Source organism: Bubalus bubalis, chromosome 12 (assembly GCF_019923935.1).
Source record: "Bubalus bubalis isolate 160015118507 breed Murrah chromosome 12, NDDB_SH_1, whole genome shotgun sequence".
Classification (NCBI taxonomy): domain Eukaryota; kingdom Metazoa; phylum Chordata; class Mammalia; order Artiodactyla; family Bovidae; genus Bubalus; species Bubalus bubalis.
The window spans coordinates 12,986,586-13,130,764 of record NC_059168.1 but is presented as its reverse complement, the minus strand read 5'-3'; the positions used below and the strand labels follow the sequence as shown (position 1 = coordinate 13,130,764).

Below are 144,179 nucleotides of genomic sequence, written 5' to 3'. Positions count from 1 at the left end.
TTGATGGGCACTTAGGTTGCTTCCATGTTTTGGTTATTATAAATAATGCTACTGTGAATATTGTTTGTTTTTGAATTGGAGTTTTCTTTTTTCTTCTGGATATGTGCCCAGGAGTGGAATTGCTAAATCATATGGGAGTTCAGTTTGGGGGAATTTATTTATTTATTTTTGGCTGCGCTAGGTCCTTGTTGCTTTTCATGGACTTTCTCTAGTTGCAGTGATGTGGGGCTAGTCTCCGTTGTGGTGCCCAGCTTCTCATTGAGGTGGTCCTCTTGTTGCAGAGCACAGGCTTTAGGCGCACAGATTTCAGTAGTTGCAGCACCTGGCTCAGAAGTTGCAGAACAGGCTCACTTGTGGGTCACAGGCACTAGAGCACGGGCTCAGCCAGTAGTCGCAGCACACAAGCTTAGTTGCTCTGAGGCATGTGGAATCTTCCCAGACCAGGGAATCGAACATGTGTCTCCTGCTTTGGCGGGGGATTCTTACCTGTTGTGCCACAAGGGGAGTCCAGTAGTTCTGTTTTTGTAGACCCTAGCTCTAACCTCCATACCTTTTGTAAAGGACCTCCATACTGTTTTTGTTAATGGCTACACCAATTTATATTCCCATGAACAGTGTACAAGGGTTCCCTTTTCTCTACATTCTTGCCAACATTTATTTGTATGTTAACTTTTTGATGATAGTCATTCTGACCTATGTGAGGTGATAGCTCATTGTGGTTTTGATTTGCATTTCTCTGATAATTAACATTATTGAGCATCTTTTCATGTGCCTGTTAGCATATCTTCTTTGGAAAAATGTCTTTGTATTATTTTTTGCCCATTTTTCACTATTTTTTTTAATTGAGTTGTATGAGGTGTTTATGTATTTTGGATATTAACCTCATGTTAGTCCCATCGTTTGCAAATGTTTTCTCCCATTCTGTAGGTTGTCTTTTCGTTTTTGTTTTTTTTTTTTCTAATGGTTTCCTTTGCTGTGCAAAAGCTTTTAAGTTTGATTAGGTCCTGTATTTCTTATGCCTTTATTTCTTATGCTTTTGGGAGATTGATCTATGAAAATACTGCAGTGGTTTATGTCAGCTATGTTTCACCTGTGGCTTCCCAGGTGGCTAAGCAGTAAAGAGTCTGCCTGCCAATGCAGGAGGCTTGAATTAGTCTCTGGTCAGGAAGATCGCCTGGAGAAGGAAATGCCAATCCAGTCCAGTATTCTTGCCTGGGAAATCCCGTGGACAGAAGAGCCTAGTGGGCTACAGTCCATGGGATCTCAAAAGAGTCAGAAACGACTTAGCAGTTAAATGACAACAACAGTGTTTCACCTGTGTTCTCTTCTAGGAGTTTTATGGTGTCATATCTTACATCTAGTTCTTTAAACCATTTTGAGTTTATTTTTGTATATGAGAAAATGTTCTAGTTTCATTGTTTTACATGTAGCTGTACAGCTTTCCCAACACTACTTGTTACAGAGACTCGCTTTTCTCCAGTGTATGTTCTCTGTTATAGATTAATTGAGCACGGGCTTATTTCTGGGCTCTCTTTTCTGTTTCATTGATCTATGTTTATGTTTTTTGTACCAGTACCATGCTGTTTTGATTACTGTAGCTTTGTAGTGTACTCTGAGGTCTGGAAGAGTTGTACCTCCAGGTTTTTTCCTTTTTCTCAGGCAACTCTTTTTCTTTGGCAACTCTGAATCTTTTGTAGTTCCAAATAAATTTTGGAATTATTTGTTCTAGCTTTATGGAAAATGTCATGGGTATTTTGATAGGGATTGATTGCATTAAATCTGTAGATTGGTTTAGATTCTATGGTCATTTTAATGATATTAATTCTTTCAATCCAAAAGCATGGGATATTTTTCCATTTCTTTAAATCATCTTCAGTTTCTTTTATCAGTGTTTTATAGTTTTCAATGTATAGATCTTTTACGTCCCTGGTTAACTTTATTACTAGTGTTTTTTTAATGTGATTTTAAGTGGTTTTTTTTTTTTTTGTTTTGTTTTTTTTTTTTTTGCTTTCTCCCTCTGATATCTCATCATTGGTGTATAGAAAGGCAACAAATTTTTGTGTATTAATCTTATATCTTGCTACTTTGCTAAAATCATTTATTAGTTTTTATGTGGAGGCTTTAGGGATAGAGTATCATATCATTTGTAGATAGTGAGTTTTACCTCTTCCCTTCCAATTTGGATACCTTTCTTTCTTTCTTCCTTCCTTCCTCCTTCTGTCCCTTCCTCCCTCCCTTCCTTCCTTCCAATACTGTGTTAAATAAAAGCAGTAAGAGTGGGCATCTTTATTTTGCTCCTGAATTTAGCAGGGAGGCTTACAGCTTTTCACCACTGAGTATTATGTTGGCTGTGAGTTTGTCATAAATGACCTTTACTTTCATCAGACGGGGTACCCTCTGTACCCCGTCTGATGAAAGTTTTTATCATGAATGGATGTTGAATTTTGTCAAGTGCATTTTCTGTGTTTATTAAGATAATCATATGGTTTTTGTCTTTCCCTTTTCCTTTCTCATTCTTCATACTCTAATCTGGTCTGGTTCTAGGTTTACACCAACCTAAAGATTAGGATTTTTAAAGAGATGAGAAAGGAAATTGACCCATAAAATAAGAATTGGATGCTATGAGGAGACTTCCTGGCAGTCCAGTGGTTAAGACTGTGCTTCCAATGCGGGAGGTTAGGGTCTGATCCCTGGTCAGGGAACTCAGATCCCAAATGTTGCACAGTGTGGGCAAAAGAAAAAAATGGAATTGGATCCTATGAAAGAAAGCAATCAGAGAAGGGGAACATGCTCTATAAAATTAAATATATAATAGCCAAGATGGAACTCTGAACAAAAGGGAGAAGATACAGTTCTCTTGGTTTGGTGCATAGCTGGGACTTTCCTTTTTGTCTCTCCTAGTTTGGATCGTTTGTTACATAGATCCTGGTTTGCTTTACTCAGTCACTTTGGTGAAAGACTTAGTCCAATTACTTTCTAAGAAAGGATAAAATTTCTAAGTCCTTGTGTGTCTCAGAAATGCCTTTATTTTACTCTTACACTTGATTCTCAGGTACACTTCTTCTGGTGCTCTTCTTTCTGGTATTCTGAAATTTTATGCTTATGTCACCTTACTAAGGTTCTTTTTTTCATTTATTGGGCTTTGACGCTTTCAACCTTTTTTCCCCCTAGTCTGCTGAAATTTATTTTGGAAATTCTTTCTTTCCGTTTAAAATGTTCTCTTTTTTTTTTGGCCACAATTCATGTCTTGAGGGATCTCAGTTCCCTGACCAGGGCTTGAACCCGGGCCATGGCAGTGAAAGCTCAGAAGTAATCACTAGGCCACCAGGAAACTCCCTGTTCTTTTTCTTTGGTGTTTTAGACCTCCTGGATTGATCCTTTAGTTTTCTTCTCTCTTCTGTTTTTTTTTTAATCCTTCTCTCTCTCTTTTTTTGTCAACTTCTCAAGGCAGTTTTTTTCAACTCAATCTTCTAGCACTTCTGTTTACTATTAAATTTTGATTATTGTATTTTTAACTTTAACCTTTTTCTCTAATTGCTTCTTTTCATGCATTCTGCTCTTATTTTATAGATGTATTTTCTTATCTTTTAAAAGATATTAATTATAGTTTTATTTTTTGAGTTTTCTTTTGCTTTATTCATTGTTTCTGCCCATTGTGGTCTTTTTTCCTGTTTGGCTTTTCTGTTTCTCCAGGGAGAAGCCTCCAGTACTCTGTAGTGTGGGAATAATCCTTGGTGTTGACATTCTGGCAGGACCAATGAAGGGGAATATGTTGAGATTACCTGAGACTACCCCCCAGGAGTTCCTGGGTGGTCCAGTGGCTAAGACTCTGCACTCCGAATGCAAGGGACCTGGCTTCAGTACTAGTCAAGGCATAGATCTCATGGGCCACAACTAAGACCTGGTGCAGCCAAATGTAAAAAAAGAAAGGCTGCCCCCCAAGTTCAGTGGTCCGCTAAGAGGACCTCAGCATGTAGACATACTATGTGTGTGTATGCTCACACTCTCAGTCACTAAGTTGTGTCCGACTCTTTGAGACCTCATGACCACCACGCTCCTCTGTCCACGGGCTTTTGTAGGCAAGGATACTGGAGTGGGTTGCCATTTCCTCCTCTAGGGGATCTTCCCTACCCGGGGATCGAACCTGCATCTCCTGCATTGGCAGCTGGACTGAGCCACCTGGAAGCTGTGATTTAATACAGTGAGAGGATACAGCATAAAACTGGCAAAGGAAAAAGGTAGGTGAGGCAAAGTCCAGAAGAAAGTAGGCGCAAACTTCCAGAGCCCTCTCCCACTGGGGTGACTGAGGCTGTGCTGAATTGCTCCAGCACTGAATTGTAGCAACACGTGTGAAGTGTTGTCCATCAGGGGAGCTCATTTGCGACTCAGTACCCCGGGTTTTTACTGGGTGCTGCTCACATAGGTACCCTCTGCCTAGCACACACCAAAATTCCAGACTCCCAGAAGGAAAGCAAGTCTTCTGCACAAATTGCATTGTTTGTGTTTCAGTTCAGTTCAGTCACTCAGTCGTGTCTGACTCTTTGTGACCCCATGAACCTTAGCACGCCAGGCCTCCCTGTCCATCACCAACTCCTGGAGTCCACCCAAACCCATGTCCATCGAGTCGGTGATGCTATCCAACTATGTCATCCTCTGTTGTCCCCTTCTCCTCCTGCCCTCAATCTTTCCCAGCATCGGTTTTTTCAAATGAGTCAGCTCTTCGCATCAGGTGGCCAAAGTACTGGAGTTTCAGCTTCAACATCAGCTTTTGTTTGTGTTTAGGTGCATTAAACCACCCTTATCAGTTAGGGGATGATGGGAACCTTGAAATCAGAGTTTTGCCATACAAGGGCTAGACTTGCAAACAGGCCTTTCAAAAGGAGAGCAGCCATAGGCCTACTATGTCAGTTCTTTCCTGCATAGGAGCTGAAGGCCCCACAGTTTAACATACAGTTGGCACTTGGACAATGTGGAATTGGACTGTGCAGGTCCACTTGTACATGGATTTTTTTCAATAATTATATTGGAAAAATGGAGATTTATGACAATTTGAGAAACTGGCAGAATGAATATCATATATGTAGATACTGTGTCTATCCTTAGATAAGCATAAGGTGAGTGATATTTAATCTAAAATGAATAATGTGTTAGTTTTTTTACTGTTTTATAACTTCGATTTCAAAGAATTACATTACCCATTATAGTATTGTATGCCTGTCTCTTCCTTTCGCCTAATTGGATCAGCCTATTATCACAGGTAAGTGGCTTCTTTGGACTAGGAAAATGGCAACCCAGTTCAGTATTCTTGCCTGGAAATTTCCATGGACAGAAGAGCCTGGCGGGCTTCAGTCCACGGGGTTGCAAAGAGTCAGACAGGACTGAGTGACTGAGCACACACACAGGTGTTTTATGGGAAAAGATAGCAATGTTTCCAATATTGTATTATGAATATGACTGTAATATTGTATGCCATAAAAATGTTATAATGACTTATTCATTAGTGGATAGGCTAACTGTAAAGCAATAGCATTGATTACCCTGGCCTACCATAAAACAGTCATGTTGCTCCTTTGTCATTACTAATGCATGAATTGTTATACCTATAAATATACATTATCTTTTCATTTTTGATGTTTAGTATTAATAATACGTTAGATATCTGCTGTGTTTTGTATAAGACAATATGATGTAGGTACTGATGATTCTTTAAACAGATGTATACTTACAGTGTCAATAAATACAGTATAGAGCTGTAAATGTATTTTCCCTTCCTTATGATTTTCTTTTTTTAATGTATTTTTAAAATTTTTAGTTGGAGGATAATTGCTTTACAATGTTGTGTTGGTTTCTGCCATACAACAAGGTGAAGCAGCCATAAGTGTGCACATATCCCTTCTCCATCCCACCCCTTCAGGTGGTTGCAGAGCACCAGGCTGAGCTCCCTGTCTTACACAGAAACTTCCCACTAGCTATCTGTGTTACAGCCCACTGTCTTCTTCCTCCCCCACCGTGTTCACAAGTCTGTTCTCTAGGTCTGTGTCTCTGTTCCTGCCCTGCAAGTTGGTTCACTAGTACCATTTTTCTATATTTTCATATATATGTGTTAATATACAATATTTTTCTCTTTCTGATTGACTTCACTCTGTATGACAGTCTCTAGGTTTGTCCACCTCAGTTCAACTGACTCAAATTCATTAATTTTCTTAATAACATTTTATTTTCTCTAGCTACTTTATTGTAAAAGTACAGTACATAATACATAAAATATAAAAAACATGTGTTAATCAACCGTTTGTGTTATTGGTAAGGCTTCCAGTCACAGTAAGCCATTAGTAGTTAGCTTTTGTGGGAGTCAAAAGTTGTGGGTGGATTTTTCACTGCATGGGGATGGGGGTCAGTGTTCCTGACCCCACATTGTTTAAGAGGCAACTGTACAGGGTTTCTCTTAACCTCCTTGTCTTCTGCCTAGTGGCCTATCCTTGTCCTCTACTGGTGACCTGGAGGCTGGAGCCTTTCACCTACTGTAGGGCTGACGGTCACCTGTTTGAAACAGGGTAAGAGAGTGGCTCTGAGTGAGTGAATAGCCAACATTTTGCTGTTGACTTGTCCTATAACTAGGACCACTAATATGGTCTCGGTGTTCCTGAGATCCTTTTCATACTAACACATGATGTTTGCCTTTTTCTTACAAGCATACAATGGAGTTTTCTAGAGGCCTATAGTGTTATAATATACCGAATGCAGAAATATAAAGCAATGCCACTCTTCTCACTAATTTATTTTTTGTTTTGGAAAATATAGTTATTTTTTTCTTAAAAATCATGAGATTATTTTTAAATGGACTAAAATTTTTAAATAATTAAAATTTCTCAGTTTTTTCTTAAGATAATGAATCTAATAGCTACATATAACCCCCATAAACAGAAGTTCTTTGGAGTATCAATGCTTTTTAATTATTGTAGGTCCTTGGACCAAAAAGCTTGAGAAACCTACATATTGCATTTTTCTGAGTCTTGCAATTTGTCCTTTTGCTAGTTGTCTATCTATACCTGTGTTGTCCAGTTTGGTAGCGACTAGCCACATATTTAACTTTTAAATATAGGTTAATTAAAATGAAATAAAATAAAAATTCTGTTTCAGTCTTATCAAATTTCAACCACACATGGGTAGTGGCTACTATAATGGACAACAGATCTAGAGCATTTTTATCACTGCAGAAATTTCTGTTAGACAGTGCTGATCAAAGCTGTTAACATTTAGAAGCTGTTCTTATTTCTTCCCCTTATGCTTTTCTACTCTCACGTTCTTTGCTTACATCATGATAGCTGAGCACATAAACATATATTATTGGTTCATAAAACATTTCATCATCAGATGATGATGGGACAGGCTTTCCTAGTGCACACACCCATGTGAAATTATGTAACTCACCACCTGGCTGGGACATGAACCTAGCCAAAATCCATGGTCTTTTAACTGAGATCACATACCTGGTTTCAGGACTTAATGAGGCGCAGGTTCTTGATGTCTTATCACAGAAAGAATTCAGTGAGAGACAAAGTGATAGGTAAGAAATAGATTTATTTAGACAGAAAACACACTCCACAGAGTGTGGGTCATCTCAGAAGGCAAGAGGCCTCAGGATATGGGGTTGTCAGTTTTTATAGGGGTGGGTATTGAGTGAAGTGTCTTCTAGGTATTGCGGGGAGGGAGTGGGGATTTCCAGGAATTCGGCCACTGCTCACTTTTTGACCTTTGATGGCCAGCCTTGGTACTGTCATGGCACCTAAGGCTGTGTATATGTCATTTATCTTGCTGATGTGTTACTATGAGCATATACTGAAGCTCAAGGTTTAGTTTCTTGAGTTGACTTGTCCGCCATCTTGAACCTGTTTGGTTCTAGATGTCATGTCTGGGCTATGTCATTCTTTTAAATGTTGTGCCCTTACTCTTTCCCCTCTGTTACAGTTGTAACATCTTTTACTTTTTGTTTATTTTTGGCTGTGCTGGGCCTTCACTGCTGGGAGGGCTAGTTGCGGTGAGTTGGGGCTACTCTCTCACATCTAGGCATGTGAACCAGACAGAGTTCACATGCCTAGATGCAAGAATTATTTTGCACCACTATCAGTTTTCTTCAGTAGAAACTGAAGAAATAGCTCAATAGCAATCAAAGGCTAGAATCAGATAATCTGGTAGAGTGTGATCCCAATGCAGCATAGTTTTCCAAAGAAGCACACGTTTTTCTCTTACAAAACTCATCCAGTGATGTTTGGATTTTAATTTGCCTACTTGTGTAAAATTGCTGCAGGGAAGAACCAATTCTGACTCCATGTTGGATCTGTTTCTTTGAGTTTATTTACCTTTTGCTTTTTCTTGCTTTTTTTTAATTGCAGTCATACATAATGGCCTGCCTCAGGGAACCCTGCCCTGCTACCTGACTGTTGAAGTGCTTTTATTAGAGACGGTCTGACCTGGCCTACCTGTGAATGGCTGCTGCTGCTGCTGCTAAGTCGCTTCAGTTGTGTCCGACTCTGTGTGACCCCATAGACGGCAGCCCACCCGGCTCCCCCGTCCCTGGGATTCTCCAGGCAAGAACACTGGAGTGGGTTGCCATTTCCTTCTCCAACGCATGAAAGTGAAAAGTGAAAGTGAAGTCACTCAGTCGTGTCCAACTCTTAGCGACCCTATGGACTGCAGCCTACCAGACTCCTCCATCATGGGATTTTCCAGGCAAGAGTACTAGAGTGGGGTGCCATTACCTTCTCCAGTGAATGGCTGCAGACAAGAAGAAATTAACACATCCCCTCTTATTTTGCAAGATAAATAGATTTTTTTACTTTACTTCCTCACCTCTTCTCTGTCCTATAAAAGAACATCATATCCAGACCCTGTTGAGTTGATATTTGGAGACATTGTTGTTATTGTTCAGTCACTAGCTAAGTCATGTCCGACTCTTTGAGACCCCATGAATTTCAGCATGCCAGGCTTCCCTGTCAGAGAAGGCGATGGCACCCCACTCCAGTACTCTTGCCTGGAAAATCCCATGGATGGAGGAGCCTGGTGGGCTGCAGTCTGTGGGGTCGCTAAGAGTTGGACATGACTGAGTGACTTCACTTTCACTTTTCACTTTCATGCATTACAGAAGGAAATGGCAACCCACTCCAGTGTTCTTGCCTGGAGAATCCCAGGGATGAGGGAGCCTGGTGGGCTGCCATCTATAGGATTGCACAGGGTCGGACACGACTGAAGCGACTTAGCAGCAGCAGCAGCAGGCTACCCTGTCCTTGACTATCTCCCAGAGTTTGCTCAAATTCATGTCCATTGAGTCAGTGATGCCATCCAACCATCTCATCCTCTGTCACCCGCTTCTGTTGCCCTCAGTCTTTCTCAGCATTAGGGTCTTTTCCAATGAGTCAGCTCTTCAGCTTTGGCATCAGTCTTTCCAGTGAAGATTTGGGGTTGATTTCCTTTAGGATTGACTGGTTTTATCTCCTTGCTGTCCTAGGAGCTCTAAAGAGTCTTCTCCAGTACCACAATTCGAAAGCATCAATTCTGCAGCGCTCAGTCTTCTTTATGGTCCAACTCTCACATCCGTAGATTTGGAGACATTAGTCTGCCGTCTTCTCGGGTCAGCCACCTTTCTAAATAAAGTCATATTCCTTGCCTCAACACCTCACCTCTTGGTTAATTGGTCTGTCATGCGGTGAGCAGAGCAAGCTTGGACCTGGTAACAAAATTATCTATGTGAAAATTCTGGTTGACAGAGAGGTTACAGCTAACATTGAAATGAGTAAATTTGTATTCTGGATTCATTTTTTTTGCTAGGTTACTTGCTTGTTTTAAGTAAGTTGCTTAGGTTTATAAGGCAAATCAGTGATGAACTAAATAGATAATTTAGCTTCTTTGTTCCCAGACTGGTTTCCCTACCAGTGCTGAGAGTGACTGGCAACTTTTAAAAATTCAACACTGCCTGGGGCTTGGAGGACATAGTAAGCCTCAGTCCTGTATTTTCACTAGAGAGACAGCCTTGTACATAGTGAACCATTATACAGTGGGATAGGTACTGCCCCAGAGGTGGGAAGGTGTGATGTAGAATCACAAACAAGGAAGCAGTGAAATTTGGCTGGAGAGTTAACATTTTGTCAGGGCTTTGAGGACAACTAGAATTTAACCAGAATGATTTTTCTATTCATATAAATATGAGAACTTCCAATTGTACTTCTAAGTAAAAAGCCAGTCTCCTAGTTGATCCCCAGATCTAGCCTCCCAGTATTCACATATTGTATAAGGATTGCTCTGTATACCTGTATACATAGTGATGGAAGTGGCCGTGTATAGAGTCTAAGATTTGGTCATAAAAGACATTGCTGCTTCCATGTGGTCTCTTGGTGTACTTGCTCTGAGTGTAACTGACTGTTGTGTTGTGGGAACACTTAAGCAGCCTGGTGAAGAGGCTCATATGGGAAGAAATCAAGTTTACTCTGGGCCAGTGGCCACCCAGCTGAAGAGTATTTCCTAGCTTCCCTGGAACCTAGGTTTATCTTTGTGACTAAGTTCTTGAGAGCAGAAGAAATATGTGCAATTTCTAGTACTTGCCTTTAAAACATACGTTTGCAGTCTTTTTTCTTTTTTTTTAAATTTTATTTTATTTTTAAACTTTACAATATTGTATTGGTTCTGCCATATATCGAAATGAATCCACCACAGGCATACACGTGTTCCCCATCCTGAACCCTCCTCCCTCCTCCCTCCCCATACCATCCCTCTGGGTCGTCCCAGTGCACCAGCCCCAAGCATCCAGTATCGTGCATCGAACCTGGACTGGTGACTTGTTTCATATATGATATTATACGTATTTCAATGCCATTCTCCCAAATCATCTCACCCTCTCCCTCTCCCACAGAGTCCAAAAGACTGTTCTATACATCAGTGTCTCTTTTGCTGTCTCGCATACAGGGTCATCATTACCATCTTTCTAAATTCCATATATATGCGTTAGTATACTGTATTGGTGTTTTTCTTTCTGGCTTACTTCACTCTGTATAATAGGCTTCAGTTATTATCACTTCTGTAAGGAGCCTTCTTAGACTTTTTATCTCAAATTGCCCCCATGAAAATTTAATACTATAGATATATCATATCTGTTTCTGCACTGCATGTAAATATCTGCACTTTAGCATAAAAAGGACTGAAGTGTTTTTGCCCTTCTGCCACCTGAGAACCAGCGTTTGCCCTTTGGGGGTATTGTGTCCTTTTTGAGAATGCACATTTTAAAGGACTGGGTTTGTTCTCCCCTTCTTTGGGTTTGTTCTCTGTCTTCCTTCTTGTGGACAGAATTGTGTAGTGAGCTAACTTCAATTAGGCAGACAAAAGGAGAATGTAAGCAACAAAACAGAGGGAACTTGGAAGCTTAGGCAGCATCACAGGCCAAAGCTGCTGGCCTGTGACTAGACAGCTAACTGAGAAAGAAACTTACTCTGGTTTCATTTTCAACCATTAGTTTTGTCGTAGTAGAGTGTACTAGAGCTGAGAGTACTAGGGGCACATACAGGATCTTCATCAACATTTTAAGGTACATTTCAGAAACGTGAGAAAAAAATATTTGAGAATTTAATTTTCCAAACTTCAGTAAAATGATAATAGAAGGGGATAAAAAAGGCAAAGAGAGTGGAACAGGAGACCACAGTAATTTCAAGAACCTTTTAGAATATTGAAAGTTATTTTAGGACAGTGATCCCCAAAATGTAATCTCTGGCACAGCAGTATCAGTATTATATGGTCACTTACCAGAAATGCAGATCCTTAGGCCTCTCACCTCAGACCTACTAAATCAGAAACCCTAGGGTGGAGCCCAGTAATCTCTTTTAACGGACTCTCCAAGATGATTCTGATGTGTGTTCAAATTTGAGCAGCATTTCCTTCAAAGAATGGAGAGCCCCTTGAAAAGTTAGCCAGTTCACAGTGTTGTCCTTCCCTCACCCTCCATGCTCACTATTTGTTGGCTCTAGGGGCCAGAGAAGATGGGCATGAGATGTGCAAGCAGGAGTATCCTTTCGTCTTGGGGTGACCACCGTTAACATTCTGGTTACCATCTTTTCATGCATTTCTGTATGTGTGTACATGTGCATATCTTTTAATTTTATACGTATGAGATTGTATTGATATTTTAATAGTCACTTTTTAGTTAATCATTCTCTTCTAAACATTCCACATCTTAGCAATGTGGTCTTATATTAGCAAGATAATATATACATTTCAGCAAAATTTAGTTTATAAATATTTATAATTATATTGCTGAAATAGAAATATTATTTAGCTATACTTTTTTATGCAAATCAATGCAAAGAAATAGAGGAAAACAACAGAATGGGAAAGACTAGGGATCTCTTCAAGAAAATCAGAGATACCAAAGGAACATTTTATGCAAAGATGAGCTCGATAAAGGACAGAAATGGTATGGACCTAACAGAAGCAGAAGATACTAAGAAGAGATGGCAAGAATACACAGAAGAACTGTACAAAAAGATCTTCACGACCCAGATAATCACAATGGTGTGATCACTGACCTAGAGCCAGACATCCTGGAATGTGAAGTCAAGTGGGCCTTAGAAAGCATCACTACGAACAAAGCTAGTGGAAGTGATGGAATTCCAGTTGAGCTAGTCCAAATCCTGAAAGATGATGCTGTGAAAGTGCTGCCCTCAATATGCCAGCAAATTTGGAAAACTGAGAAGTGGCCACAGGACTAGAAAAGGTCAGTTTTCATTCCAATCCCAAAGAAAGGCAATGCCAAAGAATGCTCAAACTACCAGCACAATTGCACTCATCTCACACGCTAGTAAAGTAATGCTCAAAATTCTCCAAGCCAGGCTTCAGCAATATGTGAACCGTGAACTTCCTGATGTTCAAGCTGGTTTTAGAAAAGGCAGAGGAACCAGAGATCAAATTGCCAACATCTGCTGGATCATAGAAAAAGCAAGAGAGTTCCAGAAAAACATCTATTTCTGTTTTATTGACTATGTCAAAGCCTTTGACTGTGTGGATCACAATAAACTGTGGAAAATTCTGAAAGAGATGGGAATACCAGACCACCTGACCTGCCTCTTGAGAAACCTATATGCAGGTCAGGAAGCAACAGTTAGAACTGGACATGGAACAACAGACTGGTTCCAAATAGGAAAAGGAGTACGTCAAGGCTGTATATTGTCACCCTGTTTATTTAACTTATATGCAGAGGTACATCATGAGAAATGCTGGACTGGAAGAAACACAAACTGGAATCAAGATTGCTGGGAGAAATATCAATAACCTCAGATATGCAGATGACACCACCCTTATGGCAGAAAGTGAAGAGGAACTCAAAAGCCTCTTGATGAAAGTGAAAGTGGAGAATGAAAAAGTTGGCTTAAAGCTCAACATTCAGAAAACGAAGATCATGGCATCCAATCCCACCACTTCATGGGAAATAGATGGGGAAACAGTGGAAACAGTGTCAGACTTTATTATTCTGGGCTCCAAAATCACTGTGGATGGTGACTGCAGCCATGAAATTAAAAGATGCTTACCTCTTGGAAGGAAAGTTGTGACCAACCTAGATAGCATATTCAAAAGCAGAGACATTATTTTGCCCACAAAGGTTCGTCTAGTCAAGGCTATGGTTTTTCCTGTGGTCACATATGGATGTGAGAGTTGGACTGTGAAGAAGGCTGAGCGCCGAAGAATTGATGCTTTTGAACTGTGGTGTTGGAGAAGACTCTTGAGAGTCCCTTGGACTGCAAGGAAATCCAACCAGTCCATTCTGAAGGAGATCAGCCCTGGGATTTTTTTGGAAGGAATGATGCTAAAGCTGAAACTCCAGTACTTTGGCCACCTCATGCGAAAAGTTGACTCATTGAAAGAGACTCAGATGTTGGGAGGGATTGGGGGCAGGAGGAGAAGGGGATGACAGAGGATGAGATGGCTGGATGGCATCACTGACTCGATGGCGTGAGTCTGAGTGAACTCTGGGAGTTGGTGATGGACAGGGAGACCTGGCGTGCTGCGATTCATGGGGTTGCAAGGAGTCGGACATGACTGAGCACGATCTGATCTGATCTGATATATCATATATAGACACAACCCACAAGTTTTTCTCTTTTGAAGTAATTCATGAATCAAATTTTCTATTGTTGAGTCAATTTTTATAATTTATAGTTTGCTGAGAAGTCATGTGTGTTCTTTTGATTTTCAAATTTGTTGTCATAGGGTTGCATGTGATTATCTCTTGCAGTTTATTTAGTCTCTTTTATATCTTCTTTCTTCAGCCATCTCCCTCCTTCCCCACTCTTTACTAAAATCAGGGTTTTGGTTTTTTGTTCTTTCAAAGAATAAAGTTTTGGATTTATATATCCTTGCTGTTATTTTTAAAATTTACTCTTACATTTATCAATTCCTGCTTCCTGTTGTATTCTGTTTTTTATCCTTTTTCCTTACTTTGAATAATAATTTCTTTATATTTTTTAAAGCCTATTTAATGATTAAAGCATTTAAGACTCTAAAATTTCCTCTGAGGACTGTTTTAGTTTTTAAAGTAATATCTCATTGGTCTAAATCTTTTTTCTTTTCATCACCTTCTAAATGGTTTGTAACTTCATTTCTGATTTCTTTGCTCCAAATAATATTTAGTAGTATGTTTGTTAATTTTCAAATATTTACGATTTTTGAAAATCTTTTTACTTTTGGAATTTTATTGACTGATTAGAGAATGCAACATGTAAAATGCCTTCTTTAAAATACTTTTCCATTGTTCAGTTTATTTTTTTTCAATAATACTTATTTATTTTGACTGCACTGGGTCTTCATTGCAGCGGGCAGGCTTCTATAGTTGTGGTATGTGGGACCTTAGTTCCCCAACCAGGGACTGAACCCCTGCCCCCAGCATTGGGAGCGGAGTCTTAACCACTGGACTATTAGGGAAGTCCCCATCCATGGTTTATTTTATTTTTTAATTGCAGTTTAATTGCTATAATGTTGTGTTACTTTCTGCTGTATAGTGAAGTGAATCATCTATTGTTGTTCAGTTGCTAAGTCACGTCCAACTCTTTGTGACCCCATAGACTGTAGCACATTAGGCTTCTCTGTCCTTCACTATCTCCCAAAGTTTCTTCAAATTCATATCCATTGAGTCGGTGATGCTGTCTACTAACCATCTCATCCTCTGCTGCCTTCTTCTCCTTTGGCCTTCAGTCTTTCCCAGCATCATGATATTTTCCAGTGAGTCAACTCTTCGCATCATGTGGCCAAATTATTGGAGGTTCAGCTTCAGCCTCAGTCTTTTCAATGAATATTCAGGGTTGATATCCTTTAGAATTGAATTGACTGGTTTGATCTCCTTGCTGTCCAAGGGACTCTCAAGAGTCTTCTCCAACAGTTTGAAAGCATCATTTCTTAGACGCTCACCCTTGTTTATGGTCCAACTCTCACATCTGTATATGACTACTGGAAAAACCATAGCTTTGAACTATATGGACCTTTGTCAGCAAAATGATGTCTCTGCTTTTTAATACACTAAGTTTGTCATAGATTTCCTTCCAAGGAGCAAGTGTCTTTTAATTTCATGGCTGTAGTCACCGTCCACAGTGATTTTGGAGCCCAGGATAATAAAATCTGTCGCTGCTTCCACCTTTCCCCCTACTATTTGCCATGAAGTGATGGGATCGGATGCCATGATCTTCACTCTTTGAATGTTGAATTTCCAGCCAGCTTTTTCACTCTCTTCTTTCACCTTCATCAGGAGGCTCTTTAGTTCCTCATCACTTTCTGCCACTAGAGTGGTATCATCTGCATATCTGAGGTTGCTGATATTTCTGCTGGCATTCTTGATTCCAGCTTGTGATTCATCCTGTCCTGCATTTCATATGATGTATTCTGTATGTAGCAAAGAGTCGGATATGACTGAGCAACTGAACTGAACTGAATTCTGTATGTAAGTTAAATAAGCAGGGTAACAATATACAGCCTTGTCATACTCCTTTCCCAATTTTGAACCAGTCAGTTGTTCGAAGTCCAGTTCTAACTGTTGCTGAGTTTTGAGAAACCCAGTATAGGTTTCTCAGGACACGGTTACAGGAATTAGCTGTATGTACACCTATATCCCTTCCCGCCTTGGTTTATTTTAAATGACATAGCTGCTTGAGTACTTTTGCCCTGTAGGTTTCTTTGCTTTTCATAGAGAAGGATGGAATTACTAATTGACAGAATGTGTGCCATATATTTTAGAGTTTTGGTGCAAACTGGCTACAGAAACAGAACAAGAATTTCTTGGCCTAGGGGTTTTCTTATTTGTTAATTTTTTTCTACAGGCTTGGTTTAGAAGAGCTGAACAGTTAGCTCCATTTTGAGCTGAGTTTTCTTAGAACAAGGGCGGTTTGGATGACATGAAGTTAGGAGGTAAGGCCATTAAAAAAGCAAAATAAAAACAACTTAGGCTTTTTTAGATGCAACTGGGTGTTCTGGGAAGTTAACCAAAGTTTTGTAAGAGTGTTAAGCTCCAAACAAAGAAGGGAGAGCTTTTTGTGTAAAAAGACTACTGTTTGCTAGTTTTGCTAAGAATATAGATTGATGTTCATAAGACTTAAACCTTATGATGGGTTGGGGAGGGTGTTTGGCGGGGAAGTTGTCCCAAACTGATTGCCGGTGGACCATTTGTTGGACTGTAACAGTGTTTTATGTTTAGGATTAGTTGCCAACACTTTAAAATAAATAAAGCAGATTCAGACTTCCCTGGTGGTTCAGTGGTTAAGACTGTGCTTCCAATGCAGGGGTCATGAGTTTAGTCCCTGGTTAGGGGACTAAGGTCCTACCTGCCACGACGAGGCCAAAAGAAAAAAAAGCAGATTCACTCACACACACACACTACACATACACCAGTCTGCATTTCCAGTGTTTAAAGATTCCATGAAGGCTGAGATTACTTTAATGTGCTGCTGCAATAGACTGAAGCTGGGGTGTGCCTGTCCCTTTTAGAAAGACACCTCCCCTTGGATGTCTCCACCATTCCCTTTTGCCCCTAGTTTCGAGGCTAAGTGTCAGTAGTCAGTTATCCTTTGTCCTTGTGGTACTGTTTTTTCACTGTAGTTTTAAGAAGGAAGGACAGTATATTTTGAGTCCACTTTTCTCTCAAAAGTAGGGAAAGAAAAATGCATTTTGATTATTAAAAAAAAAAGATTTTTGTTGTGGAAATGCAGAATATTACTGTTTTAGTATGCAAAGTGTATCTGTATCAAAAGAGCACAAATTAAGATGCCATTTTATTTTTTTAATTTCAAAGCAGACTTTATTTTTATTATATGTTTATTTTGCCGGGTCTTAGTGGCAGCATATGGGATCTTCAGTCTTCATTGTGGCATGCAAACCCTTAGTTGGGGCATGTGGGGTCTAATTCCCTGACCAGGGATTGAACATGGGCCTCCTGCATTGGGAGCACCAAGTCTTAGTCACTGGACCACTGGGGAAGTCCCAAGATGCCATTTTAAAACCAACCATAGGTAGTAAGCAACATAACTAGTATATGGAAAAGTTATAATAGGGCTTGTTTTTGAATGCGAAATAAGGGACACTACTACAATATGTACCTGTTTACATGGTAAGAAAAAAAATTCCTGGGCATCAATACCATAAGCAATGCCTGTTGAGTAGAGCAGAAATTATGTACCTCAAACAGAAAAAAAGTAAACATAAATATCATTGGAAATACTGTTTCATAGCATACTGAAGATATGACCAGGTAATATTACAAATTTAAATCATTTGTGGCATTTTCGATTTAAGCTCATGAAAATACATAAAGAGATAATATCACACAGTTAACACGTCTAGTCAAGGCTATGGTTTTTCCAATGGTCATGTATGGAGTGAGAGTTGGACTATGAAGAAAGCTGAGCGCCAAAGAATTGATGCTTTTGAACTGTGGTGTTGGAGAGGACTCTTGGGAGTCCCTTGGACTGCAAGTAGATCCAACCGGTCCATTCTGAAGGAGATCAGCCCTGGGATTTCTTTGGAAGGAATGATGCTAAAGCTGAAACTCCAGTACTTTGGCCACCTCATGCGAAGAGTTGACTCATTGGGAAAGACTCTGATGCTGGGAGGGATTGGGGGCAAGAGGAGAAGGGGATGACAGAGGATGAGATGGCTGGATGGCATCACTGACTCAATGGACGTGAGTCTGAGTGAACTCCGGGAGTTGGTGATGGACAGGGAGACCTGGCGTGCTGCGATTCATGGGGTCGCAAAGAGTTGGACATGACTGAGCGACTGAACTGAACTCATTTGTGATGCCTGAAAATTTTCATGAAGACATTTTGGATTTGTTGCCCATGAAATGGCAATATCAAGTGACTCTTACATACCTTAGAAAAGTCTGTCAAAATTTAATGTAAGTGTATAAAAATGTATTAGCTTGGTTATAGATAGTGCTCCTAGATTAGTAAATAGTTGGGGTTAGCATTGGACCATGTTAAAAAGTCAAGGCCTAGATTTAATAATTTGTTTATTGCAGATTTTACTAGGAATAATTTTAGACTAAATGCTTAAAAAATGCAGCCAAGATAGTAAAGATCACCATAAATTGGATACTAATTCCTGAACTTCAGATGGTTCAAGACTTTGAAGAATTTATGGTATGCATAACCCTAGTCTTCAGTGTATAGTTTAGAGATGACAGTGCTTTTTTAATGGTTATAAAAAATCAATCTGTACTTGCATCCAAGGGAAAATCTTTCCTCTCAGTTTACCAGTGATGAATGACTCAACTATTTGGCTTTTTTGGTTGGCGTTACAGCTCATCTAACTAGTCATCTTTAAAAAAAGGATTATTTTTACAAGGGCATTCAAAAGGCGTGCCATATAATTCAGCTCTCCCATTTGTAGTAAATATATATATATATATTTGGCAAACTTTTTTTTTTTTTTTTTGGCTCTGCAGCAGTTCCTGGACCAGGGATCCACATGCGCCCCCTGCAGTAGAAACACAGAGTCTTAACCAGTGGACTGCCAGGGAAGTCTGGCAAATATTTTTTAAGAAATAGTCTGAAAAAAAAAAAAAAGAAAGACATAGTCTGGATCACTGTCACATACTAAAAGTTTGTTTCCAAAAGTGAAAATTGTGGCCTTACTGTCATTCCCCCAATTATGGAATTTAAGACTGAATTCTAAGAGATTTTTTGATTTTATACTTTATGAAAATGAAAAATTAATTTTTCAGTTAATAACAATAAGGTGAATGGATGGCTACAAGTGAAAGTATTTATTTATTTATTTGACTGTGCCGGGTCTTAGTTGCGGCATGTGCAATCTTTAGCTGAGGCATGTGGGTTCTAGTTCCCTGACCAAGAGTCGAACCTGGGCCCCCTCCATTGGAGTGTGGAGTCTTAGCCACTGGACCACCAGTTATGTCCCCCAAATGAAAGTATTAAAAGCTAAATTTTATAGCATCGGAGCATTAGAATTCTGAAATCCTAAATTCAAAACTCACTATGCGAAGCTTCATGTTTGTTTGAAAGTACCTGTGTTTAAGAGGTGTTGTCTTCTTTTATGAAAATCAGTTTAAAAAAATATGCTGGATTCAAGGGCTGAGTTCTGTATTATAGGTTACATGCTAACTACATTGACATCTTGGTACAGGGCAAAGGGTGTCAAGGTTTTGGTTCTAGATCAAAAATATATGAGCTGCAAGAAAATTTTAATAATTGTTTCTCTTTTAATTTGTTTTTTATTTCAGTTTCAAATTTATAATATCTAATACCATAATCGCTTGCATTTATGTTACATGCCTAAATCATGGTTCATTAAAAGTAATGTTTAATTCTATTTCTGGCATTGAATTTTCTGTTATCTTGATCTCTTCAATTATTTATGTTCAAGCTTGTCCCCCGTGTGTGTCGCACGTCCCCAGTAGGGGTTGGAATTTGTGACTCTTGTCATAGTTGAAAGGTAAAATGTTAGCTACGTCCTTGGGGAAGATGGCAATGAAAATACGGTGATCACATCATTCTAATTAATTTTACACTGTTATCACGTTTCCTTAACTTAGGCATTAAATCTATTTGCATGATGGTTTGTTTCATGGTGGCAGTTTTAGGGAATGAAAATTGAGCATTTCAACATTGTAAGTATATATTAGACAGCTCAGTATCATGGGACCAGAGCTTTTCCCTTCACCCCTCTCTCACCCCCTGTAGAATCTTCAGTGGGAGTTCCCTGTGAAAACTTCTAGGCAAAGCATTAAAAAACAGCACCCATAAGTTTTGATAGGATCAGAGACCCCACCCAGACTCAGTTTAGACAGGTAATTCTGTTCAAGTGAGGAACCAGAGGCTGTGCTACTTATGTTTTGTACTAACTCCTGAGATACTGTCATTGCCTCATTGAATTCTTTGGTTTGGGATCAGATGCGTGTAGTCTGTGAGAAGCTGCCTGGTACTCCCCTCTCCCTGGCAGCGCTATCCTCCCCTTGGCTCTGATGCTGCTACAGCTCTGCCTTCTCAATTGCTTGCTGTGTATTGCCTTTTCATAGAATTACAGGCTTGAAAGACTGTAGTAATGCTTTTGACCACAGAAAAAAAGTTTTTTTCTAGTTTCTAAACTGGCCCAAGGAAAACAGAGAAAAAGAGGATAATGGGAAAAGTTCTTCTAAATCTTAAGTAATTTGTAGGTACTGAATTGTCACTGTTAGTATTTCCCTTTTTCTTCCCTAAAGTTCAGTATCTCTTCGGGTGTTTACATTTTAATTTTGCTGAATGTTTAGAAAAAAATCTATTTATTTAAGAAACAGCAATTTCAAAGGGTGAAATGTCAGCTCTTCACCTTTCTCCATACTCCCTTTTGACCTTCTTTGGGGTCAGATAGGTATGACAAGAATATGTTTCTGAATCTTTTCTTCAGTAGTTCTCAAATGTGGTCCCTGTGCCAATAGTTTCCTGTACCGCCTGGAAACGTACTAAAAATGCAAAATCTTGGGCCCCATCCCAAACCTACAGCATGAGAAACACTTGGGGCCTATGTCGGTATCAATGTGTGATGATCGTGGCATATGCTAAAGCTTGAGAACCACCACTCTAATGACTTGAATTATATCTCTGTTAGCTTTGTACATGGAAACCTATACAAGTTTTAAAACTCCTTTAGTGTCTTCATGCTTCCCTTTCATCACTTTGGGAGTCTAGGATAAAGTATATATTGGAGTGAACTGGGGACCTTTACCCTAGCTGGCTAGGACTTTTTTTGTTGTTGCAGTCAGTGAACTGCCTTGAATGACAATTACTGATTGTTGAGGTAATGGGTGAGATAGAGATGCCATGGGTACTTTCAGAAGAAATCAGATCTGGCATCCCAGGAACTAGTGACCTGGTTCTGAGACATGGCCAAGAGCAGTTATTCTCATCTTGATTAGTGGCGGTAGTTTAGTCACCAAGTTGCCTCCAACTCTGTTGTGACCCCGTGGACTGTAGCCTGCGAACTTCCTCTGTCCATGGGATTTCCCAGGCAGGAATACTGGAGTGGGTTGCCATTTCCTTGTCTTCATTAGCTAGTGTATGTAATTCACTGGAGAGAAGAAAAAGTCTGAGTATACAACTTTGCATGCGAAATCATGTGTTCAGTTTCTTTTTATTGTGGTAAAATATGCATAACATGAAATCTACCATTTTGAACATTTTAAGTATATGCTTCAGTGACGTTAAGTACGTTCACAGTGTTGCACACCTATCATCACTATTCAGCTCCTGGACTTCTCCATCGTCCCACACTGAAATTCAGCACCTATTAAGCAGTAACTACCCATTCCTCCCTCCATGGAGCCCCAGACGACCACTATTCTACTTTCTTTCTCTATGAATTTGACTATTCTAGGTTCCTCATGTAAGGGGAAGGATACAATTTTTGTACCTTTGTGTCTGACTTATTTCACTTAGCATAATTTCTCCAAGGTTCATCTAGGTTGTAGAAGGTATCAGAATTTCATACGTTTTAAGAGCCAAATTCCATTATGTGTATATACCACATTCTGTTTATCCATTCACCTGGGGGTAAAATTTGAGTTGTTTCTACCTTTTGGCTCTTGTGAATTGGTGTACAAATATCTGCTCAAGTCCCTGCTTTCAGTTCTTTTGAGTATATACTTAGAAGTGGAATTCCCAGATCATATGGTAATTCTCTGGGCTTCCCTGGTGGCTCAGATGGGAAAGAATCTGCCTACAATGCATGAGACCCAGTTTTGATCCCTGGGTAGGGAAGATACCCTGGAAAATGGAATGGGAACCCACTCTGGTATTCTTGCCTGGAGAATTCCAGGCAGAGGAGCCTGGCAGGCTACAGTTCTTGGGGTTGCAAAGAGTCATTTAAGTTACTCAAAATCAACTGATTCGTGGAGGTAAAGGAAGAGAAATATGTATTATTGAAGAGGGCCAGAGGGACTGCTGTTGCCTTTTTCTCACTTTGTGAATATGCAGTCCATTCTGTAACAGTCTGTGGAAACAGCGTGTAAATAGTTTGAAGGGTCGCAAAGAGTCGGATACGACTGAGCGACTGAACTAAACTGACCATTTATAAAGAAGAGTTATGCATGATTCAGGAGGTGAGACAAATGAACAATAGTGGTATTTTTACACTTTTGGGCAGGAATATTAGTTTTAAGGGAATGTCTCACCCATTGCAGGATTTTTATTTATTTTTGTTGAAGTATTGTTGAGGATGAAATGGCTGAATGGCATCACCGATGTGATGGACGTGAACTCAGGCAGACTTCAGGAGATGGTGAGGGACAGGGAGGCCTGGCATGCTGCAGCCCATGGGGTCGCAAGTAGTTGGAACGACTGGGCAACTGAACACGTAGACACATTGATTTATACTGTGTTGGTTTCTGCTGTATAGCAAAGTGCTTCAGTTGTCTGAGTGTTGTTTTTAGTCACTGAGTTGTGTCTCTTTTGTGAACCATAGACTGTAGCCTGCCAGGCTCCTCTGTCCATGGGATTTCCAGGTGAGAATATTGGAGTGGGCTGCCCTTTTCTCCTCTAGGGGATCTTCCCCACCCAGGGATCTCCTACGGATCTCCTACATTGGCAGGCAGATTCATTACCATTGAGCCCCCAGGGAAGCCCCTCAGTTACATACACACATTCTTTCATTGCAGAATTTTTAGTATATCTGACCATTGGCTGTTAAATGCCAGTAGTTCCTGAGTTATTGAATCTATCAAAGAACCACTCCTACAGATCTTCAAACATGAGTGGGTGGGGCAGGGGTTAGGAGCATTCTATCTCGGGTTGTGAACACTAGAAGAGCAAAAGAGGAAGAACATAAGAAGGTCATAAAGAAAGAAAGTTGAGTGAAGAAGAATTAGAGGAACTGACCACCTGGTATTTAGGATTGGTTGCACAAAACTGTGAATGCTGTATTTGAATAAGGAATTTTCAAAGATTATCTTGACCATAAGGCGGACAAGCAGGTAAGGTGGGTGCACTCAGGTTCTCTCTGAGGTTTAAGTTGGGCTCTCAGTTGCCAACACCAGGGAGCTGGCATGAAATGGACATGTGTCTAAGGGACTCTACAGTCTTCCCCTCTGACCCTCATGCAGGAGTGTTCCCCTGGGACCTGCACTGTCTTGTCTTGCTGGGGCCACCCTGTTCCTTCTCGCTCTCAGAGGAAGGGAAGGGGAAATACCCTTGAGGGGGAGACCATCCTTGAGGTGAAGAAATAGGTTAGTGACTAACTTAATAATTCTGATTTGATATAAAGTGTTACTGGAGTAACTAAGGAAACGCAGAATGAATTGTGCATAAAGAACTGTTTTGACTGCTATAACTGGAAAGTTGCATAGGTTTCCCTTCAGGAGGGACTTGGTGGGACAGCTTTCCTTTCTGGTTTTGGGCATGGCCAGCCTTGGTCTAGAAGTTCAGTAATAGACTGGATTATGCCCAGTTTTGGTCTCCACACTTTTAAAAAGGTATAAATTCAGGAGTCCATAGAAGGGGATCAAAATTTTTCCAGAACCCTGCTCCAAGGTTTAAATTTTTCAGTAGCAATACTACAAAAGACCACAAGATGGCAACAAAAGAACTCGAAAATGCCACTTTTTTTTTTTTTAAGTAGATTTGGAAGAGGTGAGTAACAGACCAGATGTTCCTTGATGAAAACAAGAAAGAGTTTAAGAATGCATATACTTTAAAACTTACAGAATAATCAAAATACTTGCTCAGTAAATTTTTGCAGAGTAAATTTGTGCTTGCTTATTGTTTAGGTAAAGGATTTCCTACATGTTAAAAGACAGTATTGTGGTGTCACCTGTGAATCTAAAAAAACACCTCAAACTCAGAGAAACATAGAGTAGAAAGTGGTTTCCAGGGACTGGGGGCGGGGGGAGCAGAGGATGAGTTTGTTAGATGGCATCACTCACTCATTGGACATGAATTTGAGCAAATTCTGGAAAATAGTGGAGGACAGAGGAACCTGTTTTTGATGTGCTACAGTCCATGGTGTCACAGAGTCAGACATGACTTAGCCACTGACCAACAGCATAACCACATCTTTATCCATTGCTCTGTCAGTGGACACTTAGGTTGCTTCCATGTCCTGGCTGTTGCAAATAGTGCTGCAGTGAACACTGGGGTGCATGTATTTTTTTGAATTATGGTTTTCTCCAGATGTATGCCCAGGAGGATGATTGCTGGGTCATATGGAAACTCTGTTTTTAGTTTTTTGAGGAACTTCCTTGCTGTTCTTCATAGTGGCCGCAGCAATTTACATTGCCACCAACAGGGTAGGAGGGTTCCCTTTTCTCCATCTCTCACCAGCATTTGTTATTTGTAAGTCTTAATTTCTTTAGGATCAATTTCTAGATATAAAATTGCTATACTCAGGATGAAGACATTTTTTAAAAAAAGGTTTTGTTGCAAATGAAGCAACTGACCAACAACTAATCTCAAAAATATACAAGCAACTCCTACACCTCAATTCCAGAAAAATAAATGACCCAATCAAAAAAATGGGCCAAAGAACTAAATAGACATTTCTCCAAAGAAGACATACAGATGGCTAACAAACACATGAAAGGATGCTCAACATCACTCATTATCAGAGAAATGCAAATCAAAACCACTATGAGGTACCATTTCATGCCAGTTAGAATGGCTGCGATCCAAAAGTCTACAAGCAATAAATGCTGGAGAGGGTGTGGAGAAAAGGGAACCCTCTTACACTGTTGGTGGGAATGCAAACTAGTACAGCCACTCTGGAGAACAGTGTGGAGATTCCTTAAAAAACTGGAAATAGAACTGCCTTATGATCCAGCAATCCCACTGCTGGGCATACACACTGATGAAACCAGAAGGGAAAGAGACATGTGTACCCCAATGTTCATCGCAGCACGGTTTATAATAGCCAGGACATGGAAGCAACCTAGATGTCCATCAGCAGATGAATGGATAAGAAAGCTGTGGTACATATACACAATGGAGTATTACTCAGCCATTAAAAAGAATTCATTTGAATCAGTTCTAATGAGGTGGATGAAACTGGAGCCTATTATACAGACTGAAGTAAGCCAGAAAGAAAAACACCAATACAGTATACTAACGCATATATATGGAATTTAGAAAGATGGTAACGATGACCCTGTATGCGAGACAGCAAAAGAGACACTGATGTATAGAACAGTCTTATGGACTCTGTGGGAGAGGGAGAGGGTGGGAAGATTTGGGAGAATGGCATTGAAACATGTGTACCATCATGTATGAAACGAGTCGCCAGTCCAGGTTCGATGCACGATACTGGATGCTTGCGGCTGGTGCACTGGGACGACCCAGAGGGATAGTATGGGGAGGGAGGAGGGAGGAGGGTTCAGGATGGGGAACACATGTATACCTGTGGCGGATTCATTTCAATATTTGGCAAAACCAATACAATATTGTAAAGTTTAAAAATAAAATTAAATTAAAAAAAAAAAAGGGTTTTGTTAAGGTAAATTGCCTTCCAGAAAGACAGCATCCCCATTGATATTGAATGGGAAAGCTCATTTCTGTTCCTTAGGAATAGGCCTTTCTCTGTTAAGCTCCTTCAGTCAATTTGACTGTTTTGGTCTTGACCTCTGTCTTTAGGCATCTTCAAGGTGGGGAGGCACAGCTTATCTTCCTCTTGTCCACAGTCTGCATCCCAGAGACTGGCTTACTACCTTGTGGTATATACCTTTGTCCCACCTAGAGTCATTTGGGGTGGGCTGGAAGAGGCCCGGAATGGCCTTGACACATCACCTGTCCTGTTTCTGTGGCTCTTTTTGGATCCTTATCAGATCTCCCATCATGTCTCCTTCTGCACTTTAGATTTTTTTTTTTTTTCCTAGGCTGTGCTGGGACTTCACTGGGGTGTATGGTCTTCTCTCTAGTTGTGGCTTGCAGGCTTAGTTGCTATGCGACTTATGGGCTCCTAGTTCCCAGACCAGGGATTGAACCTTGCATTGGAAGGTGGACTCTTCACTACTGGACCACCAGGGAAGTCCCTCCTTTACTTAGCATGCAGGAGAAGCTTTTGCAATGTAGTAAGGTTAGTATATCTGACTCACACTATTTTGGGATTTCTGTCTAGGCAATAAAGGCACCTCTTTGCAAGGCTATTTATGGTGTTTACTGTATGTTTTCAGATAGACCAATTTGACTGAAGCTTGTTCTTTCCTGCCATAAATAGTCAATTATATGACTTAGAATAGTTTCTGACTTCGAGATACAGAAAAACAAATTCAAACAAATTCATTGTTTTACCTAACACCAGTAGAGTGGGCTTCAAACTGGTAAAACTCAGCAGTGACTCATTTATGTCATTATTGTTGTTGTTTAGTTCCTAAGTCATGTCTGACTCTTTTGTGATCCCATGGACCCCATCAGGCTCCTCTGTCCATGGGATTTCCCAAGCAAGAATACTGGAGTGGGTTGCCATTTCCTTCTCCAGAGGATCTTCCTGACTCAGGGGTTTCTTTACTGCTGAGCCACAAGGAAGCCCTGTGTCATTATAGAATCCAGGTTTACTCCTCTCTTCATCTGCTATTATCTGCAGAGGCTTCATCCTAAGGCTGCCTTCTCGCGGTGGCAGGGGAGCTGCCAGTAACTCTGGAGAATACCACAGACTTCCTTGGTGATTTCTTGGAATAGAGGCAGGGAGGATCTTACTCTACTAAAATGAAATAAATCTTTGAATTTGTTATAGTATTGCTTCTGTTTTATGTTTTGGCTTCTTGGACTGAAGGCATGTGGGATTTTAGCTCTCTGACCGGGGATTAAACCCATATCGCCTGTGTCGGAAGGCGAAGTTGTAACCACTGGACTACCAGGGAAGTCCCCTCACTTTTAAAAAAATTTTATTTTTATTTATCTGGCTGCACCCGGTCTTAGCTGTGGCAGGTGGGCTCTCCAGTCTTCAGTGCAGCATGTGGGGTCTTTAGTTATGGCATATGATCTCTTAGTTGCCCCCAGGCCTTCTGCACTGGGAATGAGGTCTGAGCCACTGGACCAGCAGTGGAGAAGTCTCTGAATCAACTACTGTGACCACGAGAATGGAATATTCTGATTGGTCATGTGTCTACTATGGGGTGTGTGTTGGGGGGAGGTGCAGGTCAGCCACATATAAACTACCTAGAAGTGGTTCCCTTCTGGAAAAGGGTTTGGTTACCGGAAGAAGGCAGGAAAATGCTGGGAACGCAAAAACAACAGTTGCTCACTATGATGGAATTTTATTAATAGCAATTCAGAGGAGGTTAGTTTGACTAGAGCAATGGCCTTCAAGTTGTGGTCCCTAGACCTACTGAATCAGAATTTCTGAGTATGGGGCCATCAGTCTGTGTTTTAATAAGTTCACCAGGTGATTCTGATACAGGTGAAGTTTGAGGTCCAGTGATAGAGAGGTTTCCCTCAGGGGCTGTGGAAGTGCAGTGGACTCTCAGTTAATTCTGGATATAGGGGGATTTCTTATGGGAGGCCTAATATTGTTGGGTCCTAAAGCAGGAGGCAGACCTCACTGTGTGAGGAAATTTGCATTTCATACTCTCTAACTTCCTGTTTTTCTTTTTCATTGAAGCCTGTGAAAGCCTTTCACTGTCAGTTTACCATATTTATCCTGCCTCTTTGAGCCACTGTGACTCATCTTTTCTTTCTCCTAGAATATCCTTTTTTTTTTTTTTTGTCGTCACTGATTTAAACCCTGTGTGTGCGCTCTGTGCTAAATCTCTTCAGTTGTGTCCGACTCTTTGCGAGCCTATGAACTATAGCCCGGAAGACTCCTCTGTCCATCGGATTCTCCAGGCAAGGATACTGGAGTGAGTTGCCATGCCCTCCTCCAGGGGATCTTCCCAACCCAGGCTTTGAACCCACATCTCCTACACTGGCAGGTGGATTCTTTACTGCTAGTGCCACCTGGGAAGCCCTAGCCATCCTTGAAGGTTCAGTTTAAACTTTTCTTTTTTCCAGGAAATCTTACCTGGTAGTCTCAATTTTCATACATTTTAATGATTCCTTGTATACCAGGTAGCACCGTGGTAAGTACTAGAATTGTCTAAATGAATTATACTATTTGGTTTAAAGGATATATATGCATATTTTTGGAAAAGGCAATGGCACCCCACTCCAGTACTCTTGCCTGGAAAATCCCATGGATGGAGGAGCCTGGTGGGCTGCCATCTATGGGGCTGCACAGAGTTGGACACAACTGAAGCGACTTAGCAGCAGCATGCATATTTTTAAAGACACTATTAGAATGCCCTCTAAAAAAGGCTCTGCTGCTGCTAAGTCACTTCTGTCCGACTCTATGCGACCCCATAGACGGCAGCCCACTAGGTTCCTCTGTCCCTGGGCTTCTCCAGGCAAGAATACTGGAGTGGGGGGTTGCCATTTCCTTCTCCAATGCACAAAAGTGAAAAGTGAAAGTGAAGTTGCTCAGTTGTGCCCGACTCCTAGCAACCCCATGGACTGCAGCCCACCAGGCTCCTCCATCCATGGGATTTTCCAGGCAAGAGTACTGGAGTGGGTTGCCATTGCCTTCTCCAAAAAAGGCTCTACCAGTTTACATATTCACCACCTTATGAGGATACTTAGTTCCCTACATTCTCCTCATCAGTATAGACACCATCAGTGTCTCTAATTTTTGCCAGTCTGAAAAATGAACTATATCTCTTGTTGCTGTTTTAATTTGCATTCCTTTGACTTTTACTATACCTGAACATCTTTTCTTTGTTGGCTATTTGCATTTCTTCCATATTTTTCTTGTTAATATAATACCTGTGTCAGTTTGTGCTTTGTCAGAATATCCTAGAATGAGTGACTTATAAACAACAAAAATTTATTTCTCACAGTCTGGAAGCCCAAGACGTGGTTGCCAGCATAATCAGATCTAGTGGTAGGTTGCAGCTCCTATCTTCTTGTATCTTCACAGAAAAAGAGCATAGAGCTCTCTGGGGTCTCTTTTTTAAGGGTTCTAGTCCCATTCACGGAGAAGGCAATGGCACCCCACTCCAGTACTCTTGCCTGGAAAATCCCATGGATGGAGGAGCCTAGAAGGCTGCAGTCCATGGGGTCGCTAAGAGTCGGACATAACTGAGCGACTTCACTTTCACTTTTCACTTTTATGCATTGGAGAAGGAAATGGAAAACCACTCCAGTGTTCTTGCCTGGAGAATCCCATGGATGGGAGAGCCTGGTGGGCTGCTGTCTATGGGGTCTCACAGAGTTGGACACGACTGAAGTGACTTAGCAAATAGCAATAGCAAGTCCCATTCATGAGAGTTCCACCCTCATGACCTAATTACATCTCAAAAGCCCCACCTCCTAAAACCATCACATTTGGGATTAGGATGTAGATTTATGAGTTTTGGGGGCTGGGGGTGGGGTGGAGGGATGAGTGGGGAGGAACACAAACACTTAGGACATAAAATATTCTAAGTCCATTAGTTTTCTTTAAATTATGATAATAGTAAGTGGTAATACTTGTATTATGAAAATAATAAAGTAATAACAGAAAAAGTGATCTTTTTCTTTTGGTGTACTTTATTTTATTTTATTTTATTTTGCGTTTTAACCCACTCCAGTACTCTTGCCTGGAAAATCCCACGGACGGAGGAGCCTGGTAGGCTACAGTCCATGGGGTCACGAAGAGTTGGACGTGACTGAGCGACTTCACTTTCACTTTTCACTTTTATGCACTGGAGAAGGAAATGGCACCCCACTCCAGTATTCTTGCCTGGAGAATCCCAGGGATGGGAGCCTGGTGGGCTGCCGTCTATGGGGTCGCACAGAGTTGGACACGACTGACGTGACTTAGCAGCAGCAACACATATATAGGTTTATGTAACTGCCACCATAATCAGAATAAAGAACAGGTTTTGGACTTCCCTGGTGGTCCAGCAGCTGATTCCACACTCCCAGTGCAGGAGGCCAGGGTTCAATCCTTGGTCAAGGAACTAGATCCCGCATGCCACAACTATTACAAAATCAGGTGCAGCCAAGCAAAAAAAGAAAAGAACAATTTCATCATTCCAAAAACTCCCTTGTGCTAGCCCTTTGTAGTCATACTTTTCCTCACCCATAACTTCTGACAACTACTGATCTGCTCTCCATAACTCTAGTTTTGTGGCTTTGAGGATGTCAAACAAATGAAATTGTATAGTCAGTTCAGTTCTGTTCAGTTGCTCAGTTGTGTCTGACTCTTTGGGACTCCATGGACTACAGCACGCCAGGCTTCCCTGTCCATCACCAACTCCCTGAAGGTTGCTCAAACTCAAGTCATCGAGTCGGTGATGTCATCCAACCATTTCATCCTCTGTTGTCCCCTTCTTTTCCTGCCTTTGATCTTTCCCAGCATCACGGTCTTTTCAAATGAGTCAGCTCTTTGCATCAGGTGGCCAAAGTATTGGAGTTTCAGCTTCAACATCAGTCCTTCTAATGAACACCCAGTACTGATCTCCTTTAGGAGGGACTGGTTGGATCTCCTTGCAGTCCAAGGGACTCTCAAGAGTCTTCTCCAACACCACAGTTCAAAAGCATCAGTTCTTCGGCGCCCAGCTTTCTTTATAGTCCAACTCTCACATCCATACATGACTACTGGAAAAACCATAGCCTTGACTAGACAGACCTTTGTTGGCAAAGTAATGTCTCTGCTTTTTAATATGCTGTCTAGGTTGGTTATAGCTTTTCTTCCAAAGAGCAGGCGTCTTTTAATTTCATGGCTGCAGTCACCATCTGCAGTGATTTTGGAGCCCCCCAAAATAAAGTCTGTCACTGTTTCCGTTGTTTCCCGATCTATTTGCCATGAAGTGATGGGACTGGATCCCATAATCTTAGTTTTTTGAATGTTGAGTTGAAATTGTATAGTATGTAACCTCCTATGGCTGGATTCTTTCACCTAGCATGATGTTTTGAACTCTTTCAAGTTGTTTCATGTATTTGTTCCTTTCTATTGCTGAGTAGTGTTCACTGTGTAGATGTACTAAAGTTTGTTTATCCATTCATCCATTGAAGAACCTTTGGGTTGTTTCCAGTTTGGGACCGTTACAAATAAATCTGCTATGGATATTTGTATACAGTTTTTGTGTGAACATAAGTTTTTATTTCTCTAGGGTAGATCTCAGGAGTGGGATTATTGGGGCATACAGTAATGCATTTAGCTTTACAAGAAAGCAGCAAACCATTTCCTAGAGTGGCTGTATCATTTTGCATACCCACCACAGTGTATCATATTACCTTACTGCCTTTGCCACAGCTAATTAAATCAGGGGTAAGTGCCTTAGACTTGTGAGTAGACTAGCATGAGAACTCTGCAGCAAAGAGGATAAGAGCACCTCAAAAACTGAATTTGAGATTCTCAAAAAGAAGAGAAGCAAAAGACAAAGTAGAAGCGAAGCACAAACCTAGAAATACCGAGTCATCTGTGGTAGACTTATTAAGTAGGGAATAGTTAAGTGCCTGTTTCAGAGGGAGTGAAGAGATAAATCAGCAGAGCTGCTGTTGGATCATGAACGATGAAAAGCTCATAGCCCATTGTTCCTTGAAAACTGGCCTGGCTGCTGACTTGAAGACTTACACCTTTAATTTTTTTTCTTTTCTGTGTAGCCTTGAACTCTCATTAGTTATGAAGGGAACTTTTAATATAAAAGCTTCATTGAGATATAATTCATATACCATAAAATTTATCCATTGAAACTATTCATTGTTTTTTGTATATTTGTAGTTACATACTCATAACCACAATCATTATTAGAAACATTTTCATTACTTCAAAAAGAAACTCAATACCCACAGCAAAACAGCCTTTCTTATTATGGGGACCAGGTACAGTTCCTGCTCATCCCTAAGTAATAGGTTTACTTTTCTTGCATGCCTATGAACATATTCAAACAAGACAGTCTCAGCTTACGGCCAGAACCAGGTATCAACCTACATTCTCAAAATTGCAAAGCTTATCTCCCACATGTGATTGTTCACTCCTGTGGGGTCCCGTGTGATGTCCTCCTTCCCAGGCCATAAGTATTAATAGTAAGTGAAAGCAAACTGCTCTCAATCTCATTTTTCCAGTGTTGGTTGTCATGTGTTCAGTCATGCCCTTAATCCTAAAATGGGCATTCCAACTTCATGAATAGGGCGATGAAGAAGGAAATTAAAACAAGCGCCCAATAGTAGATTTGAGTAGGCAAATCAGCACACTTTAAAATAGTTATTTGAGATTTTCCCATCAGAGGAGCAGGAAGGAAAAAAATATATAAATTTTTTTAAAAGCACAAACCCTAAGAGGTATGTGGGACAACATCAGACATACCAATATATTACAGGAATCCCAGAGAGAGAGAAAAGAGAAAATATGAAAGAAGGACATTTTGAAGAAATAATATACAAAAACTTTCCAGATTTGGTGAAAGACATACAATTACACATCCAAAAAGTTTAATGAATTCCAAGCAGAATAAAAGAGATCACTGGAAGACACAATATAGTCACATTGTTAGAAGAGTAAGACAAATCCTGAAAACTTCCTTGTAGATTTCTCTCATCTACAGAAACGAGGCAAGAGAGAAAGGACCTATCTTGTACAAGGATGCCTCAGTAACAATGACAGCCAGTTTCTCTTCAGAAACCATATTGGCTGGAAGGCAGTGGGATGACTTGCTAATGTGCTAAAAGAAGAAAATGTCAACCAAGAATTCTATGTCTGGTAAAACTATCCTTAAAAAGTGAAAGAGAGTCCTATTCCTTCGACTGCCATTGCGGCCATCCCAGGAAGATGGAAGGTGGGAGAAGAGCCCGTGTCACTTGTCACTCAAGTTCTCCAATTGTCACCCCAAAGAGTTTAGGATAGTTCACCTATGCCAAGCTTGTTAGCACTCCAACTCTGATCCAAAGTCAATCCAGGATTGCATCCAGTGCAGTGTCTACATCATCAGTATTCTCTTTGACTGGAGAGAGCTCTACAGTATTTAATGGGGCCCAGAATGTGTGTGTCTCAGCTAATCCAGTGGGAGTTTCCAACTACAGCAATAAGCAAAGACGTTAATCAGTCAGTCAGTTTAGTCACTCAGTCATGTCTGACTCTTTGTGACCCCATGAATTGCGGCACGCAAGGCCTCCCTGTCCATCACCAAAGTGATGGTGTTCACTCAGACACCCGGAGTTCACTCAGACTCATGTCCATCAAGTTGGTGATGCCATCCAGCCATCTCATCTTCTGTTGGCTCCTTCTCCTCTGCCCTCAATCTTTCCCAGCATTAGAGTCTTTTCCAATGAGTCAACTCTTCGCATGGGGTGGCCAAAGTGTTGGAGTTCAGCTTTAGCATCAGTCCTTCTAATGAACACCCAGGCCTGATCTCCTTTAGGATGGACTGGTTGGACCTCCTTGCAGTCCAAGGGACTCTCAAGAGTCTTCTCCAACACCACAGTTCAAAAGCATCAATTCTTCGGCGCTCAGTCTTCTTCACAGTCCAACTCTCACATCCATACATGACCACAGGAAAAACCATAGCCTTGACTAGACAGACCTTTGTTGGCAAAGTAATGTCTCTGCTTTTCAATATGCTATCTAGGTTGGTCATAACTTTCCTTCCAAGGAGTAAGCGTCTTTTAATTTCATGGCTGCAATCACCATCTGCAGTGATTTTGGAGCCCAAAAAATAAAGTCTGACACTGTTTCCACTGTTTCCCCATCTATTTGCCATGAAGTGATGGGACCAGATGCCATGATCTTCGTTTTCTGAATGTTGAGCTTTAAGCCAACTTTTTCATTCTCCTCTTTCACTTTCATCAAGAGGCATTTTAGTTCCTCTTCATCTTGCAACGGATTCTCAGTTTTTGTTTATTTTGAATGTCTTTATTTTACTTTCATTTTTGGAAGATAGATGTGCTGGATATAAGATTTTTGGTTGACAACTTTTTTCCTGTAACACTTGAGTATGTCATTCCACTGTCTTTTGGCCCCCATTGTTTCTGATGAGAAATCAGTATGCCGTGAGTCATTTTTGTATTGCTGCTTTCAAAATTCTTTTTTGTCTCTGTCTTTTAACATATTTACAATGATATGCTTGTATGTGGATATATTTATATGACTTGGATGAGCTTCATGGATGTGTCGACTAAATGTTTTTCATCAAATTTGCGAAGCCGTTGGACATTATATCTTAATTTTTTTTTAACTGCTCCTTATCTCCTCTCTCTTCTTCTGGTACTTCCATTATGCATATGTTGGTGCACCTACTGGTATCCAGCATTCTTCTGAGGCTCTGTTCATCTTTCTTCAGCCTTTTGTCTCCTGTGTTCTTTGAGTTGCATAATTACCACTGGTCTATCTTCAAGGGGCTTCCCTGGTGGCTTGTGGTAAAGAATCCACCTGCCAATGCAAGAGATGTGAGTTTGATCTCTGGGTTGGGAAGATCCCTTGGAGAAGGAAATGGTAACCCCCTCCAGTAGCCTGGGAAATCCAATGGACAGAGCAGCCTGGCAGGCTACAGTCCACGGTGTCACAAAGAGTCAGATACAACTTAGCAACTAAACAGCAATAACAGCAACAATGACTGTTGTCAAGAGAGCTGACTCTTTCTTCTATTAGTTCAGATCTGTTATTGAACCCCTTTAGTCAACTTGTCATTTTACTTATTGCACTTTTTAACCTCCACAATGTTCATGTAAGTTTTTTTTAAAAATTACTTCTCTCTGTTTATTGACATTCTCTACTTGTTGCAATTTTGTCATACCCTTATCTACTTCTAGCATGGCTTTCTTCAGCTCTTTCAATATGTTTATAATGGTTATTATGAAATCTTGCTAAATCCAATACTTGGAACCTCTCGTAGCCAGTTTCTGTTGCCTATCTTTTTTCCTGTATAAGAATCAGGCACACTGTCCTGTTTCTTTGTATGTCTTGTAATTTTTTTGTTGAAAATTAGACCCTCTAGATAATATATTGTAGTGAATCTGGATACTGATTAGCCCGCTCCCCTGGGACTTGTTTGTTGCTATTTGTCTACTTAATTGTTTAGTGACTTAACTATTTTAGTGAAATCTATTGCCCCTGTAATGTTTAGACTCTGTACTTGCTCCTCAGAGGTTGTAGCCTTCAATGTGCACAGATTGCTCTGCGATGACAGTGTTTCAGCAGGGCTCACTTTGTGTCTTTCCCTGATCTCTCTGTTAAGTTGTCTGCCTCTATTGGTATCACACCCAGATTTTAGGCTGATTTTTCTGCTGTTTCTGTCTGTACCCTGGGACATAAATTTCTTTGTAGTTTGGTCCAATTAAATTTGGCCTCCTTTACTAGCGTACTTTTTTGAGACTAGTCTCTTGATATGTTTTCTGTCCCTAGAAGGCTATTTTAGCTTTTTCTTTCGCTGGTTCTCTCTGTTAAACTTGCTGACCTAATAGTTTAGCTTGCTGTTATTATTGAAGCTATCAGACTTCCTTTTAATTTCTTAACTCAATTTTTCCATTATTTTTGAGATAATAGAAAAATTGGCTTAGGCTTGAACTTCTCTGTACTGTTTTAAATCAAGTCATTTCCTCTTAGGAGATATTAAGAGCTCTCTGTTGTTATGGCTGCCTTTCTACCTGGGCAAAATTTCTGAGCCACTGTGCCAGAGCAGGTGTTAGGGACAGTGGCCCACTTCTTTGGAATGACAACCCTGCTTAAGAGCAGATCACTGGGTGAGGCAGTAGCCTCTGGTCTTCTTGGAGTCGAGTCTGTCCTGCCAACAGCTTGAAGGAAAGTGAAAGTGTTAGTCACTCAGTCACATCTGACTCTTCAGGACCCCATGGACTGTAGCCCACCAGGTTGCTCTGTGCATGGAATTGTCCAAGCAGGAATTGCCAAGTGGGTTGCCATTCCCTTCTCCAGGGGATCTTCCTGACCCAGGGATCAAACCCAGGTCTCCCACATTGCAGGCAGATTCTTTACTGTTTGAGCCACCAGGGAAGCCCACCAATAGCTTGGGACAAGGGCAATTAGGGCCACAGTATCTTTGGCCTGCTTCATCTGGGATTGAGCCTCCAATTTATGTGTGTGGTCTAGGTTTAAGAAGGGAGCCCTAAACCTTTATGCTGCACTTGCCTAAAATTTATTCTCTGTTACACAGAGTTTGGAGGGAAAAGAAATGTTGGCAGCTCATCCTTCTGGGGGTGGAGGAAGCCATATCCCTTTGGAGTCAGGGGAAGAGGGAGGCCCATCTTCTTGTCAGTACAACCTAGAGTAGAGTTTCCATCACATGAGCTTGGTGGGAGTGACAAGTGAGTGGGTTATGGGTAAAGTGCCACAAACTTTCACTTCTTACCAAGAATTAGTAGATTTTCTTAAATGTTTCTTCATTTGCCATGTACCTTTAGGGCAATTTACATAGAATTTAAATTATTGTCTTTAAAAATAATTTTCGCCAGTATGTTTGGTTCACTGGGGAGTATATCTATAGAACTCTTCATGCTTCCACTCTTGAAATGGACCTTTTTGTTGAGTTGCTTTTGTAGCTGGTAGGTAGAATCTATACAGAGATGTGTGTGTGTGTGTGTGTGTGTGTGTGTTGCTCAGTTGTGTCCAACTCTTTGTGACCCCATGGGCTGTAGCCCAACAGGCTTCTCTATCCATGGAGTTCTCCAGGCAAATCCTGGAGTGGGTTGCCATTCCCTTCTTCAGGGGATCTTCCCAGCTAGGGAATTGAACCTGGGTCTCCCACATTGCAGGCAGATTCTTTACTGTCAGAGCCGACAGGGAAGCCCACATGCAAAATAAAGTGGTAAGTAATTCATAAGATGAAAATCCTGAAGGTAAAGGATCATTCTCATATTTTTTGCATGAGGAAACTATTTCTTTGTATTGCTTAGAGTTCAAATCAAAATTCTGTTATTTCTAAATCCCAGGTGCTTGTTCACTGACTGATATGCTTTTAATTTGTATTTTTAATGAATTGAGACCCTAATCTTCAGATAACAAAGGCATTTGTTATGTACTGCTACATAAAAAATTTCCCTAAAACCTAATGGCTGAAAACAAAAATACACTTTTTTTTTTTTTTAATCCTTACCATTTCTATGGCTCAGGAATTCATAGCTGGGCAGTTCCTCCTTAGATTCAGGCATGAAGTTGCTTTCAGGATGTTGATTTAAGCTGTAGTCATTTATGCTTCACTGAGGCTGGGGGTTCTGTCTCCCAACTGGCTCCCTGAAATGGCTGCCAATTTGGTGGTAAGTTGTTGGCTGGAAGCTTTAATTTCTCTCCTTATGGACTTCTCTGGCTTTCCCTAGTGTGAGTAATCCAAGGAGAGAAGGGAGTCAGTCAGAGTTTACTCTTTTCATGGCCTAGCCTTGCAAGTCACATAGCATCACTTGTACCACATTCTGTTCATTAGAAACAATCTGGTAAATCGAACCTTCCTTCAGAGGAAATGGAATTGGGCTCCCCTTTGTGAAGTGAAATGTATCAAAGAATTTGTGGACTGATTTAGAAACCACCTTAAGAGGCAAACAGATTTCAGTTCACCATTGCATTAGCTATGATAAAAACTCAGAAAAATAACTAGTTTTCTTGAGTTAGTTTCTACAATTCTCTATATATTATACTTGGCTACACAACTTACAGTCTGGCATAAACCCTGCAAAATTCAAGTATCAGTAAGAACTATGTTTTCTCAATGTTTATGTTCTGTTGCAGGACCTGAAATGGTGTGGGATTTCTCAAATTTTCATCATGGCCCCTTGTCTATCCCAGTAGTTAGATTTGGATTCTAAAGACAATGGTTGCCTCCAAATTCTATTAGGATAGTTGCAATTGAGATGAAATGGCGATGAGATTCTTTGTCACTGAAACAAAGCCCTGTTTATGTTAACAAATCACAGGATATGTTTGTGATGACTATTCTTTTTCTAATACGTTTAGGCATTGAGCTGTGACTGTGCTGAACAGGCAGAAGCTGAGCTCTGGATAGAGCTGCTCCGTACTTGTTTGACCAGTCAGAAAACAGAGTGGGTAAAAGAGGAGGGTGGGGAATTGTAAAATAGAGTGTAGGTGAGAAGAGGATATGGGGTAGGATAGCTTTTTTCCTGATATTAGACATTTTTAGATGGGAATGAGAATATCTGTAAGTGGTCCAAGGAGACTAGATGACATGAAATCCTGGAGTAGCATGAATATAGTAGACTTTAAAGAGCCTGGCAGGCTATAGTCCATGAGGTCACAAAGGACTCAGACATGACTTAGAGACTAAACAACAATAAGATTGAAAAAATATTTTGTCATGAATATTGATGAGCATCCTTCAGTTTATAGGAGATTTCCAGACACGTCTTAATAGGCAAGCTAATCTGGTCCCCTCCCTTAAAAGAGATTGAAACTCAATGAGTTTAGTATCAGAGCAGGGACTAGAAAGGTCAGTTCCTAATCTAGTGTTTTATTCAGTGTTTTTATATTGTCTTGAGTGGTTCATAAGGCTTTGCATTATCTGGTTCCTTGATACCTCTCCACCTTCAATTTCCCCTACATCCTGTCAACCTCAGCTGAGCTGGCTTTCTTATTCCTCCAACACACCCAACATGCTCTCTCCTCTCCAGGGAGGACCTCTCTGATTACCTTATTGAAAGCATTACCCAGCCCCTTGCTTCATCATTTTCCTTATTTGCCTTATTTTCCTTTAAAGAGGTTATTACAGTTAAATGAGATCAGATGGGTGGGCCCTTATCCATTATGACTGATATTCTTTTAAGAAAATGGAGAAACACCCGGAATGCACAGGCATAGAGAAAAGCCCACTTGAGGACCCAGCAAGAAGGTGGCTGACTTTCTTGTCCAAAGAAAGAAGCCTCAGGAGAAATCAAACCTGTCCACATCTTGATCTTGGACTTCCGGCCTCCAAAACTGTAAGAAAATAAGTTCTTGTTGTTTAAGTCATCCAGCCAGTGGTATTTTATGGCAGCTTAAACCAGTATTCCTTGTTTCCCTCCACTCATCTCCTTAGTTACTCATGCTGTTTCAGCCTTGTTAGCCTTCTTGCTGTTTCTCAAATATGCCAAGCTGGCTTTCACCTCAGTGAAACACCTCAGTGAAACACTTCAGTGAAACACCTCAGTGAAATGTAAAACACTGAAAGCTTGGAAAGCTCTTCCGATCACCTATCTCTGCTGCTGCTGCTGCTGAGTCACTTCAGTCATGTCTAACTCTGTGCAACCCCATAGACGGCAGCCCACCAGGCTCCCCCATCCCTGGAATTCTCCTGGCAAGAACACTGGAGTGGGTTGCCATTTCCTTCTCCAAAGCATGAAAGTGAAAAGTGAAAGTAAAGTCGTTCAGTCATGTCCGACCCTCAGCGACGCCATGGACTGCAGCCTACCAGGATCCTCCGTCCAGGCAAGAGTACTGGAGTGGCATGCCATTGCCTTCTCCGACATATCTCTGCAGCTTATGCTTAATTCCCACACTTCAGTCAGGTTTCTGCTCACATGTTGCCTTCTTAATGATGCCATCCTATTTAAATTTTAGCCTTTGTCACCTCCTGGTTCCCTATGTCCTGATTTCTATGTTTGTTTTTCCTCATACCACTTATCACCATCTGACATACTACATACTTACTTTATTGTCTGTCCCTCCCATTAAGGCTGGAGATGCCATGAGAGCAGGAGTTAGTGTTGCTTTCTGGTTTGCCACTGATACTTTGGTACCCAGAGGGCTCCTGGCACAGAGTAGGCCCTCGAGTAATATTTATTGGATCAGTTGGTGGATGAACAAATGGCACTGGCCCATAGGTAGGCAAAAAGATTGGTAGGATAGACTAGAGAGGCCATAAATCCATTTTCATATATAGGAATTTAATAATTTGTTGTCATTTTTTTTAAAGGGAAGAAATTGCAGAGAAGGGGGAAAATGGTTGTTTACTTAATATATGGAAACTTCATGGTTGATGTAATACATTTGGAAGAAGACAAAGTTAGGTTGCTACTTTTTATCATACAAAGAATTCATCTTAGATTAATTGAATGTCTAAATGTAAAAAAGTTATAAAAATATAATCAAAAATATAGATATTTTAGAAGAATTTTTGGATAATTTTTGTGTGTATATGCTTTGGGTTGGGTGGGGTGGTGAGATGAGGCTTCTTAGACCGAAAGCAAACAATTAACAAATAAAACACCCACACTATTTAGAAGTCATAACAGAATAAGTGACAAATTTGATTACATTTAAATTTTATAATGGCAAAAGACACTAAGAAATAAAAATTGTCAATGAGGAGGAACCAATTGCAACATATTTGACAAAGGGTTATATTCCTTGTATACAAGCACCATCTCTTTATATAAGAGACAGTCAGCTCATTAGAAATACAAAGTATATTAAAAGGGCTTTTTTTTTTTTTTAAACTCATCAGGATCATTCATCCTTTCGTCAGATATACACTGATTTTCTACTGTGTGCCAAGTATCATTCTAGGTATTAAGAGATAAAGCAGTAAAAAAATCAGACAAATGTCCCTGACATCATAGAGCTCATGTTCTAGTGGAGATAGGTAGGAAATAATGAGATAAACCACAAGGTATGTTAGAAGGTGATAAGTGCTATAGAAATAAGACCATGTAAAGGAGCAACATAAAGGAAATGAATATAAGAAGAGGTTAGTGCACCCAACTCTAGGGAAATGAATAAGAAAACTTAGATGGAATGGATGCTTTTTCTAGGAGAATGTAAATGACAAGAATGATTGTGGAGGCAGGAGAGAAATTCTAGTCAAATTATTATATGTCATAAAATATCTAGAGAAAGTTGTTTAATAGCAACCCCTAGAAAAAGTGCCAGAAGAGGTATTTCAAAGGTGGATTCTACCAAGGTTAAAGAGAAGACAGGTCCATTGATTTTTAAAACTATTTTAGAGTTTAGAGAAACAAGTGAGGTTGTAGAGAATGATTATTTGTTAACATATTTAATAACAATGGGAATTCATATAAGTTTTTTGAAAACTGTTGTGTCAATATCTAGTAAAATTAAATTATCTATCTCCTTTAATCTGGCTGTCTCACTATTGGGATTCTTGCCTTTGGAAATAAAAAATATCAGTTGGTAAGGCTGTTTGTATAAAACAATGTTTGTAGTATCAACTTCAGTGTTCAACAGGTTGAATTAATTGATGGGTGAGTTATACTATGAATATTTTATGCAACTATTTAAAAAAGAATTTATATGATTTACTTGGAGAAATGTCAATAATCAGGAAAGCAAACAGCAGGCTAAGGTGTAAATCTTTGGGGAAAAAAGAATGAAGAACATTTCCCATTACACGCAAATAACATGTTTGTGTATGTTTATATGAATATAAAGAAATACATGAAAGGAAATAATCACACTTGAACCTTGATTATTTGAAGTTTTGGGAGAGCTTGGCTTTTTCTTTGTTGTTTTTGGCTTGTTGCCTCTATCAAGATTTTTAGTATGAAATGAATATCCAGTAAGATATTTTATAAAAGACTTTTCTTTCAGCATTTTCTATGCTAGTTTTAATGTGAATAAAAGAAGTTCATCTGCTTGGGTACTAGGTAAAGCTGATGCTCGAAACAGGGGAGTTGATATTAATTTCATGGTATCCAAAAGGCAGTATAGCAAGAAGAGATAAGAAAGCCTTCCTCAGCGATCAATGCAAAGAAATAGATGAAAACAACAGAATGGGAAAGACTAGAGATCTCTTCAAGAAAATCAGAGATACCAAGGGAACATTTCATGCAAAGATGGGCTTGATAAAGGGCAGAAATGGTATGGACCTAACAGAAGCAGAAGATATTAAGAAGAGGTGGCAGGAATACACAGGAGAACTGTACAAAAAAGATCTTCATGACCAAAATAATCACGATGGTGTGATCACTGACCTAGAGCCAGACATCCTGGAATGTGAAGTCAAGTGGGCCTTAGAAAGCATCTCTACCAACAAAGCTAGTGGAGGTGATGGAATTCCAGTTGAGCTATTTCAAATCCTGAAAGATGATGCTGTGAAAGAGCTGCACTCAATATGCCAACAAATTTGGAAAACTGAGAAGTGGCCACTGGACTGGAAAAGGTCAGTTTTCATTCCAATCCCAAAGAAAGGCAATGCCAAAGAATGCTCAAGCTATCGCACAATTGCACTCATCTCACACGCTAGTAAAGTAATGCTCAAAATTCTCCAAGCCAGGCTTCAACAGGATGTGAACCGTGAACTTCCTGATGTTCAAGCTGGTTTTAGGAAAGGCAGAGGAACCAGAGATCAAATTGCCAACATCCGCTGAGTCATCAAAAAAGCAAGAGAGTTCCAGAAAAACATCTATTTCTGCTTTACTGACTATGCCAAAGCCTTTGACTGTGTGGATCACAATAAACTGGAAAATTCTGAAAGAGATGGGAATACCAGACCACCTGACCTGCCTCTTGAGAAACCTATATGCAGGTCAGGAAGCAACAGTTAGAACTGGACATGGAACAACAGATTGGTTCCAAATAGGAAAAGGAGTACGTCAAGGCTGTATATTTTCACCCTGCTTATTTAACTTATATGCAGAGTACATCATGAGAAACGCTGGGTTGGAACAACAGACTGGTTCCAAATAGGAAAAGGAGTACGTCAAGGCTGTATATCGTCACCCTGCTTATATGCAGAGTACATCATGAGAAACGCTGGGTTGGAAGAAGCACAAGCTGGAATCAAGATTGCCGGGAGAAATATCAATAACCTCAGATATGCAAATGACACCACCCTTATGGCAGAAAGTGAAGAGGAACTAAAAAGCCTCTTGATGAAAGTGAAAGAGGAGAGTGAAAAAGTTGGCTTAAAGCTCAACGTTCAGAAAACGAAGATCATGGCATCTGGTCCCATCACTCCATGAGAAATAGATGGGGAAACAGTGGGAACAGTGTCAGACTTTATTTTCTGGGGCTCCAAAATCACTGCAGATGGTGACTGCAGCCATGAAATTAAAAGATGCTTACTCCTTGGAAGAAAAGTTATGACCAACCTAGATAGCATATTCAAAAGCAGAAACATTACTTTGCCAACAAAGGTCCGTCTAGTCAAGGCTATGGTTTTTCCTGTGGTCACGTATGGACGTGAAAGTTGGACTGTGAAGAAGGCTGAGCGCTGAAGAATTGATGCTTTTGAACTGTGGTGTTGGAGAAGACTCTTGAGAGTCCCTTGGACTGCAAGGAGATCCAACCAGTCCATTCTGAAGGAGATCAGCCCTGGGATTTCTTTGGAAGGACTGATGCTAAAGCTGAAACTCCAGTACTTTGGCCACCTTATGTGAAGAGTTGACTCATTGGAAAAGACTCTGATGCTGGGAGGGATTGGGGACAGGAGGAGAAGGGGACAACAGAGGATGAGATGGCTGGATGGCATCACCGACTCGATGGACATGAGTCTGAGTGAACTCCAGGGGTTGGTGATGGGACAGGGAGACCTGGCGTGCTGCGATTCATGGGGTCACAAAGAGTCAGACACGACTGAGCGACTGAACTGAACTGAAAAGGCAGGATTTGTTAATTGGACCAGATTTTGCCAATGAATGAATTTTTTTTGAATTTTTGCCAATGATTGAACTCTACAAAGTAGAGTTACGTTGAGAAGTTACTCAGGTTCTCTCAACCCAAGGTTTTTAATTGGTAAAAGAAAGGTTAAAAATATTTACCACATTCAGTTCAGTTCAGTTCAGTCGCTCAGTCGTTTCTGACTCTTTGCAACCCCATGAATTGTGGCACGCTAGGCCTTCCTGTCCATCACCAGCTCTCGGAGTTCACTCAAACTCACGTCCATCGAGTTAGTGATGCCATCCAGCCATCTCATCCTATGTTGTCCCCTTTTCCTCCTGTCCCCAATCTCTCCCAGCATCAGGGTCTTTTCCAATGAGTCAACTCTTCGCATGAGGTGGCCAAAGTACTGGAGTTTCAGCTTCAGCATCATTCCTTCCAAAGAAATCCCAGAGCTGATCTTCAGAATGGACTGGTTGGATCTCCTTGCAGTCCAAGAGACTCTCAAGAGTCTTCTCCAACACCACAGTTCAAAAGCCTCTTTTACTACATTAGGTAGGTATTTTTATTGTTTAACAACTCAAGAAAGGATCTTTAAAGTGGTAAGCTTTTACCTCAATAAGATTTAATTGAATTCATATTTCCTGACATTTTCAGTGGCTGTGATATACCTCGCATTATTGCAAGTATATATCTATTTCTATATCTTTATATAGAGGATAAAAGACAGGCAAAGGATTACAATATCCAATGCCAGATGAGTACTATTTATTTTAATGTATTATTGAAGGCAAAAATGATCAGGGAAGACTTCATGGAGGAGGTGGGACAATGCAGGTCTTACATATGCTCATGATTTGGACAGGATAGTATTGGACAGGCACGGAACCGCAGAGGCACTGATACCGGTGCAGGAGTTTTGCCAGGGACGCCTGGAGTACCACACGCGAGAGCGCCCCCTTCCGGAACCAAGTTCCGCTGGTCGGTTTCTCGTGTCTACGGGAGAACCCTGTGCCGGCGGTACGCAGGCGCGGGCCTCAGATGAGGGCTCGCCGAGGCTCGACAGAGGCGCATGCGTGCGGCTCTCTGGAGGCGGTAGCTTCTTCGGCGTCGAGAGTGGAGGCTGAGTGCTAAACTGTGGGGCGCAAATGGAATCCGGCGGTTAGTCGGGTAGGCATAGGTAGGACGGCTGCCTTGTGGGGAACAGGGGATTGGAAGGCGGGAGCCCAAAGCGTGGGGGTCCTGAGCCTTTCCTGTAAGGTCCAGGCCGACCATTGTATCTGTGTCGCAGCGACTGCGCACAAAATGGCGGCGGGCTGACGGCGGGGGCGGGAGGAGATTGGGGGACCCCCGGGATGGGAAGGGAGCTTGGCTCCCCAGCCACAGCGTCGGTTCACCGCACTGCTCCGGAGGGGCAGGTCTGGCACCGGGGCGAGGACCCTGCTTCAGAAAGAGCCGCCTGACGCGTTTGCACTGGGCGGAGAAACGAAAACAGCCCTTTGGCAAGGCCGTGGCTGCCCCTTCCCCATCGGCGCAGGGCCGGCCGGGCCGCGCCAGGCCTGACAGGAGGAAGCGGTGGTGAGGGAGCTTCGCGGGGGGAGGAACCATTCCCGTCGGGCCCGGAGGAGAGGCAGTGGAGCTCGAGCTGAGCCCATTAGCGAGCGACATTGTATAAGAAGCGTGGAGGAGAAGAACGTGTTTGTGTTCGGGGCTGGGGAAGGGGGAGCGTACGATGTAGCGGCTTTGGCTGGTCCGGGTTTCTTCTGCCTGCCTTGTGCGGGAATGAAAGCCAAGAGAATGTCGTCTCTGTGCGGGATACGAAGGGCTCACGAACTGCTCTGATACTTACTTCCAGATTTCTCAGAGGAATCGAGAATGCGGATCGCTAGTGATTCCTAGCTTGGGCCCGTTCTGTTCAAGTTGGGGGGAGAACGTGTACCACATACGAGAATCCTTGAGGACAGCTGAAACAGATCTTCTGTTGAGATAACTGAATGAGGGAGACTTCTATTATTACAAGACCTTTAATTGAACTAGACAGTGAAGGCTGCCTCAAGCTATTTCCTCTTAATCTTAAAATTTGCTCCTAGGCAAAATTTTGGGGGGGGAAATACAATTTTAATCTGGAGGAGTTCTGAAAAAAATTTGTTACAGGGATCCGGCGACTTACGTTGGTTTAAATTCTTTTTCTAACCAGCTTCGGAATTGTGCAAACAAAAAATTTTTTATTTGTTGTAAAGGATTAATGTTTTTTTCAAGGATGTCTGTTGGCTCATTTACAATTAAAATTGATAAACTGAAAAAACTTACAAAAATGAGTTTAATGAAATTTATACAGAAAAATGAACGCATAATTTACATTATTTCAACAGAGCTTTAAATATTGTTGATGAGGTATTCTAGACTTAGTGGGCTTATGTTGTATTCTTTTTCTTTTTGGCAACATTTCATATACACTTTATTTTGTATTCCCATACTTTGTAATATACACTTTAAAATAATTATGTAATATACACTTTAAAATAATATGTAATATACATATTTTATGTAATAGACAAATAATATACACTTTTTAATCATTAAAAATTAACACATTAGTACACTAAAATATGCTGGACCATTCCCTTCTTGATTGGTTGTTGAAACCAAGTGAGGGAAAGATAAAACAGTTGGAAGAAATCACAAAATCTCATCTGTTTTTATTACTAGCTTTATGTCACACATATCTATTACCTTGAGTATTGGTTATATTTTAGTTTTGTGACTGTAATGTGTTATTTTGTTATGGAAGGTGTACAGCAGATACTCAGGTTTTAAAAATGCTTCTTAGAATCAGTGATCACTTTGTATTTCATGGCTGTCTTAAAGGTTTTCTCTTGGGTGCTCTTAAGAAGGTCATCTCTGGAAATTTTGTTTTTATGTAGTGAAAGAAAATGAGAGACAAATAGTTTAGTGGAAAGAGAATAGGCTTTGGAAGCAGAAGATTTGGCTTCGAATCCCAGTTTTCCTCTTACTGTCTGAGTGAGATGTGGGGTAAGTTATTTTAGTCTTCCTGAACTTATTTCCTTGTCTGTACAGTGGTAATAATACTGCTTCCTGCCTGGAATTATTGTGAGGGAGAAAATATGTGAAAAACCCCTATCCTTTGAGACATAACTAGGTGCTTAATAAATGTTAGTTGCTACTACTGCAAATTTTTAGGTGCTTTGGAAGCATCTTTTGATAGAAAATTGCAGCCTGCGGATAGTCCCTCTTAATAAAAAGAAGAGGCTTAAAGAATATAGGTTAAATTGATAGAATTTTGGAGCTGAAAGAGCATCTAATGTTTCATTAAAATACTTTGTTCATCTATAAACTTTATGTATACTTCTTACTTTATGTATACCTCTCTTGAAGCACGAAACTTTATGTATACTTCTTACTTTATGTATACCTCTCTTGAAGCACGTATCAAAATTGTAACCATTTATTTATATGATTGTTATGCTCATCTTTGTATCTGTCTCAATGCCTAGTTTGTGTTAGATACTCACAGATCGGGTGAAAGAACTCAGCTGATGGTTGCCAGAGTCTGGGTAAGAACACAGGCTTTGGGGTCCAAATCATGCTTTGCTCCTGTGACTTAACGTATACTGATCAGGGTTTGGAAAAAAATCTGCCAAATGATTAATAAAATGCTTTATATACTGAGAAATAGTGCTTCTAGTCTGGGTACCCAGTAACATATTTTGGGCTGTTTTGCAAGTAAACAAGCCACTGAATGTTGAAATGAAGTGGTTTAGAGATCCTCCAAACTGAAAGTAATTATACTTGTGGCCAAAGCCAGTAAGCCTTCTTTATGTTTAGCTTTACTTACTCTTTCACTGCTTCAACTTATTTATTTACTGTAGTCTGAAATTTGTGATTGAAATGAAAATGAGAGGAAGATAGGTATATGGAAAATAAGAGTAATGGAAAGGAAAAAAACATGGTAGGGAAAAGGTAAGGTATAAAATACAGCTCTAATGATCAGTGACGATCAAGAGTAATGGTTTTGTATTGAAAAGAAAAAATTTCAGGGAGTTTAGGAGGAGGAGTTTTTAAGGTGTACATATTTTGATATTTTCTTAGTGCTACCTTGGGAAACTTACATTTTGGATTATTTTTCAACTCTTGAGCCCCTTAAATAAATACCAAAATATATTTATTGTTACAGTCTTTTAAGTTTTCATACTTTTCCCTTGCCTCATTTCCAGTCCATTTTATTAAACTTTCAGGTGATTTCTTTGTTGTCTCTGCCTAATGAGTGACTGTTAACAACTTTCTATTCTTTTTAATTTCCTCACTTGTTAAAAAAATTTTTTTTAATTAGGGAAAATTTTAAGTCTATACAAAAGCAGAGTATTATATAATGATGCACCTATATACTTATCACCCAGCTGCAACAATTAAAATTTACAACAATTATAAGTAAATCTTGTCTCTGCTCTCCACTCTGTTTTTTTAAGCAATTCCTATGACATATTCCTTAATTTATAGTTCAGAATTTTTCTCTAAAATTTTAGAAAAAGACATGAATATCACACCTAAAGTAATAATAATTCCTTAATGTCAGAGATTCAGTCAATTATTCAAATCTCCCCATTTATTTCTTACATGCTACACCGCCGTATTGATATTTTTGGAAATTACCTAGGTCTTAATGAAAGACAGATAACTACCCGCTTCTTAAGTAAAGCATTTTGTTTATTAATGTAACATTTTTTGAGCCATCTGTTGCATGTCGGGGGTATAATTTTAATCATTTTTTACATCAACAGTACGTGGAGTCATGGGTTAATCAGCTTGCTGAGGCTCACATTTTTAGCACTCCAGGATCAGAATTAAAGCACTGAGTCTAGGGTCTAAGTTCTTAAAAAAACACTATACTACGTTAGTCGGAAATTTTGTTTACGGGAGTTACCCAATTTTGCATGAAATCACTTGCTGGCACCCTTCGTAACAGGGTGGGTGTCTTCAGATCAGTGGAAGTTTCCCCAAAGATCAGATTATTATGGATTGCATAATGGTCTGACTAACAGTCAATAGTTAGGGAGTGAACATGATGTAGAAAAAGAATAGCCAAATCCAAAAAAGTGCTTAGGGCTGATTTTTTTTTTTTATCATTGCCAGTTTTCTACCTGTAGCCATACTTGCTTATACTCCTTTTTTGACTGAGTATGTAACTAAGATGTTAGGTAGCCCAGTGTTGGGTCATTAACTATTTTTGAATAAGTTAAAATGCTGGCTGACAGGGGAATACCCTATTTCCCTTCCCTCTATCCTTTTGCATGCTTGAATGCACACACACCCTTATTTTTTCCCTGAACTATTTTGAAAGTAACTTGCACATACTGTACTCTTAACCTTTATTAGTTTATTAGTTATTTAGTAGTTTATTACGTAAGAATAGGATATTTTCTTCTGTGGTCATAGTACAGTTATCAGTCTCAGTAAATTTAATGTTGATAATTTTTTTTTTTTTTTTTACCATTTTCTGATTTTTTTTCAGTTGACCCAATAATGTTTCTTGTAGCAGTTCTCCCCCTCTCTAGTATAGGATCAGTCTAGGATTAGGTAACTGCATTTAGTTATCATGTTTTTTTAGTCTTATTTACTTTGGAATATTCTGTAGTTTACTGTTTGCTTTCTTTTTATTTAATAGAACATTTCTCACTTTGGATTTTTTTTTTTTCTTCTTTTTTTGATGTTTCCTCTTGAGTAAATTTTATGTCCCTGGCCAGAAAAATCAAGTTTCTATGTTCCCCCCATGGTACCAGATCTAGATATGAAGTCCATCTACCCTTCATGAATTATGATGTCTGAGCACACATTTGGTCAAAATGTTTTTTTCCCCCTTGAACTGATCTGTGGAGATTTAACACCACGCAAATGTCTTATTCCTCATTAAAATTTAACTCAGGATTTTTGCCTGAACCAGTCTTTACATTACTATGATGTTACACAGTGATTTTCCAACTTAGTAATTCCTTTATGTTTACAATGATTGATTGCTATGGAGGTGTGGACACCTTGTTTTTTCAGTGGTTTGTAATTTATTACTGTCCAGTTCTTTATTGCTTTCTCTTACATGTGTATATGTGTGTGTGTATGTGTGCACATGTGTGTATATGTGTGTGTGTGTGTGTGTGTGTTAATCCCTCAGTTATGGCCAACTCTTGGCAACCCTGCAACCCCATGGGCTGTAGCCCACCAGGCTCCTCTGTCTATTGAATTTCCAGGCAAGAAGACTGGAGTGGGTAGCCATTCCCTTCTCCAGGGGATCTTCCTGATGCAGGGATTGAACCCAGGTCTTCTGCACTGCATGTGGGTTGTTTTACCATCTGAGCATCAGGAAAGCCTGATGTATATTATATAAATAAATGTATATTTATAATCCTGTTTTCCACAGTCAGAATCCTGGTTCCCAGTGCTATAAAACATTTACCTAGCCTCTTCTTGATCCCATGGTATATCTGAAATTATTTAAGAATTAATTTATCCATACCACTGCAAAAAAAAAAAAAGGCAAAAAACCCCAGACTACTAAAAAGAGTGAGAATTCTTAAAAGTTATCTTTTCTCCTAAGTCAAATAGTGGGTTTATAAATTACTTGAGTAGTTTTCCTTTTCCCTTTTAATGAGCTATGGTGTTCATTTGAAAAATGAATTAGTTTGCTTTCAGTTTTAGCTTTCCCCTCTTCTTCCCATCCTTTTATAATTAAAAAAAAAATTACATTGTTAACCTGATTCTGAAAGTCAAAATTATATAGTAAGGTATACTCCATAAAGTATCATTTCCATTTATTTCCTTTCAGTCCTTTCTGTTACCCCTTATGTAACCTACCTAATTGTTTCCTGGTTATCCTACTTTTTGTAACCGCTAAGCTAAGCGGATATATATGTCTTCTTGTTTCCATTTTTTACATAAAAAGACACATATGCTGTTTTGTAGTTTGTAAAGACTTTAAGGCATTTGGCATTTTAAGACATTTGGCCAGATAATTTAGGTATGCTTAATTGAAGATTTTGGATGGCATTACCGATGCAATGGAGATGAACTTGGGCAAACTTTGGGAGATGGTGAGAGACGGAAGGCCTGGCATGCTGCAGTCCATGGGGTCGCAAAGAGTCAGACATGACTGGGCGACTGAACGCCAAAAATTTTAAGATTTTGGAAACCCATTCTAGGCAGGTGGGAACATTTTTTGGCTCATGCACTTCTTGAGGGCAGGGAGGGCAAAGATGCAGTTTTACCTCAAGAACAACTGGGTAGTAAATGTCTTTAGTACTGTAGTTACCTCTTGGTCCTGCTTACCTGTTACATTGGCATTATTTTGTTTCAGTGTTTGTGCTTTCTCACTAAGGTGGTGAGTATGCTGTCAGCTGCATTTTGTCAACAGTTTTATCCGTACTTATGATTTTTCTCATTTCTAGTTTTAAAAAAATCCCAGAAAAGATTTCTTTATTCCAGTTTGGATTTGGTGGTTTCTTTTGGACTAATGTGTTTTATTTTTTGAGAGTACTGAAGTAATAAGCAGAACCACCATCTCAGGGGGGCATCATTTACTGGGAATACTGTGTTGTCTGTAAAGAATCATTTATGTGTGCAGTATGTATATTCCTAAAAAAAGAAAAAAGCATGTAAAAATTATACTCACATATCTTATTTATAAAAAAGTTTGTGTTCCTGAAAATAATAACTATCAAACCATTGCTATCCAAGGTTTTTAATGGCTTTCATGGTAATCTGTTTCTGATATTGTGCATTATTAGCAAGTTGATCTTCCATTTTCTTTAAGATCTGAAATCATGATGGTTACCAATCCTTTGTGAAGTTTGTGATGCCCTTCATGATAAAAACAATGTTTCTAGTTTTCTGCTTATTTTTTCTTTGTTTCTTTGGCACTTTCATTGAGGTGTGCCACATTTTGGCATTTTAACATCCAGCATGATATTCTGTATTTACGCTTGTGACACCTTCAGAATTCTGTGACTTCCATACCTTTTGTGGGAGAAAACTAAAGGTAGAAGAGAGTTGGCTGAGTGGATCTGTCTTTATATACTAGAGGAGATTAGAAGGTTGAGAACCAGTTAAACTGAGAAAAGCACAGAAGTAACTGGCCAGTGTAATACTTGCGTTGTTAGTAAGTGTGAAGGTAGATTTTATGTATTCTGAGACACAGTTGCTCTGACACAGGGTATCAAATCAGGTATGTGGGTATAAAACTAGAAAAGTAATGTTAATGGTAGTTTTCCTTTTGTGGTAAGGTTAGAAGACTTTATTCTTTTCTGCATGTCATGAAGATGATATTTCTTTGGGGAGGGTGGTCATGAACAGGTATTGCTTTTTTAATAATTAGAAAAAACAAAGCTATAAAATTTAAATTTTATGTACCTAGAATACAGGATGGAAAGAACATTGAGAGGAGTTCAATTTGTGACCTTGCCAGTTAGTTCCAAGGCTTTACTTAATTGTAAACTTGAATTCCCTTGCTTACTTGGTGGTTGTAAGCTCAGATGAGATAATGAATATCAAAATGCCTTTTAAACCATGAAGTGGTTTAAAGTTCAAGTATGGGATTTGATATAAATCTTTTCATTGTGAATCTAATTGGAGCCATTATGATCTGCCTGACTAATTTTTGGTGATGCTTTTATATTTTTAGATTTCAGACTTCTTTATCAATACGTATAAAGAAAATGAAGGATTCCTTTCCATCTGAAAGACTGTATCAAAATAGCAAGTAGTTTTTGATTGTGGTAGTGGACATGTCAGAAAGTATCTCAAGGGATATAATGGTGAATTTTTTAATACATCAAGCTATTCATTTCTGCCTCAAGAATTCAGTTTCTACTAGATGCTTCCGGAGTTTTTCTCATTGACATTTTATTGGCTATATCTTGTTTCAGAGAGGCATGTTCTAGTTGATAGGGCATGGAAGATAGTTTTTAACTGCTACTTGTCTTCAGGAATTCAGAATGTTTTCTGACCGTTAAATACCCTGTTTTTGAAAAATATTGAACATAGGAAAATAAAATGTTAATTTAAAATAGCAACTAGTATAGTTCATACAATGAAGTTTTGTGTACCTTCTTCCGGTTTCCATCCATGTATGTATGCACATATACAAAACTAGAAATTCCATCAAAATATTAGTTCATTATCAGTAATGATTTTTTACTGGTAAGGATTTCACTTGCTGCTTTTTATTGTTTTCTTTAACAAGCATATATTATTTATATTATCAAGAATAAAAATTCATTTTAAAGGGTGAGTATTATTTAATCACAATTGTGTTCAAAGTAATTAATAATTAAGGACTCAGGTCTCAATTCAGATTTTTCTAAGTTAGTTTAATGATGTGTTGATTCTCTGTAAATTTGTTGGGCGAATGAACCTTTTTGTGGCCAGAACTCCTGGAGTTAAATGAAAAAGGCTTTATAATTGTTGTCCTTATTTGTTCAGTTGTTTTCCAGGTGTTAATGCCAAATTTACCCTTGTCTTACTGGTTCTTGTTTCTTACCACATTGTTTTTAGGTTATATCAGTTGCATTCTCAAAAGACTTAAGGTTTATTTTCTTTGGTGTGGGATAACCTAATTGCTACTAAGAGGCTTCATATCAAGAGCCCTTGGCTTGTTTTGCTTAATTTTACTCAATCTCACAAATAGTTTTTTCCCCACCAAAATAAATATTGAAACAGAGAGGAATGAGATATGTGTTATCTAAATGAACGAACTGTTTAATAACAAGTCAGTTGAGTCAGGTGGGAAGGAATGATGTAGGGGAAAATGAACTAAATGAGATTTTAGACAAATCTGCATGTTATTTATATGTTGCCTGATAATCATAACAGATTAGCTGATTTTGGCTTTGTTAGACTTTGGTGTGATAATGTTAGATTTGATAGAGAAGTATGAAGTTATGTTGGTTTTATACTCTCCAACCCTCCTTTTTTGTTTTCTGTTAAACATTTCATACTTAATATTTAGCACATTGTTTTTTTTTTGTTTTTTTGGGGGGGGTAATGTTCAGATGTTGAAAAAGTAGAGAGGAAAGGTAATAAATTCTTTTGGACCCGTCACTCACCTTCCTCAACAAATATTTTTGCTAGTTGTGCTTCATCAAACTTCCCACACCCACTAAACACCACACTTCACCCCTGCCAAAATGCATCCTTTGTTTTCTAGATTATTTTAATGAAGATCCCAAATTATTTGTTGCACTTGTTAGGTACAATAACATTTGATTCTTTAAATACTGGTGCATCAGTGAACCTCTGTGGATTTTCAGTTTATAATAGTCAAAGAAAAAGTGTTTAGTTGGGGGTTGGGGAGCTTGCCTTTTTCCAACCTTTTTGCATTTTTGAGTTTTTTTTTTTTTCCAAAAGACATTTCCATTATTATGAATTAATTGCTTCAAAACATTTTTTATAAAGCACAGTTAATTTTGGTGATTGCTTTTATTTTTAGACTTCCAGAGCACCTGTTACATTGTAGTTCTTCCAGGATGGATCTTGTTTTCTGGAGATTTAACTCTGTTCTTCTTCTGAGTCTGTTAGGATAGAGGTTGTGTGTGAAAAGAGAAATTATTTTTATGATTTCTGCTTTTGCTCATCTCTTAGCCCCCCTGCCCCAAATTTAACTCCCCTCTGCTTTGCAAAGATTAAAAAATACTGATGCTTAGGAGTAATTTACTGCCTGAAAGGTCCCTGCTTAATGGAGTGAGGGCAGGGAGAGTGACACTAACGTTTATTGGGCAGCTCCTTTATTAGACGTTATACATATTTATATTTTATCTAACTTAGACCTTAACAGTTGGAGAAGGCAATGGCAACACACTCCAGTACTCTTGCCTGGAAAATCCCATGGACGGAGGAGCCTGGTAGGCTGCAGTCCATGGGGTCACTAAGAGTCGGGCAGGACTGAGCGACTTCACTTTCACTTTTCACTTTCATGCATTGGAGAAGGAAATGGCAACCCACTCCAGTGTTCTTGCCTGGAGAATCCCAGGGACGGAGGAGCCTGGTGGGCTGCCGTCTGTGGGGTCGCACAGTTGGACACGACTGAAGTGATTTAGCAGTAGCAGCAGTCCTTAACAGTAATCCAGAGAGGAAGATACTGTCCCATTTTACTCATGAGAAAGCTTATGGTCCAGAGGTTAAGTAGCTAGTCCAAGACCTTAATAGTAAGTGGTGAACCTTGTAGAATTCAAACCCTTCTCATCTGACATACATTACTAGCTTAGAAATGAATTCGAATATTGCATGAATTACTGCATTTATTACACTAATAGCTGAAAGTGTGCCATTGTTCAGTTGCTAAATTGTGTCCAACTCTTTGTGACCCTAAGGACTGCAGCGTGCCAGTCTCCCCTGTCCTTCACTGTCTCCTGGAGTTTGCTCAGACTCATGTCCATTGAGTTGATGATGCTATCCAACCATCTCGTTGTCTGTCATCCCCTTCTCTTCCCACTGGAGTGGGTAGCCATTCCCTTCTCTAGGGGATCTTCCTGACTCAGGGATTGAACCCAGGTCTCCTGCATTGCATGGCTTTACCATCTAAGCCATCAGAGAAGCCCAAAGTGTGCCACAGGAAATGCGCAGAGAGATTCTTGTAAGGTGTGACTTTGAAACAATCTTGAAGAGTGAGTTTGGTTCAGAGAGCTAGGGGTATTCTAGGTAGTACAGTATGAATAAAGTGTGGAAGCAAGAATGTTGAAAGTGGTCAGGAGATTGCAAATAGATCCATTTGGCTGTAGCATACATTTTTAAATTTAATTTTACTTATTTTTGACTGTGTTGGGTCTTTGTTGCTGCGCTGGCTTTTCTCTAGTTGTGGCAAGAGGGGGCTATTCTTCATTGTGGTGTGTGGGCTTCTCATTGCGGTGGCCTCTCATGGAGCATGGACCCTAGGTATGCGGGCTTCAGTAGGTGCGGAAGATGGGCTCAGGAGTTGCGGCGCACAGGCTTAGTTGCTCCACAGCACAGAATCAGTCCAGAGTCTCCTGCATTGGCAGATGGAGTCTTTACCACCAGTGAAGCCCCTGTAGCAGAAATTTTTCATTAAGTATTATTGGCTAGTAAAATGTGAAAGGTAGATTGAGATTAGATTATATACTAAATGCCAGGTTGACAAGTTTGGACACTATCTTGCAGGTAGCAATAAAGTGGTGAAGGTTTTTATGTAGAGGAGTGATGGTAAAAGAAATGCTTTAAGGATATTAGTAATGACAGAATGAATTGGGATGAAGGGCAGCTGTGGTGAGAGTGATGAGAGCTTGCAGTAGGGTTGTGATGATGGTGAAAGGAAAAAGAAAATTCTATATTAGAGATTTTGACAGAAATACATAGAATTTTATAGTTAAAGTTAGTTAAAAATGGAAAATAAGATGCTTTTGAGCCTCTGTGACCGAAGGAATTGGTGTAGAGAACAGTATTGAAAATGGATAGTTTGGGAGAAAATTCAAAAGTCAGTAAAAACAGTAGCTAAAAGTTGGCATAAAGGAGAGAGGCTCTTCAGAAGTATTTTTTTCCTCTGTCTTCATAGATAATTTTATTAAATAGTCCTGGAGTTACTGAAGATTCACATGTCTTAACTGAAGCTATATTTTGTGTTGGGCCAGAATACTATAGCTTTGTCAGAAACATGCAGTTGATAAATTTAATTAGTTTTAAATTTTTAAATCATCCCAGCAGTCTCTTTCATTTTATTACAATATTTTATTTAGAAACCTTAACCTAGGCTGGCAAATCCCATGGACGGGGCAGCCTGGTGGGCTGTAGTCCATGGGGTCGCTAGGAGTCGGACACAACTGAGCGACTTCACTTTCGCTTTTCACTTGCATGCACTGGAGAAGGAAATGGCAACCCACTCCAGTGTTCTTGCCTGGAGAATCCCAGGGATGGGGGAGCCTGGTGGGCTGCCATCTCTGAGGTCGCACAGAGTCGGACAAAACTGAAGCGACCCGAGCAGCAGCAGCAGCAACCTAGGCTATTCTACATTTTCTAAAATTTGATAAACACATGTTGAGTAAGATCTTATTATCTGAAATCTCTCTTCTCCCAGTTTCCTCAAAACTCTAGAGGATACCCACCCTATGAAGCTCAACTCAGGTATTCTTGACTTCTCCCAGAAATAAATCCATTCCTGATGTTTTTTAGTGTTGTTGTAATAATGACACACTCTTTATTTTGTTTTTCTTGTTAGATTGTTTGCACTTTGTCTATAGGAATCATGTTTTACTTGGCTTGAATACTTCATAATGATTGTCATATTAGACAAAAATTTTTAATAAAGTGAATGAATGATTCTGAACTCATTCCTTTCCACTAAAATCAAAAGGGTCTGTGCGGGGAAGGGGGGAGATCTTTGGTGATAAACAAGAACTGAGAACTTACCGACCACAGCAACTGAATGTATATTTTCACCCCATCCCCCAGTGGCATGCAGGATTTGGACACTTCTAAGAAGTTTTAAAAGGAGTTGTAATTGCCGCTCTGCACCTAGGACAGCACCCAGCGCAGCATAGTGTACAGGAACTCTGGCTTGAGGTTTGGGGTTTGTATTCTGGATTCAGGAAAGAAGAGCAAGTTTTTGGGAAAGTTTAAAATCCTCATAAACAACTAAAAATGTATGAAATGCAGAATGGTTTCATGGCTTTGTTTCAAAATGTTTTACACTGGCTGTAGAACCCACTTCATGAAGTAGTTTGAGTTAAAATGATCTAATATTTGTGTTTTAACTTTCAGCTTTGTGTTATTCTTGGAAAATTTCGCACCACTTGTGAATTCCTTGAACCTGGGCATTGCAAACCCACTTCTGTTGGGCCCATCTCCTTTGCACTTTGCTCAGATTAAGACTCAGTTGGCGCTGCAGCAGCTGAATGCCATTGCCTCACATAGTTCAACACCACCTTATACTTTATTAAATCAGGCTTTCTTGAAAATAGCCATGTCGAGACCCAGGTTTAATCCTCGAGGAAACTTTCCACTTCAGAGGCCACGAGCACCTAACCCTTCTGAGATGAGGCCTCCAGGACCATTTATGAGGCCTGGATCTATGGGTCTTCCAAGATTTTACCCAGCAGGGAGAGCCCGTGGAATTCCACACAGATTTGCCTGCCATGAATCTTATCAGAATATGGAACCCCAGAGAATGAATGTTCAGGTAACTCAACACCAAACTGATCCAAGATTGACCAAAGAAAAATTGGATTTTCATGAAGCACAACAAAAGAAGGAGAAGCCTCATGGTAGCCGATGGGATGATGAGCCTCATATATCTGCATCAGTGGGAGTGAAGCAGAGTTCTGTAACACAGGTTACAGAGCAGAGTCCTAAAGTACAGAGCCGCTATACAAAAGAGAGTGCCTCAAGTATCTTAGCAAGTTTTGGATTATCTAATGAAGACTTAGAAGAACTCAGTCGCTATCCTGATGAACAGCTAACTCCTGAAAATATGCCATTAATCTTGAGGGATATAAGAATGCGAAAAATGGGGCGCCGATTACCTAATTTACCTTCTCGGAGCAGAAATAAAGAAACACTTGGTAATGAGGCAGTTTCGAGTAATGTGATTGATTATGGGCATGCAAGCAAATATGGCTACACAGAAGATCCACTTGAAGTACGTATTTATGATCCTGAAATTCCAACCGATGAGGTCGAGGATGAATTTCGGTCACAGCCAAGCATTTCTGCATCTGTTCCTGCTCCAAATGTGATGTGTAATTCTATGTTTCCTGTTGAAGATGTGTTTCGACAGATGGACTTCCCCAGTGAGTCCTCCAGTAATCAGTCCTTCTTCCCAGTTGAGAGTGGAGGCAAGATGTCAGGTTTACACATTTCAAGAGGACAGTCAGTCCTTGAACCTGTAAAATCTGTCAGCCAGTCCATTAGCCAGACAGTTAATCAGACAATGAGTCAGTCTCTGATTCCTCCTCCTATGAACCAGCAACCTTTTTCATCGGAATTAATTTCAACTGTAAGCCAACAAGAGCGGATCCCACGTGAACCTGTCATTAATTCATCTAATGTACATGGATCGGGAGGAAGCAAAAAGAATTACCAGTCAGAGGCTGACATCCCCATTCGGTCTCCCTTTGGGATTGTGAAAGCATCCTGGCTACCAAAGTTTTCGCATGCTGATGCCCAGAAGATGAAGAGACTTCCAACTCCTTCTATGATGAATGATTATTATGCAGCATCTCCAAGAATATTTCCACATTTGTGTTCTCTGTGTAACGTAGAATGTAGTCATTTGAAGGTGAGTGTTTTTAAAGATCACTGTATCATGATAACTCAGTGCCCAAGTTTCATCTAAATTCTCATATGTATGCTGGTGTTAACTAGTCATTAAGGAAATGGCAGAAATTGTGATTGCAATGTCAGTGCTTAGTTGTAATCTAAGTAGCCTGGCCTAAGTATTGAATTGAGTGTTAGGCTTTCTGTATTCCTGTGACTGGGCACACCACATGGATTTTTCCATTTATTTTGAACTTTTGAGAGGTTATCCCAGAGAATGCAACATAAAATTTATATGACACAAACTGTATTTATAAGACAATGTCACATGAGTTACCTTTATCTGAATAAGAGAATCTGTTAGTATAAAAATAAAAATTTGGAATAAAATATTTGTACTGCACACTTTTAAAGAGACAGTATATTTTAGCCTTGCATGTATCTACTTGTTTTGAGCTAAAGATAGTTAATGTTGATTTAAATATTTTCTGACTCTATGATTCTTATCTGGATTTTTAGTGCTTCATGAGAAGGAGCTTCCTAAGATAACTAAATCCATAGCATAGCAAAATTGAGTCAGAATGAATTATTGGGACCAGCTGTGGGCTCAGAGCATAGAGTGTAAAATGATCTGTACAGAGAAGAGTCTTTAAAAAACAAGGAAGCCTTAGGTGTCTTCATGGTTAGGAGAGTTAGAATGAAGTATTTTACTGAGGTCCTGAGGAATAACGTAGAATATATTGTTTGATAGTAATCACTGGTGGATTTGAGTAGAATTTTCTGAATATGTTTTATTTACTATATATGTTTGGAAACTACTGTTTCTTCTATTTACTAATGTGATTTGAAGATTTATATTACATGTGACCAGGAAGGAATGTATTGCAGTATTTCCTATGGGAACAAGCTATGATTCAAGGCTGTAGCATTGGTTGTATACTTTAATAGGCTTAAAAGTCTATAGGTGTTTATTCCCTTGGTTGTTTTTCTCCTTCCAGTATTGTCCTTTTATTGTCTTTCTGTTACCCACTCACCAGGTTTCAGCCAACAAGAATCTGATACCTGGAATTGATGCTTCGGTCAGAAACGTTGTTGAAAGCAAAGGAAATCAGCATTCTACCTCATTTTAGCCAGATTTTCTGAGTGCTAATAATAATCGCCTTGCTCTGTCAAAGGGAATAGCAAAGTCTTTAAAAAATCTCAGCACTTAGTTAAAATCTAGTAGCCCTGGCCCAAGCCCATAGCCCCTCTATGTTCCATTTATTTTGAACTTTTAGTTAGTCATGATGAATCTAAGAAAAATAATAATATCTTTTAAAAGTTTTAATTTTTATTCTGTTGAATAGAAAATATACACATTCAGTAACTATTTACTGGTTACTAATTTTGTACATGATGCTACATTAGGTGCTGGAATGAAAATAAACTACATAAAGTTTACATGTTGTTCTTAAGCAGTTTATACAGTCTCACTGAAGAGAAAAATTACACACCTAAGGAATTTTTTAAAAATTAGAAGGCAACAAATAGTTTGGTGATTGTAATTAACTTGTTTGGATAGGCTGTAGGGAGAGAGAGATTTAATATTTCTATCTTGATTGCAAGCTTATATCAGTTTAGGCCAGCATTATCAATTTACCAATACTTACTGTGTATTTCACAGTGTGTAATTAAAAATCATGCTTTCTGGCATCAGAAGACTTCTATACTCCAGTTAGATAAGACTTGTTGAGTGACTAGGTGCACTAAGTCTGTCTGGATTAAAGTGATCTGGGAGGGAAGACTTCATGGAGTAGGTTGAAGGTGGTTCTTGAATGATTAGTAGGCTTAGATGTACCCAGGGGAAGAGGGATGACATTTCAGATGGGAGTAACAATGATAAGTTTGAGGGGCCTAGAAAAACTAGCCCAGGGAGTTTAGATGTGAAATGAGAGGCATTAAGCTAATTAAGATTCTTTGATACGTGAAATGACACATTAAAAAATACATTTCAGGAAGATAAATCTGACTGATGTGTGCAAGATGAATAGGAATGAAGAGAGAGAGGGTAGGACGCCTAATTTGAGGCTTCCCTAGTTATTCAAGTGTGTGTTGGTGACAGTATGGATTAATATGATAAAAGTACAATAAAAATAAAAATCTTCCTGACCCAGGGATCAGACCTGAGTCTCCTGCACTGCAGACAGATTCTTTACCATCTGAGCCACCAGGGAAGCCTGTAATGTGATAAAAAGACATTAAACATTAAAAGAAATCATTTAATGATTATTAGAGTTCATAGAAATTGATTGCCTTTTTAAATGAACAGATACCTTTTAACAGCCGGAACAGCACAATGGACCTAACTAATGAATTCTTCTCTACTAGATGACAAATGATAGGGATTTGTGAACATGGACTTAGGTAGTATAACCTACCTCTCTTGTTTCTGTGATATATTTTGCTGCCCTGTAAGTGTGCATGTATTTGACATTATAAATGTGTAACCAATAAATATAAATTACCAACTGCAAATTTTTCTTGCTAAGTAACAGCCAACGATGTTACCTACCCCTGAGTCAAAACTACAGTCTGAAAAAGACAAGAAAAATGAGAAATTTTTTTTTTTTTTCTAAATTGAGTTTCAGACATTAGAGAAGTCATGTTTAGTTTAGAAGTTATGTCTTTTTGACTGTCACAGTTGGTTTAGAAGTCTATCCTTGGTTTAAAGCCATGTCTTTCTGACTAAAATAATTCAGTTCAAAAAATACTGACATAAATGGTTTTTTTAAGTAGTTGGTAGATAAGAGAGTGATATGGGTAGGTATTTTCAAAGTTGGATTCTGGGTCCACTCAAGTCTGCAGTCCTTGCTGCATCTTCTGCCTAGTAGGTAATTATTACTCTCTCTGGAGAGGAGTCCTGCTTTTGGACCCTTGTCTTATTGGAGAGTAGAAATTGGGGTGGTGTAGATATATTTACTGAACCTAAAAGTGAGTAATGTCAGTAAAGTGGATGTGTGTGTGTGTGTAGAACTGGACAGAGTATGCCTTAAATAACTTTTAGCTGTCAGCATTAGCTGATAGTTGCTATGTCAAATGCATATCTAGTATTCTATCTTCATGTTTTTTCAAGAAAAGCTGAAAAGTCTGGATTTTTATATGTTGGCAACTTATTCAAATAAAACACTTTGTGGTCCGATTAAATCATGCCCAATTTGATACCTGTCAGTGTGTCTAATGTAAACAATAACTAGTTACTATCAAAGATACGGGTTTAGCAGTACTAAAGACTCCTAACTGCCAGTGTCTTCTAGCTTCCTATTTGCCTGAGCAGGATATGCAGACTTTATTTTTTGTAATCCACAGTCAGTTCCATGGCTTAATGAAATACTTGAGGGTTTGTCATAACCTGCTGCTGAGTATTGCAAGTAGCATGCACTTATTTTCAGATAGTTCTTGACAAGGCAGATTCCAAAATTAGTGTCAACTGTGGTTTTTAACTGGATAGTTCTAGTCTTTGGCAATGACAGACTAAAATGTTTTTGAAATGGAAATGAATAACATTTTCCTCAAGGAACATTTTAAAATACGGAAGGAACTGTTCAGTAAGTTTTCTACCTGTCCAAATATTGGAGACACAATAAAACGTTACTCACACTTTGCTTTTAACTAATTGTTTCACTTGGGGGACTCGCTCTTTGAAAATTGTAGTGCCTTAAAAAAAAAAAAATCAGATGTGTCTTCCAGGAGCTTTTTATGGGTACAAAATATAATTTTAGGGCAGCTTGTGAGTGAAGTTAAATGAGAAAGCATTTTGTTCATTGTAAAGCTCTATATGTAAGGCATATTATGTCTTTGAAATGATACTGCTTTCCACTATATCCTGAAAATAAATGTTTTGATCAGCAGCATTTTTTCATATTTTTACTAATCTTATCCTTTGTCAGTATATAGTGAGTACCTTGTTTGGAATGGTATTGGCCTGAGAGGTAGGATTTTTTGTTGTTAATGTTGTTAGCTTGAAGTTTAGAGTTGTAAGGCATCAAGACTATATTTTGGAGATGCCATTTCAAATACCATTCTATTTATAGAGTTCTTGATACTCTCTGTAGTGTGTGTTTTTTTTTTTTAATATTTGAGATGAGTTATTTCTGATCCATGCTATTATTTTCTCCAAGTTTAAATGTATGTTTGACTTCAAAATAAGTATCTATGGGTAGTATTTTTAAAATGTTTTCTATAGCTAAAATGTTTTAAAATGGCATCAATGAGTTGATACTAAGTGCTTTTATTTAGAGTCCTTTTATTTATGTTTGTGAAATTTTTATTGAGTAGCCATATGGTATTTATAACTAGGTTTGTTTAATTTTTGAAAAAACAAAGGATGCTGTGTCATGTTAAAAAGCCTAATGTAATTAGTCAAATGAGGAATGTTCTAATTTGTGCACTTTTCTCCTTTTACAATAGGATTGGATTCAGCATCAAAATACATCTACTCATATTGAGAGTTGCCGACAGTTACGTCAACAGTAAGAACAATTTTTTTCATTCTTATAGGTGGCAAATTTACAGAACAGTTAAATGTTTCAGGTATGATTGTTTGACACCTTTAGTGTGGTACTTTGGAGAAAAATATTTTTAGAAAGCTATTGCCTATTTGAAATACTAATTTTATACAAATATATTTAAACTTTTTCTAAAAGAGAATTAAATACAATCCTTTTTTCTGACTCCTTCCCAGTAGGTAAATTTAATATAATTGGTTCGTTCCTGCTGCCTTGCCTTCCTTGGAATAGTTTATCTGCTTCAGAATACAAAGCCTTCCCTTCTCCTATACTTCCTTCTCCTCCTTCCTACCCTTTCCTCAAAGAATAACTAACTAAAAACCACTCAAACCAAACACTAGTATTTAATTTCGGGTCTAAATCTCTCTTGATTTAGAACCTGTTTTCAGAAAAAAACCCTTAAGTAGGAAATGAACAAGCTAGATATGGTGCTTCCTAACCATTGGTTCTTCAGTTCTTTCACCTTTTCCTTCTTTAAGACAGGGCAACTATGAAGGTAAAAAGTGTGATTTTCTCTTGTGTCGTCTTGGAGTTAACATAAAATTGTGTTCCCCTAATATCGTTAAACATGCTGATTCAGTTGTGTGTCAAATTCCTGGTCATTATACTGATGATGGTAACATGTTCTTGAGCAAATGAATTTGTGACAGCTGTTTTGGTTTTTCACATTGTTCTTTATGAAAATGTCACCACAATTTTTTTGAGATCATTCATGACTCTCCTAATCATACATGATAAACCTTTCTTGGACTAGTTTTTTGAAGTAGGGAAATTTATAAGTTCATTTAACTAGGAAGCTTGAGTGTTTCTAGTTTCAGGAACAGCTGGATTAGGTGCTCAAAAATCAAAGTGTCGGTAATACTTTCATTTCTTGTCTGTTCCTTTCTGCTTTGTCCTCATGAGGACACTTCTCCACAAAGCAAAGTGACCCCCTTAGTTCTAGACTTAAGTGATCTGAATATCTAGCATTCCTGGAGTTAAAAATAAATAAAAGCACTTCTTTTCTCATAAATCCTGTGGAAGTCTTTGATTTGAGTCTTTTGGACCACTGTGGGTTAGTTGTCCATCTCTAAACCAGTTACAGTGGTTGTAGGAATAGGGTACTATGACTCAGTTGGTGTCATGTGCCTACTCCTGATGTAGAGTGTGATAGAAGCCCTACCTGAATCATATAGACTGAGAATAGAGAGAGAGTTGCTTACCTGTATAGATCTGTGCACAAAGACATTGGTTGTCATATAAAGATAATTTGTTCCTTGAGTTGGACCATACTGCCACTGTAAATGGAAAATCTCTCCTAAAGTCACAAATTTTCCCACAGAAACCCAGTGGGATGTCTCATTTTTATGAAGCTAGGGGATTTAGATGTGAGGGAATTAGTTGCTGTCAGTAGGCATTAAATGCTAGTTACAGGAGTCTAGCTACATGCACTGCCATTAATTTTTTACGTCAAATGGCATTTATGCCTACTGAAAGCTTTTTGTGTAGATAAGCCTTTTTTTCATGTACATAGGACCCTAATTTTAAAGCAGGTAGTTTCCGTGCCTGGTACTTTATTGTTCTGTTTTACATTTTTACCTTTTTCAGGTACTCTTGAATAATTTTTTCATGGCTTTCTCTCTACTGCTTAAAAATTAACAAATGCATTAGATTTGATTAGATGCTTTGGATCTTTGCAAGACAAAACATATGCTATTTCATTCTTTTTTTATAAGCTGCATTGTGCTTCTGTACTTAAATCTATTGAGTCATTTCTTTACTGATGTACGTGTGAGTGCTCAGTTGTGTTTGACTCTTTGTGACATCAGGAACTGTAGCCTGCCAGGCTTCTCTCACCATGGGATTCTCCAGGCAAGAATACTGGAGTGGGTTGCCATTTCCTCCTCCAGGGGATCTTTGCAACCCAGGGATCCAACCTGTGTCTCCTGCAACTCCTGCATTGGCAGGTGGATTTTTTTTTTTTTTTTTTAACTACTGAGCCACCTAGGAAGCCCGTACTGATATATATTTAGGTTTCAATTTCTTTTCTTAAAGGTTTATTATCTCTTCTCTCTCTTCGTCTTATTGAATCTTTCTGGGTTATGACACAGAAGTAAAATTGATTAACTTGAGAAAAGATAGTGCATTATCTTTAGTATTAAAAATAATGATTAACATAATAAAGAGCTATATGCTTGTGTGCTGGACATTCTTCTAAGTGCTTTACACAGTGTCTGTAATCTTCAAAGCAACTCTGTGAGATCATATTTCAACCCTGTGAAATAATAATATTTCATAATATTAACTGAAATATTATGTGAGAGATACATGTAATGATTGTTTGTGATTTTACCAGTGAGAGGCAGCTTCCCAGCTGTCACACAGCAAATAATTGGCACAACTAATATCTAACTCATGGCTCTTTGTTAAAACTTTTTTCCCCTCAATACTTGATTCTGAAAAGTTTCTAAGGTGCAACAAATTTGAAGGGATAATAAACATAGTCTTCCTCTTTATTAACCAATTGTTAACATTTGATGTGTCTATTTTATTATACTTTATATGCACATTTTTAATATTAGTTACAGTTTTTAAAAACTAGTTGAAAATACATTGCAGTCATTGTAACACTTCACTCCTTAATTCAACATCTACCTCTTAAGAAAAAGGAAAAAAATTTTTAAAGTTTTTATTTTATATTGAGGTGTAGCTGATTAATGAACAATGTTGTGATAGTTTCAGGTGAACAGGGAAAGAACTCCGCCATATGTATGTATACATGCCGTTCTCCAAGGCTCCCCTCCATAAGAATAAGGAAATTTTTTCTACAGTGGTTATCTGTTATAACTACAGTATAACACATGATTAACAATGATTTCATAATACCTTCTAATACACAGACCAAATTCAAATTTTCCCATTTTTCCCAAAATGCCATTTATAACTATCCTTGCCTCTCCCACTCCCCACACTTTTTTTGAGGCTATTTTCACAACAGTTGACTTTTGAAATGTCTTGTCTTGTAGACTGTTCCACATTCTGCACCTTTCTGGTTTTTTCCTCTTCATTAAATTCAGGTTGAACATTTTTGTCACAAAAACTTTATAGGTAATATATATACTTACGTATCACATTGGGATATAGATGATGTCGTTTACTTAGGTCCTTGTTCTTAGCCATTGTATTATATTGTCATGTATTATGTTTCTGAAACATTTTAAAAAACTGGTTAGGTAACATACAGGCAGCAGATATAAGAACATGTAGTCTAGTGGTTAACTTAGATCTAAAACATCATTTCACATCTGAAATATTATTACCCCCTCTTGAATTGGAAAGCTCTGGAAATTTAATAATTTCTCTGTGTTGGCAACAAGCTGTATTTCCAGGATCGCATGTAAGAGAAAGCTAAGGCTTACTTGTATTAAGTAACTGACTTTCAGATTGTTGTACTCAATCATGTCTGACTCTTTGTGGCCCCATGAACTGTAGCCTGCCAGGCTCCTTGTCCATGGGATTATCCTGGCAAGAGTACTGGCTACTGCTACTGCTAAGTCACTTCAGTCGTGTCTGACTCTCTTGTGACCCCATAGATGGCAGCCCACCAGGCTCTCCCGTCCCTGGGATTCTCCAGGCAAGAACACTGGAGTGGGTTGCCATTTCCTTCTCCAGTGCATGAAAGTGGAAAGTAAAAGTGAAGTCGCTCAGTCATGTCGGACTCTTCGTGACCCTACGGACTGAAGCCTACCAGGCTCCTCCATCCATGGGATTTTCCAGGCAAGAGTACTGGAGTGGGTTGCCATTGCCAGAGTGGGTTGCTATTTCCTCCTCCAGCAAAATGCAGTACTTGGGTGTAATCTCAAAAACAACAGAATGATCTTAGTTTGTTTCCAAGGCAAATCATTCAACATCAGGGTAATCGAAGTCTTGCCCCAAACACTGATGCCGAAGAAGCTGAAGTTGACCTGTTCTTTGAAGAGTTAACGATATCTTCCAGAATTAATACCCAAAAAAAAGGATGTTCTTTTCATCATAGGGGATTGGAATGCAAAAATACGAAGTCAGGAGATACCAAAATAACAGGCAAGTTTGGCCTTGGAGTACAAAATGAAGTAGGGCAAAGGCTAACAGAGTTTTGTCAAGTAGAATGCACTGATCATAGCAAATACCCTTTCCAGCAACCCAAGAGATGGACTCTACATGTGGACACCACCAGATGGTGGTGGTGACCAAAATCAGATTGATTATGTTCTTTGCACCCAAAGATGGAGAGGCTCTATACAGTCAGCAAAAACAAGACCTGGAGATGACTGTGGCTCAGGTCATAAGCTCTTTATTGCAAAATTCAGACTTAAATTGAAGAAAGTAGGGAAAACCACTAGGCCATCCAGGTATGACCTAAATCAGATGTCATGATTATATAGTAGAGGTGACAAATAGATTCAAGGGATTAGTTCTGGTAGAGTGCCTGAAGAACTATGGACAGAAGTTTGTAACACCATTCAAGTGGCAGTGACCAAAACCATCCCAAAGAAAAAGAAATGCAAGGAGGCATAGTGGTTGTCTGAGGAAGTTTTACAAATAGCTGAGGAAAGAAGAAAAGTGAAAGGCAAGGGAAAAAGGGAAAGATATACCCAACTGAATGCAGAGTTCCAGAGAATAGCAAGGAAAGATAAGGCCTTCTTAAATGAACAATGCACAGAAATAGAGGAAATAACTAGAACGGGAAAGACGAGAGATCTCTTCAAGAAAATTGGAGATATCAAGGGAACATTTCATGTTCGTGGAAGGATGGGCACGATAAAGGACAGAAATGGTAAGGACCTAACAGAAGCAGAAGAGATGAAGACGAGATGGCAAGAATACACAGAAAAACTATACAAAAAAGATCTTGATGACCTGAATAACCCATGATGGTGTGGTCCCTCACCTATACCCAGACATTGTGCAGTGTGAAGTTAAGTGGGCCGTAGGTAGCATTACTACCAGTAAAGCTAGTGGAGGTGATGGAATTCCAGCTGAGCTATATAAAATCCTAAAAGAAGATGATGTGAAAGTCATAATCCCTTATACATACATACATATATATATAACATACATATATGTACACCCATAGTGGAGGTAACAAGTAGGTTAAAGAGATTAGATCTGATAGACAGAGTGCCTGAAGATCTATGGATGGAGGTTTGTAACACTGTACAGGAGACAGCAACCAAAACCATCCCAGAGAAAAATTGTAGTAGTAGATGTAAAAAATTGTTCATGGTTGACAGTTGTTGATGCTGAGTGATAGATACACTGGATTGAAGTTAAGTTTTTTGTCTTCTCAGTTTGTCACATTGATAGTTATAAGATGCTCCAGCCTTCATGTCTGCTCTCAAAGCAGGAAGGATGATGCAGAAATGTTCTCAGAAGTCTGCCGGTGGTTTTGTACCTATATGTCATTGGTTTGAACCTATCACTGGCTCTCTTCTAAAGAGACTGGGAAAGCAGATTTAGCTTTTTTTAGCCTTTGTTATGGAGGCAGACCTGGGAAAAGGCAGTTGAGAATTGGCGTTTTTGTTTATTTTTGACTGTGCTAGGTCTTTGTTGTGGCTCCCAGGCCTCTCTGGTTATGGTACATAGACTCTATTTGGCACATGGTGAGAACTGCTTTTGAGTTAACCTGCCAACAATATCTGAGACAAATGTCAACAAATAAAAACTGCTTTACCTTTAGTTAGTTTTTGACCTCACTTTATTTTCTTGTCAGGTGGCTTGCTGCCTGCATTTCCTTATGTAGCTCTCCTCTTGGCTACTGAAATTGTATTTTTGTACATCCACGATTTAATAATTTAATCATCATTTCCCATTAACATGTAGAGTCCGGATTCTCTGGAATAGTTGAAGGTGAAGATGTCTTTTTCTTGGACTTCTGTGGTGTTACTTCTCCTCCTACTTTTTCTTTCTGTGTTTACCCCTTAATTTCTTTCATTGGTTTGAAAGAACCAATTGCTTTACTCTTAAGTGTTAATGTACATAAGATTCTGTCCTCAACCCTCTTTTTTCCCAGTAACTCCATTCTCTATCTCATTAACTCTTAGTGCTGTAGTTGATGTCTGATTTCTAAATATCTCAACACTCATCTTTTTCTCTAATCTAGACATTTATTTCCAGTTGTTTTGCAAACTCCTATGTTCCCTTCACTTCAGAAATGTTTATTGTTCTCCATTGTCTTTTACTTAGGTTCAACCTCCTTAACATGACTTCAAGGACCTTCAGAGTTTGTCTCTGAGCTGTCTTGCCAGGTTTTCTGCCTCATAATTCCTTTTTGTCATGTCCATGCTGCGGCCACACTGGTTCCTGGAATATAGAACACGTTTGCCTGTAATCCTCCTTTTACGTATTGCCACAGTATGAAACCTAACCTGATCCATCCCTCTTGATAACCCTTTTTAAAGGGCTACCTGAAAAGCAACCTTTTCTTTGAATTGTCCCCTGAGATCCTCTCTGAGGAACACTTGGTACAATATAAGGGGCAGCATTCATGTCTCATTCTGTAGAATGGTGTCCTCTAGAGTTCTGCAAAGTTGAGTGAACTGTCTTTAACGCTTACCTAAGCTGGTGTTTTATAGCTCTTCTATACCTCTTAACCGTTTTATGTGTACTTCCTGTTTTACCTAAATAAATGTCAAGGTGTTTAAAGTACGGGGAATGTGTTTCTTTTTTCTGAGTTGCCTGAAACTGACTATTTATTGAACTAGACACAAAATATTTTACTTTGAAGAAAACATTCGTATTTTAATATACTAATAAATCACTTAACTTTTTAAAATGTTTTAAAATTTTTTAATAAAAAAACAATTTTTAATAAAAAATTTTTTTTTCCAATTTTTTAAGATTTTTTTATTTTTTTTTTGCTGCACCACATGGCTTGTGGGAACTTAGTTCCCCAGCTAGAGATTGAACCTGTGCCCTTAGCAGTGAAAGCATGAAGTCCTAACCATTGGACTGCGAGGGAATTCCCTTAACATTTGTTTTGAACAGTATTCTCTATATATTGCAGGGAAAGATTGAGCCTTATAATCTTAACTGTTCATTAATATTGTTTATTCTCAAAATAGGTATCCTGATTGGAATCCTGAGATCCTCCCATCAAGAAGGTAGTTATTTTTTTTTAATAGTGGTATTATTGAAATTTGATTTTCCTTTAAAAGTAAACACTTTTTTTTTTTTTTTAAGGCACTGTTTTGAATAGAAGCTCATTTTTACCATTTTTATTTTTAAACAGTAGGGAAATGCAACCATCTCTAGAAATCTTTAGTTACCCCAGTTTACCTGTAATAGCTCCCATCTGTGAACTTTTCTTTTTTAGTCTTTTCTGAAAATACTTTATACTTTTATTCTTATTTTATGTTTGTGGGATCTTAGATTATAAATGGCTTGAAGGCTGAGAATGGAGTTTCCCTATTCAGTGGGTATAAATACAAGTATAGGAGTCAAATATTTGTGGAAGGCGTAATCTTCATGGGAAAATTGTTGAGAAACATTTGTTATTTCCTAAATTCTTTATATAACTTAATACTTTCAAAACATAATTGGATATAGTAGTGATATAGGAAAAATGCAAGAAATTGGTGATATTTATTTGTGAGTAAACAAAACAGGAATGTAAGCAGTCAGGTGATCATCTGCTTTGATCCTTATTCATTTACAAAACCTAACAGCATCATAACAAGCAGGTTTTTGCTTTACATAAATACATGGTATTAGAGTTTGGCATTGTTAATATTAATAGCTTGATTTTAAGAAGGTAAATCTGTCATTGATATAAATTTAAATTTATAGAAAATTGATGAATCTTGTGGTTTTTTTCTTGCACTTTGTAGAAATGAAGGCAATAGAAAAGAAAATGAAACTCCAAGAAGACGATCTCATTCCCCCAGTCCGAGGCATTCTAGGAGATCAAGCTCAAGTCACAGATTTCGTCGATCTCGAAGCCCCGTACGTTGTATGTATAGACCAAGAAGCCGAAGTCCAAGAATTTGCCATCGTTTTATTCCCAGATACAGATCCAGATCCCGTTCACCGTATCGAATGAGAAATCCATTTAGAGGTAGTCCAAAATGCTTTCGATCAGTTAGCCCTGAAAGGACATCAAGGAGATCAGAGAGATCATCAGGTACACTTATGTTTGTGAATAATAAGTACTTATTTTGACTAAACCATTCTAGTTTTTTTTTTGTTCATTTGATTTTCTTTTTATTTCCGTATTTGCATTAAGCTTGAAATGTGACTTACTTACTCTTCTCAAGATTTTTTTTAAATGTTGACATTTTGAGATATTTGGCTCAGCTCTTTTTGAAACTTCTAAGGTTTTTAAGAAATTAAATGTTGTAATTTATTAAATTTTAGAATTTCTGTGTGAAATTTGACTCACATTACCACCTCTTTCGTTCTTCTTCCCTTTATTATGTATCACAAGAAATGTGGGAGAGTGTATCTACACACCCAACATCAAACTTAAAAAAACCGGGAATATACAGATATTTTAGTTTGCCTTAGTAATTGATTATAGACTTGTCTTCCATGAATTAATTTAAAACATTTTAAAATTGTTCAAATTTTCAACGTGTGTCTTAATGTTGGTTTAGTGACCTTTCCAGAAGTATTTTTTACATAATTTTTTTTCTGAACTCTTTTCAGAGGTCTGAGATTTTTTTCCTTTTTCAACTACTTATCTCTGAAATAAAATATGGTAGCCAAAATAGTGTATGCAGCACATTGGATGCAGAATTCTCTGATTAGAGAATTCAGATGTCTTCTTTTAAGCCCAACATTTAAGTGTTCAGGAAAATAATACTCATCTAAATAATTTTTGTTTTGAAGTAAAGTTTTTTATAAAAATATATTGTTTATGTTAACATAGGAGTTTTATTATTAAATAATATTTTAAAAATTCTATATTAGTTTCTTCTGTGGTAAATATTGATAAATTGAATACAAATGCTCTTTGGAGTCCTCAGTTTTTACTAATGTAAAGGGATACTGAAATCAAAAGTTTGAGGATCTCTGGTATAAGAGAAGCTCACTGAATAAAGGATCTTCATGTGAATACCTTTTGAGTAAAGAATTTAAAGATTAATAATTTTTTTGTATGTATTTGCCACCTGTTTGGCCTAACAGTGACTCAGTGTGTTAAATATTTGGGCAGTTGAGAGGTTATATTATTTTTTTATAAAGTTCTTTTCAATTGAAATAGTATTTGTGTACTTTTAATAGATAGAAAAAAAGCATTAGAAGATGTAATACAACGATCTGGGCATGAGTCAGAATTCAGTAAACAGAAGCATCCTGAAGCAGTTGATAAAGGACACTCACCAGCACAAAAACTTAAAACTGGCAGTGGAGCAAAGACATCAGTTAAATCTACAAGTTCTGCAAAGAGTGATTCAAATATAGGAGGACATTGTACTCGTTACAAATCAAAGAATCTTGAAGATGATACCCCATCAGAAAGTAAACAGATGGCTGATAAAACTGTTTCTCTGCAACGTAAGGTCAGTACTTCTTTGTTAGTGGAAGTAGAAGTGTGTACGTACACTTGTTAATATGACAAAGAGAAAACAAAGTTGTTCAGAATTTTTAATTTTCATATTTCTGAGGAAATTGTGATTTATTTTGATATGAAATATTTTTTATTGATTTCTGTTTTGAATACAGGAAAGGTCCAATAATTAAAGTCTTATAGATTACAAATATCAAAAGTGAGAACATTTTGATGGTTTGGTGTTTTTGGCTGACCACACTGATCCATGTTACAAGTTTTGCTCTCTGATTGGGGAAATGGACGTAATCAGTAGTATTAATGAGTTTTTGTAATCTTTGTTAGTAATCTATGAGTGACTATCTGCTGAGAATCATTTTTAATCTGTTTTATGTTTTTTTATAGTATAGTTCAGAAGCTACTTTGTTGCCCAGTGTAGAATACTAGTCTGTTTTCTGGGTACTAATAGGTGTATTTTATAATATTAACAGATCTTCAAGTATTTAGGTATATATTTCTCTTAGCATTGTCTTAACTTTAAGTAATTACAGTTCCTTGCCCCCATAGAGCTTATATTTAACAAGATTAACTTATAGTAATCAACCTGATATTACAGAATTTTGAAGAAATATTGAGTATAGGGAATTAATTTTGAAAAGGCTAACTGGTTCTGTAACATTCATTTTGTTTCTAGATTTCTAGATGGCAGTAGTGGAACTTTAAAAGTTTTTTTGAGTCAATTTTTAACATAGGTGGTAAATAATAAAGTATATTCAAATTGTATATATGAATCTATTAAAATACTATGCCTATCTAGATATTTTTTAAATTATTACAACAGACTAAATAAAGCTGTAACTTCAGCTTTACTGATGATGTGCCATCCAATTTTGTATAGAAAAGTACTCTTTACTAGTTTTGAACTACTTCATAGGTCTTGTTTGTTACGAAATGCTTCTCTGTACAGAAGAGAGCATCTGTGATTGGTTGCCTATAAACTGCCTGCTGTTGGGTTTGAGTGATAAAATATAAAACATTTCTTCCTGCTTTTCTTAGTATTTCAAAAAGTTTTTAAATGTTCTGAAATATTTGTATAAGCAGAAAGTATAAGAATTATTTATATTTATGAGCAGAAAATACAATATTTTAATAAAAAAAGATTGCTTAATGTACTAGGATAAATGGTAGAAAAATTATATTGGGAATTATTGTAACTATACTTTGTCACTTAATTTGGTTTAATTTTCATTCATCTCAAAAATAGCTTCGGAAGGATCAGTCTTCACATTATGGTCCTGTTCTTCTGATATCTGAATTACCAGAAGATGGCTGTACTGAAGAAGAAATTAGAAAAATATTTCAACCGTTTGGAAAGGTTAATGATGTCCTGATTGTTCCATACAGAAAGGAAGTGAGTTATTTAGTCTATTCTAAAAAGTCATAATTTTGTTTTATACAGACTTGTCAGATCTTTCAGCTTTTACTCCATATACAACTGTTACTTGAGTTATGTAAATGTTTGGAATTGAATGAACAGGGTTCCTAGATACTGCTTTATATCCTTTACAACAGCACACTGTTGTTTTAGACGAGCACACTTTTCTTTGAAGGGCCAGATAATATTTTAGGTGTTGCATGTCATAGGATTTCAACTATTTTGCTCTGCTATACAACTCTGTTGTAGTACTTCACAGTCATAGATGATATATAAATGAATACTCATGGCTGTGTTCAAAAAAACTTATTTACAAAAAAACAGATGACAGGCCATAGTTTGCCATTCATTGCTTTAGCACTTCAGTGAGGTGATGTTAAAAAAAAAGATTTTGTTTGTACAGTATTTTTTACATTTGAATTGTATTTCTGTAACTTACATAGTAAAGTTCTATAAACTCTACAAACCCTGGAGTAAACAGAACATGAAATTAGGAGGTAAAACAAGGGAACATAGTTGGTATAATTTTCTTTGTTGCAAGAAACCTTAAAAAGTTCAAATTTAACAGCAGCTAGACTAGATCCTGCCTTCTTTCCTATTGTTCAGTGAGCCCTGCCTTCCTGTTTCTTACTCTCTTATGATCTTGCCATGGACTGCTTCCTCCTTATCTTGGTAATGGTATAGAAATTCCATTAGGTTAAATGTCCATTTTGTGTGTGAAAACATCCTAAAGATCAGATTATACTTTAGCCAAGAGGTAAAAGTGAAAAAGTGAAAGGAGGTAAAATCAACAGGACTTGAGGTAATTTCAGTTTTATATTCCACAAGGAAGTATTAAGTCAGAGAATTTTAAGGTAGATTTTTGACTTAAAGTATAATATGTTTCATTTTAGGCTTACTTGGAAATGGAATTTAAAGAAGCAATTACTGCAGTCATGGAGTACATTGAAACAACACCTCTTCTGATAAAAGGGAAAAGTGTGAAAGTATGTGTTCCAGGAAAGAAAAAGTCACAGGTAAACTGAATTTAGTTCTTACGCAGTTCATTGTTGTTTAGTTTAATTTTTTTGAAGTATGTTATATACAGAGAAGTGCATAAAACTTAAAATGTTAACTCCATAGACTGTGTATAAATTCACATACACTGAACTGAACTTCGTGTATGCGTGTGTCTGTGTATGTGTGTGTGTTAGTTGCTTATTCGTGTCTGACTCTTTATGACCCCATGGACTATAGCCCAGTGGGCTCCTCTGTCCATGGAACTCTCCAGACAAGAATACTGGAGTGGGTAACCATGCCCTCCTCTAGGGGATCTTGCCCACCCAGGATCGAACCCACGTCTCATGTCTCCTGCATCGGCAGGTGGATTCTTTACCACTAGCAGCACCTGGGAAGTCCCATATGGGTTTCATCAGTTCAGTTCAGTTCAGTTGCTCAGTCGTGTCTTTGCGACCCCATGAATTGGCAGCACGTCAGGCCTCCCTGTCCATCACCAACTCCCGGAGTTCACTCAGACTCACGTCCATCGAGTCAGTGATGCCATCCAGCCATCTCATCCTCTGTTGTCCCCTTCTCCTCCTGCCCCCAATCCCTCCCAGCATCAGAGTCTTTTCCAATGAGTCAACTCTTCGCATGAGGTGGCCAAAGTACTGGAGTTTCAGCTTTAGTATCATTCCTTCCAAAGAAATCCCAGGACTGATCTCCTTTAGGATGGACTGGTTGGATCTCCTTGCAGTCCAAGGGACTCTCAAGAGTCTTCTCCAACACCACACTTCAAAAGCATCAATTCTTTGGCGCTCAGCCTTCTTCACAGTCCAACTCTCACATCCATACATGACCACAGGAAAAACCATAGCCTTGACTAGACGAACCTTTGTTGGCAAAGTCATGTCTCTGCTTCTGAATATGCTATCTAGGTTGGTCATAACTTTCCTTCCAAGGAGTAAGCGTCTTTTAATTTCATGGCTGCAGTCCCCATGGGTTTCATAGATGTTTGCTAATTCTGTTACATTGGTATTTTCCCCTACTGGATTGCTTGCCAAATGGCAAATTGCTTGCCACACTGTAAACAATTAAATGGTAAGCAATAGAGTAGGGGAAAATATGTAACAGAATTAGCAAACATTTATGAAATCTCTGGCTAGGTCCAAACCACAACCTTGACTACATCCTGCAAGCCCCTTGCATGTTTCAGTCACTTATTTGGAGATCAAACCATGTTAAGACTTACACATTTTCCTCATTCTTTCAAAGTTCTGTGTGGCATTACTTGGTATGAAGATACCATGATTATTTTATCAGTTCCCTTGTGGATTGCTTTTTAGGTTATTTTTAGTTTTTCATTACTATAAACAGGACTTCAGGTAACTTTCTTGTATATGGCTTTCATAGGCCTTTATTACACATTTTGAGGTGATGGCTATAGTGGACCTGCTGGGTACTAGGATATACTGTAATAAGAAATGTTGGATCACCTGTTAAATAGCTGTAACAATTCACAGTCTGATAATTTATGTGAGTACAGGTGTCTCTCCATTAAAAATGACATTTTATTATTTGCAGTTTTAAAATCCAGTATGTAAAAAATGGTATCTAGTTTTGATGATCATCTTTAATGTTGTGTTTGAGTTGCTTTTTTTAAATGTGTTTATCTATTGTAGTTTCTGGATTTGCTATTCCCACAAGGTTTTCTGTGTATGTATAAGGTATTTTAAGTTGCTGGTCTCTTTCCTGTTTAGCGAAGTTGCTTTAGTGTTTGTTGCAAGCTGGTCTGCTGGTGCTAAATTATCTTAGCTTTTGTTGTTGTTGTTGTTGTTCAGTTGCTAAGTTCAGAAGCATGCCAGGCTTCCCTGTCTTTCACTGTCTCCTGGAGTTTGCTCAAATTCATGTCCATTGAGTTGGTGATGATATCTAATCATCTCATCCTCTGCTGCCCTCTTTTCCTTTCCCCTTCAGTATTTCCCAGCATCAGGGTCTTTTCCAGTTGAGTTGGCTCTTTGCATTAGGTGACGAAAGTATTGGAACTTCAGCTTAGTACCTATCCTTCCATTGAATATTCAGGATTGATTTCCTTTAGAATTGACTGATTTGATCTTGCTGTCCAAGGGACTCTCAAGAATCTTCTCCAGCACGATTCAAAAGCATCAATTCTTCAGTGCTCAGCTTTCTTTATGATTCAACTTTCACATCCATATACGACTACTGGAAAAACCCTAGCTTTGACAATACATACCTTTGTTGGCAAAGTGATGTCTGCTTTTTAATACACTGCCTAGGTTTGTCATAGCTTTCCTCTCAAGGAGCAAGAGTCTTTTAATTTCATGGCTACAGTCACTGCAGTGATTTTGCAGCCCAAGAAAATAAGATCTATCACTATTTCCATTGTTTCCCCATCTATTTGCCATGAAGTGATGGGACCAAATGCTTGATCTTAGTTTTTTGAATGTTGAGTTTCAAGCCAGCTTTTTCACTCCCCTCTTTCACCCTCATCAAGAGGCTCTTTAGTTCCACTTTACTTTCTGCCATTAAGAGTGGTGTATCATCTATATTTCTGAGTTTGTTGATATTTCTGCCAGCAGTCTTGGTTCTAGCTTGTAATTCATCCAGCCCAGCATTTCACATCATGTACTCTACATATAAGTTAAGTAAGCAGAATGGCAATATACAGCCTTGTCATACTCCTTTCCCAACTTGGAACTAAACTGTTGTTCCATGTCTAGTTCTAACTGTTGCTTCTTGACCTGCATACAGGTTTCTCAGGAGACAGATGAGGTGGTCTGGTACTCCCATCTCATTAAGAATTTTCCACAGTTGGTTGTGATCCACTTAGTCAAAGGCTTTAGTATAGTCAGTGAAGCAGAATTAGAAGTTTTTCTGGAACTCCCTGTTTTTTCCATGATCCAGTGAGTGTTGACGATTTGATCTCTGGATCCTCTGCCTTTTCTTTTTTTTTTTTTTTTTTTAATTTTATTTTACTTTTAAACTTTACATAATTGTATTAGTTTTGCCAAATATCAAAATGAATCCGCCACAGGTATACATGTGTTCCCCATCCTAAACCCTCCTCCCTCCTCCCTCCCCATACCATCCCTCTGGGTCGTCCCAGTGCACCAGCCCCAAGCATCCAGTATCGTGCATCGAACCTCTGCCTTTTCTAATCCCAGCTTGTACGTCTGGAAGTTTGCAGTTTAGGTACTGATAAAGCCTACCTCGAATTTTGAGCATAACCTTGCTAGCATGAGAAATGAACGTCTTAGCTTTTGCTTGTCTATAAAGCTTCTGATTTCTCCATCGAATCTGAAGGAGAGCTTTGCTGGGTAGAGTATTCTTAGTTGTAGGTGCCTCCCTTTCATCACTCTAAATATAATTGTGCCATTCCCTTGTGGCCCGCAGAGTTTATGCTGAGAAATCAGCTGATAATCTTATGGGTGTTCCCTTATTTGTAATTTGCTTTTCCCTTGCTTCTTTGAATATTTTTTTTCTTTGTCTTTAGTTTTTCTCAGTTTGATTACTGTGTGTCTCACCATGTTCCTCCTTGGGTTTATCCTGCTTGGAACTCTGCTTCCTGGGACTCTATGTGGACTTGGATGGATGACTTTTTCCTTTCCCATGTTAGGGAATTTTTCAGCTATTACACTAGTATTTTCTCAGGTCCTTTCTCCCTTCTCCATTTGGTACCCCTATAATGTGAATGTTGGTGTGTTTAACGTTGTCCCAGAGTTCTCTTAGACTGTCTTCATTTCTTTTCATTCTTTTTTATTCTTTTCCATGGCAGTGATTGCGACCATTTTGCCTTCCAGGTCACTTATCCATTATCTGCCTCTCTTACTCCACTATTGATTCCTTCCAGTGTATGTTTCTCTGCAATTATTGTATTTTTTTTTTATCTCTGTCTGTTCTTTAGTTCTTCTGTATCTTCTTGCATCTTCCTGATCTGTGCCTCCATTCTTTTTCTGATATCATGTTTCATCTTCATCTTCACTGTCATTATTGTGAATTCTTTTTCCGGTAGTAGGTTGGCCATCTCTACTTCACTTAATTATTCTTCTGGGGTTTCATGTTTCCTTCTATGACATATGACTCTTCTCTCATTTTGTCTAACTTTCTGTGACTGGTTTCCATTTCGTAGGCTACAAGATTGTAGTTCTTGCTTCTTCTGTTGCTCTCTGGTGTATGAGGCCGTCTTAAGCGACTTGTGCAGGCTTTCTGATGAGAGGGGCTGGTTCCTCCCCTGCTGTACACTGAGCTGTGTTTTGTCCCTCTCTTGGGCAGGGCCATGCTCAGGGAGACTTAAGTCTGCTCATGGGTGGGGTGTGTTCCTGTCCTGTTGGCTGTTTGGCTTTGAGGTGACCCACCACTGAAGTTTATAGGCTGTTTGGTGGGACTAATGCGGGCCTCTAGAAGGACTCATACCAATGAGTACTTTATAGAATTGCTGCTGCCAGAATCTTTGTTTCTGCAGTGAGCTACAGCCATCCCTGCCTTTGCAAGATCTTCCTTTAGTAGGCAGGTGGGTCTGACCAGTCTCTACGGGGTCCTGCTTTTTTCCCCTGAGTCCTGGTGCACACAAGACTTGTCTGCTCCTTTCCAAGAGTGGAGTTTCTGCTTCCTCCAGCCTTGTGGAATTCCTACAGTCAAATCCTGCTGGCCTTCAAAACCCAATTCTCTAGGGACTGCTTCTCCTGTTACCAGACTCCAGACTTGGCAGCCTGACATGGGGCTCAGAACTTCCAATCTTGTGGGATAACTTCTGTGGTTTAATTGTTTTCCCGTTTTGTGAGTTGCCCACCTGGTGAGTATGGGATTTGATTTTAACATGATTGCACCCCTCCTGCCATCTCATTGTGGCTTCTCTGTCTTTGGACGTACGGCAGTTTTTCTCTGGTAGGTTCCAGTTTTTTTTTTTGGTCACTGGTTCTTCAGCAGTTAGCTGTGAGTTCAGTGTTTTCCTAAGGAGGTGAGTTCATACCCTCTGCTCCACCAACTACAGTATTGACTTTAATTTATCTTTTTCAGTTTTTTTTAATTGAAGCATAATGTATTTACAGTGTTATACCAGTCTCTGCTGTACACAAAGTGACTCAGTTCAGTCTCTCAGTCTTGTCCGACACCATGGATGGCAGCACGCCAGGCCTCTCTGTCCATCACCAACTTCCAGAGTTTACTCAAACTACGTCCATTGAGTCCGTGATGCCATCCAGCCATCTCATCCTCTGTCATCCCCTTCTCCTCCTGCCTTTAATCTTTCCGAGCATCAGGGTCTTTTCAAATGAGTCAGCTCTTTGCATCAGGTGGCCAAAGTATTGGAGTTTCAGTTTCAGCATCAGTCCTTCCAATGAATAATCAGGACTGATTTCCTTTAGGATGGACTGGTTGGATCTCCCTGCAGTTCAAGGGACTCTCAAGAGTCTTCTCTAATACCGCAGTTCAAAAGCATCAATTCTTCACTGCTTAGCTTTATAGTCCAACTTTCACATCCATACATGACCACTGGAAAAACCATAGCTTTGACTAGACGGACCTTTGTTGGCAAAGTAATGTCGCTGCTTTTTAATATGCTGTCTAGGTTGGTCATAACTGTTCTTCCAAGGAACAAGCATCTTTTAATTTCATGGCTGCAGTCACCACCTGCAGTGATTTTGGAGCCCCCCAAAATAAAGTCTGTCACTGTTTCCATTGTTTCCTCATCTATTTGCCATGAAGTGGTGGGACCAGATGCCATGATCTTCGTTTTCTGAACGTTGAGCTTTAAGCCAACTTTTTCACTCTCCTCTTTCACTTTCATCAAGAGGCTTTTTAGTTCCTCTTCACTTTCTGCCATAAGGGTGGTGTCATCTGCATATCTGAGGTTATTGATATTTCTCCCGGTAATCTTGATTCCAGCTTGTGCTTCTTCCAGCCCAGCGTTTCTCATGATGTACTCTGCATGTAAGTTAAATAAGCAGGGTGACAGTATACAGCCTTGACGTACTCCTTTTCCTATTTGGAACCAGTCTGTTGTTCCATGTCCAGTTCTAACTGTTGCTTCCTGACCTGCATACAGGTTTCTCAAGAGGCAGGTCAGGTGGTCCGGTATTTCCATCTTCTGAAGAATTGTCCACAGTTTGTTGTGATCCACACAGTCATAGGCTTTGGCATAGTCAATAAAGCAAAGTAAATGTTTTTCTGGAACTCTGTTGCTTTTTTGATGATCCAGCGGATGTTGGCAATTTGATCTCTGGTTCCTCTGCCTTTTCTAAAACCAGCTTGAACATCTGGAAGTTCACGGTTCACATATTGCTGAAGCCTGGCTTGGAGAATTTTGAGCATTACTTTACTAGCGTGTGAGATGAGTGCAATTGTGCGGTAGTTTGAGCATTCTTTGGCATTGCCTTTCTTTGGGATTGGAATGAAAACTGACCTTTTCTAGTCTCATGGCCACTGCTGAGTTTTCCAAATTTGCTGGCATATTGAGTGCAGCACTTTTCACAGCATCGTCTTTCAGGATTTGAAATAGCTCAACTGGAATTCCATCACCTCCACTAGCTTTGTTCGTAGTGATGCTTTCTAAGGCCCACTTGACTTCACATTCCAGAATGTCTGACTCTAGATGAGTGATCACACCATCATGATTATCTGGGTCGTCAAGATCTTGTGTTGTTCTCTTGTGTTGCTGGAAGAGTGACTCATTTATTCTCTTATATTCTTTTCCATTATGGTTTATCACAAGATATTGTATTCTCTGTGATGTACGTTAGGACCTTATTGTTTATCCATTCTAAATGTGATAATTTGCATCTACCAACCCCATACTCCCAGGCCATCCCTCTCCCTCCCCCCTCTACCTTGTCAACCCCAGTTCTGTTCTCTGTGTCTAAAAGTCTTTCCATTTTACAGATAGGTTCATTTGTGCCATATTTTAGATTCCACCTATGTGATATCATGTGATAATTGTTTTTCTCTTTCTGACTTAACTTCACTTAGTGTGATAATGTCTATAGTTGCATCCACGTTGCTGCACTTGGCATTTCATTTTTATGACTGAGTAGTATTCCGTTGTATTTATACCATATCTTTGTCCATTTATCTGTTGGTGGGAATTTAGGTTGTTTTTGTGTTTTAGTTCTTGTGAATAGTGCTGCTATGAACATAGGCATTCATGTGTCTTTTTGAATTACAGTTTTGCCTGGATGTATTCCCAAGATTGCTGGGTTATATGGTAATTCTATTCTTAGTTTTCTGAGGAACCTTCTTTTTGTTTTGCATTGTAGCTGTACCAGCTTACATTCCCATCAGCAGTGCAGGAGGTTTCTCTTCTCCACATCCTTTCCAGCATTTGTTATTTATAGACTTTTTAATGATGATCATTCTGGCTGCTGTGAGATTGTACCTCATTGTAGTTTTGATATGCATTTCTGTAATAGTGAGGTTGAGCTTCTTTTCATGTGCTTACTGACTATCTGTATATCTTTGGAAAAATATCTGTTGAGGTGGAGAATTAACTATTAAGATCTTTTGCCCATTTTTTGATGGGTTGTTTGTTTTTTTGTTCTTGAATTATATAAACTATTTGTGTATTTTGGAGATAAGTACTTGTTGGTCCTATCATTTATAGAAATTTTCTCCCACTCCATATCTTGTCTTCATTTTTTGTTGTTGTTGGGTTTTTCTTATAGTTTTCTTTGCTATGCAAAAGCTTGTAAGTTTTATTAGCTCCAATTTGTGTGTGTGTGTGTGTTTTTTTTTTCTTTTTATATCTATTGCCTTGGGAGACTAAGCTAAGAAACACGTTGGTACCATTTGTATCAGAATGTTTTGCTATGCTCTATTTTAGGAGTTTTATAGTGTTAAATAAATAAAACTAGACACTGAAGGTGGCAGTGCAGAAGGATATGAACTCACCTTACAAAAACGCCAAAATATGTTTTAAGTCTTTAAGCCATTTTGAGTTCATGTCTGTGTGTTGTGAAAGGGTATGTTCTAACTTCGTTTATTTACATGCAGCTGTCCAACTTTCCCAGCACCACTTGCTGAAGTGACTGTCTTTTTCCCATTGTTTATTCTTGCTTCGTTCATTGAAGATTAATTGACCATAGATGTATAGGTTTATTTCTGGGCTCTCTATATTGTTCCAGTCATTTGCATGTCTGTTTTTGTACCAGGTGCAAACTGTTTTTTGTTTACTGTAGCTTTGTAGTATTGTCTGAAGTCTGGGAGAGTTATGCTTCCTGCTTTTCTTTTTTTTTCCCCCCCTGACAATTGCTCTGGCAATTGTGGGTCTATGGTTCCACATAAATTTTTGGATTATTTTACTTCTGTGAAAAAATGTCATGAGGGCGTAATTTGATAGGGATCACATTAAATCTGTAGGTTTTTCTGGATAGTATTTCCATTTTAACAGTGTTATTTCAATTCAAGAGCATGGCCTATTTTTCTGTTTCTTTGAATCTTCTTTTATTTCTTAATATTTTATAACTCTCAGCATGTAAGTTTTTCACTTCCTTGGTCAAGTTTATTCCTAGGTTTTTAAATTTTTTTGGTGAAACTTTTTTTCTCGTGGAAGGTTTCTTTTTTTTTTTTTTTTTTTTTCGGTTTATTTATTTTTAATTGGAGGATAGTTGCTTTACAGTATTGTGTTTGTTTCTGCCAGGTATCTTTTGGCAAGATTTTAAAGGACATTCTCTTTCGGATATTTCATTGTTCCTGTGAAGGGAATGCAACCAATTTCTGAATGTTAATCTTGTATCCTACTACTTTGCTGAATTCATTTATTAGATCTGTTCGTTTTTATGTGTAGTTCTTAGGGCTTTTTATATATGTATCATGTCACCTGCATATAGTAACAATTGTACCTCCTCCCTTCCAATTTGGATCCTTTTTATTTGTTACGTGATAGGAGTTTTTATCTTGAATGGATATTGAATGCTTTTTCTGCATCTGTTGAAATGATCATGTGGTTTTTGACTTGTTACTGTGATGTGTTATGTTGATTTGTGTATGTTGAACCATACTTGTCAACCTGGGATGAATCCCACTTGGTCGTGTTACATATGCATCAATGATACTGACCTGTAATTTTCTTTTTTGGTGGTTTCTTCCTCTGGTTTTGGTATTAGAGTGATGGTGGCTTTATAGAATGTCTTTGAGACTGTTCTCTCTCCTTCAGTCTTTTATATTCTTCTTTGAGAGAATTTGCCTATAATGCCCTCTGGTCCTGGGCTTTTTGTATTGGAAGTTCAGTTTTGTTTACCCTTTCAAAGAACCAGCTCTTGATTTTGTTGACTTTTTTTTCCCTATTCTTAATCTCTATTTTATTTCTCCCCCACCCCCATCTTTATTTCCTTCCTTCTTCTGACTTTAGGTTGTTTTTTTGTTTGTTTGTTTTTTTTAATTCTTTTGTGTAGTAGATTAGGCTTTTTTACTTGGGATATTTTTCTTGTTTTTGATGAAGACCTGTTATCACTATGAACTGGTCTCTTAAGAACTGCTTTTGCTGGATTGCATAGGGCTTCCCTGGTAGCTCAGACAGTAAAGCGTCTGCCTACAATGTGGGAGACCCGGGTTTGATCCCTGGGTCGGGAAGATCCCCTGGAGAAGGAAGTGGCAACCTACTGCAGTACTCTTGCCTGGAAAATCCCACGGATGGAGGAACCTGGTGGGCTACAGTCCATGGGGTCCCAAAGAGTCGGACACGACTGAGCGGCTTCACTTCATATAGATATTCTATGATTGTGTTGTTGTTTGTCTCAAGTACTTTTTAATTTCCTTATTGAACCTTTTTTTTTTTTTAGTAGCATGTTATTTAATCTCCATGTAATCTTTTTTTTTTTCTTATTTCCTGTGGTTGACTTCTCCTTTCATGACATTGTGATCGGAGAAAATGCTTGAAATAATATCTGTACCCTTAAATTTGTTTAGGTTAGTGTTAGTTTTGTGCCCCAGGACATGTGGTCAATCCTAGAAAATGTGTGTGCACTTGAAAAATATGTATATTCTGTGGGGTTTTTTTGGATGCAGTGTCCTGAAAATATCTATTAAGTCTTACTTTTCTGTTGTAACATTTGGGACTTCTGTTGCATTTTGATTCTCTGTCTGGAAAATCTCTCCACTGATGTGAGTTGGGTGTTAGTCTCCTACTATTGTCTTCCTGCTGATTTCTCCCTTCATATCTGTTAGTTATTTATGTATTTGGGTGCTCTTAAATTATGTGCATATTTGTTGATGAGTGTAAAATCTTCCTCTTGTATTGATCCTTTTATCATTATATAGTGTCCTTTATTTTGTAGCCTTTGCTTTAAAATCTGTTTTGTCTGATATGAGTATTGCAAGTCCCACTTTCTTTATTTTTGCATGAGATATCTTTTTCCATGCCTTCACTTTCAATCTGTATGTGTCCTTTGCCTTAAGGTGGATCTCTTGTAGGCAGAATATGGTAGGCTTTTATTTTTTAATCCAGTCTGTCACTCTTTTATTTTTTTTTTTAATTTTACACATGATAGTGTATATCCCCTCTTTGTTTTTAAAAATTAATTTATTTTTGGCTGTGCTGGGTCTTTGTTGTGTGTGGGCTTCTCACTGTGGTTTCTTCTTTTGTTGCTGAGCACAGGCTTTATGGGTGTCGGTTCAGTAGTTGCGGCACACAGACTCATTAGTTGTGGGGCCAGGCTTACTTGCTCTGTGGCATTTGCAATCTTCCAGCACCAGCGATCGAACTTGTGTCTACTTCATTGGCAGGCAGATTCTTATCCAGTGCTCCACTAGGGAAGTCCTACTCTATGTCTTTGGATTGGAGTATTGACATTTAAAGTAATTATTGATTCATGTATTTATTGGTATTTTTTTTTCCTTTAAAAATTTTGTTGAAATATAGTTGATTTACACTTTTCATTAAAAAAAAATGTTGAAGTGTAGTTGATTTAAATATTGCCACACCAAACTGTATTTTCCAGTTGATTCTTTTCTTCTTCCCTCTTACTTTTTGTGATTTGATCATTTCCTTTTATTCTGCCTCTCCCTTCTGGCCTGCAGTATTTCTATATTGAAGTCAACTGATAGCCTTCTGGAGGTTCCCTAGTAATGAACTCTGTTTTTATTTTGCTGCCTTTAGAATTCTCTCTTTATTTTTAACTTTTGCCATTTTTATTATGTCTTGGAGTAGGTCTATTTGGGTTCATCTTGTTTGGGACCTTCTGTGCTTCCTGTATCTGGATATGTTTCCTTCTTTAGGTTTGGGAAATTTTCAGCCATAATTTCTTCAAATACATTTTCAGTCCCCTTTTTTCTTTCTTTTTCTTCAATCTCTGCATAGACTGGCCTGCTTTATATTATTACCCCATAGGTCTCTTATATTGCTTTTTTTTTTCATTTGGCTTTCTGTCTGCTCTTTTGACTGGGTACTTTCCAAGTCTGTCTTCTAGGTCACTTATTCTTTCTTCTGCATTATTCATTTTGCTATTTACTGCCTTGAGCTCAGCTTTCATCTTGGCAAATGAATTTTTAGATTTTACTTAGCTCCTTTTCACAGTTTCTAGTTCTTTTTTAATAATAATCTGTATTTCTCTTGATAGCCTTTCTTAATTCCTTCAGTATTTTCATTATCTCCTTTTTCAACTCAGTGTCTTTTAGACTGAAGAGTTTTGTTTCATTGTTCCTTCAGGGAAATATTCTTGATATTTTAACTGAGAGTGGTTTCTCTGCTTCTCATTTTCCTTGTATTTCTCTTAGTCCAAGAGTTTAGGAGAAACAACTGTCTCATGTCGTCTTAGAGGGCTATTTATAAGCAGGAACATCCCTGTATAGCTTTTTTGGGTTTTAATATTTTTTTGGTGTGAAGACCGTTTTTGATTTGGATGCTTGCTGTCTCTTTCGTCAGCATATGCTGGTTGTTACCACCTTGATAAGGGTATGCAAATGCACAGATGCTCGACTTATGCAGGTTCCCAGGAAGGTGGGGGCTGCAGTTGTGTTCCTCTGCAGTGACAGTGTTATTCTGCAAACCCCCAGAGAGGTGGGGGCAGTGGTTGGCATTGGGTCATGAAACCCTTGGCAGCAGTGGCAGGCCTCACATGCTCCCAGGGAAGTTGACCCTGAGTGCGGACTCGCAGCAGTGGCAAGCCATCAAGTTCCCAGAAAGGTGGGGGCATTGACCTGCATATTGTTTGTGGAACTCTTGGCAACGGCATTGGCACCAGTCTGGGCCTACTCCTGGAATCTGAGATGGCAGCTACGACTTGCACCCACCCCTGGAGTTTGTGTGGGCCGCCTATGAGCATATGGAGAAAGAAGCTTCTGTGACACCCCTCTCCTCTTGCGCCCCCTAACAGTGGTCCCTTGTCTCTCTGAAGGACCCAGGCTTCTTCTTGGACTCCATCAGTTGTGGTATACTACCTCGTACCCCCTTCAGACTGTCTTCACACAGCCAACTCCAGTTCTGTCCTTTGGGCCTGATCTCCAGAGCCCAAGCCTCAGGACACAAGCTCCACCTGCCCTAGTGGTTGAATGGACAAGCATCTTAGGCTGTGGGGAGCTGGCCAGCACCAGCAGTCTGTTCAGGTTTCTCTTGGCTTTGTCCTTGGCACCTCTGTCTCTGAGCTCTCCTCTGAGGCTCCATTTCCCCCCTCTCTGTTCCAGCTGATCTCATCAGTGAGGGGACTTCCCAGTGTGCAGAAGCCTTTTCCTCTTTCACAGCTCCCTCCCAGAGGCACAGGTCCTATCCTGATTCCTTTCTTTATTTTCTCTATTCTTTTGCCCTTCGCTGTTATGCGGAGATTTTCATGCTTCTTTGGAAGTCTGTCTTCTGGTATTGTTCAGTAGATATTCTTTGTAAGTTGGTCTACATGTAGATGTACTTCTGATGAATCTGTGGGAGGAGAGCGCTGCATCCTATTTCTCACATTTTTCTATTGGGTTATTTGCCTTTTAAAAAACTTTCATCTGAAGGTGTTCATTATCCTAAGAAACTAATTTTGTATTATACATGAGCAGTATTTTCTTTTAGTATGTTGCTTATATGATACATAAAGTTTTTTTAATTTTGGTGTATTCCAGTTTTACTGCCTTTTTACTCTTAATGGCTTTTTTCTTTTATTTTAGAAGACCTTTATACCAGTGCCAGAAAGATATATTTCCATTATGTTTTCAATCTATTATTTGTGATACAATGTGTGAATGATACGACTGTTTGCAAAATGGGTAACCAATAAACCCAACACGATTTATGCCTCATTTATCTTTCCTCATTGATTTGTAAAGCTGTCTTGTGTATAAACTACCCTATACACATAGATCTGTTTCAATCTGTTAATTTTCATATGAATACTATGTAGTTTAAATTTTTCTTAGTTTTATAATACTTGCCATTTTTCTAATAGAATCATTTTTCTTTGTTTTCTCCTTCCATGTATTTTTGCTTAATCTTAAACATTTACTCCTACGTATTAGATTTAAAATCAGTTTGTTTTCTAAAAAACCTTAATGGGCGTTTAATTGGTACTGTACAGAATTTGTATTGATGTATTTACAGTACTAAATCTTGCTGTCCCAAAACAGGTTTTATTCCTTCATTTATTTAGGTTTCATTTTGTGTCCCTCAGCGAGTTTTTACATTTTTTTCCCATAACGTTCTTTTGTATGTTTCCATAACATGCATTTTGGAAGAAGTGTTAATTTTTATTTATTTGTATATGTCATAAATATTATTTCAATTGCTATTAAAAGTTTTATTTTTTATGTTTTCTGGTTAGTTATTATTGGAGTAACCCATCATTCTGGTTTACTAATACTAGGTACATACATGCCCATCGCACTGTCCTATTGTCCTAATTTGAATAATTATTACGTGGTGACCGTTGTCATTACCAATTTAGAATTTCTTTCATTTTCAGTTAACAGAAAACTTCTCCAATGGTTTATTAAACAAATAAGAGGTTTATTTATCTTATAACAGGAAATTGGCTGGTGGGTGATCTGTGGCTATTACAACAGCTCTAAAATTTCTTCAGGAGCCCAGCCTTTTGATTTTTCTAATGCACTGTCATTAGCATGTACTTTTTCATCCTTTTTGTAAGATGGTTGTTGTACCTTCTGGTATTATTTCAATCTTTCAAACAGAAAGAAAGGAATGTGTCAGGAACGCAATGAATTTTTAGCGTCCCCCTACCCCCCAGACACACCCCCAAGAAGGAGGAGTTCCCCAGCAACTTCCCCCTACTTTTGATTTATCAGAACTGTGACACATATCCTCCTCTATTGCAGAGAAGAATAAGGGGAAGCAAGAATTGAATGCGTAATTTAATAATTTAAACTTTATTTTGAGACATTTAAATGTTATTCAAAGTTTTCAGCAGGGCTATGACAGTGAAATTGATGGATTTGAAAGATTCATCAGGAAGTGATCTGCAGAATGAATTAGTAGGGCAGATGACTCTGAAGGCAAAGAAAGCTTAGCATATTGATTAAAGGAAAGAAGAGAAAAGATCACTGAAATCCAGTTAGAGCACTCATCTGGACAAGCAGACTACTCTAACAGTTTGGGGTAGATTAGTAACCTTGAGAATAGAAAGAAGAAATAGCTTTTTTACCATTGACTCTCAAGCAGGACTAGCTGATTATTAAAGTTCTAAATGTGAGATCAATATTCTTTAATTCTAAAATGTTTAATCTGGGAAAATGACTGAGTAATGATACATTTAGGGTGTTAGAGTATTTCAAACAGATTAAAATAATTCTCTTAGATGACTTTTTTATAAGGTTGGTAAGGCAGCAGTGTAAGTTGAATAGTTCAGTCATTAACTGTTGATTTTCATAATAATGAATGGCCTAAGTATCAGCACTGAAAACTAGAAAACATGCCATCTGCCTGTAACAAACATTGATGTTCTTCAGTTAAATATGGTTTGAGTGGTGCTGAATTAAAGCCTTTGAAGATTTACTCATGACTTCTCTCTTGTGGTTGACCAGAGGGAACCCCCAACAGAACTCTGGTTATGGCTTCTTCAAGGTTAGAAGTTTATGGGATAATCTTTTGGCCTGTTACCATAGGGGAAGACATTAAGTTTTCCTGTCAGAGCAAGCACAAAATAGACTGGAAACTCAAACTAGGAAAAAGAATGTCAGCCCTATAGCTTTCTTGGTCTACATCTTAATTTTGGCATGAATAGTTAAAACCATGACAAAACCTTTCTGCCTACATTTGATGTTTCATGTTAGGACTGCCTTGGACTCTGTGATTCAGAAAATACTCTATTCATTTTGCTACTTCTTGGAATCAGTAATAAAATGTTAGAGAAAAGGTAAAAACTTTCTACAGCCCTGTATTACACCTGAAGGATTAAAGTATGGTTCTGCACAGTTCTGGTGACAAACCTTGTCTGACAAATAACCATGTGTTTAATTACAAGCCAGCATAGACATGAGTCTTTAACAATGATTCTTAACCAGTCTGCTGAAAGCAAGCATTCTTCTTTTCCAGAAAAATGGGCACATGTTGGTACTCAGAATTTTCCTTAAGGAAGCAGGAGCTCTTGATACAGAAAAAAATATAATCAGAGTTTTCAACAAACAGAAGGACCTTTGCAGTTATAAAATAGTGCTATGGCTCTTCAAGAAAACAAAACAGAAAAAACAAGACTTAAAAAACTCAGATTTACTGGTTTCAGTAAGATTCATGGTGACCATTACATCTAAAACCTAGAGCAAGCAGTTAGCTTACATTTAAGAAGACTGCATGGAGAACAAAAACAATGCCAGGAAGCAGCACACAGTGGTTTGAGCATTATGGAAAGTCTGATTAATAACAGATAAAACTGAGGATATACAATCAGTTCAGAAGAGAGTTGAGTTTCATTTTAATTCAAAAATTATTTCTTGGGACTTCCTGGTGGTCCAGTGACTAAGACTTTATGCTTCCATTGCAGGGGGGTGTGGGTTCGATCCCTGATCAGGGAACTAAATCCCACATGTGACAACTAAAAGTTTGTGTGTTGCGACTAAGAACCAGCACAACCCAATAAATAAATATTTAAGGAAAGAACTATCTCTTAAACATCTTTTGTATGTCAGCCATTGTGGTACATGCAGAAGATGCATTAATGAACAAGGCAGATGAGCTTCCATCCTTCTTAGAACTTTATTAGTAAAGGTTAAAAGGTCTAAAATAATGAAGAGGAAAGTCATGGTGGATGCATCTAAGAGACCCAGTCTGCATATAACTAGGATTGCAGAAAGAAGATATCACTTAAAAACTGGTGAAGATGTTAAGTTTCATAGTTATAAAGGTGAAAGCCCTAGTGATCCAGGCAGAAACTGTGTAAATGTAAAAAGAGGTAGGCCAGCCTTAGATAGCCAAGCAACTCATTCTCAAGGTTGAGTGAGAAAAAGATTGATTCATTGTAATTTATTATGTGGATTTCAAGTCAAATAATCAAGTTGTATGCTAGGACAGTATTCTCAGACATATATGGGCTCAAAGAACCTTTCGTCTATATGTATTTCCTAAAATATAATTATCAAAATGAAGAACTTTAGAAATGGAGAAGTTATGATATAAAACGGTGATTGCAGCAGGCTTCTCTGGTGGCTCAGGGGTAAAAAATCCATCTGTGAATGCAGAAGATGCAGGTTTGATCCCTGGGTCAGAAAGATCCCCCAGAGAAGGAAATGGCAACTCACTCCAGTATTCTTGCCTGGGAAATGCCATGGACAGAGGAGCTGGGTGGGCTACAGTCCATGGGATCGCAAGAGTTGGACAAGGTTTAGTGACTAAACAGAGAGTAATAAAACCATTTAAACATAGAGTGCATGTATGCTCAGTCGTTTCTGACTCTTTGCTACCCCATGGACTGGAGCCCACTAGGCTCCTCTGTCTGTGGTATTTCCCAGGCATGAATACTGAAGTGGGTTGCCATTTCTTCCTCCAGGGGATCTTTCTGGTCCAGGGATCAAACCTGAGTCTTTCGGATCTCCTAAATTGGTAGGCAGATTTTTTTTTTTTTTTTAATCACTGAGCCACCTGGGAAACCCATTTAACCAGGATAAAACACAAATAGTTGTATCTTTATAAAATAGTATAAATTGTTTAAAAAAATTAAAAACAATAACTTTGTCTTAAAATAATGTCATCAAAATTAGCATGTAAGCCAAGGTGTAAGGGCTTTTAAATTTATAAGAAGAAATCAATAGTTTCATATTTCTTTTGAAATTGGAGATACCCATTGAAAATGAAAGTGAAGTCGCTCAATCGTGTCTGACCTTTGCGACCCCATAGACTGTAGCCTTCCAGGCTCCTCCGTCCATGGGATTTTCAAGGCAAGAGTACTGGAGTGGGGTGCCATTTCCTTCTCCAGAGGATCTTCCTGACCCAGGGATCAAACCCGGGTCTCCTGCATTGTAGGCAGACGCTTTACCATCTGAGCCACCAGGGAAGCCTATTACCCATTAGTAGAATGTAAGTAGGAGGATATTAAGTCACTTCAGTCGTGTCTGACTCTGTGTGACCCCATAGACGGCAGCCCACCAGGCTCCCCCGTCCCTGGGATTCTCCAGGCAAGAACACCGGAGTGGGTTGCCATTTCCTTCTCCAATGCATGAAAGTGAAGTCGCTCAGTCGTGTCCGACTCTTCCGACCCCATGGACTGCAGCCTACCAGGCTCCTCCGTCCATGGGATTTTTCAGGCAAGAGTACTGGAGTGGGGTGCCATCACCTTCTCCGAAGTAGGAGGATGAGTATTTTCTAAACTCCTGGGAGTAAGGGAGATGTTGGGATAAAATCCCGTATGGCACAAAAGGAAATGGCAAGGATGCCTCCAAAGAACAGAAAACATAAAATGACAGCAATTATAAGTTCAAATCATTTTAACACATTTATTCAGTTCAGTTCAGTTGCTCAGTCGTGTCCAACTCTTTGCGACCCCATGAATCGCAGCACGCCAGGCCTCCCTGTCTGTCACCAACTCCCGGAGTTCACCCAAACTCGTGTCCATCGAGTCGGTGATGCCATCCAGCCATCTCATCCTCTATCGTCCCCTTCTCCTCCTGCCCCCAATCCCTCCCAGCATCAGAGTCTTTTCCAGTGAGTCAACTCTTCGTATGAGGTGGCCAAAGTATTGGAGTTTCAGCTTTAAAATCAGTCCTTCCAAAGAACTGATTCCAGGACTGATCTCCTTTAGGATGGACTGGTTGGATCTCCTTGCAGTCCAAGGGACTCTCGAGTCTTCTCCAACACCGCAGTTCAAAATCATCAATTCTTCGGTGCTCAGCCTTCTTCACAGTCCAACTCTCACATCCATACATGACCACTGGAAAAACCATAGCCTTGACTAGACGGACCTTTGTTGGCAAAGAAATGTCTCTGCTTTTGAATATGCTATCTAGGTTGGTCATAACTTTCCTTCCAAGGAGTAAGCGTCTTTTAATTTCATGGCTGCAGTCACCATCTGTAGTGATTTTGGAGCCCCCAAAAATAAAGTCTGTCACTGTTTCCACTGTTTCCCCATCTGTTTCCCACGAAGTGATGGGACCAGGTGCCATGATCTCAGTTTTCTGAATGTTGAGCTTTAAGAAGACTTTTCCATTCTCCTCTTTCACTTTCATCAAGAAGCTCTTTAGTTCTTCTTCACTTTCTGCCATAAGGGTGGTGTCATCTGCATATCTGAGGTTATTGATATTTCTCCCGGCAATCTTGATTCCATCTTGTGCTTCTTCCAGCCCAGCGTTTCTCATGTACATATAAGTTAAATAAGCAGAGTGACAGTATACAGCCTTGACGTACTCCTTTTCCTATTTGGAACCAGTCTGTTGTTCCATGTCCAGTTCTAACTGTTGCTTCCTGATCTGCATACAGGTTTCTCAAGAGGCAGGTCAGGTGGTCTGGTATTCCCATCTCTTTCAGAATTGTCCACAGTTTATTGTGATCCACACAGTCAAAGGCTTTGGCATAGTCAATAAAGCAGAAATAGATGTTTTTCTGGAACTCTCTTGCTTTTTCCATGATCCAGCGGATGTTGGCAATTTGATCTCTGGTTCCTCTGCCTTTTCTAAAACCAGCTTGAACATCTGGAAGTTCATGGTTCACGTATTGCTGAAGCCTGGCTTGGAGAATTTTGAGCATTACTTCACTAGCATGTGAGATGAGTGCAATTGTGCAGTTATTGGATGTTCACTAATTGCCAAGCTTAAAGAGCAGTGCACCTTTCAGTAAGGTAGTTATGGAAGGTCTCATTAAAAATGTGAAAAGGAGGTGAAGGTGTAAATTGTTCCTTGAATTGGGAGCATTCCAAACAGCAACTGCAGAAGACTTCACAAGTCCATGCCTATGTAGTTTGTTTTGTTTTAGGAGTTTAAAGGGTGCTTGGGATTGAAAGTGGAGATGGCTGTAAAGAGATATGTGGTGATTTGGGGGTAAAGAATGGGTAAGATGAGTAGTGTAAACTTTTAAGTATTAGCTTTTTTTCTGAGTGTGATGAAAGGTTTTGAGTTTAGGAGTGGCAGTTATCAGTCTCATTCTGTGTTAAAAATGGAGTGAGGGTGGTTGAAAAGCAAAGACAGAAGCAGAGACCATTATGAGTCTATTATAGTAATTAAAACAAAAGATTGTGATAGATTGGACCAGAGTGATAGTAATTAGTATCAGAAATGGTATGGCACTATTAGAAATGTCTTTGAAAGATAGTGATAAGAAAATGCCAATAAGTGATAAAAGACAAGATATAAAATTACACTGTATAATCACAAGTTGAAAATATTTTATTTCTGTCTATAAATAGAAAAGGTAATTAGCATTTTTACTTCAGGGTAAGAAGATTTTTGTGGTTTTATATGTGTGTAGATTTCATATGCTTTTGTGTATTTTGTATATTCCCTTTTATAATTTGAGAAGAGGCTTAAGGTTTTCAAAATATTTTTCTTTCATAGAACAAAGAGGTGAAGAAAAAGATGTCAGATTCAAAGAAAACATCTGCATCTACTTTAAAGTAAGTAATTCTATGATTTTCTGCGTGAGAACAAATATGCATATGAATTAAATTTTAAAAGTTTTGACAACTACGTTTTTAATATATTTTAATCTCCCTGACTCAAATGGGACATCATTCTAATTAAATTATTTTAAACTTTTTTAGATACAAGCTTTGCATCTTTAGAAGATTTTGGTGTTAGAATTTCTTGGCTAATTTTTTTTTTTTTTAATAGAAAAGATACAGATGCTTCCACAGCTATTGAAACTGTGACTGCAGCTTCTGCTAGTAAGTTGTTCGTTTAATACTCCTCCAATATGAGTATATTTTGTCAGTTTACTGGAAACTTCTTGCAAGATGATGCTAGGAAAATAGTATTCATTGTGCTTTAGTAGAAGGGATCCACATTGGCCCCTGTTTTAAGCTAGTGATCCACTGGAGAATGCCCATATTCTTCAGCCTTGCATAAATGACCCCTTACCCTTTCCCCCACATTACTTTTTCAGTCTCTTGTCACACATATGTATATTATGTTTCAGTTACTCAGAGCAGTTTATTTTCCAGCTGTTCTGTCCTATTTCATTTCACAGGTCTTTATACTGTTGATTCATGTAGAGTCATTGTCTAAATTACAGTTAACTTTATTTAGTAACAACCTGCTCCAGTATCCTTCCCTCTAGATCCCGTGGACAAAGGAGCCTGGTGGGCTGCTGTCTATGGGGTCGCACAGAGTCGGACACAACTGAAGCAACTTAACATGCGTGCATGCATTGGAGAAGGAAATGGTAACCCACTCCAGGGTTCTTGCCTGGAGAATCCCAGAGATAGAGGAGCCTGGTGGGCTGCTGTCTCTAGGATCGCACAGAGTTGGACACAATTAAAGCGACTTAGCAGCAGCAGTAAGCACTTCTGAAGTACCTACTTAGTAGGTACCAGGCCTTGTGCAAGATAATGAAAATACAAAGCCAATTAAAACTCCTTTTGGAGGGTCAAGGTGGGGCAAATTCCAATTTATTCTTTAAGGCCTGTCTCAGAAAATGCTTCTTCTTGATACCTTTCATGACCCTTAGGCATTTCAGTTCAGTTCAGTCACTCAGTCGTGTCTGACTCTTTGTGACCCCATGGACTGCAATAGGACAGGCTTCCCTGTCCATTACCAACTCCTGGACCCTGCTCAAACTCATGTCCATTGAGTCGGTGATGGCATCTAACCATATTATCCTCTGTTGCCCCCTTCTCCTCCTGCCTTCAGTCTTTCCCAGCATCAAGGTCTTTTCTAATGAGTCAGTTCTTCACATCGTATCTTTGATCTGCTTGCAGTCTAAGGGACTCTCAAGAGTTTTCTCCAACATCATAGTTCAGAAGCCTCAATTTTTTGGCACTCAGCCATTTTTATGGTCCAATTCACACATCCATACATGACTACTGGAAAAACCATAGCTTTGACTATACAGACCTTTGTCTACAAAGTTATGTCTCTGCTTTTTAACATGCTGTGTAGGTTTGTCATAGCTTTTCTTCCAAGGAGCAAGCGTCTTTTAATTTCATTACTGCAGTCACCATCTGCAGTGATTTTGAAGCCCAAGAAAAGAAAACCTACCACTTTCCACTTTTCCCCCACCTATTCACCACGAAGTGGTGGGACCAGGTGGGGCCATGATCTTCATTTTTTGATTGTTTGCGTTTTAAGCCAGCTTTTTCACTCTCCTCTTTCACCTTCATCAAGAGACTCTTGAGTTCCTTTTTGCTTTTTGCCATAAGGGTGGTATTATCTGCATATCTGAGGTTATTGATATTTCTCCCCACAATCTTGATTCCAGCTTGTGCTTTGTCCAGCTCAGCATTTCTCATGATGTACTCTGCATAAAAGTTATGTAAGCAGGTGACAATATACAGCCTTGACGTACTCCTTTCCCAGTTTTGAACTAGTCTGATGTTCAATGCCTGGTTCTAACTATAGCTTCTTGACCTACATGCAGGTTTCACAGGAGGCAGGCAGAATACCAAGGTGGTCTGGTATTGCCATTTCTTGAAGACTTTTCCGCAGTTTGTTGTGATCCACACAGTCAAAGGCTTTAACATAGTCAGTGAAGCAGAAGTAGATGTTTTCTTGCTTTTTCTATGATCCAGCGGATGTTGGCAATTTGGTCTCTGGTCCCTTTGCCTTTTCTAAATCCACCTTGAATATCTGGAAATTCTTGGTTCATGTACTGTTGAAGCCTAGCTTGAAGGATTTTGAGCATGACCTTGCTAGCATGTGAAATAAGTGCAACTGTGTGGTAGTTTGAACATTCTTTGGCATTGCCCTTCTTTGGGATTGGAGATTGGAATGATACTGACCTTTTCCAGTTCTGTGGCCACTGCTAAGTTTTCCAGATTTGCTGGCATATTGAGTGCAGCACTTTCACAGCATCATCTTTTAGGATTTGACATAGCTCAACTGGAATTCTGTCACCTCCACTAGCTTTGTTTGTAGTGATGCTTCCTAAGTCTCACTTGACTTCCCATTCCAGTATGTCTGGCTCTAGGTGAGTGATGACACCATCATGGTTATCCAGATCATTAAGATCCTTTTTGTATAGTTCTTCTGTGTATATTTGCCCCCTCTTATTAATCTCTTCTACTTCTGTTAGGTCCATGCCGTTTCTGTCCTTTATTGTTCCCATCTTTGCATGAAATGTTCCCTTGCTATCTCTAATTTTCTTGAAGAGATCTCTAGTCTTTTCGCATTCTATTGTTTTCCTCTGTTTCCTTACATCATTCACTTAGGAAGGCTTTCTTGTCTATCCTTGCTGTTCTTTGGAATTCTGCATTCAGATTGTTATCTTTCCTTTTCTACTTTGCCTTTAGCTTCTCTTCTTTTCTCAGTTATTTGTAAGGCCTCCTCAGACAACCATTTTGCCTTTTTGCATTTCTTTTTCTTGGGGATGGTTTTATCACTGCCTCGTGAACAGTGTTACAAACCTCCATCCATAATTCTTCAGACACTCAATCAGATCTAATCCCTTGAATTGACTTGTCACTTGCATTGTATAATTGCAAGGGATTTGATTTAAGTCATACCTGAGTGGTCTAGTGGTTTTCCCTACTTTCTTCAATTTGTCTGAATTTTGCAATCGGAGTTTATGATCTGAGCCACAGTCAGCTCCTGGTCTTGTTTTTGCTGACTGTATAGAGCTTCTCCATCTTTGGTTGCAAAGAATATAATCAGTCTGATTTCAGCATTGACCATCTTGTGATGTCCATGTATAGAGTCGACTCTTGTGTTGTTGAAAGAGGGTGTTTGCTATGACCAGTGTGTTGTCTTGGCAAAACTCTGTTAGCCTTTGCCATGCTTAATTTTGTACTCTAAGGTCAAGCTTGCCTGTTAACTCCAGGTATCTCTTGACTTCCTATTTTTGCATTCCAGTCCCCTATGATGAAAAGGTGTTAGTTCTGTAAGGTCTTTCAGGTCATCATAGAACCGTTTAACTTCAGCTTCTTTGGCATTAGTGGTTGGAGTATAGACTTGGATTGCTATGATACTGAATGGTTTGCCTTGGATAGGAACAGAGATCATTCTGTCATTTTTGAGATTGCATTTCAGACTCTCTTGTTGACTATGAGGTCATCATAGAACCATTTGACTTCAGCTTCTTTAGCATTAGTGGTTGGGGCATAGACTTGAATTATTATGATATTGAATCATTGGCCTTGGAAATGAACTGAATTACTACCATATTGAATGGTTTTCCTTGGAAACAAACTGAGATCATTCTGTCGTTTTTGAGACTGCACCCAAGTGTTGAATTTTGGACTCTTGTTGACTATGTGGGCTATTCCATTTCTTCTCAGGGATTCTTGCCACCAAGAATCGGTAGATACAGTGATCATATGAATTAAATTTGCCCATTCCGGTCCAGTTTAGTTCACTAATTTCTAAAATGTCAGTGTTTATTCTTGCCACCTCCTGTTTGCTACTGCTGCTAAGTTGCTTCAGTCGTGTCCGACTCTTTGCGACCCCATAGATGGCAGCCCACCAGGCTCCCCCATCCCTGGAATTCTTCAGGCAAGAACACTGGAGTGGGTTGCCATTTCCTTCTCCAATGAATGAAGGTGAAAAGTGAAAGTGAAGTCCCTCAGTGATGTCCGACTCTTAGCGACCCTGTGGACTGTAGCCCACCAGGCCCCTCCATCCATGGGACGTTCCAGGCAAAAGTCCTGGAGTAGGGTGCCATTGTCTTTTCCGATCTCCAATTTGACCACTTCCAGTTTACCTTGATTCATGGACCTAACATTCCAGGTTCCTATGCAGTATTGTTCTTTTCAGCATAGGACTTTTACTTTTGCCACCAGACACATCCACAACTTGGTGTTGTTTCTGCTTTGGCTCAGCCTTTTCATTCCTTCTGGAGCTATTTCTCCTCTCTTCTCCAGTAGCATATTGGCTATCTATCATCCCAGGGAGTTCATCTTTCAGTGTCATATCTTTTTGCCTTTTCATTCTGTTCATGGGGTTCTCAAGGCAAGAATGCTGAAGTGGTTTGCCATTCCCTTCTCCAGTGGACCACGTTTTGTCAGAACTCTCCACCGTGACCTGTCCATCTTGGGTGGCCCTACATGGTATGGCTCATAGTTTCATTGAGTTAGACAAGGCTGTGATCCATGTGATCAGTTGGTTAGTTTTTTGTGATTGTGGTTTTCATTCTCTCTGCCCTCTGATGGATAAGGATAAGAAGCTTATGCCAAGTTAGCTCTTTCTTAATGTAAATGATATTTTTTGTAATGTGTTATTGATGTATTTTTCTTACTATTTTAGCCAAAACTGGACAAACCAAGACATCTGCAACCAAAGTAAATAAATCTTCAGGTATGTTTTCTATATTAGGATGTTAGACATACTAATTAAATTTAAATTGTTTAAGACGGTTTTGTCAGTAGTCTTGGATTTCATGTGATAAAGTGTTTGCTGAGTATATACCAATTTTTGAAATTTACAGTCGAGAAAGCATATTTAGTAGACAGTGCTCTTTTCCTGCAGTTATTATAAAAATAAAATAATTTAACTGGCAAACTATTTCTCATGGTGAACATTAGAAATATTTCCCTTTTTCTCTTTTTGGTCTTTTCTGTTTACTTTTCTTTTATAAAATAGTTCGGATTACAAACTTATGGCAAATTATGTTCTATTTGCCTTTTTTGTAGGCTACATTATATTTTAAAGTAATTAATTTAATTTAACTAGTTTAATTTTTTTCTCCTTGCCCTAGTATTTATCCCCCTTTCTGTTTTTCCTCTACTAGAAGTAGTAAAGTGAATTTCTTTGTGGTAATAGCATAGAATAGTGAAAGAAGAAACACCTTAAGGGTTTCATTTGGGCTAAGGTTACTGCAGTGTGACAAAACTTGGGCATGACTAGGAAATGACTGGTTAATTGACAATATAAAGATTAGTATTTCTCTTTTTGAGCAAAAATTAAGGTCTCTCTTTGGATATGAACAGTGAATTTGTAAGCTGTTTTGATTAAATATTATAGATGTCATAATTCCTTTTAATAACTTTTCAGAAGCATGGTCATATTTTTAGAGAAGGTCCTGTTAAATAGGGCGATTACCACCATTGTTTATAAATAGGGTAGTGTGCACAGAAATCAGTAAATTTCCCCAGACTTCACAATTTAACTTGGAATTCAGCTTGGATTTAATGACTTCTGATCCTGGGCTTTTTCCTCATATACTGTCTTGCTGCTTGTTGAGAATCCTGATTCTAAACTTCTTGTTGCTCTCTGAATAAAAAGGTTCAGTTTTTCTTGTTCTCTGGCAGTCTTTTTAGTGACACTTAGATGATACAGTCTTTATATAAACATTTTGGAATATAGGCAGCAGTAATATATGCATATGTACAAAGTGTTAGAGCAGTTCAAAAAGTTCTGTTAAAATAAGGACCCATTACGAATGAGTCAAAACAATCTTGATGTGGCCTGACCATGATATAGGTATTCTTTAAGGGCTTCCCTGGTGACTCAACTGGTAAAGAATCTGCCTGCAATGCGGGAGATCTGGGTTTGATCCCTGGGTTGGGAAGATCCCCTGGAGAAGGGAATGGCTACCCACTCCAGTATTCTGGCCTAGAGAATTCCATGGACTGCATAGTCCATGGGGTTACAAAGAGTCAGACAAGACTGAGCGACTTTAACTTTGAAGGGCTTATTAATCGACTGGGAGCCAAGGAAGTCTGAACTGGGAGGTCCTAAATATAACTGCTTTTGGAACCATTAAAGCTATCATAGAAATGTTTTTATATACTGTAGTTAGTAATTTTGCTTCTAGTTGATTTAAGTAACTTGCCTGAATGCTATTTTTTAAGTACCCAAAAAGGGAGGTGAATTATCATTTCTAATTTACCGAATGATCTGTGTCCCTAAAGATGATAGCATTTTATGTTTTGAATAAAATATAGTCCGTTGGCTCTTATATCCTTTGTGAGGTTCTTTCAGTATTGTTGATACTAGTTAATAAATAAACCAGTTTTGACTGAGCTTTTATGATTTAGGGAAGTCAGCGGGTTCTGTCAAATCTGTGGTAACGGTAGCTGCTAAAGGTAATAAAGCTTCAATCAAAACAGGTAAGACTGTTGAAAGGTTATATAAAGTTTATTTATAATTCTGGTTTAAAGAATAAAATAAATATCAAAAACAAGTTTTAAATTTATATAATTTGTATCTAATAACATCTGGAAAAGTTCAGTAGATATTTCTTTAATACTTAAAACTTAACACACAACTTTTGTTTTTAGGTGCTTTGGTCTTTGACAGTTTTTGCCATTGCAGATATTTTTGGAAACATTTCTGACAGCTGTATGATATTAGGCTGCCATCACCACTTCCCTCTTGTTTAATCTTTCTTTTCTTCCTGTTTTTAGAGTTGTCACTTCATATTATCTTTCTCAGCTTATAGAACTCCCTTAATATTTCTACTTTAAAGATTTTCTTTCCGTGTTATAAGAATGTATCCTCCATCAAGAAATGGAACACTAAGTTGTAACATGTTGAAACTAACATGATCTGTTTATTAATATATTTTCCAAGTAGACTAACGTAATTGTAAAGAATCTTTGTGGAAATAATAAAATAGAATTTTTGTGTGTGATTTTGGTGTGCTTTTGGCACATGAGGATCAAATTTGTGAATCATTAATAACCCTTAACAAAAATTATATCTCAGTTTATATTTTCTTTTAATCTTAATGGTAAACAGATATTGAAAAAAATTAGAAATAAATACATGGAAAAGAGCTCCTTTTATAATGAAGTTGAACTACTTATTTACTGACATATTAGTATGAAACATGCTAAATGACTGAATAGAGCCTTATAATAATAGTTCAATTCTACTTTTAAAAGCAAAATCTAGTGGAAAGAAGTCTCTGGAAGTCAAAAAGGCTGGAATTGTCAAGAACAAAGACATCAGTAAATCTGTGAATATACCAGGTAAGCTTGAATTGCTATCATTCAGTGCTTTTGTTTCATTAAATCCTATCTGTATAATTAGAGGTATATTTTGGAGTCGTTGCTTAAAAATTGTTTAAAAGGAAATTTTGTATTAGCTTTGTCTTCAATCAGGTCAGCTTATGGAGACTTGAAATAACAAAAGAACCTAGCTTAAGTTCCTGTTTATATTCATTAGTTTTAATTGTATTAGTGTGTTTTTCTAGACTAATAAGGGCTCAGCTGGTAAAGAATCCACCTGCAATACACGAGACCTAGGTTCGATCCCTCAGTTGGGAAAATCCTCTGGAGGAGGGAAAGGCTACCCACGCCAGTATTCTGACCTGGAGAATTCCATGGACTGTATAGTCCATGGGGTCACAGAGTTGGACATGACTGAGCAACTTTCACTTTCACTTTGATCTTGCAGAAAGCTCTGAAATGAAGACAAATGTGGAAGTCAAAACCACTGAAAATGGAGCTAAAGAAACTATTTCAGGTAGGTAAATAGAAATTTAATTTTGTTCTCTTATGTTTAAAGATGAAAGATTAAAAATAAATTTTACTAAGGTTTTTGTGTCATATGTATATATATGTAGGAAATATATGTAGGAAATATATATATTACATATATATATATGTATATATATATATAAAAAATATGTTGGAAATGACAACCCAGTGCAGTATTCTTGCCTGGGAAATCCCACGGACAGAGGGGCCTGGTGGGCTACAGTCCATGGGATTGCAAAGAGTTGGGAACAGCTGAGTGATTCAACAGCAACAACTATAGGGTTATACCTAGGTGAATTTAAGAATATTGTGATTCAGATCTTTACCTTATCTCTTGATTTTGCTCTCAGAAGAAGTAAAACTGAATTTATTATTTAAAAGCCAGTTATTTTTGTAACTGTATCCTATTTAAATTTCTCTGGTCTTTTGCCTGTCACATACATTTTCATGAAGCTACTATTTAATCCATTGTGGAATAAAGTTAGATCTTGATAAATAAAATACATTTGCGTGAATTCTTATTTTATTTTGTATCTTCAGCTGCTTTGGAGGCCACAGAAAATGAACCAGTCAACAAGGTCAGTTTTTAATTTCACTTTTTTTTTTTTTAAAGCTTAAGAGATGTGACACAGTGTAGTTTTCTTACTATGAACCTAGGTGAAAAATGTACATATAAGGTATGGTGAAAATCCTGGTCTTTTGTGACCTTGTAAATATGTTTTGAGTTTAAAAATCTTGAGTTGCAGAATAAGTCACAGAAATTTAGGTGCAGCTTATCATAAATGTACATGTTATTGAGCATTTCTTTTCACTGAGAAGAGAGTGTTAGGCCAGCTGGGTTTTTGAGTAGAAAAACAACAGAATTTTGTGAAATTTCTTTTTTTCTTTTTTCTTATAGAGGCAAATGGGCGATATGTTAATACTTAGAATACCAGTTAATTTTTTGTATGTTTAGAGGAGCAAGTGGCATTTGCAGTTCTATTTCAAGGGCTTTAAGTTCACTTTGTTTTCCTGTGCTTATATGTGTCATCTTGAATATGTTAAAATTGCATTAATTTAGAAATTAGTGGTTAAGATCTTGAGACCCTTCAGATGCTGAAGATAAGTTCATATTAGAATGGTTGCCCTATTCTTCAAGTAGTAGTTAAGTAGTATGTGTTAACTTAACTATTTTGGTTTGAGAAGAATATTTTAAAGCAGCAGTAGAATATTTAGATTTACTTATTGCATTCTAGAAGGAATCATTTGCGAACACAGTTTGCATGCTGTTTAAAAATCATTCTCAACTAGCTTATGAAAATTATAATTTCCTACCCTCTCACCCTCCAGAAAGAAAAGTTAGAAGTTGCCAAATTTACTATAGTGCACGTCTGTGGATTTCACCCAACATCCACTAAAGGAAAAGTTGGCATTTTGGGGGGAGTCATCTTGAAGAATAAAATAGATCTAAGAGAAGAGAAGGCAGAAATGAAAGTATTTTGTAGTGAGGATTGGGTTATGGAGTAAGAGACTAGGTAAGCTTGTTTATATTGCTTAAAAGGGATTATTTTACTCAGTATGATAAAAGGATATGCCCTGATTTCCAGTAGTCCTGTATAGATGTGAGAGTTGGACTATAAAGAAAGCTAAGCACAGAAGAATTGATGCTTTTGAACTGTGGTGTTGGAAAAGACTCTTGAGAGTCCCTTGGACTGCAAGGAGATCCAACCAGTCCATCCCAAAGGAAATCAGTCCTGTATAGTCATTGGAAGGACTGTTGCTGAAGATGAAACTCCCATTACATTGGCCACTTGATACAAAGAACTGACTCATTGGGAAAGACCCTAATGCTGGGAAAGATTGAAGGCAGGAGGAGAAGGGGATGACAGAGGATGAGATGGTTGGACGGCATCACTGACTCAACAGACATGAGTTTGAGCAAACTCCAGCAGTTGGTGATGGACAGGGAAGCCTGGGTCGTAAAGAGTTGGACACGACCGAGCAACTGAACTGAACTGAGCTGATTTGGAGCATCAAATATTAGCATCACAAGGCACAGGAATGGGAACAGTACATGAAAGAGTTACAGTCAAAGACAGGCAGCGTTATGTTTTTAAACTTGTTTTTAAGTAATGGTTACGGAAGAGAACTAAAGACCTTAACTAGATGACAGAATTATTCTGTATACTTACAGAGTGGGAAAATGCATTTTGTTTTGTTTTTAATTTGTGGTTTAGACCAACTTTCTGAATTAATCAGTATTAAATGCAATTTAAATACTAACAGTGATCTGCAATGTAAAACTTAAATATAAGTAAATAACAGTTAAGTTTTAATGTCAATTCTTAAATTTGTTTTGAAGGAAACAGAAGAAATGTGTATGGTACTTATTTCTGATTTGCCTAGTAAAGGATATTCTGTTGAAGAAGTTTCCAACCTTGTAAAACCATTTGGTGGTTTAAAGGATATTTTGATTTTGTCATCTCATAAAAAGGTAAGAGTTGAAAATAGTTGTGAATTCATGTTGTCTGCAAGCTCATTTTGAAAAATATTAACTTTACAAAACTTGGAAGAAAGGGTTTAAGAGCAACACCTCAAAATAAGCTGTCTCAAGCTAAGGCATTTTTAAAATACAAAATACAGTTAATCACTTATTTTTAAAGTTTTATTCTATAATCAGGTGTAGTTTTATGGTGGGAAGGATGGATTTCCCCATTAAAAATTTGCTTGAAAATTTAACAGAAAATACTTTAATAATAGTTTTTTAACAACTTACGAAGTTTTGTTTAGCTGTCTTTGCTAGTATTTCTGCTTTTTTTTTTTTTTTTACCGTTTATACTCAAATGGGAAATAACCATTTTCAGACTCACACTGGTGGAGTCATCAGTACATAGAACCAGCCTAGCTGTCTTCAGTTTTCTATAATAAGTGTTTATTGCTTTTGTAATTTTAAAACAAAATGTGTTAATAATGAACAACTTGTAGGAGATATTTATAGGACATGAAAGTTCAGTGAAGTTTAAATAATGGAAACAGCACCCTCAGAGTGGTGGCACATAGCATTCTTATAGAAAGGAGTTGGTGATCATTAGAAATTTTTGAGAGTGAAACCAGTGTACTTAAGAAAACAAAGAAGGAAGGGATAGTAAGTATAAGTAATTACATTCAGTTTTACCTTACTTCAGAAGTAGATTACTTGAATGGTTACACAGTTCTACGTTAAAAATCATTGAATTGTATACTTAAACAGGTGAACTTTATGATATGTAAACTATATTTCATTAAAGCTATTTTCTAAAAAGCACATTATTTGTAATGTTTTGAGATGGATAAAAATTGAAAAACTACATTTTTTTAATATAAGAATTTTATGTGATAATACATTGACATAGGGGGAAATTGTGAAACTCTGGGAGTGAATAATTCAGATTCGTAGTTTGCATCATATACCGAACTGAATGTGCATAAATATAAAATCCAAATACAAATCTAGATTATTTATGCCCAGTTTGGATTAGACTATCAAGTCTAATCAGTTGAGTACACTATTAAGTTTTTGGAGATTAAATATTTTTCTAGATGTTATGTGGAAAAATATCAGATTCACTCATATAAACATTCTAAACATTTTTTAAATTAAAATTAACATAAAGCAAAATTGAAATAAAAGATTTAAAATATTTGTGTAAATGGGAAACAAAAGATTTGTATAAACATGCTATAAAATACTAAAAGTTTGATAAATATGCTGGCTAATGACATAAAGAGATAACTCATTTTATTAAAACTATAACTATAAATGAAAATATGAACTGTTTTCACCTCATTAACTATCAAACGTATGGAACAAGTTTCAATCGTTTTACTTACCCAGGTATGAAAATTAAAACCAAACTGTCAGATCAGATCAGATCAGTCGCTCAGTCGTGTGCGACTTTTTGCCACCCCATGAATCGCAGCACGCCAGGCCTCCCTGTCCATCACCAACTCCCGGAGTTCACTGAGACTCACGTCCATCGAGTCAGTGATGCCATCCAGTCATCCCATCCTCTGTCGTCCCCTTCTCCTCTTGCCCCCAATCCCTCCCAGCATCAGAGTCTTTTCCAATGAGTCAACTCTTCGCATGAGGTGGCCAAAATACTGGAGTTTCAGCTTCAGCATCATTCCTTCCAAAGAAATCCCAGGGCTGATCTCCTTCAGAATGGACTGGTTGGATTCTCCAACACCACAGTTCAAAAGCATCAGTTCTTTGGCGCTCAGCCTTCTTCACAGTCCAACTCTCACATCCATACATGACCACAGGAAAAACCATAGCCTTGACTAGACGAACCTTTGTTGGCAAAGTCATGTCTCTGCTTTTGAATATGCTATCTAGGTTGGTCATAACCTTCCTTCCAAGGAGTAAGCGTCTTTTAATTTCATGGCTGCAGTCACCATCTGCAGTGATTTTGGAGCCCAGAAAAATAAAGTCTGACACTGTTTCCACTGTTTCCCCATCTGTTTCCCAGGAAGTGATGGGACTGGATGCCATGATCTTCGTTTTCTGAATGTTGAGCTTTAAGCCAACTTTTTCACTCTCCACTTTGACTTTCATCAAGAAGCTTTTTAGTTCCTCTTCACTTTCTGCCATAAGGGTGGTGTCATCTGCATATCTAAGGTTATTGATATTTCACCTGGCAATCTTGATTCCAGCTTGTGTTTCTTCCAGTCCAGCGTTTCTCATGATGTACTCTGCATATAAGTTAAATAAACAGGGTGACAGTATATAGCCTTGACATACTCCTTTTCCTATTTGGAACCAGTCTGTTGTTCCATGTCCAGTTCTAACTGTTGCTTCCTGACCTGCATACAAATTTCTCAAGAGGCAGGTCAGGTGGTCTGGTATTCCCATCTCTTTCAGAGTTTTCCACAGTTTATTGTGATCCATACAGTCAAAGGCTTTGGCATAGTCAGTAAAGCAGAAATAGATGTTTTTCTGGAACTCTCTTGCTTTTTCCATGATCCAGCGGATGTTGGCAATTTGATAATATAACAAACACCCTCTTCCAACAACACAAGAGAAGACTCTATACATGGACATCACCAGATGGTCAACACCGAAATCAGATTGATTATATTCTTTGCAGCCAAAGATGGAGAAGCTCTATATAGTCAGCAAAAACAAGACCATGAGCTGACTGTGGCTCAGACCATGAACTCTTTATTGCCAAATTCAGACTTAAATTGAAGAAAGTGGGGAAAACCACTAGACCATTCAGGTATGACCTAAATCAAATCCTTTATGATTATACAGTGGAAGTGAGAAATAGATTTAAGGGCCTATATCTGATAGATAGAGTGCCTGATGAACTATGGAATGAGGTTCGTGACATTGTACAGCAGACAGGGATCAAGACCATCCCCATGGAAAAGAAATGCACAAAAGCAAAATGGCTGTCTGGGGAGGCCTTACAAATAGCTGTGAAAAGAAGAGAAGCGAAAAGCAAAGGAGAAAAGGAAAGATACAAGCATCTGAATGCAGAGTTCCAAAGAATAGCAAGAAGAGATAAGAAAGCCTTCTTCAGCAATCAATGCAAAGAAATAGAGGAAAACAACAGAATGGGAAAGACTAGGGATCTCTTCAAGAAAATCAGAGATACCAAAGGAACATTTCATGCAAAGATGAGCTCAATAAAGGACAGAAATGGTATGGACCTATCAGAAGCAGAAGATATTAAGAGATGGCAAGAATACACAGAAGAACTGTACAAAAAAGATCTTCACGACCCAGATAATCATGATGGTGTGATCACTCACCTAGAGCCAGACATCCTGGAATGTGAAGTCAAGTGGGCCTTAGAAAACATCACTACGAACAAAGCTAGTGGAGGTGATAGAATTCCAGTTGAGCTATGTCAAATCCTGAAAGATGATGCTGTGAAAGTGCTGCACTCAATATGCCAGCAAATGTGGAAAACTCAGCAGTGGCCACAGGACTGGAAAAGGTCAGTTTTCATTCCAATCCCAAAGAAAGGCAATGCCAAAGACTGCTCAGACTACTACTGCACAGTTGCACTCATCTCACACACTAGTAAAGTAATGCTCAAAATTCTCCAAGCCAGGCTTCAGCAATATGTGAACCGTGAACTTCCTGATGTTCAAGCTGGTTTTAGAAACCAAACTGTATGCTGCTCCAAATTTATACTTAAGAAAATAACAGAACATAACTTGATAACCATTGCACATTTCTTTGATTCTTTCATTCCTCATATTTCTCATATTTTGTCAATCATTGAGTTTATTTACTTGATTCATGATCGTTTAATGTCTGTTACATACTAGATACTGCTCTAGGTAGTAAGGATATAGTGATGAATAAGATAAATAAGATTTCCTTAGTGTCATTTACTACAGTGTCCCTTGTTATTCCTCTTTAGTATTGCCTTATGAATTCAGTCATTATTTCTTGGTTTTAGTTGTAATGTTCTCAGTGTATAGGCCTCACCTTTCTAAGGAATGCATTTTTTATTTTAAAAATATTTGGTAAGTTATGAAATTCATTTGACTCATAAGTATTAAATTTTTTAAGAAGTAACTTAATAAGACTTTTTTTTTGTTCTTGTCATTTCTATTTTAAAAGGCATTTATAGAAATAAATAGAAAATCTGCAGATTCTATGATAAAATTTTATACCTGCTTCCCAATATCAATGGATGGAAATCAACTCTCAATAAGTATGGCTCCTGAAAACATGAATTTAAAAGACGAGGTAAATAATAGATGTACCATCATATTTACTAGACTATTATTAAAATTTTTAATCACATTTACTATAGTCTGTTTTGTTTTCTAGTTTTCTTCTTTGGGTCATGTGTTTTTTCTCGGACACCAAAGAAGCATCTTCCTGTTTCTCCATAGTCTCCCATCTCATTGTTTGAGAGTTACTTCCATACTGAGGGAATCCAATCCCTCATGTGTGGTGGAAGGGATTATTTCCTTTAATTTCTTATAACCGGCTCATGCTAGGTCTGATCTGTTTTAACTCCTGAAATTTCTGGAATTTCTTCTCTCTTCGTCCCATTCACCTTTGCTTCACCTCTTTAAACCTCATACTAAAGATAGTTATTTGTTATATCCTCTGCCTTGAGTTTTGTCTCTCTCAAAACCTTTTTCACAAAGTCATGACACTGGCATAAAATTCAAATTTATTTGAATTTAACTAATTTAGAAATCCTTCATTGTTTTTGTGTGGCCTACAAAGATTTACTGCTAAGAGGCATGAAGCAGAGATACTAGGAATCTCTAGAGAAAGGTGGAAATGCATGTCTTTTGAAAAAGCCTTCCATACAGAATCATTCTAATGTGATATAATTGCTGCGGTAGTTTTATATATGTCAGCATTGAAGAGAAAAAAAATTTAAGAATTCTTGTCTCATAAGGTAAAGTTCGTTTTCTGTACATGTAAGCTTTCATCAGCTAGCTTCTTCAGCTTTGATGTCTTTGTGTCGTGCCACTCTTGGCCTCTTTATATAATTCAGTAACATCAAATTGCTGTACACTTAAGAACCTTGTGATGTTTTTTTCACTAGCTTATATCTCAGTTTGTTCTCATCCTCGAGTTTGCTTTGTAATTTGAGTTCTCTTACTGTCTGCTAAATTAGATCTGTTATTCCTTGTATGTGAATTTGAGTCTTTCCCTAAATGGTACCCTCTTGGTAGTCTTTAATGTTCTTAGGGGACTAAGAAGAATTAAAGTCTATGGTCGGGTGTGACTTAACTTTTGTAGGAACAGGGAAAGATTTTTGGAAGGAACAAATTTTGCTTGACTCTCATTTTATGAGGTAGTTATTAATGCTTGTTCATATTTTATTATAAATCTTGACTAATTAAATATATAAATAAGAAAGAGTATGCACCTTCAATCTTCTTTATTTTGCCTTTCTAGGAAGCTATATTTACAGCCTTGATTAGAGAAAATGACCCAGAGGTAAATTTTGCATTTAAACGCTTTTGTACACTTGTTTAACTGATAAAAACATTGTTTTATTGTTTTCACCTGTCAAGAATTAAAGAAAATCTTGGCACTAGCTTTAAAATATTGAAGTGATGGAGATGTCATATGAGTCTTCTCTTGGTAAAAAAAAAAAAAACGAGACAGCAAAAGAGACACTGATGTATAGAACAGTCTTATGGACTCTGTGGGAGAGGGAGAGCGTGGGAAGATTTGGGAGAATGGCATTGAAACATGTAAAATATCATGTATGAAACAAGTTGCCAGTCCAGGTTCGACGCACGATACTGGATGCTTGGGGCTGGTGCACTGGGACGACCCAGAGGAATGGTATGGGGAGGGAGGAGGGAGGAGGGTTCAGGATGGGGAACACATGTATACCTGTGGCGGATTCATTTTGATATTTGCCAAAACTAATACAATTATGTAAAGTTTAAAAATAAAATTAAAAAAAAATAAAAAAAAATAAGAAATAGAGGATAAAGGAGTCCCTAATGTGAAATATTTTTTAGATTCTGGAACCATATTAACTGACTTGGATAAATATTGGGTATATTAGGTATTTTGGGTAAATGTTACATTGATAAAAAAAAGATTATACTTCTTTTTTTAGTATATTGTTTCACTGATCATTCAGATATAAAATTAATACATTATCTTTACCTATATAGTCATTTTCTTACTCTTCCCAGGGTATGTCACCTAAACTCAGAAAACTTAAATTATTGTTAATCTGTGTTTTACAGTTTGATACTTCAGCTATGTGTGTGTGTGTGTGTGTGTTTCTAATGCTGTCTCTTAAAAAAAAAACTACAGGTAAATATAGATAAAATTTACGATCGATTTGTACATCTTGATAACTTACCGGAAGATGGACTTCAGTGTGTACTTTGTGTCGGACTTCAGTTTGGGAAAGTGGATCACCATGTATACATGAGTAATAAAAACAAGGTAACAAGGTCCCTTCTATTTTAGCTGTATATCTTGTAGAGAATATGTTCAGTTCAGTTCAGTCGCTCAGTCATGTCCAACTCTTTGTGACCCCATGAACCGCAGCACGCCAGGCCTCCCTGTCCATCACCAACTCCCGGAGTTTACCCAAACTCATGTCCATCATGTCGGTGATGCCATCCAGGCATCTCATCCTCTGTTGTACCCTTCTCCTCCTGCCCTCAATCTTTCCCAACATCAGGGTCTTTGCATCAGGTGACCAAAGTATTAGAGTTTCAGCTTCAACATCAGTCTTTCCAGTGAACACCCAGGACTGATCTCCTTCAGGATGGACTCTCTTTGCTCTCCAAGGGACTCTCAAGAGTCTTCTCCAACACCACAGTTCAAAAGCAGCAATTCTTTGGCACTCAGCTCTCTTTATAGTCCAACTCTCACATCCATACATGACCACAGGAAAAACTGTAGCCTTGACTAGATGGACCTTTGTTGACAAAGTAATGTCTCTGCTTTTTAATATGCTATCTAGGTTGGTCATGACTTTCCTTCCAAGGAGTAAGCGTCTTTTAATTTCATGGCTGCAGTCACCATCTGCAGTGATTTTGGAGCCCCCCAAAATAAAGTTTGACACTGTTTCCACTGTTTCCCCATCTTTTTGCCATGACGTGATGGGACCAGATGCTATGATCTTAGTTTTCTGAATGTTGAGCTTTAAGCCAACTTTTTCATTCTCCCCTTTCACTTTAATCAAGAGGCTTTTGAGTTCCTCTTCACTTTCTGCCATAAGGGTGGTGTCATCTGCATATCTGAGGTTATTGATATTTTTCCTGGCAATCTTGATTCCAGCTTGTGCTTCCTCCAGCCCAGTGTTTCTCATGATGTAGAATATGTAGCTGAACTCTATATTCAGTACGGTCTGCAACTTTTAATTCAACTTCTGAACTGTAAACATTATTCAGTCTCTGAGCAGAATTATAATACACTGTTTTATTTTTTACTGGCCTGTAATAAGAAGGAAGAACTTCTAGTTTTAAGGGGAAATAGAGACTTGCACAAGGTAGAAAGGTAATGTGTGCTAAGACCATTATATTATGGGGAAGTTTAGACTTGAGTTCATCTAGCCTTAAGTACGGAGAAGGCGATGGCACCCCACTCCAGTACTCTTGCCTGGAAAAGCCCATGGACAGAGGAGCCTGGAAGGCTGCAGTCCATGGAATCGCTGAGGGTCGGACAGACTAAGCGACTTCACTTTCACTTTTCACTTTCATGCATTGGAGAAGGAAATGGCAACCCACTCCAGTGTTCTTACCTGGAGAATCCCGGGGACAGGGGAGCCTGGTGGGCTGCTGTCTCTGGGGTCGCACAGAGTCGGACACGACTGAAGCGACTTAGCAGCAGCAGCCTTAAGTACCTTTGTGACCTTAGCTAAGTTGTTTACACTTATAGTTCTTATTTGTAAAAGGAAAGAGTGTCAACCAGGTATTTTCTAAAGTCCTTTCCAGTGTTAAAACACACAGAGATAACTCTATTGAGTTATATGTAAAGAAGTAGAAATAATCATTCCTTATTTTCATAATTTGGCTAAAGCCAAAAGGATAAATCCTTTTTACATTTGCTGTACCCTCTGTCTTTTCTTAATTCAGACATGTGCCCATGAAAATTAGGGTTTGGTTGGGAAGAGCCCTGGAGGAGGAAATGACAACCCATTCCAAATCCCATGGACAGAGGAGCCTGGCAGGCTACAGCCCATGGGGTAGCAAAGAGTCAGACATGACTAAGTAGACGTGGACACAACTGTATATTACCTAGAAAGTTCGAAAGGGTTTTATAGCAAACTTGACAGTATTTGCTCCATAAAATACACTCGATCTCCCAAGGAGAAGTGAAGTGAAACGAAGTCACTCAGTCGTGTCTGACTCTTTGCAACCCCATGGACTGTAGCCTACCAGGCTCCTCAGTCCATGGAATTTTCCAGGCAAGAGTACTGGAGTGGGTTGCCATTTCCTTCTCCAGGGGATCTTCCCAACCCAGGGATCGAACCCGGGTCTCCTGCACTGCAGGCAGACGCTTTACCATCTGAGCCACCAGGGAAGCCCGATCTACCAAGTAGTAGATAGTAATTCCTTTGACATGTTTAAGAAATTTCTTAAATCATGTTTGTCAAAGTAGTGCTAACCATATTTACATTATTGTTCAGCCATCACCACTCTCCATCTCCAGAGCTCCTTATAAACCAAGACTTCCTGTCCATTAAACAGGAACTCCCCATTCCTTCTTTTCGTAGCTCCTGGCAACCATTCACATTTTTGTCTCTCTGAATTTGACTATTAATATTTTAGGTACCTCATATAAGTGGAATTGTACAATATTTGTCCTTATGTGTCTGGTTTATTTCACTTAGCATAATGTCTTCAGCATGCTTTGTAGCCTGTGTCAGAATTTCCTTCATTTTTGAGGCTGAGGCTGATAAAATATCCCATTATATGCATGAACCACATTTTATCTGTCTACTCATCTGTTGGTTGACACTTGGGGTTGCTTTTGCCTTTTGTTTTTTTTTTTTGTTTTTTTTTTTTTTGCTTTTGACTGTGTGAATAATATTGTATGAACATGCATGTACAAATACTTGCTCCAGTTCTGGCTTTCAATTCTTTTTAGGTATATATTAAAAAATGAAATTGTTAGATCTTATGGTAATTTTACTTTTAATTTTTTAAGAAACTTAATATTTTTTTATCTTCTCCAAGGCAATTCTTCAGTTAGATAGCCCTGAATCTGCTCAGTCAATGTACAGCTTTCTGAAACAAAACCCACAGAACATAGGTGACCATCTATTGACCTGCACATTATCTCCAAAGATGGACTCATCAGAGGTAAGATGATTTTGTATCAGTTTTTGTTTGTGCTTTTAGAAAATGAAGGAGACATAAAGGTTATTCTCCCAAAGCTAGAGGATATAATCTGAAAGTAATTTTGAGAATTATTCTTGGGCAGTAGTCAAACTGGTTATGAGTTCAGATAGTTTGTTTTAAAATTTTATTTTGCAATCACTATTCCAGTTTTTATAGTTTATGAAACTGTGAATTTGTCTAAATGAGAATAAATTGAGTTAATCTTAGGAAATGTAGCATATATGGTCATACATGCAGAGCAATTCAATATTCATGGCATGATTATCTCCAGAATGCAGAATCTACACTGAGTCCACTTTTACTTCCTCCTGATAGACATTTGTTTTTTTCTTTTGTTAAATTACTTATAAACTCTCTTCTTTTATAAGAAATAAAATTTTACAGTTTCTTGGCTTGCACCATAGTAAAAACACTGTCGTGGTGTTACTCAGGTCATATAACTTAGTTACTATTTGTTGAATCTGCTCTCAGAGCTGTTTTTCTCACACTTTGTTCTGAATTTATGGTCATTTGCTTTGTTAAGCACCTGTATACCTCTCCTTTTCTTTTTATTGGTCTTCTGAGTTACATCTATTATTTCTTGGACTCTGTATCTCCTATTCTCTTGGATTACTTTCTGTTTGCTAGAATACATTGTCAACTAATTTTCCCAGAAAGTATATGTGGCCAGTAGACCTTTTGAATCCCTGCATATTTGGAAATGACTTTATTTTTCTCTTACTTATTTCATTGATAATGTGTTTAGGTGAAGAATTCTTTGCCCATGCTGTTCTTTTATTGTTTGTTTTTTTAGTGGAGAAAACAGACTGTAGATAATTCACACACACATATACACCTTATCTATTATAAAATAGGTTAGCTGTAATACATTGTGTTTGTGTCAGGTGGTTAAAAAGTGCTGTGAAGTACTGTGGAGACAAATCAAGCTAAAAGGATACAGAGTGCTGAATGACTGGGTATGCCAGGGGGATATGTGTATTTTAGACTGGTCAGGCCCCTCTGAGAAAGAATTATTTGAGAAACCTAAAAGAAAGAAGAGAGCAAGTTCTACTAACATAGCAAGGAGAAGAGGTTTTTAGAGAAAATAAGCGCCAAGGCCTTAAGGACAGTTTGGTGATTTGGGAGGATCAGTAAGTACAGTGAACAAGGTTTGAACTTGGTTTGGATTTTATTTTCTACATTCTGCAGATCTAAAAATTAGTATATTCCTTCTTCACCTGAGGACAATTTTTCTCTTATGTCTTTGAATATTCTCTTCAAAGTTTAATATTCTGTCTTTCTGCAAGTAGCACTTGTACTGATAACTGTGGATGCTATATCCTATTAAATTTTTAAAATTTTAAGAACAGTTCTTTAGAGAGTATTTCTTTAGAGTTCTTTTTAAAGGAGTTCTCTGAAATATCTTTTTTTTTGTATGCTTAACTTGTTCTCTTTTGTGCATTTGTTTCTCTCTGACTAATTTACAAATAAAGCAAGTTAGCTAATACAGGTATCTGGTATAGATTTCCTTCACTATCATGTAGGTTGGTTTTTTTCTAAGAAGTTTTCTCAAGAGAAAACTGCTGGTAAGCACTATGGGTAGGGTTTATACTGCCATCTTTAGTTTTCTTTATGTATCATTACAGTGTAGGCGCAATACCTTACCAGGTATCCTAGTAAAGAAGGCCTTTACTCTGGGATGTGAACTCTCACACCAGGAACCTCTCTAGAAATATTATTCAGTTTTTATATAATATAGTTTTCAGCTTTTAATCTGACAAGATCTAAAGAAGTATCATTCTCAGTTCAGTACACATGATTCCTACAAAAAAAAGCCTTTAGCTAGTATGTAAAAGTTCTGAAACCTGGATATATTTGCTGTTTTGTTCAGTGATGTATCCTAAGTGCCTGGATCAATGCTTGGTACATAAGCACTGAATTTTAATTCCTGCTTCTTTCATTTTGGGCTCCAGGACATTGCTTTCTTGGTGGTTCAGATATATGTTTAAAAGGATTGTTGTTAAAATTTGTCCAGCATTTCTATATGTTTTGTGTAGAAAGCTTTTTAAGTCAACTAGTTTGGAGAAGGCAGTGGCACCCCACTCCAGTACTCTTGCCTGGAAAATCCCATAATGGAGGAGCCTGGAAGGCTGCAGGGTCATGGGGTCGCCGAGGGTCGGGCACGACTGAGCGACTTCACTTTCACTTTTCACTTTCATGCATTGGAGAAGGAAATGGCAGCCCACTCCATTGTTCTTGCTTGGAGAATCCCAAAGACGGGGGAGCCTGGTGGGCTGCCGTCTATGGGGTCGCACAGAGTCAGACACAACTGAAGCAACTTAGCAGCAATAGCAGCAGTCTCCCTTATAAATATTAATAGAAGTCTTTTAAAATTATAATTTAACACAAAAAGATGTTGATATTTCAGGTTTTTATTCTTAGCAGAAGTGGCATTGCCAGGCTTTTAAAGTTAAAATTTTTCCTGTTTACTTATGGAAACTTATTTTTATCATTAATTTCTGTGTATCATTTATTCTGTATAACCTTATTTAGAGCTTTTTAAAAATGGGGGAAAAAGTTCTAGAACATGATAATTATATGGACACTGAGAACTACCTGTTTTGATATATTTTTAAGGTATGGTTTTGTCTTTTTTAGCTTAGATTTTTAAAAACTGAAAACACTGCATTGATGAATTAAATATTTGAAATCCAGTAGAATAGACCCTAATAAAATACGGAATTATATTACAGGTGAAAGCTGAGAAAGACCCAGAACTAGGAAAGGAAAGGTATGTTTCTTTAAGTTTGCTAACACTTTTTATAAGTTAATTACTGAATTTTATTTCTATATTTTATGGTAATTGTTTACTTATAATAAAAAGTTTGTCTTTCATGATAATTCTGTGTGTATATGAGTGTTGTCAGGGTGTTTTTTGTTTTGTTTGGGGGTTTTAGGGGCCTATGTTTGACTTTGGGGCTTTTTGTTAGTATTGTTTTTGGTCTCTTTCAGATATTTACTGAATTCTTTTTTTTTTTAAAGGAAAAGAGAATGTATACACACAGTTTATATTAAATGTATAAATTTGACTTCTTTATAAAATGTTTTGCTAAGACTTGAATAATTCAATTGTGTTATCACTATTTGCTAGACTTTTCTATTCCAAAATAGTTAGGCACAGTAGTAAATTTTCAATTTTTTTGTAGAACCTTTTGAAAGTTCATTGAGTTTTTAAAACGAAAAAGATACTATTTAGTGTGTATTTTGGTATAAAACAAAATAATATGTACACTGCTTTATATTTTCAGAAGTTGAAAGTTTGTTCTTCAGAGTCTATACAAACTAGTAACTCACCACTTTTTTGGACCACATATGGTATATCCTCTGCTTAGTGACTTTCTCATCCTGATAAATATCATACTCATTACCACCTTTGTCCCACCGATGAATAAACCCCCATTTTACTCCTCATCATTGGGAATCACTCATTGAGAATTCTTTCCCTTTTATAGTAAGGAGTTTACCCTTACTTCTTAGTCAGTTGTAGTAAGAGCTTATCAATTTGAAGGAGGAGTTTGAGTGTTTAAATATGGGAAGTTTATATTATTAGATACACTGCCTAATTGTAAGATGCCTGAAAAGCAGAATTTCTTACAAGTTTTTGTCTCAGTTTTTATCAAATGAGACTTTTAAATAATAAAGCTGATGATAAGTATATTTATAAGCAATAGATTTGCTATATGGGTTCACACAGACTTTTTTAAGTTGGGCATCATTGTACCAGTTATATTTACATGCCTAAGAAGTAGAAACCAATAGCAGCGTTTGCTATAAAAGCCTACAAAGGGCTGAATAAATAACAGTGCCACATGTGGTAGTGTAAATAGACCTGCAGTTTGGGCACAGTAACTGGCTTGTAAGTAAGTAGGCTCTTCCAAAAATCCACTTTATATATTTCATTTGACAGTGTCTTTCATGTGTGAAAGAATAGCTATTGTATGTGTTTTGGTCATTTTCTCTTTCATTGTTTTGACTTTTAAAATCAGGTGTGTCTTAATTTACAGATAGTTGTCTGAGCTTATAAAAAGAATTTTTAAAGTTCTAGCACTAATAATTTTTTAATTTCCATTTTGCAATAATTTTTTTCTGATATGTATGACATTAGAGAAAAGAGATACAGGATATTGCTGAATACTTCACATTTCTTTTTTTTTCTCTCTCTTTTATTCACATTTCTTTATTGAAGTGATCCTGAGAAAATACTGGTGCTTGTTACATTTTTTTTGTTAAAGCACTATGGATACTAATTCATTAATATGATCCTCTTGTTTATAATTAATGTAAAGTGTTTGCTTTTTAAAAGAAATCTCACATGGATATATTACTAATTTAATAAAATTCTGCATTTTACCTGTTCTGACTGCCCCCATGTCAGCATTATTTATTATGTGATTAAGACTGCAAATAAGGGTGCAAAATGAAGTGTTTGCAAGTTCATTAATAATGTTGGGAAAAACTCAGTGGCTGTAACTAATCTTCAGTGTTATGTCTCATTCTAAAGTTTCTTGGAAGTATGTTGTTGTTCAGTCGCTAAATCATGTCTGACTTTGCGACCCAGTGGACTGTAGCACACCACACTTCCCTGTCCTCTACTATTTCTCCTGAAGTTTGCTCAAACTCATGTCCATTGAATCAATGATGCCATCCAACCATCTCATCCACTATTGACCCCTTCTCCTGCCCTCAGTCTTTCCCAGCATCAGGGCCTTTTCCAGTGAGTCAGCTCCTCCCATCAGGTGGCTAAAGTATTGGAGATTTCAGCATCAGTCCTTCCAATGAATATTCAGGATTGATTGCTTTTAGGATTGACTGATTTGATCTCCTTGCTGTCCAAGGGACTCTCAAAAGTCTTCTCCAGCACCACAATTTGAAAGCGTCAGTTCTTCAGCACTCAGCCTTCTTTACAAACTCTCACATCACACATAGCTACTGGAAAAACCATTGCTTTGTGTCTTTGTCAGCAAACTGATGTCTCTACTTGTTAATATGCTGTCTAGGTTTGTCAAAGCTTTTCTTCCAAGGAGCAAGCAATCCATTTAATTACATGGATGCAATCACTATCCACAGTGATTTTGTATCCCAGGAAAATAAAATCTGTCACTGTTTCCATATTTTCCCCCATCTATTTGCCATGAAGTAATGGGACCCGATGCCATGGTCTTCATTTTTTTAATGTTGAATTTCAAGGCATCTTTTTCATTCTTTCACCCTTACCAAGAAGCTCTTTAGTTCCTCTTCACTTTGTGCCATTAGAGTGGTATTATCTGCATATCTGAGATTGTTGATACTTCTGGCAGTCTTGGTTCAAGCTTGTGATTCATCCAGCTCTGCATTTTGTATGACATACTCTGCATATAAGTTAAAGAGACAGGGTAATAATATATAGCCTTGACTTACTCCTTTCCCAGTTTTGAACCAGTTGTTCTGTTTATGGTTCTGTTCCTTCTTGACCTGCATACAGGTTTCTCACAAGGCAGGTAAGGTGGATGAAGTAGATGTTTTTCTGGAACTCTCTTGCTTTTTTGATGATCTAATGGATGTTGGCAATTTGATCTCTAGTTACTCTGCTTTTTCTAAATCCAGCTAGAACATCTGGAAGTCCTTGGTTCACGTATTGTTGAAAACTCGCTTGGAGAACTTTGAGCATTACTTTGCTAGCATGTGAGATGAGTGCAATTGTGTGGTAGTTTGAACATTCTTTGGCATTGCCTTTCTTCGGGATTGGAATGAAAACTGACCTTTTCCAGTCCTGTGGCCACTGCTGAGTTTTGCCAAATGTGCTGGCATATTGAGTGAAGCACTTTATCAGCACCGTGTTTTAGGATTTGAAATAAATCTGCTGAAATTCCATCACCTCCCCTAGCTTTGTTTGTAGTGATGCTTCCTAAGACCCACTTGACTTTCACACCCCAGGATGTCTGGCTCTAGATGAGTGACCATACCATCATGGTTATCTGGATCATTAAGACCTTTTTTGTATAGTTCTTCTGTGTATTCTTGCCACATGTTAATCTCTTCTGCTTCTGTTAGGTCCTTACAGTTTTTGTCCTTTATTGTGAAACATGGAAAGTGTGTGTATGGTGTTAATCTTTGATCTCATGTCCAACTTTTATTGTATACCTTTTCTGAAGGTTTTGAAACCCTAGTGTTATGGTGGGATGGGGATAGGACAGGAATGGGAAATTAGATACCTCTGTACTGAATCCTGCCTTCCTGAAGTCCTTTTTTGGTCTAGTTTCCAGAATATGACTTTGTTTTCTTTGATCTTTTAAGAGACTGGTTTTTTGACTTTGGTGTTAATATTTTCACTTATCTGACTTCTCAAACTGACTCTCCAAGCTAACTTGGTGAACACTGAAACTTTTTCCATATTAGCCAGAAAACTAGATACTATTTGAATCCTGTGAAGAAAGCAGTATAATTTTAAAAGACTTGCCACACGAGAACAAATACAGAATTAAGCTGTTTTCCCAAGTAGGCTCATGCCGTCTGTCCGAAGTGTGGACCTGCATAGTGATTCATTATGTTAAAAAGATAATAGCTTTTTAAATTTATTGACAAAATTGAAATATGGTAGACAGGAAGGACTTGGCTATATCCTAGAGCCAGGAATCAAAATCACCAGTTTTCTCTTTCTAAAGCCCGATAAATTGGTAGTTTCATATAGCCTTAACTTGTAAAGCCTTTAGGGTTACTGTGCAGTTCTGTAATGAGGCAGGAATTTGAATTAAATCATTATTGGAAATCAGTCTCTTAAAAATGAAACTTATAAATGAAGTTATAATTTAAAAATGAAAGCTCACGTTTTGAGAAGTAATATTTACATGACTGCTTTAACTGAATATCACAGCTTTTTCTTATCTTTGTCATGTTTGTGCTTGGCAACAAGTTTTTTCTTGACTTGTGTTAGAATTTGGGACATCAAAAATCAGCCATTTTATATTTTAATATAAGGGATGTGAATTATTTCAAATAAAAGTCTTTAAATCTTTTCAAGTATACAAAGGGTAGCTTATACAGATGAATAGAATATTATTTGATTAAAGTCTATGGTTGCTGACTTTTTAACTTATATAAATTCTTGAAACTGTTTGCCTTAACAGCTTTCCTATTCAAGAGGTGTTTCTTTGATCTCTTAGGAAAGTTTTCTCCTTTGGAATTTTAAGTTTACCATCTTTGAGGGAAGGAGAAATTGTTTATTGGCTCATATGATTAGAACCTAATGTATAGCAGTTTTTCCAAACTTTTGAAATATTATTAATGTCTCAGGACACAGATAATACATCATCTTGTGGTAACTGAAGAGTAGCATATCTTTAATTATTCTCTATAACTGGAAAGATTTTAACATCTTTCTTGTGATATAGCAAAGGCACCTACACACTTTATAGTAAGACTACATGTTTATGTAAAGGTGATCTTATCAGCTTGGCCACTACCTTTAAATTTCTGACAAGAGTATTTAAAAGGTATTTCCCAAGAAAGTTTTCTTGTAAGTATTACTAACAAATACAGTTCTTGGGAAGTTAAATCTGTTTCATATCCCAAAGAAAGAGGTGACATATTAAGAGTGTGAACTTGCACTTTCTGTTTATGTTCCTTTTTGGTAAGGCTCACTTAGAGAATTGTAAATTTTAAAGCATGAGTCATTAGTTATATGAACCATGAACATATTTTACTGTTGAGAAGCTGGGATCTAATAATAATTTGCAATGTCTTGAATTCACATTTAGCCTTCTAATATCGGGCGGGGGGTAATGACACGGAAGGGGAAAAAACGGTTATAACTTACATGGGTAAAAGGTTCATACCAGTGGTCATAATATTGCCATTATTTCATTGAGCTAAAAGGAAATCATTAGTGCAGTGGAGGCTCTTTTTAAAATTTTATGTTATCTATATATTTACATCAAAACTTCTTAACCATTTTAATGTTGATTGACTAGATTTCCCAGTGCTTATCACTATTGCATTAGGAAATCTTGACAGTTAGCATAGGCAGGGTTATTTATAATGGTTGAATTCTCATCATAGTTTGATTTTTGTTTGTGTTTTTGTTTGTATTCTTTTTGTTTTTAAATACTTTTAGCCCTGACTTGAAAAACAGTCCAGTTGATGAAAGTGAGGTGCAAACAACAGCTGATAGTCCCTCTATTAAACCTAGTGAGGTTGAAGAAGAATCTGTTCCCAACGTTCAAACAGGAACTTTTATACCGCAGAAAGAGCCTTTTGAGGAAGAACCAGAAAAAACACTGTGTGTCTCTGATTTTGCTCTTGAAACAGTTGAAGTTGAAACTCAAGGAGAAGAGGTCAAAGTGGAAATTCCTCTTGCAGCATCCACGTCAGCCAGTATTGACTTATTCACTGAAAATGTAGGGGACTCTGTTTTAAATCAGCAGGTGTATACCGGTGACTTTGAGAAGGAAGAGACAGAAATTATTAACCCGGAAACAGAGTTATCAACCTCTGATAATACATTTATAGAAGAAAGGAACATCAAAGGAATTCTAGAAGACTCTCCATCTGAAGCAGATTTCTTTTCTGGGATTACAGAGTCTATGATAGAAGCTGTAGCTGAAGTAGACAAACAAGAAACTGTTTCAGAAATAGTACCATCTACTTGTGTTGTGGCCTTAGTACCTGGAATTTCCACTGGGGATGAGCAGGCAGTGAGCACAAAGGGAATTTCTGAAAAAACTAACATGGATGAGAAGGAGGAGAATGAATTAAATACTAAGGAAGCCAGAATGGATCTGAAAACAGGAAGAGAGAAGGCTGAGAAGAATGAAAGGATGGTTACAGAGAAGCTGGATAAGGTTGTAGCTGCAGTGAAAGAAAAGCCTACAGAAAACTCAGTGACCAAGGCATGTCCAAATAAAACAGTGGTTCAGGCCAATAAGCCTGATGAAACTAGTAAAATCAGTATGCTGGTTGCATCAAATGCATCTAGCAGTAAATCAGGCATCAAGGCTGATGTGGTCTCTTCTACAAAGGCAAGAGCTACAGCTTCAAAATCTGAAAACCAGAAAAGTTTTCTAAAATCTGTACTCAGAGATCAAATAAATGCTGAAAAGAGGCTTTCAGCCAAGGAATCAGGTCTACTTAAACCTACAAGTGCCAGATCAGGCTTGGCTGAAAACAGCAGTAAATTAAAACCCATTCAGAGCGGTGTTACCAGAGGAAGCAGTGGAAGGATCTCAGCCCTGCAAGGCAAAGATTCTAAACTGGATTACAGGGATGTTACAAAACAGCCTCAGGAAACAGAGGCTAAACCTTCCATCATGAAACGGGATGACAGCAACAATAAGGTGAGGAGGGTAGGAAGAACTAAGTGTCTTTGAAGTGATTAGTCTCTCTATTGTAGCTAAGGAGTAGGAGATGTAATTCCGTTTTATACTTTCATCTCCTCACTCCTTTTGCCCCCAAGCTCCCTTTTCCCTTTCTTAAATGACTCCATTGATTTAAGCCAGTAGACACTTAGAATAATAAGCTGAAATTTGTAATTTATTAACATGTGAAAGCATTATTTGGATAAAATATGGTCAGTAATAAAACTTTGGATTTAAAAAAAAATTCTGCAGTGACACTCCTGCAGTGATTTAACATCCTACTTCTGAAATGGGAAACCGTTTTCTCTTTTAAATTGAAGCTTCATTTATCAACTTACTGATAGACATTGTAGCTATTGAGAAGAAAAGATCAGTAAAACTGAGTTGAACTACAGTTTATGGAGATGATGCCTATACCGTTAAATGATTGTTGACTTCACTTGGAATACCTATTAAATATTTGTATCATTGAATGTGTTTGGGTAATATTTGCTTTCTGCATTCTTTTTTTTTTTGTTTTAAAGGACATTAATAATTAGTTGTAAATTCTGTTTTTCTGTGTTTCTTATTTAATATTTCAGACTTTGACAGGGCAAAACACTAAGAATCCTAAAAACACCACTGGTAGAAGTTCAAAATCCAAAGAGGTAAGAAACAGTCTACTAATATGGACCCATCTGTTCCATCATTCCGTAAGAGTTCGTCTACCTTGTAACTTGTGTCTCTCCTATAATAATTAGCTTGATACAGAGCAAGGGACAGGAATGAGATATTTTAATTTTGACCTTACTACCAGTTTGTTTTCTGACCTTGAGCTAAGCTAAATAGTTTGTGTTCTTAGTGTGGAGCAAAAAGTTATATAAGGAGGGAAAGGGAATTAGAAAGGGAGACACCTCCAGTCTCCTCTCAATAGGAATAAGTTATAATACAGAATAAAATCTTGTGTGTAAAGGAGATTGACTTTTGACTGGAGTCCTCTCCAATTTGTAGTCCTTTTGGTATGGTTCAATTTACCCTAACTAGATGGGCTCTAAGATTTACTTTCTGATTACTGACATCTACTGCCAAATAAACATACTATAATTTTTATTTGGCTGTTTGGTATTTTAGGTTTCTGTTACTCATAGATTATTTTTTCAGTTATTTTACTTTTTTCTTCTGGTAGGGGATAAATTTGAGCCTATTTTATTAGAGCAAGGAGAAATGTTACTAGTTTAAAAAGCCAGAAGTAAGGATTATGGTTTGTTTCATGGCTTAATAAATTAATAGTACAATTGCATACAGATTCCCCCTCCTGCCCCCAAATTAATGGGGTATGTATTCTAATGCCATTATCATGTTTGCTAGTAATTGGCCATTGATAACATACTAAATGCGTAGGCGGCCTGCCAGGAATTTATTTTCTTTAGTATTGGCACCATTTTTCAAATCACAGATAACTGTTTCTTTTTAATATTTTTTTTATGTATAGTTATATTTGTCATTAAGTCTTAGTAATAAATTTTCCGTGTAACGTTCTCAAAACATAAACCTTACATAGGCATACCTTAGAGATATCACAAGCTTGGTTCCAGATTGCCATAGTAAAGTGAATATCACAATAAAAGTGAGTCACATGAATTTTTTGGTTTCCCGGTGCATGTAAGTTATGTTTGTACTATACTGTACTCTGTTAAGCGTGCAGTTGCATTGTGTCTTCAGAAAATGTGCATACCTTAATTTTAAAATACCTTATTGCCAAAAAACGCTATCATCTGAGCCTTCAGTAACTTAGTCTTTTTGTAAATAGAAGCATCAAAGATCACTAACTAGAGATCATCATAACAAATATAATAATGATGAAAAAGTTTGAATGTGAGAATTACTGAAATGTGACAGATACATGAAGTTAGCAGATGCTGTTGAAAAAGTGGAGCCAGTAGACTTGCTTATCATGGGGTTTTCACGAATCTTCAATTTGTAAAAAATGTATCTGCAAAGTATGCCTGTATCTTAATATTACATATCTTAAAATATGTATTATATGTGTAAATTCATCAGTGGAACAATCTAGTTAGCTGTTAACTTTCTAGTTTCATTTGAAGTGCTTTTAGTAGTCTGTGAAGTCTCCAAAACTCTTGGAAGATATCATTTAACATATAGAAACTGTAAGCTTTTACATCATATTATTTGATAAGTGCTTTAAGTGCAGTATTTTTGTGCATCATATTTTAAAACTCATACATCATTTAGGAAATAATTGTAATCTTACTGAAATTGGATTGATATTGTTTACTCTTTGGCTTTTTGGGGCTTTAAAAAATAATTTCAGCTTTAGGAAACATCTCTATGCTGAAATTCTCATACCATCTCTTGACATTCTCACAAATGATAGATATGTCATGCACATTTATTGAAACTATTTGGGACCTAGCCAGTTATCAGCAGTTGTTCACAGTTCTGATTTTTTTTCTTTAATTTTTCCAACAGGAACCTTTATTTCCATTTAATTTGGATGAATTTGTTACTGTGGATGAGGTTATAGAAGAAGTAAATCCTTTTCAAGTCAAGCAGAATCCACTGAAGGGAAAAAGGAAAGAAGCTCTCAAAAATACCCCTTCCTCTGAACTGAACTTAAAGAAGAAGAAGGGAAAGATCTCTGCTCCTCGTGTGGTTGAGGGAGAGTTATCTTTTGTAACATTGGATGAGATTGGGGAAGAGGAAGATGCAGCTGCACAGCTAGCACAAGCTCTAGTCACTGTGGATGAAGTAATTGATGAAGATGACATAAATGTGGAAGACATGGTTAAAAATTCAAACTCACTTCTTACATTAGATGAGTTAATTGATCAAGATGATTGCATTTCTCACAGTGAAACTAAAGATGTTACTGTGCTGTCTGTGGCTGAAGAGCAAGATCTTCTCAAACAGGAACGCTTGGTAACTGTGGATGAAATTGGGGAAGTAGAAGAGCTACCTTTAAATGAGTCTGCAGATATCAGTTTTGGTGCTTTAAATACTAAAGGAGATGAGGGAAATACTGGAAGGGATTCTATTGGGTTCATTTCTTCTCAGATGCCTGAAGACCCTTCTACTTTAGTTACTGTAGATGAAATACAGGATGACAGCAGTGATCTGCATTTAGTGACTTTAGATGAAGTAACTGAAGAGGATGAAGACTCTCTGGCAGATTTTAACAACCTTAAAGAAGAGCTTAATTTTGTTACTGTTGATGAAGTTGGAGAGGAAGAAGATGGAGACAGTGATTTAAAAATTGAGTTAACACAGGGGAAAAATGACCATCCCACTGATAAGAGAGGTGATAGAAAAAAGAGAACTGTGGAAAAAAAGAAGACAAAACTTGAAGCTCTGTCTCAAGTGGGCCCAGTAAATGAGAATGTTATGGAAGAAAATCCGAAAACCATGATTGAAAGACGTTCAGCAGGTAGATACTTAGAAGTGGTAATTTTTGTTTTATGAGAGGACTATATTTAAATTTTTTAAAATATATTTTATAGTATTACTGATGTCATTGTAGCCAACAGATAATTGTGGCCAAGTGATATTTTCCAAAGAAACATGTTCAAGATTCACAAAGTTGTCTTAGTTCAGATCTTAAGCCTAAGTTACTGTATCTCAAGAAAAAAAGAACAAAAACAGAAGGCAAACTAGGGTAGCCAGATTAGAATTGGAATGACAATGTTATATTTGTATTATTGAAAAGAATACAGCTTTTAATAAGTGGAAGGCTATTTATATCTGACTGCCTCCTAGTTTTTGCTTAGACATAGAATTTAGAAAAATTTGTGAAGGCCCCATTTCACTTGTAAGTAATATTTTGATGGTATACAATGATAGGGCGGTTCACTTTTAGTACTTTAGAGAGAGCAAGATAATTTCCAGTACAGAAATCTTGAGCGATTTAGCGAGACTAAGAGTGAAAAATACTAGAAAGATCCCATAGACTTGTGGAACAAAATAGAAAAAAATGTGTGTAGATTCCTTAAGAAAAGCAGGTAGGAAAGTGTAGTTTGGGTCAAGATAAATGGGAAAATAAAAGGAGAATGCTTAGACTAATGCTGACTGTTTTAAAATATGAGTCTCCTATTTTTTTAATTAGAAATAGGTTTCCTTTCCAAATTTGTGTAATACTGTATTTTTTGTAAAGAAGTATTAAAGTTGTTATTTAGAATTAAAACTAAACACTGTTACTGTTGTAATAAATTAGACTTTTCTCTTTAAAGCTACAGTACCAACCAAGAGAGTTAGGATTGGAAAAATGCCACCATCAGAAAAAGCTGTTACAGTGGAACCAGCGAAAGATGAAGAGGCCTTCCAAATTAGTGAAGGTAAAGTAAGATTAATTGAAGTGGGAGAGAGAGTAACACGACATGAGGTGGTGGTGGTTAAAGTTCCAAAGATATACTAAGAAAAGTGTCAAAAAAGATTGAATAGGGCAAGGGATAGGAGTGAGGGGAGGCAGCCTATTAATAGTTAGATCTGGGTAAAGGTTTTTATCTTTGACATTATAGAGATTATTGGAGTGGGATAATAGAAAAATAGGCGATCCTGTTGTAATTTGTTACTAATTTTCATGGAAATGATCCATGAAAGGTATTCTGACCATGTAGCAGCATCAAGTAGGGATCGTTTACTAGCTAACTCTTACCTTGTGGACCAGGTTCCTCACTTTGTGGATGCTGGGAATTAGCCAGCCAATGAATTAAATAAGATGTCTTGATAACATTAATGTAATTTATGTTGAAACAAATGAGAAACAGTATCTAGAATGCTCCATTTAACTTGACAAGTATTTGTTACCATGTATGTTATGTGTGTTAGTCACTTCAGTCCTGTCTGACTCTGTGACCCCATGGACTGTAGCCTGCCAGGCTTCTCTGTCCATGGATTCTCCAGGCAAGAATACTGGAGTGGGTTGCCATGCCCTTCTCCAGTGTCTGTTATATTCATAGCAAAATGAATTCCTTGTACCATTCTCTTTGCAGCATCCTCATTGCCCTCTTGCTTTTGTATTCCATGTTCTCTAAGGAAAAATGGCCAACTGTGATGCAGTCCAAGCTCACTGACCTAGCTCTCAATTGGGTCCTCAGTGCTGTTCCACAGTTTATTTAGGCCTCCTTCCTTTCCCATTTCCTAACCAGATGTAATAAAAACTTGAAACCTTTCTGCTTTTTGTCAAACTGGATAAATTTTTTTTCTTTTTAGTCTTACTTGATTTCTCTGTATCATTTGTTACTCTTGATCATGTGCTCTTTCCTGATGCTCTCTCTCTGCTAAGTGGGTACTCCTTTGTCTATTCTTCTCCATTAACCACTCCTTGATACCAAGCCATAGTCAGTGGTTTTGTTGCTGTTTAGTTGTTCAGTTGTGTCCAACTCGTGTGACCCCACAGACTGTAGTCTGCCAGGCGCCTCTGTCCACAGGATTTCTCAGGCCAGGTTACTGGAGTGAGTTGCCATTTCCTTCTTCAGGGGATCTTCCCAACCCAGGGGTTAAACTGTGTCTCCTGCATTGCAGGTGGATTCTTTACCACTGAGCCACCAGGGAAGCCCGTCAGTGGTTTTACTAACTGACAAATGCTTCTAGCATGATTTCATCAGAGCTTCCCCCCCTCAGGATTTCTGTTGTGATGCGGCAGCTTCAGCTGTCAGCTTGCTTAGTACTGCCTCATTTCCACAGAAAAATAAAGAAAGGATCACTTCTTTACTGCTTTTGTAACCATTTATTTTCATTATTGGGCAATATGTTTGATGAAGAACCCTAGCTTAAGAAAGTAATTTCTTAAAGAATTTTAAATTTAAAATATTTGTTTTAATCTTTTAATTATTATGTAACTATATATATTAATAATACATGATATTGTTGTTTTTATTATTAGATAAAGGTGCCTTTGGAATGGTAGGAGCAAATGTGTTTGAGAAAGCTTGTTACTCTGGTAAGGGAATAAATTCTTACAGCAAGAGACTGGAGGCTGTTTTAACCATCAAGTCAAGAAAAGGGAGACAGTCTTTTTAATCAATTCTTTGGGACTTGATGACTGTTAAGATGAAAGGAATAAGAGAAGAGTAAATAATGAATTCAGTAGTTTCTAGCCATCCCCTCAGATGTGGTGAATGGTGGCCCAGTTACACGGGGAGAGCACTGAACTTGAAGTCACAAATCTCCCATCGCTTCCTGGCTGTGCAACCTTGAACAAAATCAGTTTCTTACCTCTTTTGGTTTTGCTTTCTCCTTTGTGAAGAAATATGGATAGTAATGATTTGACCTGCCTATCTCACATGTGTGAGCCAAATGGGATATAGATATATATATATATATATATAGATAGATATATATATATATATATATAAAAAAGATTTGTCAAGTGCTATATTACAGTTAGGTATTTCACCTACTTAAGGTAACTAGAATTGCTTGGAACCAGTTTTTGGTTTTGTCTTCCCCCAAGATAATATTATGCAGTCTGCTATTGAGTACTTTCTTAGATGTTAATTCACTTTGCTGGATTTGAATGTTTGTAATTTTACTTGTGATTCGGTCTAACAAGGCTCTTAGTCCATCAGTGTAGACTCTGTTTTTCTTGGTTGGAATGGCTTCTATAGAGGCCGTCAGAATTATTCTCTGCTCGTGTGCTTTTCCCTTTAATCTACACTCTTCTCCCAACCCAGCACTTTTGCATACACATGCTGTTATCCGTAATGTAGAACTCGAACTTCTCCCATTTACCTTTGAATTTTTTCTGGAATCACGTATAAATATGCTGTTAAACTTTAGTCCCATATCCTTAAGTCCATTTAATAAGGTTGAACTGATTTACCCATTTATTCCGTATATAAAGACTCTTGGAAAAATAGTTGGGTGAGAAAGGTTTCCTTAGAGAGATGATCCATAAATTAATCTTTGAAGGCAGGGATTATCTGATGTTAGCCTCACAAAATCTGGAAATGGACCTATTTGCAGTGAAGGAATGGAGATGCAAATGTAAAGAATGAACTTTGTAGACACAGTTGGGAGAGAGAGTGAGTGGGATGAATGGAGAAAGTAATATCAACATATATACACTATTGTGTGTGAAGTGGATAGTTGGTAAGAAATTGCTGTATAACACAGGGACCCAGTCTGGCGCTCTGTGATGACCTAGAGGGGTGGAATTGGGGGAGGGGAGGGGGGAGGCTCAGGAGGGAGGGGATGTATATATATATAATTATGGCTGATTCGTGTTATCGTATAGCAGAAACCAACACAACTTCGTAAACATTAAAAGACAAATCTGTAAATCTATTTTGAGTAACTTTTTTTCTTTGAAAAATTTAATGACTTTGGTTGGTGAAGAATCTGGATTAGAGGATTCAGAACCAGAACAGAAACGCAAGAAGATTGAGGACTCTTCAGGGAGATCAGTGGCACCTGATGTCCCTGAAGGTAAAGTAAAAATGATATTTTTCCTTATCTACATGAAATAAAGATTCAGTATCATAATAAGTATTCTGTTGTTTAGGTAAGTAATGTGGTGAACTTGCTTAGATAATTAGAGTGGAAATTAACAAGTTTTGCGCACTGGCATTTCTGTGTTTTTACCTGGCAAAGATATTTTTATTGTACTCTTGAAGTCTGGGATAGGTACTCTCTTTGTTGCTCTGGTAAAAATTGAGTTATACTTTCCCAGACAGAAATTACGTTGAGTATTAGGACATGCTGGAAAAGCTTAGCTAGCAAACTTTGTTCATGGCCAGCTCAGATGAGCCGGGGGCATCTGAATATGTTAGGCATTACCTAATATATTCCTCAAGCAGACAGTTGCCTGTCATTTTGCCTCTTCATACCATTATACCATTTCTTTAAAAAAAAAAAAAAAAAAACAGTGGATGCTTAAGAGATTTATTTCAAAGACTGCCAGATTCTTTTCCAGTGCCCTGGCATCCTGGAAGCTCTGGAATACTGTAGAGTTCATTTAAAAATAAAGACCTCAGTTTCGTGATTAGAAATTTAATGGCTCTTGATCTCTGTGTTTGTATATATATGTAGGTATATGCTGTGTGTAGTATGTTTGTCATGTTTAGATAAATTTATTAACACAGCTATAGAAAAAATATAATTGATTTTTTTTTTCCCTTCCTCTTCCCTTTCTCTCTGAATTTTCAAGATTTAGACTTTCTTGTACCAAAGGCTGGATTCTTCTGTCCAATTTGTTCGCTCTTCTACTCAGATGAAAAAGCAATGACAAATCACTGCAAGAGTACACGTCATAAGCAAAATACAGAGGTAAGTTTTTTTATTCTTAACTCCTCATTGAATTTTCAGATGTTGTTACTACAGTTAAAGTACTGAAGTGTCCTTACAAAATGTACATTCTTTCCCCCTGAAACAACTTTTTAAGGTTTGTGCCAGTTTATTTGTGTCCTTCACTGTATCTTGGCACTAACTTCTAGTTTTTATTCCTTATTTTCTGGTAGCATTTGACAGAGTAGATTTTGTGTATTACTAGTCCCATGTGACCGGAGAAGGCAATGGCAACCCACTCCAGTACTCTAGCTTGGAGAATCCCATGGATGGAGGAGCCTTGGTAGGCTGCAGTCCATGGGGTCGCTAGCAGTCGGACACGACTGAGCGACTTCACTTTCACTTTTCACTTTCATGCATTGGAGAAGGAAATGGCAACCCACTCCAGTGTTCTTGCCTGGACAATCCCAGGGACGGGGGAGCCTGGTGGGCTGCCGTCTATGGGGTCGCACAGAGTTGGACACGACTGAAACGACTTAGCAGCAGTAGCAGCAGCAGTCCCAATGTGACACTCCATTAAAGTGTGGGAAACTATATAATTTGATGCCCTTTTGCAGAGTCATGGACACATAATGTATTAATGTTTTGGACTTGTCTAGCCAAAGAATCCACTTACCTTTATTTAAACCATTTCCTTACTACCACTATCCCCTTTTTAAGTTGTAAATATCTTTGGGAAGCATTTAGATTACAACCCCAGAGAATCATCATTAGCCAGAGTTGAAACAGTGGTTCTCATTTCCTCCTGAATGTTTGAGAGTTGCTCTGTGTATCCTCTATATTTAATTTGTGGCACAGACACTCATCTAACATTCTTTGAGCTGTTATTTATTTGCTGGAAACTTATTCAATCCCCTAGTCAACTTAAAGAGTATCTAAACCCAAGGATCTAATCCCCAAGATCACATAGCTAGTTAGGGGCAGATTTAGGATTTGAACCTACTTTTGTTTTATTCTAGGCTTGTTCCCTTAAACATTGTGCTATGCTACCTGTGCTCTTAAGTTATCATGTCACTTTTCCACTCGAAATCTTCCACTGGCTTCATATTACCCTTAGAATAATATCCAAACTTCTTATTGTGGGTCTTTAAGGTCCTACATGATCTGATTCTTTTCTGCTTCTCTGACCTCCTATTACTGCTCACCATGTTCCAGCTTTTTTGTCTCTGTTTTATTTTTCCTATATTAAAGGCCCTTTACACCTTTATATTGCTATTCTTTTGCCCTTTTGCGACCGACCCCTTTTGTCTAACTGGTCTTCATCATCTTTTAAATCCCAGCTCAAACAACAGCTTCCCTGAAAGGCCTTTGACAGGGAAAAGACCTAGCTAAAATAGAGAACTCCTCCCACCTAAAAAAGAATCAGTCTCATTTACTATACTGTCTTTCTTTCCCTTTTAATACTTACTGCCACCCCCCAAATTATCTTAATTGTTTATTATTTCTCTTTCCCCACTAGAATGTAAGCTCCGTGAGGTAAAGGGTCTTACCTATCTTGTTGACCACTGAGTCCCCAAGCATCAATATAATGCATAGTATATCATAAATACCAGATGATGGATGAAAAGAAGTAATGTTAATGTAAGGCACTGTGTTTCTTTAATCTTTATTTTGTAGGATCAAGCTTATTACATTGTAAATACAATGAAATGTGTTAGGTATAATTGTAACACAGCAAAGCAGCATCTAATAAATATTTTATATTATGAATTGCTTTTAACAGAAGTTCATGGCCAAGCAAAGAAAGGAAAAGGAGCAGAATGAGGCTGAAGAAAGAAGCTCTAGGTGATTGGGGGGGAGGGGGGGAAGAATTCATTAGAAATTTGTTTAGGGTCCAGTTGATTTGTGTATTTTTGTTATCACTTAATTTGTAATTTTTGTTTCAGAAGCAGATATTCATGTTGTACAAATTTCTGATTGCCCTTGATGTAGAGAGACTGATGGGGAAAGTATGATGGGTTTGATTTTTATATCAAATCATCAGGCATGGAGAAATATCTTTTAGAAGTGTTAAAATAAATGTTCCTACTGTATATTTAAAATATCATGTTGTGTTTGTGGCTGATTTATTGAAGACTTGCTTGCCTCTGGTTGCAGACAGGCTTCTTTATAACCACTGTGACTTGGGGTGCTTGGGGATCCTTCTTACATTACTAGGAATCAAGGCATGACAGTGTTTGGCTTTGCTTCAGCTATCCTTGTGCAGGTCAAAGATTTCTTAAAATTTTCAGTTTTTCTGGATAAAATTTAATTATGGCATGCTTAGCCCAGGTAGGTTTGAGTAAAACTTTGCTTGACTTTTTAGAAAGATACTTTTTCTGCTTCTGGTAACAGCTGTTTTTGCCAGGACCCATTTAAGGTGATTCCTAGCAAGTCATTTAATATTACCTTGAAACTGTGAAGACAAAACAGCTTTTACTTCCTGTAGACCACAGGAATTGCTTTGTAAACCGTTTGAATTATTATTGAATATGTTCGTAGGGAGTTGTAAGAGTGCAAAAAAGGAACTCACTGAATTGTTAGGTGCTGGACACAGTCCTGTACTGTGAAGTTGTAGATGAAACTGTGCTTCAGACATAAGCCTACTGACTTTGAATTTTTAATATCTGATCCTTCCATCTCTTAATATTGCTGTTGTTTGAGTTGCTAAGTCATGTCTGCCTCTTGTGACCCTGTTAACTGTAGCCTGCCGGGGCCCTCCATCCGTGAAATTTTTCAGGCAAGCATGTTGGAATGGGTAGCCATTTTCTTCTCCCAACCCGGGGATCAAACCTGTGTCTCCTGCATTGGCAAGCAGTTTCTTTACCATTGAGCCACCAGGGAAGCCCCTCTTTTTATTAGAATGCACCAATTAACAAAGAGGGTGAATGGAAGGAAACAAAAAACTATTTGTTTAGATCTCTTACTCCCATAACAGCACACACTACCTCACAGTCAGCAAGAGAGAAATGAAGAACACAAGACAGCATTTTTCTGTTGTTGCTCACCTCACTAAGTGCACACTCAGTTCACACTTAACCATAGCCTGAGCAAAATGGCATATTACCACATGCCACAAACTAAGGAATGGTGTGTGGAGAGGGATGGCCTATGAATGCCAAGAGTCTATTATAATTATTAAAACCATATAGCTGAATGAGGTGACAAGAGAGAGAAGAACTCTTAAAAGATTGGAGTATAAGGTGCTGGCAGGCACTTTCACTGCCAAGGCTTGCATTCATTCACTCCCTGGTCTGGAACTTTTATCTTTTCTGTGCCTTTGCCAGCAGAGGTCCATCTAGTCAAAGCTATAGTTTTTCCAGTAGTCATGTATGGATATGAGAGACTGTAAAGAAAGCTGAGCGTCAAAAAATTTGTGCTTCTTGAACTGTGGTGTTGGAGAAGACTCTTGAGAGTCCCTTGGACCTCAAAGAGATCAAACCAGTCAATCCTAATGGAAATCAGTCCTGAATATTCATTGGAAGCTGAAACTCCAGTACTTTGGCCACCTGATGCAAAGAACTGACTCATTTGAAAAGACCCTGATGCTGGCAAAGAGTGAAGGTAGGAGGAAAAGGGGACAACAGAGGATGAGATTGTTGGATGGCATCACTGGACTCGATGAACATGAATTTTGAGTTACCTCCGGGAGATGGTAACGGACAGGGAATCCTGGTGTGCTGCAGCCCATGGAGTCGCAAAGAGGTGGACACAACTGAGCAACTGAACTTAACTGAACTGTGGCTTTCAGGATCACAGTTCCCCCACCAGGGACTGAACCCAGGGCATGGCAGTGAAAGCACAGTCCTAACGACTAGATCACCTGGGAATTCCCTAATCATAAGAGTTTAAATGTGAAACACTGATTTCCTTCAAATTAGTTATCGGGACATTGAGATTCTAAATTAAAAAGAGCTGTTAAAGTGCAAAAGTATAGTAGAGGTGATTTATGTGTTTCATCCTAGTAACATGTTCATGTTTTCACTATATGTAGTAAACAATGTCCTCTCTTCTGCTGCCCATATTTAAGACTGGGAAGTTTTATCTTAGGGCTCCAAATACGAAAGATTTTTATTTATTTATATCCCCCCCCAATAAGCATATATTCTTTGCATATAATCTTAGAAGTATTCTAGACTTTTCCAGAAAAGCTTGAAAATATCTCCCTTTATTGACACTACACACATGGATTGTCCTTTGCATAGTAGTTCTGCTTATTAGTTAAGGGATATAATTGGATTGCAACTTTTATCATTTCATCATAGTTTTTATCATTTCTTTATCTAGACACCAGAGCAAGAAAAGGTTGTGTTCAACACCTCTATAAAAGCTTTTAGATTTTTTTATCCTTTCTGTCAAAGAATGTGGTGGAAATTTGCCTCTCCAAAACGGCTCCTTTTGAGTTCTTTTTTAAAAAAAAAAAGTATGAGAGTCAGGTTTTAAAACTTAGAATACAGTAATTTATCTATACATACTAATTACCTAGTTTCACTTCTCATATTATTGTAAAGTAAATCTCAGCATGTCATTTTACCCATAAATGTTTCGTTATGTATTTCTAAAAGATAAAGATTCTTAACATAACCGATAATATGATTAAAAATATTTCTTAAATAAAAATCAAGTTCAGATTTTCTCTTTCATAAATGATTTTTCTTTTACTGTTTGAATCAAGATCAAAGATCCATATATTGTTAGTGTTCATAGGTCTTTTAAATTATTTTTAATATATAGACTCTCTTCTGGTATTTTATATAATAAAGAAATGAGATATTCAGTTCTGTAAAGCCATGCTACTCAGAATTTGGTCTTTGGATCTAGGGCCAGTCCACAAACTGGTATTAGTACAGAAATTGAAAGTGTTGGGAAACTTTATCACAGTTTGACAGAGACTGTCTCTTGGATCTAATAATTTTTAAAATTGGGCTTGTATTTTTTTTTGTTGTTTTTTATTTGATTAAAAAAATTGTACAAATATTAGTCTGTGATAGAGTGAAATATAGGGTTAAAAATAGATTAAAAACTAAACTGATCCATCACATAGTTTGAGAAGCAAATTTTAAGTATTTGAATTCATAAATCTTAGTATATTTGTTGCAAAACCTTTGCAGTATTAGCCTGTTGATGTTTAAATTGTTTGGTTTTTGGCCTTTTTGATTTCACTTTTCATTCTTTTTAACATGACACAAGTAATTTTCATAGGTTCCTTGCTATTCGTATGTGAAGATTTTGCACACTTGTTTTATATACCTCCTGCCCTAGATCTGAAGTCAGCCATTTCTTAAAGAACAGTGGCTATTTAGGGTGTTCATTGCTTGTATTTGGTTATTGCTCTTTAGTAGATGGAACTTGGAATTGTATGTTTTGTTTTTAAAATAAAATGCATCATGGAGACTTCCCTGGTGGTCCAAAGGGTAAGACTCTGCGCTCCCAATGCAGGTGACCCAAGTTCAATCTCTGGTCAGGGAACTAGATCCCCCATGCCACAACTAAGACCAGATGTATTTAATCTCTTCTGTCTTAAATCTAAATCAATCTTTGTCCTATGTTAGAAATTCTGACTCTTAAGGACATCAGTTAAAATTAACAATACCAAGAGCACAACCAACGATGTGATTATTAAAAACAAAATTTTAAACTTAAAAGCTTTTCCATATCAAAAGAAGCCATAAACAAAATGAAAAGATGATCCTCAGAATGGGAGAAAATATTTGCAAACAAAGCAACCAACAAGATTAATCTCCAAAATAACTGGGCTAGCCAAAAGGTTCTTTCAGGTTTTTCCAACCCTAGCAAACTTTTGGGCCAAACCAATACACACACAGCTCATGCAATTCAATATCAAAAGAAACAACCCAACAAAAAACAGGTGAAAAATTTAAATAGACATATCTCCAAAGAGACATATACATAGCCAAAAAAGGACATGAAAAGATGCTCAGCACCATTAATTATTAGGAAAATGCAAATCAAAACTACAATGAGGTATCACCTCACACTAGTCAGAATGGCCATCATCCAAAAATCTATTAATACTAACAGAGGGTGTGAAGAAAAGGGAAACCTACACTGTTGGGAAGGGAAATTGGTATAGCCACTTTGGAGAACTGTATGGAGGTTCCTCAGAAACCTAAAAATAGAGCTACCATATCATTCAGTAATCCCAATCCTGGGCGTGTATCTAGAGAAAATCATAATTCAAAAAAATACATGCAGCCCAGTGTTCATTGCAGCATTATTTACAATAGCCAGGACATAGACGCAACCTAAATCTCAATCGACAGAGGAATGGATAAAAGATGTGGTATGTATCGACAATGGAATGTTAGCTGTAAAAAAAAAGAATGAAATGACCTGATTGCAGCAACATGAATGGACCTAGAGATTGTTACACAAAGTCAAGTAAGACACAGAAAGACAAATACATGGTATCGCTTATAAGTGGAATCTAAAGAATGTTACAAATGAACTTACCTACAAAACAGAAATATGTATTTGTATAACTGATTCACTTTGCTGTATACCTGAAACTAACACAACATTGTAAATCAGCTGTACTCCAATAAAAAATTTTTTTCTACTTTCCTTTCACGTTGTATTCAAAGTATAGGGCTTTCAAGTCACCTCCAATAGTTAACAGTTAGGCTGTCATCTAGATTAACATTGAGGTTTATTTAATTTCATTTTTATTTCTAAGGGTTACCTTTTCAATTTAATTTTGTGTTACATAAAACATTTTACATGGTTCTAAAGTCACACTTAAAAAGAAGCCTGGCTTCTATTTCCATTCTCTTGGTTTTCTTTCTGATACAAGTAACCTTTCTTTGTTAATTTTGTAATATATTTTTATGTATATATGCAGTCATACCCATGGGATAATCAAATAACCTTGTGCTGTTGATTGCTAACCTAAATGGAGATCTTGTGCATGCTTGTGTGCTCAGTCATGTCTGACTCTTTGTGACCCTATGGACTGTAGCCCACTAGGCTCCTCTGTCTATAGGATTTTCAGGCAAAAATTCTGGAGTGAATTGCCATTTCCTATACCAAAGTATCTTGTTGACCCAAGGATCAAACCCATGTCTTTTGGGTTTTTGGCCTTGGCAGGTAGATTCTTTACCTCTGTGCCACCTGGTAAGCCCAACCTTAATGGGGATCCAGTGACAATAAAAACAGGTTGAAGGTGGAGGAGAAGCTGGGAATATCTGAATCCTTTATGAACATAGGAGGGGATTTGCCAGATGCTGAATCTTTCATATATTACAAAACTGCTGAAGTTAAAATTACGTGTTCCATGAACTGAAGTACATCTTTTAATAAAACTTTAGTATTTTTTTTCTTAAAGGAGTGGTTTTTATAAGAAGATCTTGAGAAGATTTGAAAGGGGAGAGTGGGAAATGGAAAAAGAATTCTATGCTACAGAGTCCATGAAAAAAGGGAGATAGGGTTCTGTGATTGACTCTACCATTATACTCTGCCCTGACATCTATGAATCTTGATCAGCAAAACATTACAGGCTTCTGAGGTTTGCTGAACTTTCTTTAAAAAAGGGTATGTGTATATATATTGTATGTAAATCATGTTCTTGTCTTTTTCAAAGGATTATATGGTAACAAAAGCATAAAAAGATAGTTGACAACTTCATGTATGCTGAATGCTGAGAGGTACAGATGTTGAGAGTTGGAACATATGAAAAAGTAAAATATGGAATAACATGGAAAAGTAAAACATGGAAGTAACATGGAAAATTACAACAAAGAGGGGGAAGGTTAGTAAAATGGAATTATGTTGTTTTTAATTTTTATGTTACTTGTGAAGTGGTATAATAACTCAAGATAGATGGTGATAAATTAACCATCTACCACCAAACCAAAAAAAAAGAAAAAAAAAAAACTGATAACATTTAAAAAGTTAACAGAGAAGATAAATCATTACTAAAAAATAATCTACCCACCCCCCCCCCCAAAAAAAGGAAAGGACAAATAAAGGATTAAGTTTTCTATTTGAAAACGTACAGAAAGATGATAGACTTGGACCCTATGTGTATCAATAATTTTATGAAATGTCAATGGACTATACATTTCAATTGAACTAAAGTATACTTGAGGCATGAACTGACACTAAGTGGTTGGCACATCCTCACTTGGCCAGCTTCTTGTACTGTAGTGGGCACTAAACTTGTAGATGAAGGTTTTACTTTTCTTAAATTTTAAGTTTTCATACAGAGAAAGTAATACAACCTGTGAGGAAACAACTCCAGTGACTGTAGACGTACAATTCGTATGAAAGTTCTTTCTTATGTAAGATGAGCTAATTTATCAAACTAGACATTGGAACTAGAGTCAGGAGTGAGTGAAAAAAATAATATTGTCTGGTAGAGTGTGGACTTGTAGTATTTAATTCTCATAAGCTAGGAATATGTGGAATATGAATCTTATTTATGTGCCAGAATGCTAAATGTTTTGCAGCATTCTCAGTTAATCTTTGAAATAATCCTAGGAAATAGATGCTATGATAATTCCCATTCTACTTAATGAAGAAGCAAGCTCAAAGAGATGGTGACTACATCTAGCAAGTGATAGCACTGGGATTGAAAACCATTATCCCAGAGCCCCATGCTTTTCTTACTCTTCAGAGTTCTGGTCAGCTGATTAAACTCCTTGGGGTCATGAGGAAGAGAAATTGATAGATAAAACAGTAATGGAGTCAAGAGAAGGAAGAAGGATGGCCTTCCTTGCATAGGCATGGAGTATTTTGTTTACTTGGAAAAGCATTAGTGGATAAGGTGGAAAATCTTGGTAGCTCACTGGTAGGAGTGGTCTCTGGTAGGGTGGGGTATTTTATTACTAATATTGTATAGAGTTGCCTGCAGTAAATGATGATGATAAAAAGCAGTCATACTCAGTTTTTTTTATTTTTAAGTATTTTACAGACTGCCCCTTTCCCAATTGGGCCTTTATGGAATAGACTACGCCCATCGCTCTGCCTTTGTACACTCCTGCTAACGGGCTGCATCCCCCTAGCAGGGGCAGCCCTGCTGCATCTAGGGTGACTCCTTCAGCCTGTAGAACAGCTGCAGCCTCTAAGCCTCTCCTCACTTGCCAAGAAAAGCTTCCTTGTAGGCAGGAGGGGCACCTGGAATTTGTTGGTGCCTTTTTGGAAAGATTAGCCAGAGGCTTGAGTGGAAGTGTAATAGTAATTCATGCACCACCTCTTCCTAGGCTTGGTTGCAGCGAGGACAGCCTCTTGACTCCAGGTGTGTGTAGGCCCCAGAGGTGATGCTAGTCATGATTTTAAGGACCAGAGAAAAGATGCCTGGCTTGTAACAGACACTGCAGGGGCTGACTGGGATGTGCACTCAAGTGTTATCTATCCTGTTATGGCCCTGTTGTCTGAAACTTTCTAATTTTCAGTCCTCTAACTCCCAACAGCGGAGAAGGCAATGTCAACCCACTCCAGTACTCGTGCCTGGAAAATCCCATGGATGGAGGAGCCTGGTAGGCTGCAGACCATGGAGTCGTGAGAGTCAGACACAACTGAGCAACTTCACTTTCACTTTTCACTTACATGCATTGGAGAAGGAAATGGCAACCCACTCCAGTGTTCTTGCCTGGAGAATCCCAGGGGCGGCAGAGCCTGGTGGGCTGCAGTCTATGGGGTTGCACAGAGTCGGACATGACTGAAGCAACTTAGCAGCAGCAGCAGCAGCTCCAACAGACCTGTTGCCACCACCTTCCCGAGGCAAACCCCTGTGGTCAGCTGTCACAGCCAGGGAAGGAGGGGGTCAAGGCACCACAGGGATGTTGCAAAGGTGAGGTTCAAACTTTTGCACGGAGATACAACTCCTGTGGGGTTATAGAAGTGGTGCCATACTTCACTGTGAGCTGCTGGGGCTCTTGTTTAGTGTGACCCAACCAAGTTCTTCTAACTCAGAATATTTAAAGCTATATTATGTTAGAAAACTGAGGAACACTTAGACAAAAGGAAATGGAATTCAACAGAACAGTGTTGAATCTGTTTTTTTCTTTCTTGGAGCCCTTGATTAAGCAATTAGCTTGTATTTCAGGACTTTCTTACTTAATACATTGTGTCATTAAACTTGGAATTATACCTGTGACCTACAGTTTGAAGGAAGGCAAAAATCATGCCTTCCTGTGTTCACCCAGGGCACCTTTCTCCTTGAGTAGAAGAGCTTAGTACCTAAGTATTTCAAACTTCCAATCTTATCTGTCCAGCATGTCAATTAAAGGGATATATACTGTAGCTCCAAGACCTGAGAGAGAAGGGTTGATGTGGTGGGGAAGTGAGGATCAGAGGTGGGAATGAAAGGTACTTAGGAGGGCTTGTATATGTGTGATTACTGATACTTTCTTGTGAAGCACTCATTTCTTCCCTTCTAGGTAGTCCAGCCACTGGGGACCAACGTGGAAGCCACCCTACCTCTGGGTTTTCAGTTCTGAGAACTAACACATTTTCTTAGGTTTTGTCAGCATTCTCTCAGACTCATAGCTTTAGATGTTAAGGAATTTGAACTTCATCCCATCGTCAAGGGAAAATCTGCAGAGTTTTGAGAGGAAATCCCATATTTAGGAAAATACACTTACACAGTGATTTTTACATTCCACCTGCTCTGACGCTGATGTAAGGGAAAGGCTTTTTTCCCCCATATTTTCTGTAATGTAGTATTACTGCTTTCCTTGTTCATCTGTGGCTGATGTCCACTAGTCTCATCTCTTTCATCGCCTCAGCCTTGCTTCAGGCATCCACACACACACAGTAACTGTCGTATCCTGTGGATAACCCCAGTCTGCTTCCTCCGACTCGCGCCTGAGTCCTAATGCCAGTGGTTAGGACCTCCACGCTGACTGCTTTCCCTACTTTTCAGGCTGTTTGTTGTAGTTGTCTTGGCAGTGGAATCTTAGTTCTGGGAGGGCTGTCAGAGGTCACCAAGAGCAGTCCTCAGAAGCTTGAGATTCTCCATGGCATTTCTACCACAGAGTGTCCATTGAAGGAGTGTTCTCTAGGGCCTGGGTGCTCCCACTGTGGACAGTTCCAGTTTTAGATAGATACAGT

The 144,179-nt window shown here is 38.1% G+C and overlaps 1 protein-coding gene, 1 long non-coding RNA gene and 1 other non-coding gene across 7 annotated transcripts; 2 read left to right on the top strand and 1 right to left on the bottom strand.

Moving 5' to 3' along the window:
* Positions 1–15,996: 15,996 nt before the first annotated feature.
* LOC123328693 lies at positions 15,997–17,927 on the top strand. The gene is made up of 2 exons (XR_006543715.2): positions 15,997–16,428; positions 17,809–17,927. It is a non-coding gene; the product is annotated as an uncharacterized LOC123328693 (long non-coding RNA).
* A 27,084-nt stretch (positions 17,928–45,011) lies between these two features.
* On the top strand, positions 45,012–140,883 carry ZNF638 (zinc finger protein 638). 5 transcript variants are annotated; one of them, XM_044925783.2, is made up of 29 exons: positions 45,012–45,168; positions 57,769–59,284; positions 63,709–63,770; positions 70,889–70,927; positions 71,654–71,946; positions 73,047–73,324; positions 74,576–74,722; positions 75,640–75,762; positions 95,633–95,691; positions 95,909–95,961; positions 100,472–100,522; positions 102,205–102,276; positions 103,054–103,140; positions 103,568–103,636; positions 104,191–104,228; positions 105,992–106,123; positions 110,249–110,377; positions 111,554–111,595; positions 112,436–112,570; positions 115,315–115,440; positions 118,212–118,249; positions 123,608–124,826; positions 125,429–125,494; positions 127,317–128,271; positions 129,071–129,175; positions 132,180–132,269; positions 132,991–133,109; positions 134,851–134,912; positions 140,707–140,883. In XM_044925783.2, the coding sequence occupies exons 2-29, from the start codon at positions 57,971–57,973 to the stop codon at positions 140,717–140,719; spliced, it is 5,916 nt and encodes a 1,971-aa protein (XP_044781718.2). In that variant the 5' UTR covers positions 45,012–45,168; positions 57,769–57,970; the 3' UTR covers positions 140,720–140,883. The 5 variants fall into 5 exon arrangements, with proteins under 5 accessions (XP_044781718.2, XP_044781719.2, XP_044781717.2 ...); XM_044925784.2 differs by having other exon boundaries at positions 45,028–45,178; positions 132,997–133,109; XM_044925782.2 differs by having other exon boundaries at positions 45,028–45,178.
* TRNAC-GCA lies at positions 114,587–114,658 on the bottom strand. The gene has a single exon. It is a non-coding gene; the product is annotated as a tRNA-Cys (tRNA).
* Positions 140,884–144,179: the final 3,296 nt, after the last annotated feature.

What these genes read in the sequence shown, in the direction of transcription:
- ZNF638 (XM_044925783.2), top strand. Translation starts at nt 57,971, where the DNA reads ATGTCGAGACCCAGGTTTAATCCTCGAGGAAACTTTCCACTTCAGAGG. An exon ending in ACATGAATTTAAAAGACGAG is followed by an intron (nt 110,378 to 111,553) that starts GTAAATAATAGA and finishes TTGCCTTTCTAG; the next exon opens with GAAGCTATATTTACAGCCTT. An exon ending in CAAAGATGGACTCATCAGAG is followed by an intron (nt 115,441 to 118,211) that starts GTAAGATGATTT and finishes ATTATATTACAG; the next exon opens with GTGAAAGCTGAGAAAGACCC.